At 44.3% G+C, this 144,179-nt stretch overlaps 1 protein-coding gene and 2 long non-coding RNA genes across 3 annotated transcripts in view; 1 reads left to right on the top strand and 2 right to left on the bottom strand.

The window, feature by feature from the left end:
- Positions 1-2,563, bottom strand: part of LOC309640613 — a 13,703-nt gene extending 11,140 nt beyond the window's left edge. The window contains exon 1 of the long non-coding RNA XR_014252303.1: positions 1-2,563. This exon is cut by the window's left edge and continues 1,209 nt beyond it. This is a non-coding gene — a long non-coding RNA (uncharacterized lncRNA).
- A 60,531-nt stretch (positions 2,564-63,094) lies between these two features.
- LOC309640618 lies at positions 63,095-74,140 on the bottom strand. Its single transcript, XR_014252309.1, has 2 exons — positions 70,276-74,140; positions 63,095-65,625 (listed from the first exon to the last, which is right to left on the bottom strand). It is a non-coding gene; the product is annotated as an uncharacterized lncRNA (long non-coding RNA).
- A 182-nt stretch (positions 74,141-74,322) lies between these two features.
- ELK3 (ETS transcription factor ELK3) lies at positions 74,323-143,700 on the top strand. The gene is made up of 5 exons (XM_082419486.1): positions 74,323-74,717; positions 105,162-105,370; positions 124,785-125,567; positions 134,916-135,038; positions 141,036-143,700. The coding sequence occupies exons 2-5, from the start codon at positions 105,164-105,166 to the stop codon at positions 141,132-141,134; spliced, it is 1,212 nt and encodes a 403-aa protein (XP_082275612.1). The 5' UTR covers positions 74,323-74,717; positions 105,162-105,163; the 3' UTR covers positions 141,135-143,700.
- The last annotated feature ends 479 nt before the right edge of the window (positions 143,701-144,179 follow it).

The raw sequence follows: 144,179 nt of genomic DNA, 5'->3' as shown, positions 1-144,179 counted from the left end.
ACAGTCTCTGTCATAACTACTCAGCTCTGCCTCTCTTGTGCAAAAGCAGCCACAGACAATAGGAAAAAGAGTGTGGCTGGGTGCCAATCAAACCTTATTTATGGACACTGAAATTTGAATTTCAAATAATTTTCATGTGTCATGAAATATCCCTTTTTAAAAATTTCCCCCCATTTAAAAATGTAAAAACTTTTCTTAGCTTAGGGATAGTACAAAAACAGGTGCTGGGCTAGATGTGGTCTGCAGGCTATAGTTTGCTAACTCCTAGTTTGGAACATTGCCTGGTACAGAGAAAGAGCTTAATAAATCCTAGAGAAACAGTATGAAGTAGGGGGACAAAGTAGAAGTTTGTAAGGTGTTGAGTGCTTTGACTTGGTGGGTATGTTTGGATGGAAGAGACGGGCCAAATGTCAGAGACTGAATCAAGGAACCAGCATCTGCTAAGCACCCAGTGTGGCCAGGCACCACTTTCTACATTTCTTCCCATTCCATCCTCACAGTGACCCTGACCTTCCATCCTATTTACAGAGGAGGTGAGTGAGGCTCAGAGAGGTTAGGTAACATGCCCAGAGTTGCACAGCTTTTAAGTATTAGAGTCAGGATCTGAACCTAGTTTTTGAAGGATACCAAAGACTCTGCTTTTTCTACTATACCGTCATGTACTGCACACACATTGAGAACGTACAATGTGTAAGGTGCTATGCCAAGTCTGGGAACACAGTGGTGTAAAAGATTTAGCTTTAACCAGATGGAGTGTATAGTGTTGTAGGAGACCAGACATCCAAATAAGCAATTATAACTCAGGGTGAAAACTCCGATGATGAGAACACACAGAAGGGGCTCAGAGTTCAAGACTGTAACCCACATTTGGGAAATCAGAGTGGGCTTCCTGAAGGAAGTGATGTCTAAACTGACACTGCAGGTCAGCAAGGGAAGACCCAGGGAATAATAACACTAAGCTACAATTTCTTGCCTGCTCAACCAGATTGTCAGTGGGCACCCCCTACCCCTGAGAAGTCTGGTTCTGAGATTCATGGCCCTTGATGGTCCCTTCCCAAGAGGGTCCCTGAGTCTTCTGTCCTCAGGTGTTCTCTGCCTTCACCTCTCTCATCCTGAAATGCTATCATAGTTTTGCCCCACAGCTCCCTGGAGACAAGACTCAGCCCCTTCTCTGTTTTCCTCATTACTTCAAGAATTCCATGGATTGGTAAACCTGACTTAAGATTTTGGTGGATGGAGGCGGGTGTCATGGGGAGGGGTCACTTCTGGAGCGCAGCGTTTCCGCCCCTCCTCCCCCACCCCACCCCCCACTTCCTCTCTGGAGCTGCAAACAAAATCCTCCCTTTGTCTTGCTGGGAGCGTCCCGCCCACCTCCAGCCCTAAGGATCTCAGTTTTTACTTCTAGCGAAGTATTTTCTCAACAAGCACAGCTCTACCTTCCTAAGAGGAATTCTGATGAATAAAATGCTCTTCTCTCTACATATACATTGTCTCATTTCATTCTTCTAGCAAACCTCCAGGATAGCTATCATTGTCCCCATTTTACAGATGGGGAAACTGAGTAGCCCAAGTGATGACACTGAGAGTTAAGAGCAGGACTGTCTGAATCCAAAATCTCCATTCCCAGCCACTCTATCCTGCTTCTCAATACCACTCTAATTGGATCTGGGGAAGAGAGGGGTTGGGAGGGCGGGCAGGGAAAGTGAGCAGAGTCAGAAACTGGGTCCATAAAAGAATACTGATTTCACCAGAGATGCTAGTTTCCAGTGACTTACACCTCCACAATCTTAGGGTTAATATTTCTTACTCTCGTTTCTTCAGAGTGGGAGAATTGGACCAGATTGGCAAAGTCACAAACAACCCAAACAGACAAGGCTCCTTTATAAGAGGATTAGAATTGCCCTAATAGGTCAAGGTTATCATGCTCGGTTTGGGGAGAGAGGTGCGACCTGGCTGTGGACACCCCAAAACGCTCAGGCCTGGGGCTCATTCCACTGGCTGGGCCTGAGGACACTCCTGAAAGTAGTGCTGTAGTTTTCTGATAAGTGAGCAGATGCGAGGGAGACAAGGAGAAGAGGAAACAGGAAATGAGGAGAGAGGAAAGGAAGCTGAGGAGAGACAATTCTGTATTCAACAAAGCCGTTTTATATTTCAAGTGAATCCCGATATTGAAGCCAGAAACTCTAGAGGCATTCACGCAGGCTGGGGTTTGGGGCCAGCTCTTCCGACAGCTTGGTTCCAAGTCTGGGAAATGAAGTTATTATGAAGCCAGAGTCTCAACATAGGAATCAAGGCCTCATTTTCGGCATCCAGAAGAATCTGGGGACAGAGTTACTAGCGGCGTCTTGGGTGCTGCAAGCTTTGAACCTCGCCCACGTGTGGGTATGTGAGAACCGTGTGCCCAGAGGAAAGCTCGACGTGCCGCAAAGAACAGGGAGCCCCGCCTTCAGGAAGCCTTGAGCAAGGAGCAGCAAAAATGTGCTTCCTCTTCCCTCCTCTCTCCAGCCCTGAAGGTCACTGTGGGCTGACAAGCACTTCCCCCACACCCTGTGACTTGAGTCCGGCTCCCCTCGCCCCACCCCTGCCCCCACTGTCCCTCCTCAGCTGAATCGGGCCAGTCTTTAGACCCATCTCTGTCCTGGCTGGGCAGTCTGGTCTTTGCACTTTTGCTCTCAAAGGGAACCAAAGGCCACTATCACAATGGCAGATGCGCACTGGCCCCAGTAGGTCTGCGTCTGTTTCATGGGGGTAGCAGTGGGTAGTACACTGGGTGGCCTTGGAAAGTAGGAAATCCTCTTCAGCATCCAGAGCAAAGATGGCTTAGAATAGTGTCTTGTCCGTGGTGACTGCAGTAGAACTATTAAATAGCTATCATTCTTGCCCCCAGCCCAGCTCTGAGGTGTGTGAAAGTGAGCGGGCAAATGAATGAGATAGGGATTGTTGGGGCCTCGCAGGTGAAATATTGGAGAGGATGGGGCAAGTGCGTGTGCAAAGGCCCAGCAGTAGGAATTAGCAAGGTGTCTTTGTAGAAATGTGAGTAGACAAGAAGGAATAGAGTAAAGCATTCACAGTAGCAGGAGCAGGTTACAGACTTTCAGATTATTTAGGGCCCTTGCTTGCCAGCCTAGGGTATTTGAATTTTATCTTGTTGGCAATGGGGAGTTGGCTGATTTGACATCATTTTGCTGTTGTAGATTAAGATTTGGTATTTAACTGAACTCCCACAGTTAAATGTAGGAATACAAAAGTACAAAGTTCAATTTGGTACAAACTTGAACTACTTTGCTTTTGGGCTATGCGTTTTTTCCTTCCTTCCTTCCTCCCTCCCTCCCTCCTTCCCTCCCTCCTTCCTTCCTTCCCTCCCTCCCTCCCCATCTCCCTTCTCTCTTACTTTCTCTCCCTGCATTTTCTCAATTCAAAAATTCTATGCATTGTATCCTTCATGTAGCTGGTAACTAATTACCATCTCCTGGGAATCTTCACATCAGTTGGTGAGAAGTTTGGAAATGTGACAAGTTCTTTTTTTTCTTTTTTAAGCAGGATTAACCAGCTAATTGTACATTCTGTACAGAAGGGAGAGCATCTAATTTCTCACCTCTGAGGTTGTCAGATCCTGTCCTGTTCTACCAGAGACTTAATTTATGCCGTTAGGGTTATCATATGAAACTCTAATTTGAGTTACCAGTGGGTCCCACTCTCCCCAGTCCTAATAGACAAATCGTGTTCAACCAGGGACCGTTTTGGCCCTCAGGGGACATTTGGCAATGTCTGGAGACATTTTTGGTTGTCACAGCCTGGGTGTGTGTGTGTGTGGAGGGGTGGTGGTGATGCGCTACTGGTCTTTAGCGGGAGGGGACCAGAGATGTTGCTAAACATTCTACAACGCACAGGACAGTGCCCACAATTCTTTGGATAACAAAGAATTATCCAGCCCCAAATGTCAGTAGTGCTGAGGCTGAGAAATCCTGGTTTAGATGGGAGCCTCTGACTGAGAAAGGAAAGTGAAGTGAATGGAGTGAGAATCTGTGTGGACAGGATCCTGACGGGGAGGATGACTGATCTGGGGAAAAGATCCACCAGAAGCAACTGTGCTGAGAAGGATTTGGCATCAGAATGAAAACCAGAATTTTAAAAACAATGCTTTTTATGAGCAAATGCAATTTTGCCTATTTTTAATTAGCTCTATGGAGATATTAAAATTTATTTATTGGTTCTGAAAGGCTCCCAGCAAGAGTAGCTACAGCTGTGTTGGACTTTGCAGTGTTGCCGGTAACAGCATTTGAAGCCCCTTGTGGCTTTGACTTTCAGGAAATATAGATAATAGTCTTGGAAGGGAGCAGGCACCAGGCATCCCTTTTGGTGGGGAAATGAAGCACCTAAAGCATTTCTCTATCCAAGTGGTTAGACACTGACTCTGATCCTCTTAGTAAGAAAGTGGTTATTAACTCAGTTTGGAGGAGTGGGGACTCTGACCCTGGTGGTTCCCTGGATCAATAATGTCGCTCACAGATCCGATGGTCTCGGCTCTCTCCACAGTAAGCTCTGCCCACCCCGTCCTCTCCCCTGTCCACACTCATTGCCTGGTGCTCTCATCCAGTCCCGAGGCATTCATCCTCTCCACAGGCCAGCAGCCCTTCATGATAACGGGCAATCCCAGTGCATTTCCCCAGTCCTTTGACTCTCCTGCTTCCCTGGAGGATCATTTCACATCTTCCTTCTTCTCAAATCTCCAACATCCCCTTCCCCATCACTCGAGACTGTTGACCTTACTTCCTATTTCCCCGAGGAAACAAACAATCAGAAGACACTTCCACCGATTCCATCACATATACCAGCATCTGTATCCTTTTGCCCTTCTTTCCTTCCAGTTATTAGGGTCCAACTTTAGATTCCACCCCCTCTGCCAGCACACGGACATCGTTGCTTCTTTCTCCTGGATTCATGCTCCCCTTACTCCCTCAACTGGATCATTTCTATCAAACTTACTTACGACACAATCGGTATTTTAAAAAAAATCTTCCTTGACCTTACATCTCCCTTCAGCTGTTGCCCCAGTTTTCAGTTACCATAACAGCAAAAGAGTTGCCCCCTCATCCTCTCCTCCTCCTCCTCTGTCCTGAACCCTTTTATTTACACTCTCACCCATCAAACCACCAAAACTTATTCTTGTCAAGGTCATGGTGATCTTCACTTGACCAAATCCAATGGTTAATTTTCAGTCCTTATTGAGGCGTTTGGCAGCATCGATCCCAAGGCTCTTTCCCTCTTGACACACTCCCGACAGCCGGGGAGAGCATAGTTGTTTCCTTGGTGGCGTAATGTCTTCAACCCAGGGGAGGTTTGGAATTAAATACAGAGATGATGAAGTAAATCACATCCATAGCATTAAGTTTTTTATGTTAAGTTTGGAAATAATCTGTGTGTTTGATATTTTAAGTATGTGTAACATTTAAATGAATTTGGTATATTGGAGGACAATTTGCTATATTAAGAGGCTTTTGTAAGAGTAATCAATTATGTAAGTTTGTAATCAACTATGGAACATTTAAAAGAATTTTGAACCTGTTACACTACATTTATAAGTTTAATTTTATTGTTTTACAAGAATGACTGAAGCAGCCAGGATTCCTTTTGTTTTTCTTTTTTAAAGTTGGTTAATTCAGAGTTAGCTAATTAACATAGAGGATAAGAGTCAAAACCTGGATTCTGAAGCCAGACTGTATGTTTCACAAAGTAGTTCAGGTATTATTAGCTACATGACCTTTTGAAAATTACTCTCTGTACCTAAGTTTCCCTGTGTTTGAAACAAAGATGATAATACCATGAGATATCTGCTTGAACTGCTGTGAGAATTAAACGAGTTAACAATGTAAATTGTTGAGAACAGTTTCTGAGCATAGTAAGGGCTGTGTTAGCTGTCACTGAAAAGCAAATCAAATATATCAAATTTATAAATGCAGTTAAACACCTTTAAAGTTTAATTAACTAAGTCTAAATGGAACCAACCCCTAATTAAAGCCTCCCATAAAATAAGTTGTGATTTTCCTGATAAATAACACAATAAGATTTATAAAAGTGGCTTAAAAGCTTAAAGGAAGGAATAGGATTCAAATTTGTTACTCCAGTAAATCAAATATGGCTTACAGGAAAAAAAAAAAAAAAAAGTAGCCCCAAAGCAATCTTTTTTGTACAACAAAGTTGTCCTCTGGGGTATTAGAAAACTCACAAAGACAAAACTAATTTCCAAGGAGCCCTGGCATTTTCTACTTGCCCCTGGGCTTCTGAGGGGGCTGTGGTGTGAGAGAGGGAAGAAGCCCACTCAGCGGGCTGGTCCGGAGCCCAGCCTCCTCCCACCCACGCTGAGCCTCAGCAGCTCCACTTAGATCAGTGCGCTTGTGGGGGGCTTCTGCTTACGATTTCAGGGTCTGAGGGTTTGGGGTCCAATGAAGTTCTAAAATATCTTGTTTTATTTGGATGATGGCATCATTTTCTTTAAGCTTAAATTTTTGGAGCATCCTGAGGATCATTACCCCAAATGTAATATGTCTTCTAACCAAAGTCACAATACTGAACTCCTGACAGGACAGGTATAGGAAAGTGAGTGTATAAATTCCAGCTATGAGGCTCTGTTACAGACCCAAGGGCCAGAGCTGGACGGGGCTGTCTCTTACCACACCACGGTTGTTGCAAACCGGGAAGGTACTCGCTTCTTGCAGTGGTTACGAATCCAGCATCAAGTCAAACCGCATAGCCATTGGGCAGCACTTGCCAGTGTCTTGGCGCGTAGAAAGAGTGCATTGACTATGTAATTTGATTTGATGCTGAATTCTCCTCAATTCCTAAACTTTTCATTTTTTAAAAAAATAAATTTATTTATTTATTTATTTTTGCTGTGTTGGGTCTTCGTTTCTGTGCGAGGACTTTCTTTAATTGCGGCGAGCGGGGGCCACTCTTCATCGCGGTGTGCGGGCCTCTCACTATCGCGGCCTCTCTTGTTGTGGAGCAAGGCTCCAGACGCGCAGGCTCAGTATTTGTGGCTCACGGGCTTAGTTGCTCTGCGGCATGTGGGATCTTCCCAGATCAGGGCTCGAACCCGTGTCCCCTGCATTGGCAGGCAGATTCTCAACCACTGCGCCACCAGGGAAGCCCCTAAACTTTTCATTTTTAAGAAGAGGGATCTGCCAACTTTTGGGGTAAAGGGCCAGAGAGTAAATAATTTAGCCTTTGCAAGTCATATGGCCTCTCACAACTGCTCAGCTCTGCCGTTGTATCACAAAAGCTGCCACATGCAAATAAATGGGCATGACTGTGTTCCAATAAAACTTTATTTAAAAAACAGGTGGTGGGTCAGATGTGGCCTGCTTTAGAGCAGGGCTTCTCAAACTTTTTCCACTATGACTATTGGGTTTTTGTTCAACAGTTTAGTTCAATAGATTATTGTTCCCTGCCTAACTGTTGTTGGGCTCTGTCGTGTGACTGGCTTTGGTCAATAGGATTGTGCATTCCACTGCACCTTGCCTTTCAGTGGAATGTTAGGAGACATGAGGCAAGCAGAGGATTCCGATGTGTTTATGGGATGAGGCTTGCTCTTTTGTGCCTTTAACATTATGATGAGAAGGACTACTCCCAGGCAGCTGCTGCCCCTTTAGCCTGGACCCCAAACTGAACAACAGGTGGAACAGACCTGGGTCTAGCAGTGACGGGTCAAACTTGGCAGGACCTGCAGCTTGAAGCTAAGCTGCCCAGCTGAGCCCAACCTGAATTAGCCAATCCTCAACTGACCCACAGGTGAGCGAGCAAGTACTTTATGTATATGAATTCATTTAATCCTTACGCTAACTCTATGAAGTACGTAGGTATTAGTCTTCAGGTGAGGACACTGAGGCTTGGGGAAGTTAAGTAACTTGCTCAAGGCCACAGAGCTAGTAAGTGGCCACACAGTGCAGGTTCACATTCAACAGGCCTGGCTCCAGAGTCCATGGTCAATTGCACTTTGATATTGTCTATTCTAATGCAATCTATTACATTTTTTTTTTAAGTTTTTTTTTTTTTGATGTGGACCATTTGCAAAGTCTTTATTGAATTTGTTACAATATTGCTTCTGTTTTATGTTTTTTTGGTTTTTTGGCCACGAGGCATGTGGGATCTTATCTCCCTGACCAGGGATCGAACCCGAACCACCCCCCCCGCATTGGAAGGTGAAGTCTTAACCACTGGACCGCCAGGGAAGTCCCTCTATTACATTTTTTAAAAAATTGATGACTATAGCCCACTACATTGATTTCATAACCCTATGATTTTTTTAAAATAAATTTATTTAATTTATTTTTTTATTTTTGGCTGTGTTGGGTCTTCGTTGCTGCACGTGGGCTTTCTCTGGTAGCGGCGAGCGGGGGCTACTCTTTGTTGCGGTGCGTGGGCTTCTCATTGTGGTGGCTTCTCTTGTTGTGGAGCATGGGCTCTAGGCGTGCAGGCTTCAGTAGTTGTGGCACATGGGCTCAGTAGTTGTGGCTCACGGGCTCTAGAGCACAGGCTCAGTAGTTGTGGCGCATGGGCTCAGTAGTTGTGGCACACGGGCTCAGTAGTTGTGGCTCGCGGGCTCTAGAGCACAGGCTCAGTAGTTGTGGTGCATGGGCTTAGTTGCTCCGTGGCATGTGGAATCTTCCCGGACCAGGGCTCAAACCCGTGTCCCCTGCATTGGCAGGCGGATTCTTAACCACTGAGCCACCAGGGAAGCCCCATGACCTTATGATTTTTAAAACTTCCTCCAAGGAGTTATTCTGTGAAAACAAGAACTAAAAGCCAAACTCTCACTCAAGAACCTTAAAAACAAAATTTCCATAGTTGGATTGTTTTCCTAGAGCTTGTCATCACTGTCTTCCCCCACAGCCCCCAAGAAAAGCGCTCTGACATGCTCCTTTGTGTCTTGGTGGTGAGAAGCTCAGCAGATAGAATAACGTGGGCCGTACATCCTCTCCCCCTCACTCACCCACTTCCCTCCAACTCCCAGGTGCTGCAGGATCAACAGGAATTCACAACTTCCTGGTGAGAAAGAATGACTGTCACCAGCATTTCAGGGAAAGAGAATGGCTGCCTCCTAGTGCTCTCAGGGGCTCCTTGAGCTTTGGCCTCGTGAAGAAAGCTTAGGTCTAAACAGAGAGATAAAGTTTGATCCAAGGGATAGGAGTTTCTGAGGGGTGCAGATCCCCGCCACTGGGTCAGGACAGGGAGAACCTCTGGCAATTTTAGAATTTGTTGGAAGTAGAGGCTAGAATTGTAGCATTATAAATATGAGATGGAAATGGAAGTAATTATATCGCTCAATCCATTGTGGAGAGAATGTACAAAACCAGCCTTGGGCAACAGAACAGCTCCTTGATTTTTTTTTGTTTTTTTTTGGACACAGTAGAAAAAAAAAGTTTTTACAGTTTTATTGAGAAATAATTGACATACACCACTGAATAAGTTTAAGGTATACAGCATGATTGTTTGATTTACATATATTATAAAATGATTGCCACAATAAGTTTAGTTCTCATCCGTCATCTCATATAGATACAATAAAAAAGAAAAAAAATTTTTTTTCCTTAGGATGAGAACTTTTAGGACCTGCTCTCTTAACAATTTCCCTATATATTACACAGCAGTGTAAACTATCATCATCATGTTGTACATTACATCCCTAGTACTTATTTATCTTATAACTGGAAGTTCATAACTTTCTGCTGCTTTCATTCAATTCTCACTTCCGGTACCCCATGCCTCTGGTAACCACAAGTCTGATCTCTTTTTTCTCTGAGTTTGGTCAGTTTTTTGTTTGTTTGTTTGCTTGTTTTAGATTCTACATATAAGTGAGATCATACAGTATTCGTGTTTCTCTGTTTGACTTATTCACTTAGCAGCATGCCTTCAGGGTCCATCCATGAGAAAAATATTTGTACAATATATAATTAACAAGTTTCATGTGAAAAGGAAATAGAAATACAATGTTCAGGTTTAGATATATCTGAGCGAAACTCAAAACTAATATCAGAGAGTATTGATTTAGAAAAAAAAAGTTAAACGAAGGCAGCTGGAAGTATGTAAAAAACGTGGTTTATGTAATAATCTTTAAAATTTTCTCATATAATTTGAATATTTTAAGTAAAATTAGCAAATCAATTTCTGCCTCACTGCATCTTACCTCACAGGGGTGGTTTTCAGGAATTCTTTTAACACACTGGATTAAAATCTTGCTATGGTCAAGAAATTGACAAAAAGCTGCTGTATGTGATTCTCTTTCTCTTTCTTTTTTACTTGTCAAAAGAAAAACCCAGAAAGATGCATCAGATTTGTGTAAATGAGGGTATGATGAGAGAGTAGCTAGTTTTGTTTTATGATCTTAGGAAGGAAAACTTGTGACCCTTACAAATATACACATATATACATATATATCCTGAACCAGCAATGGGACTTTGTTTATATTGCAAATAAATATCTTTTTTTTTTCTTTAAAAAAAGTTTTTTAATGCAAAATAGCACCTATTCATTTTTGGTGTTAACCATACCCAGAGTCTCTAACTAACAGTATTGAATTTCAGGGTCTCATGATGTTCTGTATTCTCAGCTGTCTTTTCATTCTCCCTCACACCAACCTCTGGGCTGTGATTCATTTTACACGAGTTGTAATAAACTCCACTAGAGGAAGGGCTGGTCTGCTGGTGGAGATCTTTCAGTTCCAGCTGACCAATTTTTGCTTCCTTATTGTTCCTTGGACAATCTTTGTTTGTCCCAGGATCTAACTTTATAAGTTAAAAATTGTAGCTGCTTTTTAAAAAATCCCTTAAGACTTGAAAGAGAATGAGTAAAGCACTCTGATTGCCAATCAACAATCATCAACCCATTTTTACCAAGTAAGCATAAATCTTCCATGAACTGTGGACGACACCAAAGTGGAGATCCCTATATGGGATTTACGAGACGTGAGATACCCATCTTCATTTCTAGTTTTGAAATTTTTTATTTTGAAATGATTTCGGACTTATAACAGTGTTGCAAAAATACAAAGAACTCCTATATGCTCTTCATTCAGAAACCCCAATTGTTAATAATTACCTAATTGTTTTTATCATTGTATCACTGTGTGTGTGTGTATTATTTTTTCTGAGAGTAAGTTCAGATATGATGCCCCTTTACTCCTAAATACTTCAGTGTGTATTTCCCAAGAATGTGGACATTCTCTCACAGTGTGATAACAGTATAGTTTTCACATTAGGAAGTTGAGATTGATACAATATTAGCTTTTAATTTACAGTCCTTATTCAAATTTCACCAACTGTCTCAATAATTTCCTTTGTAGCAAAAACAATTTATTTTTCTGTCCAGGATCCAGTCTAGGATCACAATTTGCATTTGGTTATAATGTCTCTTTAGTCTCCTTTCATCTGTAAGGGTTCTTCAGATTCTGTTTCATGACCTTGACATTTTTTAGGAGTACTGACTAGTTACTTTGTAAAATGTTCCTCAGTTTGGGTGTGTCTGAGCTTTTCTGCTGGTTCCCATTCAGGCAATGTATTTTTGGCAGGAATACCACAGAAGTGATACTGTTTCTTTCCAGTATCATGAGATATATCATGTCAGTTTGTTCCATTCCTGGTGATATTAACTTTGGTCATGAAGATGGTGTCTGCCAGGTTTCTCTACTGTAAAATAACTATTTTTCTCTTTGTAATTAATAAGTGCAGGTACTTATTAATAAGTGACAGGTACTTTCTCTTCAAACTTTTACTAATTTTAGAATCCAATTGATGATGCTTTCTGAATCAAGTATGACAGTGACCAAATGATGACCTTTCTTCCCCAGCTCTATTGAGGTTTGACTGACAACCAGAAGTTATATATATTTAGAGTGTACAACTTGATATTTTGACATACATATACATTGTGAAATGATTACCACAGTCAAGCTAATTAACATATCTGTCACCTCACATATTTACCTTTTTTTTTTTTTTTGCGTGTGTGGTGAGAGCATTTGAGATCTACTCTCTCAGCAAATTTCAAGTAAATATATAATACATTATTATGAACTATAGTCACCATGCTGTACATTAGGTCTCCAGAACTTATTCACTCATCTTATAACTGAAAATTGTACCTTTAGATCAGCATCTTTCCTTCTCTCTTCCACCCTGCTGCCCAAACCCTGGTAACCATTACTCTACACTCTGTTCTGTGAATGCAACTTTTTTTTTTTTAAGATTCTTTATACAAATAAGATCATGCAGTATTTGTCTTTCTGTGACTGAGTTATTTCACTTAGAATAATGTCCTCCAGTGTCATTCATGTTGTCAAAAATGACAGGCTTTCCTTCTTTTTCAAGGCTGGATAATATTCCATTGTATGTATGATACATATATATCACATTTTCTTTATCCACTCATTTGTCATTAAACACTTGTTTCCATATCTTGGCTATTGTGAATAAAGCTGCAGTGAACATGGTAATGCAAGTATACCTTGGAGATGATGATTTTATTTCCTTTAAATATATATGTAGAAATGAATTGCTGGGTCATATGGTATTTCTATTTTTAATTTTTAAAGAAACCCCCATACTGTTTTCCATAATGGCTATACCAACTTATATCCCCACAGTGTACAAAGGATCACTTTTCTCTATATCCTCACCAATACTTGTTATCTTTCGACTTCTTGATAATAGCCATCCTAACAGGTATGAGGTGATATCTCATTGTGGCTTTGATTTGCATTTCCCTGATGGTTAGTGATGTTGAGCATCTTTTTATATACCTGTTGGCCATTTGTTTGCTATCTTTGGGAAAATGTCTGTTCAGGTCCTTTGCCCATTTTTTTTTTTTTAACTTTTTTTTTTTTTAAATAAATTTATTTATTTATTTTTGGCTGCATTGGGTCTTCGTTGTTGCATGCGGGCTTTCTCTAGTTGTGGTGAAGGGGGGCTACTATTTGTTGCGTTGCGCAGGCTTATTGCGGTGGCTTCTCTTGTTACGGAGCATGGCCTCTAGGCTCGCGGGCTTCAGTAGTTGTGGCACACAGACTCAGTAGTTGTGGCACACAGGCTTAGTTGCTCCGCAGTGTGTGGGATCTTCCCGGACCAGCGCACGAACCCGTGTCCCCTGCATTGGCAGGCAGGTTTTTAACCACTGCGCCATCAGGGAAGCCCCCTTTGCCCATTTTTAAGTGGGTTTTTGTTTCGTTTTGTTTTGCTATTGAGTTGTATGAGTTCCTTATATATTTTGTATATTAACCCTTTATTGGGTATATGGTGTGCAAATAGGTTCTCCCATTCCATAGATTGCCTTTTCATTTTGTTGATTGTTTCCTTTGCTGTATAGAAACTTTATAGTTTGATGTAGTTCCACTTGTTTATTTGTGCTTATGTTGCCTGTGCTTTTGGTGTCAAATCTGAAAAATCATTGCCAAGACTAATGTATAGGAATAGCTCCTTGATTCTGATGTTCACCCAGACTGCCCTGGAACTCACCCACTCCTTTCTCACCCTCATCCACAGGTCTTCCTCTCAGTCATACCCCCCCCCACCCCCCAAACACATACACACAACAGTTACATGAATCCTTTGTTTCTAAATTCAGTGTCTGAATCCTTTGCTTCTAAATTCGGTGTCTACTATCTACTCCAGGACTACCTGGATTTGAAAATCCATCCACTTAAAGAGTTTAAAGAACTCTACTTTATTAAAAAATTAGATATGTCCAGGCAGTGTTAAGTACTAAGAATAAAATAAAATAAGGATGGTGAGGGGCTGGGTGAGTGGGGGATGGGCTGCTTTGGGCACTGTGTTCAGGGTTAGCCTTTCTGAGCTGAGACCTGCAGCATGAGAAGGAGCCAGCCAGTGAAAATCAGGGAAAGAGGGTTCCATACCAAGGAAACTAATGGTGCAAAGGCCCTGAGGCAGGAATCTGCTTGTCTGTTTGAGGAAGTAGAAAGACATGTGGCTAAGGATGCTAAGACAATTCAGTGGGGGAGAGAAGAGTCTTTTCAACAAATGGAGCTGGACAACTGGATATCCACATGCAAAAGAATGAAACTGGACCCCCTTCATACTACATTTAAAAATTAAATCATAGCCCTAAATGTAAGAGCCAAAACTATAAAACTCTTTGAAGAATGTATAGGAGTTTATTTCCATGATGTTAAGTTAAGCAAAGCCTTTTTAGATATGACACCAAAAACATAAGCAACAAAAGAAAAAATAGATAAATTAGACTTCATAAAAATTTAAAACTTCTGCACTTCAATGGACAAAAAGTGGAAACAACTGAAATGCCCATCACTTGATGAATGGATAAAGAAAATGTGGTATATCCATATAATAGAATACTATTCAGCTGTAAAAAGGAATAAAGTATTGATATATGCTACAACATGAATGAACCTTGAAAACATCGTGCTTAGTGAGAGAAACCAGACATAAAAGACCAGATACTGTATGATTCCATTCATATGAAATGTCCAGAATATGCAAATCTTTAAAGATAGAAAGTAGATTAGCGGTTGCCTGGGGCTGCAGGTCAAATGGGGGATGACTGCTAACGGTATGGTTTCTTCACAGAGTGATGAAAATGTTCTAAAATATATTGTGGTGCTGGTTGTACAACTCTGTGAATACACTAAAAGCCATTGAGTTGCATAGTTTACTTACATAGGTGAGTTATATGTATGTGAATTATATCTTAATAAAGCTGCTTTATAGAAAGAAAGAGAAAGAGAGAGGAGGGAGGGAGGGAGAGAGGATCCAATGAGGAAGACAGAGGGCTGCAGCTCTATCTAAAATGTCATTGCTACTGTTCAAGCTTCTTTTAGAAATCAATTTACAAAAATACAATGATACAGTAGTTCAGATAGTACCTGAAGTGTGTGCATAAACAAAGATTGGGACTCACGAGTAAGGGACTCGAGGTAAGAAGCAAACATTTTGGATCAGATGTCTTGAATAAGACCAAGAGAGAAACACAGAAGTAGATCAAGAGCAGTGTAGAACCATTCCCTTAGACACATTTCTTTAACATTATCTCTGGCTGTTAGTGAAGAGGAACCAATAATTATAATAGTAGGGAGTATTTATTCAGAGCTTAGTGTGTGCCAGGCAGCGTTCTAACCACTTTTCCTGTACGATCTTGTATAATCCTCACGGCAATTATTAGCCTTTTTGTACAGATGGGGAAACCTGGACACTCAGTGAGGTTAAGCCTGGTCGTTCAGCTGGGCTGCCAGTCTCCTGAGCATGTGCTCTTTACCGCCTCCCTAGAAAGCTGGCTATCATTTATTCTCTCTCTGTTAGTTCTTTATACAGAAAAACATAAAGCAAGTTGTACATAGCTCACATTACAGAGTGTGGGGTGAGTTCTTTACAACCAATTCTCTGGTGATGTTCACGAAGTCCCTAGTTAATAAATCTCAAATACTGTTGTGTGTGTGTGCGTGCATGTGCCTGTGTGTGTATTGTCTATCTGTCTATCTATCTCCCTATCTCAAGCAATATATGTATTTTCAACTGAATGAAAAAATACTTGAATTATGAAAGTTAAGGTTCTGGTGCCCAGAGAGTTAGGATATTAGTTAGGATACCAGTTCGACTACTGTTATAAAAGTCAAAATAATAGTAGCTTAAACAAGTAGAAGTTTATTTTTCTGTCCTGTAATAGTCAAAGCATAAATAGTCCAAGGCTAATGTAGTGGCTCCATGATAATGGAAACCCAAGTTTCTTCCATCTTGATTCTCTGTTACCCTCAACAGAGGATTTCTATCTCATGGTTGAAGGTGGCTGCTCCAGATCCTGCCATCATGTCTGCCTCCCAGCCTACAGGTAGGGGAGAAGGAAGACATGGAGGGTGGTGTTATCCTTCCCCTGTAAGGTCATGGACCAGAAATGGCACACATCACTTCTGCCCACATCTCATCAGTCAAAACTTATTCCTTACCTCACCTAAGTGCCAGGAATGCTGAAAAAATGTAGTCTTTAGTGAAACAGTCATGGGTTTGGCTAAAACTCAGAGGCTGTATTATTAAAGGAAGAAGGAAGGATTGGCTGTTAGGGAACAGCCAGCAATCCTGCCACAGGGATAAAACCAGGTCAGTAGACCCTTGTGTAGAATTCTGCCTTGACAAGGCTTATTTCTTATTGAATACACAGCATTTTGTATTCACATCAACGATTTTACTGCTTTTCTATACCTTTTAAGAACACCAGGGAACTACTGATTACTGGTGCCTCTAATGTGAACATTTGCAGAGGAACATTTTTTAGCAGAGAAGCTAAAAACTCAATGGATGACAAAGTCAGTCTATGTTCTTGCTCCCGCTTAAGGTGTAAGCCTAAAAAGTTAAAGTATATGCACAAGAGAGTCCAAGAAAACACACTAGCTTGACGCTCACGGTACGTGATGTGAGGCTTCAATAGATTGGGTACTTTTCTATCAGCAATTTAGTAAATTCACTTGGAAATGGAAAGGATTCATTTCTGTACAATGCTAGAAACAGCAGGATCGCATCTTTTTTCCCAACCCCCCACCTGCCACATTCAAACTCAGATATTGACTTCAACACAGATACAATAGGGAATTCCCTGGCGTCCAGTGGTTAGGATTCTGCACTTTCATTGTGGAGGGACCGGGTTCAATCCCTGGTCGGGGAACTAAGATCCCGCCAGCCACACGGTGGGGCCAGACAGAAACAAGAAAACAAACAAAAAAACCCCATAAATACAATAATACACTCTGGACGCAAAGAGCACACCCTTGAAACAAACCGAAAGCCTGGGACCATTTCCTCACCTTGTTTACTCTGTTCTGAATGACTGGTTCAGTTTACATCAAAGTGTGTAACAGTATCAGTGTAAACCAGTGTCTCATAAATCTGAGCTACTAAACATTATGATCAATTCAAGGCTGACTTGATGACCCACAAGCATCATATAATTTATAGGTTCATGTCCAAGTTCAAGGAGTAAAACAAATGTTATAAAATTACAAATGCTCTGTAGTTATAAAATTACAAAGGTTTTGTCAAATGACTAAAACTACCAGTCAATTTAATAATACAATCAATGAAAATCCATCAGATGGGTTGTTTAGGAAACTCGCTTCTATAGGCCATCTAGCGAAACAACTGAATTTTCCACTCATCAGCAAATTAGCAGTGCCTTGCAAAGACAGAGGCAAAATGATTAAACCAAGGGACTCAAGAAGTCATCACGTCCAGTCCCCTGTCTGTGGTCAGGTCAATACTTAACCTATTTTTAGCAAACTTGAGTAATGGGAATTGAACTGTTTTCCTCTGAAGTCTGTTCCAGTGTCCAATTAGGAAATGCTTTCGTATTCATAACCACCATTGTGCTGTAATCTCAGCCCATTTCCTATAATTTGCTCTTCCATGGAGATGGAAAACAGCTGGCCATTTTTCTCCTTGTGATAATCTTTCTTGTTCAAATCCTCGCACATTCGGTCCTCTCCTTTCCGTGTTAAAAAACCCAAACTCCTTTTGCCTGTATTTAGAACTCTTTATTTTCCAGCTCTTATTGTTCCTTTTCTGTGGGTTTCTCCATATCTCTTTTAAAAATACAAAGCTCTGCACTGAGCAGTTTAAAATGGCCTTGCTCAGTCTCAGAAACGCTGAAGGAGTCTGTCTCAACCATAGGCCATGTTTAAATTTTCGTCCTCTGTGACCTTCAGGTCATTTCCATGACCCGTGAGCCTCACTAATTTTTCCCCAATAAGGATTCCATTCTGCTTTTGGAAAACTACTTCTCTTGTCTGTCAAGGTGACTTTGGACATAATTTCCCTCCTCCAAAATATTAACACATCCCCAAACCTGGTGTCCTCTGTGACCAATAAACACAATCTAAATGAATTACTCCAGCCTCAAACAAAGATTGTTAACAGCCCTAAACTAGCACATTTGTGTCACATGAATATTTCCCCTCACTGGCTGCTTCAGAGCACGAACCTCCACAGATGCAGTTGGGTTGACTTGGCCTATTGACTAAACAGTGTGGAAGGAACAGTGAAGACCCAGGTTTAGGCCAGGCCAGCATTCCTCGATCTTGGCACTACTGATGTTTGGAGCCAGAGAATTCTTTATTCTAAGAGTCTGTCCTGTGTGTTGTAGGATGTTTAGCAGCGTCCTTGGCCTCTACCCACTGGATTCCAGTAGCAATCCTCCACCCAGTTATGACAACCAAAAATGTCCACAGACATTGCCACATGTCCCCTGGCGGGGGTGGGGGGCGCAAAGTCAACCCCAAGTTGAGAACCACTGTTCCATTTGTATGACTTCCCTTTCCAGACAGAAAGTAAATTGGTTCAAGATAATTTTCTCATGACAGAACCTCATTCTTTTTTTTTTTTTGGCTGTGTTGGGTCTTTGTTGCTACGTGCAGGCTTTCTCTAGTTGCAGTGAGCGGGGGCTACTCTTCGTTGCAGTGCACAGACTTCTCATTGTGGTGGCTTCTCTTGTTGCAGAGCACGGGCTCTAGGCGCATGGACTTCAGTAGTTGCAGCACACAGGCCCTAGATTGCACGGGCTTCAGTAGTTGCGGCGCATGGGCTCAGTAGTTGTGACGCATGGGCTCTAGGGTGCACGGGCTTCAGTAGTTGTGGCTTGCATGCTCTAGAGCACAGGCTCAGTAGTTGTGGCGCATGGGCTTAGTTGTTCTGCGACATGTGGGATCTTCCTGGACCAGGGATCGAACCCGAGTCCCCTGTACTGGCAGGTGGATTCTTAACCACTGCGCCACCAGGGAAGTCCCAGAACCTCATTCTTTACTAACCCGGCATCCCAGGAATTGTTGGACTGAGCACTCATCATGTGCTGAGGTGCTTTTCCCATATTATCTAATCCCATGCTTTTAGATCAACATTATCACTTCCATTTTATAAACATTGAGTGGTTAAACTAAGAATGAAGTACCACTCAGCTACCAAGGGGCATATTTGAACCCAGATCAGCCAGGATCCAAAGCCTCTGCTCCTTGCATCATCCATCATCTGATAAGCCTCTTCCTTACATGGTGGATGATTTGTAATTTCTGGGGTCATGCTTTCCCTTTGTATAAGGTGCAGATTTCATCTTGTAAGAACTCTGCAGTCTTCTTTAAATAAAACCCACTGTTCCACTGAGGTGGCTGAGAAGGAAACCCCAGTGGAGAATCCCCTGCCGGGGTTGACCTTGAAAGATCTGGGTTTACTTCATTAGTTGAGGTGGCAGTTTCCTTGTGTGTCTTTAAAAAGCTGTTCCTTCCCCCCTGCCACGCCACCCCCCCATCCCCCTGCCCCCAGTCTTCAGAGTTTCACTTCCCCTTGGTATTGTCTCTGCTCACACCATCCTCACATCCAGACCCGTTCAGCCCCGTTCAGTTGTGCAGTGGCTGTTTTAGTCTCCTTAACCAGCTTTCCCCACTGTCAGTGGGGTTGGGTTACATTTGCTTAAGACTTTGTAATTCCCAAAGCGCTTTCCCATGTGCTGTCACATTTGATTCCTGCCACATCTGTGAGGGAGCCTGGGCGGTGGGATTATCAAGTTGAAGAAAATGGAGGTGCAGGGAGGCTCTAGATGGCTGGGGAAGTCCTGTAAGGAGGGTTAAACCTCCTGGCTTTCACCTCCAGAGCACATTCAAGGGGACATCTGTTTGGTTAGATGGCGGTGGAGCTCTTTTTGCAAAGGCTGTGCTTTGGTAGCTGTTCACGCTGCCCTTTGTTTCAATGTTTCTCTGAGAGCGCTGGCTCCCTGGGTCCTCTCTTTTTATCTAATAGACCGAAGGACTGGTTTTTAACTTAGTGATCACATCAACCTTTAATAATGGCATCATTTTCTGCCTTCAATTGTCCCCCCGTGGTCTACCTTAAAGATGAATTTCTTTCTTCGCGCAGGCACTCCCAGGTCTAAGAAATCTGTTTCAGCTGCGTCCTTTCCATGCAAATGATCTCTCCTGCCAGGCAGCACCAGCACTTCCCTGCTTTACCCTGTTGGCTGCAGCCACTAGGGATTTCCTTCTCCTTCTTTCTTGAGCTGCATATCTGGTCCCACCCCAGCTCAGTGCCAGTACCTTCTGGACGCCCAAAGCCATTCCTCACCCACTTGGTCTCACCCACGCCTATCGCACTGGACTGAAGTGAAAATTGGATGAAACGCTGCATGTGAGCTACATAATATACACAAGAAGGGCATTATGACGAATTTAGTATATGATGTGAAAAGGGCATCCTGTTCCCTCAAACCCTTTGTCCCTCGGATTTCGTTCCCATTAGCTTTTCTTGCCAAAACCCTGAGCTTGAAGAAATGCACCTTCCTGCAGCCTGTTTTCTTTATCTCGCTGATTTCTCTCCTTCCTTCCTTAGAACCCTGAATGTTATCATTCTGTAGTCATTTCCACCGAAGTTCCCGGGCACTTTTCTTCAAAGATGGGGCTGAGCAGGACTCAGGAGGGAGGGAAAAGTTAAAGACAGAAGACAGAAAGGATTATTGAAAGCACAAAGTCCTAGAGGAGATAAGAGAAGATGGGTCCCAAGGATAGGAGCAAGGACTCTCTGAGGAAGAGGGACAGAAATCAGATGGGTGCAGATGTGGACAAGTTGGAGGCGGGATAGAGGGAGCTTTTCAGGTCCTAGACTTAGCGCAGCAGCGGCTGCACGGAGTTGGGCGTGGGGTGAGGCACTGTTTGGCTCAGCAGCACCCAGTGACCCAGCGTAGGGTGGAGAGGGGGTTATTGGTTGAGTGAAGGTTGGTGGTTTGCAGGGCAGGCGTTGGAAGAGAAAGTTGTGAAGGAGCAGAGCACACACGTTCAAACTGATAACCGGTGGAATCCAGGCCCGGCAGGAAGAAAGGGAAGCAAAGAGGGTTAGTAGTCTTGGATGGAGCCCTCAACAAGAGAGCTGGAAGGTGAGACGTCGGAGGTCTGAAGCCTCGAGATTAGAGTTTAAGATTTCTGGCAGAGAACACCTCTGGGTGATGACAAGGCCCAGGATGTGGTAACATAAGCAGCTGCCCAAGGACAGTAGAGGTGAGGCCACCCCGCACAACTGCGTGGACATTCTGCTCCCATGACCTTGCTGGCGTCCCATGAAATGGGGAAAACCTCACGAGCCCTGTCCCAGGATTGAGTCCTGACCGACCCGAGCCACGCCTTGTCCCATCCTGTCTGCACTAACCCTCTCCGCCATCAGTTTCACCAGCTTCGCCATTGCCTTTGCCTCTCTCCTCAGATTTCTTGCATGTTTTTCACTCCACTTTTAAGTGATGACTATGACTGCTCCCAACGATGACCCCACCTTTCCCTCCTGGTGTTCGGAGCCCCTCCGTGTACCCTCTCCCCAGGGACCCTCCTTCTTAGACACCACCCCAGAGCAGATGGCTTTCACCCAGCTGGCCTGGGCCTCAGGTGGGGTGTGGACAGGACTTTTAGACACTGAAATTACCCAGATGACAGCTACCCTCTGAGTGGAGGGGAAGATTCTAAGGCAGGTTCTCAGTGGATGCGGGGAGCTGATAGCATACAGTAGTTTTTCTCCACTTTGACTCAAATTCCTAGAGGAGCCAGGCAGGTAAGTAAACAAGTGATGCGCCCCAGTGTCTAATGATAGGAACCGGTGGGACCCACGGCCACCTGGCGGACACATGTTCTATCTATTTGGAGCAAGAGTACTCAGCTCCCAAATTGTTGCCATACAGGAATGCGGGCTCCATGCTGCCAAAGCTTTTCATCATTCAAGAGAAACCAGAAATGTAGGTTTATACATAAAATCTCCTGGTTTTCAAATGATGACAACTCATTCGAAAGAAAATTTTAAGCAACTCGTTGGCCAGACCATCTCTGATGATTGAATGTCACCCGAGGATTGCCAGTTTGCCTTGGTAATAGTGTGGCCACAGCAGAGAGGAGCCAGGAGAAAGCTTGTTTCCCAGCCTGGAAATTGGGGGCCAGGAGTGGGGCTGGGGTGTGCCAGTGAAGGGATTTCCTATGAAGGGTATAATTTTTTCCCCCCGCTAAGACTCAAGAAACAGAGCTGACACTAAATTTTAAGTATTTTTCTCTTGACATTTTATTTCTTACTTTTAATCCTTTGGAAAATTCGATTAAATACACACAACCTTGACTGGTGCTGTTCTGGAAAATTGAGAGGTAAGCAATAAAAAGAAGTAAAACTTCCCTGCCCTCCTTTGGGGTAGCTTAGCCACATTACATTGTGGAGGGTGGGCAGTGGGCCTGGAGAACCAGGAAGGCAGCAGGTGAGCGCGCAGAGGTACCAGGCACAGCTGGGAGAGTGAGAAGAAGCAGGAAATGAGAAGAAACAGCTGAAACCGGGACTGACCCTGCTGAGACCCAGGGTAAATTGCCAAACAGGATGACAGTGAGCCCTAAGGTTGGTGGAGGCTGACAAATGAAAAGATCTTCGCCATATGTGGCTAGGTGGAAAAGCAGAGCCTAAGAGAACATTACAGAATGATCCCTTTTGCGAGAAACAAATGCATATTTAGATCACTATGTGCATGAGAAAAGGTTGGAAGAATATATACAAAATATTAAATGTGGCTATTAGGTAGTAGGGTGGTAGGTGGGTGGTAATGTTTGCACAATCCACAGGGGTTGCTTTTGTGGTATAGTATAAATGGGTCTACCACCGCTTTTTAGAAGCTTTACATGTATTAATGGATTTGATTCTCACTACCACTTTCTGAAGTCAGTACTATTATCATCCCCCATTTTATTATTGAGGAGGAAAAGAAGGTGTGAGGAAATTTAACAACTTGCCATTGGTCATACAGTTAGGAAGTGGTATTAAAAATGTTACAACTGGGCTTCCCTGGTGGCGCAGTGGTTGAGAATCTGCCTGCCAATGCAGGGGGACACGGGTTCGAGCCCTGGTCTGGGAAGATCCCACATGCCGCGGAGCAACTAGGCCCGTGAGCCACGATTACTGAGCCTGCGCGTCTGGAGCCTGTGCTCCGCAACAAGAGAGGCCGGGATAGTGAGAGGCCCGCGCACCGCGATGAAGAGTGGCCCCCGCTTGCCACAACTAGAGAAAGCCCTTGTGCAGAAACGAAGACCCAACACAGCCATAAAAATTAATTAATTAATAAATTAAAAAAAAAAAGTTACAACTGTTGTTTTTATAAAGAAAGAAATTATCTCCACATGTGAGCACGTATTTGAAAATCTGGGTCACGCTGTATTTTTTTTCCAGGTGATAATTTTGGGGGTTCAAAATTTCTCACCTGATCCTAACCTAATACAAACCAAAAGTTCCCTTGGTGAACGTATCCGAGACGTCTCCATCTGCTTTCTTCTCGGTTACTGATGGTCTAGACGCTAATCTTAGTCTTCACTTCTTTCCCATTCATTCATCCTGTGCATTTTTATTATGTGTGTAGAATCTGTGTTTATCACTCTCCTGCTTTTATCCCTTCACTGTTTACCTCAATATATACTTTATTATGAAAAAGAATAGGTTAAGATCGAGTTCTTACTACGTATCAGCCACTAGACTAAGCACCTTTTTAGAACATGTTGTATTTAATTCTCACACCACCTTATCAATAAGGCGCTCTGATTAGCCCACAGATGAAGACTGTGAGGCACAGAGAGGTTAAGTCACTTTGCCAAAGCCACACAGCAAGTAAATGGTGGAGTCAGGATTTGAACTCCAGTCTGTCTGATTTCATATTTTATACCTTTAAGGGCTACACTCTACTACTAACTCTACTCACTGGCCAATATAGTAAGGAAATGAACAAGACTCCTTTGTCCTGGACCTCAGAGTATGCACGGACATCCTTGAGGCACAAGGCCTCCTGCTTTCCTTGCCTGGCTCTATTACTTTTGGCTAAAACTCATGGCAACCTGGAATAACCCAGGCCCCTTCAGCCCACATTCTTGGCACATTTGCCAGGCCACTGTGTCTCACTTATGCTGATTACATCATTACCCTGGTCCTGAGCTGAGAAGTCAGAAGCTCCTTCTCTTCACGTTTATGTATGACCCTTTTCAGTCAGTCCGTCTGTCAACATGAGTTTTCCTTTTGCTTTCTTTTCCCTTTGCTCCATTCTGGCTCTGTTCTAACTTTCCATGTCTCTACAGGAGCTCGATTGCCCTTTGGGCTTGGAAAACCCAGGCTGTCTTTGATTTAAACCCTCTTCTCCCTTGGTCCACCAGCCTGCTCCTGAAGACACTCTTCCTTTCTTAAGAACACAGACCCCTGCTCTCAGATCACATTCCTATAGAGGAATCGGAAACGTTCCTCCAAACCACTTATACATGGAGTTGTGTAAGGCATGCCCAGTCCTTCTCTTTTCTGCTTCATAGATCTAAAGTTCCTCCCGGTGTGCTTGTCCTAGTTGAGACCGGTCAGTATCATTTTGGCAAATATGGGACAGAAGGCAGTTAATAATCTGGAGAAATGCGTGGCAACAATGTGGAGCCGGGTGTTTAGTGGGTAACCACCTTCCAGATCCATTGAGTGATTGGATGACCCATTTCTTTCCCCAGACCCTCTTGTTTTCTGTTTCTCTTCTCTGGTAGTAAAAGGTATGCTCTTCAAAAGGCTCCTCTTGGGGCTTCCCTGGTGGCGCAGTGGTTGAGAATCTGCCTGCCAATGCAGGGGACACGGGTTCGAGCCCTGGTCCGGGAAGATCCCACATGCCACGGAGCAACTAGGCCCGTGAGCCACAACTACTGAGCCTGCGCGTCTGGAGCCTGTGCTCCGCAACAAGAGAGGCCACGATAGTGAGAGGCCCGCGCACTGCGATGAAGAGTGGCCCCCACTTGCCGCAACTAGAGAAAGCCCTAGCACAGAAACGAAGACCCAACATAACAATCAATCAATCAATCAATAAATAAATAAATCTTTAAAAAAAAAAAAGGCTCCTCTTAATGGACCAGGAGCATTCCTTTTTAGCCACACTATTCTAGATCCTAAAGACCCCTTCGCTAAAATGAGAACAACTTGGTGCAGTGGGAAGAGTAATCATCGGAAGATCAAGGTTGTAGAACTGGTTCTGCTGGTTAACTGTGTGTTTCTCTGAGCCTGAATCCCTTCTTATGTGAAATGCTAGTGATCATCCACCCAGCGTTGCAAGGTAAAGTGATTAAGACAGCCTCGATGACAGTGCAGATGTAAAGTCATGTTATTCCATCAAGTTTTCCACCTTGGAGGCCCATGATGTAAAACCGTCAAAACTGATACCTTGACTTCCAGGAGGAAAGTTGGAATCCTTAGGCAGTTGGTTTTAAGGGTAGAAGCCATAGCAGTGACACAGTACAGATGGGGGTGCTTGGGGCTGCCTTAGCCTCTTGCATTCCATGATATGAGCAGTTGCATGCTTTTCAATCTTAAAAGTGCAGTGCAGATGCAGTTGCAAGACCTCACCCCTGCTTCCCATTTAATTGTCAGTTTTAAGGCCCTTCTGTATAGAAATTCTAAAATCATACCAGATTGGAGACTATTAATTTGTAATGTGAAATTGAACAAACAAGAGATTATATATACACACACACACACACACATCTATATATGAGATATCTATATGAATAGCCACAGTATTTGTTTAAGCAAATATTTACAATGCTCATTTTATAAGAAGTAGATATAGACAGTGAAGAGTGTTTATAACAGAACACAGTGAATTTTTAGGCTTTTCCTCAGATGTACTCTCTCATTAATGCTCAGTAGAACCCCTATTACTAGGAAATAGAAGCATCTCTAATGTGGCAGATCCAAGGAGTAAGAGTTAAGATCAAGAAGGAGTTGTTTGTCACAGGTCTATCAGGTAGGAATGCTTTTGACTGCAATTTACAGAAAAGCCCAACAAACAATAGTTTAAGCCATATGGATACCTATTATTTACTTAAGAAATCCAGAGTTGGTTTCTGTGTTTCAAGAATGAAATCAATCAAGGAACCAGGCCTATACATTCTCCTACCCAACCATCTTCTGCATGATGCCCTTACATTTATCACCTCACATTTGCAAGATGGCTGCCATTGCTCCAAGTATCATATCCCTATATGACAGCATTCCCACCAAGAAGGGAGGAAGAAGGAAGAAAAAGTACAAAAAACCCTTCTCTTCATGTGACTCCTCAGGGAGGAACATCTTTCCAGAAGTTCCCAGAAGACTTTGCATTATTTTTCACATCCCAGATTTGGGTTTATATGTCATCTTTAGTCCAATCACAGGCAAAGAAGTGAGAGGCTTCCATTGTGATTCATCCCTGGGGTTGAGTGAATTGCAGCCCCAAATGGCTGTTGGGTAGACAACAGTATTAGCCACAACAAAGTAATCCAAATGTGGGTTTACAGAAAATAAGGAATTTGAGTTAAGCGAAAGCACACACATTTTTCAAATGTAAAGTAGCTGTATGTTTTATTCATGAGCTAGAAAATAAGAAGCAAATGTACAAAAAGATGTACTGGGATATGCCAGGCAGAGAGTAAATAGATCTTGTCTGCAGAGTGAGTATATTTACCTCTTTTGAGCAGGTGAGAATTTTGAGTGGATGAGACCGACTTAGGTGGAAACCATGGAGACAAGAAAAGTGACAGTAGGCAAACAAGCTTTTCTAAAGATGTCTCTAGGGAGCAGAATTGCTATATCCAACTGACAAGTCTCTAAGAAAAGTAATCACTAAGCAGTGGACGTCTGCCTGGTAGCCATTTCTCTGAGGATCTGCCCTCCTACCTTCCACGTGAGACTCTGCAACCAACCCCAAGACTCTACAGTGGGCATGTGATTCTCATTTGAGCTGATTGAATTCTCCATTCTAGGCATGAATTCTCCATTCTGGAGCAGAAACACAGAGGGACAAATACAGCTGGAGTTGAGTCATCCCATGGTAATGCCTACAAAGAAGGTTCAGAAGTTCCTGCTACTGGTTATCCCTGTTTCCTGTCATTCCCAGGGCTTAATTTTTCATCTTCTCCTTCCTACTCATTGATTCATCCCACAAATACTGGTGGGCATACTGTGTGTGCTGGGCACTGTCCTAGGTTCTGGAGTACAAACAAGAATGACAATGTCCCTGCCCTCATGGAGTGAGCAGTCTAATAAGGAAGACTGATGACAAACAAGTAAAGAAGGTCATTGCACACTAGACAAGTCCTCTGAAAGAGACAGGTGGGGTGGTGTGTTGGAGACCAGCTGGATAGGCCACTTCAGATAGGATGGTCAGGGAAAGCCTCCATGAGCTACCCATGATCCTCCCAATAATCCTCCTTTCTTGCTTTGTGCCCCCAGGGTCAGTTTCTACTGCTTGCAGTCAAACTCTTCTAACAGACACATGGAACAAAGGGAATTCATCAGACCCTATTACAGCCAGGAGACACTAGCCTCTGGATCTTGAGCCCTTTTTGCTCTGAATCCATAAGCCCAAATAATCTTTGTTAACTAATTTAACTTACTAAGAAAAAAAATCTAGATAGTTTATTAATACACATACACAATTCATGTAGGGAAAAGGTGTTCTGGGTAGCAGATGGAGGTCTTCTTGCTACTGCCTATTCGTAAAGGAGCTTTCTGGGACAAACCCAACTTGCCTGAGTCTGGGCAGTATGAGTCAGTCCTCTCAGGGTCTGATCTCATCCCTGAATGAGATGGTGGCTTCAGATGGGCAGCACTGAGAGGTCAGAGTTAGCACCTGGATACCTCAGCGAAGTACCATAGCCCATGAAGTCTGGCTTGGAGAGTCTGCACATCTTATCCATCATCTTTAACACGGAGGGTAGTTTTGAAGTCATCTTGGCCTTGCGGTGTTAATGAGGTTACCTAGGCCTGAAGAAGCGAGGGCCGGCCAGACGTCACACAGCTAGTTAGTTTCAGGGTCCTGGCTAGGACCCAGATGGACCCCCTCAGGGCAGTCATGCCTCAGCATTTACCTGGGTCAGGAGACAGTATATTTTCAGCTTGGAGCCCTGAATATGAACCACAGTTGCTATAATCATGGAACAAAACATCTTAAGACAAAGCATTTTTTATTCAATGCATGGTGACATAGGACCCCGCATGTGGTTGGTGGGAGACGGGGCTGGAAAAGTAAGTCGGAGCCAGATGGTGAAGAGCCTTGATGCCTTGCTGTAGGATGTGGATTAGCCCTTAGGTGCAGGGAGCCACTGAAAAGTTTTAAGTCAGGGAAGTGATGCAATCAGGTCTGGGTTTTAGAGAGTCAAGTCTGATGGGAAATGGAATGAAGGTACCGGTGCAGGATTGGGAGGGATGAAAACAGTTCAGGTGAGAGGTGATGAAGTCTTGAACTAGGGCAATGGGAACAGAGAGGAAGAAAAACATTTAAAAGACCTTGCAGAGATATCAGCAGGCCTTGGGGGAAGCAGGAGAGGGAGGGATCTAGTCTGAGGGGATCCAGGCAGATGAGGAAAAGGAGGACCAGAGAAGTCATAGTGGGAGTGAGAGGAATTGGGGGTGGAGGTGATGAATTTAGTTTTAGCCTACTTCAGTCTCAGATGTCAGTGGAACATTTACCTAGAAGTGTAACCCCCAGGCCAGCTAAACCACAGTTTGTAAAGTAGCCTCTGATACTACCCACAGGGAAGAGGTGCTTTTTTTAGAAAATCCTACTGAGAACAAATGGTAGAAATGAAAAACGTGGGACAAATGTGGTTTAAACAGAGAGAAATTGATTTGGGAGGGATGGCCAGGGTAGAGCAGAGGAAGGAGGAAGGAAGCCACAAGAATTGCAGGAGGGAGCAGGTTGAAGTGAGCCAGAAATAGACAAGGGGCAGGAGTAACCACACAGGAAGGAAGGGGAAAGATGTGAACATATGGGTGGGGGGAGAAAAAAGGTGGGAAATGGAGGACGTGAGTGTGGAAAGAACATCTCTGTTGGAAGGGTTCAGGACACAACTCTTTTCAGGGTTGCTTCACCCCACCTCTCTCTTCCAGCTACTTGCCTTAGTTGTATCTGTGCAAAAAAGGATTTTATGACAAGGAGCCTGCCTGGATCAGGGCTGGGGGGTGTCTTCTGACTCACTTGGTGTTCATCAGTAGCTTTTAAAAAGACCACTTCTACCTTAAAAATTTTTGTTGGCAAAACATGGAAGGTATATAAGAGGCACAGATATCAGACCCCCCCCCCACCTCCCCAGTATTTTTCTTTATCGTCTTCCTCCTCACCTTCCTCTTGGTTTCCCAGGTCAAAAGGGCAGAACTTCCTGTCTGAATTTTAAAACCTCTGTCGCCTTATTTTGTTCCTGGCTCAATGGAGATGAATTCCAAGTTGAAGACAAACAATTGTGCCTTGTGAACAGTCATGGTGTGTTGAAAAGATTCCGAGTGCTTTTTTGCAAACCTGTCTCAGGGAAAATTCCCAGTGGGGGAGGGCAGGAGGGTCAAATCCATCCTAGAAAGAGGAACTCCCGATTACTCTGAGAACGTAATTTTCTAAGTAAATTCATAAAAGTCAAAAATGTCTAATAAGAAAAGAGACGTGGGGTCGATTGCAAGGAGAGAAATAGCATTCCACAGAACAAAAACCCCCTGAGCAGCAATAAGTCTTGATATTAGAAAAGTTGCTCGCATTTTCTCAGCCTGCTGGTGGGCAATTTACACCTGTAATCGCTGGCTGCCCGAAGTTATCGTGTCTTCTGAATCACGAAAGCTGCAGCTTAAGAGCTTTCTGGGTAAACCGACATGCAGTGCTGTGCAGACTTCCTGCATGCCCAGCCTTGTACCTCTCGCCGGGGTGGAACCCACCTCGACTTTCACTCTCCTGATTTTCAAATTACTGCAGAAAAGCAGAAGTCCTGCCTCTAGGAAAGGAGGGGAAAAAAAGTCTCTTGAATTTCCATTCTCAGGATAGAGTTTACCTCTACTAATACAAGGACTGACGCTCAACAAGAAACATTCAAACAGTATCAGTCATGTCGAGACCAGCCGTCTGAGTTCTTTTTGCCAAGTCTCTGCAGAAATTATTTTCCAGAAACTGTGATCCTGTCCTCTCCTTTGTTCCTGCCCAAAACAGATACAAAATAATGTATTTCTCATCAAAAACAAATATGTAGTGACTGCCTATTGTATGCCATCCAATTGTGCTAGCCGCTGATGTGAAATTATTTCTAAAAGCCAAAGTGATTCGAAATTAATTTTTTTCTGGGTATTTGAAATCATCTAGAAATGTTGTAAATTCAAGGTGAGATGTCACTGTCACAGGGAGATATTTCGTTTTTACTTTTTAAAGTAAAAATGTTTTAAGGGTTCCCTCTTCACGATATTATCTTTGGAATCCTCTGTTAAAATACTTATTTACTTAATTCATCCAACAAGTAATTGAAGGGTGCACTAGGTGTCAGGCATTAATCTAGATGCTGAATAATTCAGTGGTAAACAATAATAATTATAGTTTGTATATACTGAGTACTTTCTATGTACTCATTGTATTAAGCATTATGTTAAAGGTGTTATGTGTATTCATTAATTTATTCCTAAAACACAATAATGTAGATGCTATTAATGTTACTATAAATTACTACATATTAATATAAAAATTTTAAGATGAGGGCACAGAGAGGTTAAGGTACTTGCCTCAAGTCACACAGCTAGCTAATGGAGGAGCTGGGATTTGAATCCGGCAGTCCAGGTCCAGATCCCCAGCTCTTAACTGCTTTGAGAACCCCTGCCATCCTGGAGTTTACATTCCTAGTAATTTGAACATGTGCTGGTATTAGATTCTTTTACAAGCATGCAATGGCCTCTGAGAGGTCCATGCTCCTCAGACTAGGGGAACCAATAGAATAGTAAAAGTGAGCACTAGATTTAGAGTCAGTCCAAAAATCTGGGTTCAACACCTCAACAAATCATTTAACCTTTTTGAGACTCAATTTTCTCATCTTTAAGTTGAGACTAATACCCCTGATTTGAAGTTATGTGACATATTTTCTGACATATTTTCCTTGTGGACTCTGCAGCACCATACAGCTACAAGGGATGGTATCATTAATTGCTTCTGTCTTTGAGGTTGACCCGTAGTGCTGTCTATCAGCTTGGGTGTTGCTGGTGATTTGAAGACTCATTACAAGGGGTTAGAGTAGCGAGAACAGCCCCAGCTTTATGCAATGCCAAGCTGAGCTCTTTCATCTAAGCTTTAGCCATGTGAGTACAGAAGACATATAGCAGATATAGTTTCTTGCTCACGTAGGAATGTTTTCAGTGGGAAGAGAAGTTAGGTTCAAAGATGCTCAAAGTTTAAAGTCATTAGAGCTGAACAGTCAGTTTTACCCTAGTTAACATCCATGTTAGTAATAAATGGTCCACAGATCTGTATAAAGTTGAAAAAAATTTTAGAAAGTATCACGTGGGACTAGGAAGTGTTTCTATCAGTATTAACAGTATGATATTCACCATAAATGGTAGGAATAATCCTTGTCACCTATTAATCGAGACTTAGAAGGTAGAGAATCTTTTAAAAATCTATAAATCTTTATTCACAAACTTTTATCAATTAATCCTTATTTTCCTTTTTCTAGTTGTGTGCTTGGACAAATTACACACCCCCCCCGACCCTCAGCTTCCTCGTCTGTGAAATGGGGAAATAATAATTACATTGCAAAGTTGTTAGGAGGGTTTGAGATGACACATGTTGTATTAGTCAGTTCTGGCTGCTATAACAAAATACCGTAGACTGAGTGGCTTAAACAACAGACATCTTTTTCTCACAGTTCTGGAGGCTGGGAAGTCCAAGATCAAGGTACTGGCAGATTCAATTCTTAACCAGGTTCTTCTTCCTGGCTTGTGGACAGCCACCTTCTTGCTGTGTCCTCACATGGCTAAGAGAGAAAGAGTGGGAGCAAGTTCTGTGGTGTCTCTTCTTACAAGGTTACTAATCCCATCATAAGGGCCCCACCCTCATGATCTCACCTAAACCTAATTACCTCCCAAAGGCCCCATCTCCAAATACCATCGAATTGTGGGTTAGGGGTTTAACATAGGATTTTTGGAGGGACACAATTCAGTCCATAGCACATGTAAAGAACCCAGTACAGGGACTAATAGGTGCTTGATAAATAATAACTATTTCCAGCTTTGAGAAGGGAAAATCAAGCTTTTTCTTTTTTCCCAGACATCTCTAGTTAGGTCTGGGCTGCTTCCGTTGGGTTCCCGCTGCAAGCAGTTCATACCACAGTTTACAGCATATAGCACAAGCATTTCCTATACTTGACTAATACCCAGGCATATTTTAAAGGAAAAAACCTTTAAAGGTTGACTTAAATTGTATTTTGTCCCAAACTATATAAGCGTAAAATTATGCTTAAACTCCTATGCAACTATAAAACCAAACTGAATTTAAAAAGCCCAAACCGTTACACAATCAGTATAATTCAGAATAACAACATTAGCATGAAAGATGGCGTTTGCAGTAACGTAAATTACTGACCATGAGGAGACTATGGCTCTGACCTCCTGGTGCCAGTTCTTTTGCACGTGCCACCCCCCACCCTGTCCCCCAGCTTTTCTTGTTTGTACAGTGTTCCATGATGTCACTTAGTTTTCATAGGCATCACTTAGGAATTAAGTCTATCCACGTTCCTTTCTCATTAGCCCAAGATGATTACAGTGCTACTGGTTTGTGCCCACATGACAGTGAACGCAGACACAGACTTGGGAAAACCGTCCCTGTTTATGGGATAGGTGATCCAGGATATGCTAATATTAACGTTTTAAGACTATGTTTGAAATGACTACACAAAATCACAAACGTTTTCAATTATCATGGCAAACTCTTAGACCTATAGGATCTACAGACCTTGGTTTAGGAACCTTGATGTGATCCTTTTTTTTTTGGTGCATTGGGTCTTCGTTGCTGCACATGGGCTTCCTCTACTTATGGAGAGCGGAGGCTACTCTTCATTGTGGTGCGCGGGCTTCTCATTGCGGAGGCTTCTCTTGTTGTGGAGCACAGGCTCTAGGCACAAGGGCTTCAGTAGTTGCAATACGTGGGCTGAGTAGTGGTGGCTTGCGGGCTGTAGAGCGCAGGCTCAGTAGTTGTGGCACACGGGCTTAGTTGCTCCGTGGCATGTGGGATCTTCCCAGACCAGGGCTCGAACCTATGTCCCCTGCATTGGCAGGCGGATTCTTTTTTTTTTTTTTTTTTTTATTTTATTTTATTTATGGCTGTGTTGGGTCTTCGTTTCTGTGCGAGGGCCTTCTCCAGTTGCGGCGATCGGGGGCCACTCTTCATCGCGGTGCGTGGGCCCCCCACTATCGCAGCCTCTCCTGCTGCGGAGCACAGGCTCCAGACGCTCAGGCTCAGTAATTGTGGCTCACGGGCCCAGTTGCTCCGCAGCATGTGGGATCTTCCCAGACCAGGGCTCGAACCCGTGTCCCCTGCATCGGCAGGCGGATTCTTAACCACTGCACCACCACCAGGGAAGTCCCTGATGTGATCCTTAGACCTGTGAGCTTTGCCATCAGACAGTCTGCATTCAAATCCTGCACTACCACGTGGTACTTGTGGAATCTTGGAGGAGTTTACTCTTTTAGTCATACAACAAACACATAATGAGCACCTCCTGTACTCCAGGCACATTTTTAGGCCCTGGGGATATAATGGGATACAAGACAAACAAGGTCACTGCCTTTACGGAGCTTATAGTCTAGAATCTAATGAGACAAATCATTTAAACTCCTCCCCAAGCCTAAGCTCTGTATTTATAAAATGGGGATAATAATTGGGCCTAACTGGAGAATCTCTGGAGATCTAGATAAATTGATTCATGTTTAAAAGGTGTGCTGGATTTCCCTGTCTGGCCTAGTGTCACTCTTTATCCTTCTCACCCTGCTCTGCGCTTCTGGTTGGGCTTGACTCCAAGGATTCTCACAGCAGAGGTCAGAGGGTGGAAAAATTGCGTTGGGGTACTTATTCCCCAGGATCCTTGCCTGCTGGGCTTCTGGTAGACAATGGCCACAGCTCCTGCTTCTGAATCACACATAAAGCATGAATCTTATTTCACAAACTTATATGTGCAAGGAGGGTCACATAATCTATTTTCACTGAATAAAATTAAATTTGCCTCCGATCTCCCATTCCACTGGGTTGGCAGGAAACACGGTGGCAATTCACTTCTCCAGGGTCTCGCTAGAGTAAGAACTGTGCTCTCTGGCCTCCAGCATCTCACTGCTGCTGATTGCCTCATCGTCCAAGCCCATCTGCTGGCCAGCGTCTCCTCCAAAGGGGTGCCCTTCACAGCAGAGACCTATACTAAGGTTTGTGGGGCTGTGAGAGTGGGCATGGGGAGCCCAGGCCTCTGGCTCCTGAGTCCTGGAGCAGCAAAGTCCGCTCAGCTCTGCACGTGTTCAGTAGATCCCAGACACGCACACTCACTGGCACATGGGGTCATGCCCTGCCACACCTCATTCCAGCAGTTGCTCCTTCTCCCCGTCCACAGCCCTCAGAGGCCCCATTCCTATGTGTCCCTCCCTCTAAACCTGACAGGCTCCCTTCACCCCAGCACCTGTCCAGGTGTACAGCGTGTATGTGAACAGGAGTGAGCAAGCAGTCGGGACAGGCTCTGCAGAGACTAACCAGGGAGAGCTGGTCAGACTGCACGATAATTGTATTAGTCTCCTGGGGCCATGACAAAGTATCCCAGGCTGGGTGGCTTAAACAACAGGAATTTATTTTCTCCCAATTCTGGAGGCTGGAAGTCCAAGATCAAAGTGCTGGCAGGGCTGGTTTCCTCTGTGGTCTCTCTCTTTGGCTTGCTGCTTCTTCCCATGGTCTTTCTGTGCATTTGGGCTCCTGTGGTCTCTCTGTGTGTCCAAATTTCCTCTTCCTATAAGGACATCAGTCAGATTGGATTAAGTCCCACCCTATGGCCTCATTTTAATTTAATCACCTCTTTAAAGACTCTGTCTCCAAATACAGTCACATTCTGAGGTACTGGGGGTTACGGCTTCAACATATGAATGGGGGTGTCACAATTCAGCCCATATCAGTAAAATACTGACTTTAAATATTTTATATGCGGAAGAAGTTTGCCTTTTTCTAATTAGCACAAAGGCACCACATGGACTAGTGGTGGCCCAGCTCGTGATCCCTTAAAGCTCAGTAATTCCAGGACTTCTGTGTCATGCTTGGGGCGTAGAAGCTTTTGCAAGGGCTGGGAGCCAAGGGCCTGAGTGCAGCCTTCCCAGGGACAGACAGTTATTCCTCTCTGGGAGTCTTACCAGCAGCCATTCCTCTCCAGGGAGTGGGGTTTTGTTTCCACTGCCAAAAGGACTTTCTGACCTTTGCCCTCTTTTCAGTCTGGGTGACTTGCTCCATCCTCCTTCTCTCCTGCTTGTTTCTCCCCTCATTCCCCTCCCCGTCCATGAGATCCAGCACACTCTCCTCCACGAGCTTAGCTTTTTTGCCAAAGAGAAGGAGATATGTTATGTTCAGTGGACTTTGACTTTTGGCTCTGCAGCACCAACCTCTCCTTACACAGGAGCCGATGGTCCCTTCTCTCTTGGATTTTGGGGTGGGGAGAGGGAAAAGGCAATGATGAAAAAAATTAACTTCTCAATGAGTTAACCTGCCAGACACAGAAAGACTTTAGCACAGTGCCTGGCAGAGCCCGCCCATCATCATCATTATTATTAATGCAATTATTACTCTTATCACAACATTATATGAAGCAGCACTCAGAGTCCATGGTCTGAGGAAAAAGCACCAAGAAGCCAGTGTCTGAAACAGCACTGTCCAGTAGAACTTTCTGCCACGATGGAAATGGTCTCCATCTGCACTGTCCAATGGAGTAGCTGTTGGCCGCTGTGGCTACAGAGCACTTGAAATGTGGCTAACGCAAGTTTAAGTTCAATTAACAATGCAGCTGGCTGCTACCCTGTTGGACGTTGCAGATTTATAAGATTTTTGTAGCAGCTGACAATAGAGAATGTTTGAGCATTTTCAGTCCAAATAATAGAACAATTTCCATTTCCTTTCCTGGCCATGCCCTGAACCCGGTTTTGCCTCTCTGCCCACTACAAAGATGAGGGCTGCCCCCCTACAGTTTCTACAAGCAATCCAGAATGCCAACAACAACATTTGGAAGCCTCGGGGGGATGTTTCCATGTTGAAACCTTGACCTTCCCAGTTCATTCTTCACAGCAGGAACATCACAGAGTGATGCCATCCTCTTGTGACTCTGGTTTACGACATCCCCTTTCCCAAGTTTTATGTGGCATCTGAAAAAACAAAATCAAAGTGGAATTCAAATGAATTTTGTTTTCATGCATCGGGGCCGACTTTCACGCCACCTCTCGAGACCCTCCAAGATGCTAGGAGGCTCCACTCAGCCAGGCCTGGGAGCTGCACATTCCACAGCTGGTCCAAGCTGCCAAGCTCTATGAAAATCCCCTGAGCACAATTAGGAGTTTTTACTTAATGGCCTTAATGGTGTGCCCACTGGAAATGTGTACCTTGACACAGCCGGGCCTCCAGGCTCCTGTCACCTTCTTACTGCAACTGGAATTGGCAGTGCAGCCCCTGGAAAATGGGCACCTCTCGTCTCGACATTCTGCATGAATCGCTCTGTTCTGTGGAGGAGCAGGGCTCGCCTCAGACGCCTGCAGACAAAACAGACGGGCTGCTTTTCCTGCGTCGGACTTTTCCTGGGGGCTGGAAGGGGGCCGAGAATCTCTCCTTGAGCTGCTGTAGTTTTTCCTCTCTTCCTTCCCTGCCCTTTGCAAATTATATACTTTCCTTGGAGCCACATGTTTTTAAAGTCTCTCATTCACACAGCTTTGCAAATATTCTCGAATAATGTGCATGTGTCTGTGCGCATTTTAAAGGTATGCACTTGGCGAATGCGTAGAATTGAATGAAATCTGAAGGGGTCATCCCGTGTGAAACACTCCTCTGACTCCCCATCACTTACAGAATATAGTACAAGCTTGTTAGTTATAGTAAATGAGGCCCTCTATAATCCGGGTCCTGCTTACGTTGATAGCCTCATCTCCCTCTGTTGTTATACTGGCTCTACCAATTCTGAGCAGCCTAAGCTTCCTCAGATAAACCCTGCTGTTTTGCTCCTCCGTGTATTTGCCTGTACCGTTCCCCCTGCCCTGCACCCACACCTTGTCCACCAGGAAACTGTCCTTCCCTGATACTTGGGCCAGCAGGCACCTGCTCTGGGAAGCTTTCTCCTCTTCCCCTCTCTCTGAGTGTTCCTTTCTCTCCCTGCATTGGTTCTGTCCTATATCTTACATATATCTGTGTTTCACTTGTCTCCCTATATAGTACCTTGTTTCCTTGCCCATCTGTCTCCATTCTTGGGCTGTGAGATCGTTGAAGGCTAGGTCTGTGTCTTTTTCATCTGAACTGCCAGAACCCATCCTAGTGCCTGGCTCATAACCGCCAATCACAACCCATTGTTGAAACGAACTGAAATGAGTGGAAAGAACATCTGATGTGAGAAGGTTGTGTGTTTCCCACACTACATATTCTCTTCTCAGCAAAGTTTTGTTGAATCCATTTGAGTTGGCTTTGGATGTAATTATCATCTGTGCATTTAAAGAAAAAGTTGTAAATTACTGTGGAAATACCCTTTGCCAAAGCTCAACAAATGAAATGAAGGAGATAGCAAGGGAGGAAAGGAAGAAAGGTGAACACGTGTGGAAACATACATTCAGGGTCTGTCCTGTGGGCTTCAACGCCAAAGGACAACTGGCATCTGTCTGCATCTCTCCACCCAGTTACATCCACCCTGGTCCAGGCCCCACCATCTCTCACCTGGACCTCTGCAGCTGCCTCTTCTCACTGTTTCCACCTGCCCTGTTATGAACTGAATGTTTGTGTCTCCCCAAAAGCCACATGTTGAAGCTCTAACCCACAATGTGATAGTATTAGGTGGGGCCTTGGGGAGGTAATTAGATTTAGGTGAGGTCATGAGAGTAGAGTCCCCATGATGGGACTAATGCCCTTATAAGAAGAGGAAGAGAGACCAGAGCTTATTTTCTTTGTCATGTGAGGACACAGCAATAAGATGGCCACCTATAAGCCAGGAAGTCGGTCCTCACAAAGAACCGAATCTGCTGTCGCCTTGATCTTGGACTTCCCGGTGTCCAGAACTCTGGGAAACAAATATCTGTTGTTTAAGCCACCCAATCTATGGCATTTTGTTGTAGCAGCCTAGGTTTTCTAAGACATGTTTCCCGGCACTCTACTCTCCACCCAACAGCTAGAGTCAGCTTTTCCCAACATAGGTCAGGTCAAGTCATTCTGACTTAACCTCCCCATTCACTTCCAAACTCACACGCCTCTCTCCAGCCTACGAAGACCTTCCATGATCTGGCTGCCACCTCCTTTCTAGAATGCTGTCTTAGCCTCTTTCCCTTGTTCACATTCCAGCCACGTCACCTTCTTTCATCCCTCACAGGCTAAGCTCATGAGTGCTGCTGCCCAAATGACATTCCTGCAGCCATTTGGATGACTGGCCCTTAAATGAAAGGCTTCTTGTCACAAGACGTCCCCTGGCTACTATATCTAAAGTCATTTCACAGTCACTTTCCACCATGTCACCTGTTTCATTTTCTTCATAGCTCCTTCTGGAACCTGATACACCTTCTTGTTTATTTCCTCCTTCATTCTCTGTCTTCCCCAGCTGGGCTCCTTGAGGACAGGAGCCTCACCTGTTTTGTTTGCTCCTCTATTCCCAGCTCCTAGAACAGAGCCTGGCCCAAGCGGTGCTCAGAAATGATCGGCTATCCAAAGACTAGGACATGCCTGGCGCTGTGCTAGACACTTCCACAAACCGTATTTCATGTAATCATGTCCAGGAGGGTGTCTTGCAAAAATTAGCAGGGAATGGCCCATGACTTCCAGTGTTTTGACATACCTGGGGTGGGCTCATTTATAATTCGTTTCTTTGAAGTAGAAGTGAGTCAAAGAGGGTGACTTCATATCCAGGTCTATCCACATCAAAGTGTATATGGATGAATGCCAGGGCAGCAAAATTAATGTGACCTTAAAATTGAGGGTGTGGGAAGCTGTAACCTAAGTAATGTGGTGGGTGGTGACAGCACCCCACTGGGGTCTGCAGTCCAGCTCCTGGTCACTCCAGCTCTGATAGGCCCAGAAGTTGTGCTGAGGTTTGTCCACTTTGAAAGCAGGTTTAGTTCTACCTGCCCACCCCTTTAGATGCTGAAAAGATGAAAGCAATTTCTGAAACACTGAGTTTCTCAGAAGCAAGCTTTAATATGAAGATTAGGTTGTGTTTTTAGGAGAGCTCTGTCATAGGGAATCATGGTATTTTCTTCAGCTTTCGAAAGAGCACTGGACTTGGAATCAAATACCTGGGTTTGAGTCCAGATTCTATTGCTTGGAAGCTCTGCAACTTTGGGCAGTTCACTTAACCTCACCTAATCGATTTTCTCTTCTGTGAAAAGAAATGCTTGCTCTTCCGCCTCAGAAGTTCATTCTAAAGATCAGAATTAGAATGGTGCTCTGGAGGAAAGTGTAAAACTGCAAAGTGCCATGCATTGGAGTTTGTTACTCTGTTATCAAGATCCGCTCCCTATGGAATCAGAGAATGACAGAATATTAGAAATTATAAATTCAAGCCCTTTTACGTGACATATGTGTGCATGTATGTTTAAACGTTTCATGGGTTATAGAAACGATATGCTTTTGATCGTTCCTTTTTTTTGGGGGGGGGTATAATTGCTTTACAATGTTGTGTTAGTTTCTGCTGTACAACGAAGTGAATCAGCTATACGTATACCTATATCCCCTCCCTCTTGGACCTCCCTCCCACCCCCCCATCCCGATCTCCCCCATCTAGGTCACCTCAGAGCACTGAGCTGAGCTCCCTGCGCTATACAGCAGGTTCCCACTAGCTATCTGTTTTACACATGGTAGTGTATATATGTCAATCCTAACCTCCAAATTCATTCCACCCCCCTTCCTACCCCCATGTCCACACATCCATTCCCTGCGTCTGTGTCTCTATTCCTGCCCTTCAAATAGGTTCATCTGCACCATTTTTCTAGATTCCACATATATGCGTTAATATATGATATTTGTTTTTCTCTTTCTGACTTACTTCACTCTGTATGACACTCTCTAGGTCCATCCACATCTCTACAAATGACCCAATTTCGTTCCTTTTTATGGCTGAGTAATATTCCATTGTATATATGTACCTATCTTCTTTACCCATTCATCTGTCGACAGACATGTGGGTTGCTTCCATGTCCTGGCTATTGTAAATAGTGCTGCAATGGATTGTTTCTTATCCACTTGAGAACACTAATACACATAAGAAAAGCCGACAATAGAATAAAGGACTAAATAAATACTTTGGACAAAATGTTATGCGAGTTTGGGGTGGTGGCCTGGAGGATTGTAATAGCCTCCTAACCAGCTTTCCTGTGCCTTAAGGCTCTCTCCTCCCCCAAGCTACCCCAAGTAGTGGTACCAGAGAGATTTCTCCAGCAAAAGGTAGTAAAATAAAGTGGTTAAAGGTGCAAACGTTGGACCCGAACTCCTTGGGTTCAAATCCCAGCTGTGCTACCCAACTAGCCAGTCATTTCAGCTCCCTGTAAAAATGGGAAAGTATTAGTAATTTCCTCTTAGGGTTGTTCTGAGGATTTAATGAGTTACTCTCTGTGAAAGTATTTAGCATCCTGTCTGACACTTTTTAAATATTTGCTATTATCATTCAGTTGCTCTCTGATTCTATCACTGAACTACTCCAAATTTTCTCATGGGGTCTTATTTCCTCCCAAACCAAGGCCATGACCCTTAGCAGGCTGTCAAGTCCTTCCCCTCCCCATCTCTGCAGCATTGTCTATTACCCCCCCTCACTCCAGCCAAAGAGAATGATTTGCTTTTCTTGATGCCCTTCTTGCCTTCAAGGCTTGCCTCTGCTTCCAGAGTTGGAAGTGTCTTCTCTTTTTCTCTGAGCTCTTAGAGAATCTTGTCTCTGTCTCTTAGCATTTCCTGTTCTAGTTTCTGAGGTCACTTTATCTTCCCCTGCTAGACAGTAAGCTCTTAAATAGCAGGAATTGTGGTTTATTTGACTTATATACTTTTCAATATTCTAAACGGACCCTTTGACCATAATAAGTATTTAGTAAATGTTTGTTGAATGAATGAATGGCTGATGTGGTCAGAGGTTGCATCACTGAAGTGAGAGTTGAACTGTGTCTTGAAGGGAGAACAGGCTTTTTAAAATTATTTGTTTGTATTGTAGTTCAGTGATTAAGAGCACACAACATGGAGCTAAACTACCTGGGTTCAAATCCTGACTCTGACATTTACTAACTCTGAGTGAATTGCTTCACTTCTCTGTCCTTCAGTTTTCTCATCCATTGAATAAGGAGAATAAAAATACTTTCTTCATGGCATCACATTGTGATGATTATCATATGAACTTAGTGGCATCCTGGCACATAGTAAGTGCTCAGTGAACAACAGCCGTTATTACTATTGTCATAAAAGTAAGAGGTCCAGGAATACAGTAAAAAGTGGAAGAGTTCCCCACTCCACTCCAGTAATCTTACTCCATAGGTGTAGCCACTGCTATTGGTTTAGTAAGTACCCTTCCAAAGCTTTTATGAACGTAAAATATATTCAGCAATATAAACGAAATCATACCACATATACTGTTCTTCAAGTTTTTTTACACAACCATATGTCATGCTTATCTGTTTATGTCAATACATATTACTCCACTTTATCCCTTTTAACACTTGCTCAGCATATCAGTTTATGGATCTATGGTAATTAACTCAGTCAGTGCCATATTGATGGCCACTGAGGCTTTCCCAGTTTCTCACCATGATGAACACCGTGTAGTGAATGTCTCAGAGATGCAGTTTTTCACACTTGTGATAGTGCAGCTGCAGGATAAGGTCCTGGATGTGACACTGTGGCCAATAAAGACTATCCACACTGATGTGCAAGGACCTCAGTTGTACATCATAATCCTTGGTCCATCTTGGGTTGTCATCTTTGGTCCTTGCATGGCCCTCTTGTATTTTATTTGTGGATCTATGTTTAATAATATCACAATAATCATGTTCTAAAGTTTTGTAGTCATTTTCCAGTTGCCCTCTGGAAAGATAGTAACAATTACACTCTAAGGATAGGATTTAAATAGGCAGAGAACAGTAGTGAGAGCTGCTCTTGTTAGGGAAACAGTTTGAATACTCTGGGAGGTGAGAATAAATAAGGCTTGTTGAGGTTCCATGACAAAGAGTGCAGTCTAGGACTTCCCTGGTGGCGCAGTGGTTAATAATCCGCCTGCCAATGCAGGGGACATGGGTTCAAGCCCTGGTCCGGGAAGATCCCACATGCCACGGAACAGCTAAGCCCATGTGCCACAACTACTGAGCCTGCGCTCTAGAGCCTGCAAGCCACAACTACTGAGCCCACGTGCCACAACTACTGAAGCCCATGTGCCTAGAGCCCATGCTCCGCAACAACAGAAGCCACCGTGCTGAGAAGCCCGTGCACCGCAACGAAGAGTAGCCCCCGCTTGCCACAACTAGAGAAGGCCCGCACACAGCAAGAAAGACCCAACACAGCCAAAAATAAATGAATGAATTAATTAATTTTTTAAAAAAAGAGTGCAGTCTAAATTGAGAATGTTTCTTTACTGAAGTACAGAAAGTCAAATTTGAGACTGAGGAGCAAAGCCAAGGACCTGGAATCTCATACCAGGCTGTAAGATGAATCTCATAAAACAAGATTTATTTTACAAAGATTTACCTGGGGGCAGTAGTCCGGATGGACTTTCACTATTGTAGTTCACTGTTTCAGTGTACAAGTAGCTTTTTACACTAAAGACATCTGTATCAGTCACGAGAGACGGGGTTATGCTGCAGTAACAAATACTCCCCTAAATAGCTGCTTTAAACAATAACAGTCTATTTCTCTCTCATGTTCACTGGGGATCGGTTGGAAGGGGGTGGGAATGAGGTGGTTCCGCTCATCACTGATGAGTCATTGAGGAGTGCAGGCTGATGAACAGTCACCACCTCCAAAAGTTGCTGGCTTCCAAGCAAGAGGGAAGGAGAGGATTGGTAGGTCTTGCATTGGCTATTAAATGCTTCAGCCTGGAAGAGACACACCTCACTGCTTTTCACGACTCGTGGGCCAGAACTAGCCACTTGACCCCGTCCAGTGCCCCAAAGGGGACCAGAAGTGTAATCCCATCATGTGCCCAGCAGGAGGAGGGCTAGAAATAATTGACAAATGTTATTACTATCCATCTCCTTTCCATTATCTAAAATACCCTTTTCAGAAAATCCCATGACAACTGAGAGAGAAGGGCCAAATAATGCTGTTGTGTCCCATGTTGCTTCCAAATATTGGGCTACAAACAGGGCTTGAATATGGCTGCAAACAGTTTGGTTCTATAGGCCAAATACTATTTTGATAATGGCTTCAAATGAGGTGGAATAGTGTGAAAAATCTTTTGGAATAGGTGAAAACCTGTCCAAGAAAATCTTCACAGCAGATCCACTCTCCTTCCACCTGGCATCTTTCCTTCTCCATTGTCTCTTCCCTGAGTCCTAGACCTCCTTTGGGCCCTATTTAGAGCCTGTTCAGTCTCCAACAGATTCCCTGTCCAAGGGCAGAATACAATTATAACAAGGATAATCATAATAATTATAGTCAACTCCTTAGTACTATTTTCCATGTACCAGTGCTTTCCATGTATTACCTCATTTTTCCTCATACCAACCTTATAAGGTAGGCATTTTCACTATTCCCTTCCTACAGATGAGGAAACTGAGGCACAAAAAGGTTAAATAACTTGCCCCAAGGTCACTAAAGGTTAGAAGACAAGCAGTGAGCCTCCAAAGATGGGTATGATTGCTAGGGCAATTGCTAGAAGAAATGTTCTAGAACATTCCCCTCCCCCCCCACAAACTCCTAGCTACCATAATTTACCACAAAAAGTTCTGCATTTTAATAAGAGCTTTTCACCCACAACCCACACCCCCATTAATTTCAGCCAGCAGTCAATGCAGAGAAGGGCACCACAGTGAAAGTTCACAGAGCCGACAGATCTTTTAGTAGACTTGATCTGAAAAATCTTACATAAAAATCAGTCATACTGTCACCTTGGTGGAGGAACTGCTTTGTTTTTGCTAACTAGTCTGCTTTCATGGTCGCTCATAATCCCTTGATGTTTGCTCCTTTTTTTTTTTTTTTTAACTCTGAATACTTTTATAATTTCACCATGAAAAATCTCCTTTCATGGTTAATGTCTTCCCCTCAGGTAGTTGTAGCCTTTGAAACACACACCAACATTCCTATACCTTTAAAACTAGTTAATACTCACTTGACTTCAGGCTAATTAGGGTCAGTAATGGTGCTCATTCTTGAAGTTTTATAAGAGTGTTCATCTGAGACCTGTAGAACACTTTATCAACATAAATTAAGCCTTCATCTCTATGGAGCAGGGATGGGCAGGGGAACGTGCAAAGATGAACAATGTGCTAAGTATGTGACATAAGCCGGAAGTGTTCCTTCTACTTTATGTTTTCCATGTTCATCTTTTCAGTGTAGACATGATCAGAGAACTTTCACATTGAAGAATTATCTGGTTTGGCTGTACCCTTTCTTCTCTAGTTTAAAACCTCAGCTATTGACACTTTCCCGCAGGCCCATCCTGTGGCCCTCTGGACCTTACCTCTAGATTACAGGAGAAGCCTTTCCTTAGGGTCTGAAGCCACCCTACTACCCTCCCCCTAGTGAAGAGGAGAGTATGCTTGGTCTTAGGATGGTCTGACCACACCAGTCACATGAGAGAAACTCCATGTTGATAAGAACGGATCCAGGCCAGCCACTGGCCCAACCTGGTTCTGTTAGTATAACCTTGACTCATTCCAGGTACAACCTCCACTTTCTGGTACTTATGGTGTGGCCCTGAGGACTCCGTTTTGTCTGTAACTCACTCCATCTTAGGGAAGATGAGGTGTGGTGGAGCTGAGGGTCACAGAAGTTAGGGAACCTCTAGGTGTGCAATCGATGTGCCCATGAGAAGGAGGGTGGCTGGGGCATTGGGACTGACACCCCAGTGAAGTGGAAGAGATGAAAGTGGCACAAACCCTGGCCTGGGAACCAGGGAGGGCAGGGTTCTAGGGTGAGGGGCATGAGAACCTGGAAAACCCGGCAGTTATCCAAGATCGAGGTCAAGTTCGAGGTTAGTTCAGAGGCTTGGAATGCAAGACAGGGTAGAATCACCCAAATAGATCACTGGACCAGCTCTGTGGGAAACAGTCCAAAGTTCTTCAACATAGAAGAGCAGTGTGGTTCCCTTTCAAAGAACTAGAATGTCATATAACCGAGAGGACTTGGGGAGCTTAACCACCATTTTTGTTCAGGGAAAATCTTGAGCTGGTTTCATTCAGCCTTCAACTGTAGACACAAGGGACTTTTCCTTCCATAGCACTACCTTGCCAGGTGCCCCAGGACCCCCTCCTCCTTGGGCGCTTAAAAGTGCCCTGAGATATTGTATGTTGGGTTGATCACATGGCCTAAGTCCAACTACAACAACACAGCCAAGCTTGGGGGCACAGTCAGTTATTATTCCTGCTAAAGAGTCAGCGAGAAGTCTTCACTGAACGCCAAAGGACAAAGTAACTAGTGTAGCCCCTGGGCATGGGTGATGCACGGGTCATGTGAGTGGATAATGGGTGGTCTGTGGAAGCTGTTTCTGCTCATGCCCCTGGAGTCCCTTCAGATTGGGCGCTCTTTTTCCCAGACCCCAGCAGTTTTTCTCTCCCCTCTGGTTCTCCCCAATTCTTGGAGCTCATTTTGTAGGGCTGGTGAGGAATTTTGTTCTCACTCATGATATTTCTGCCAAATGTTTTGTCCTCTCTGTGGGTCTTTTTCATTTCCCTAATGGCCTACCTAGGCTTTTGAAACTCCAAAGTCAGGAAGAATCTTTTCCCGGCTCTGTTTTCCACTGTAACATCCTTTCTCTGAGGCGGTCAGCACAGAAGAGCCCAACTGCTTCAAAGGGAGTAGGGACATGAGGGAAGCACCAAGGAGAGAAAGGAAATGTGGGAATTGGGGGGAAGCATCGGTTAATACAATACAAGGATGTTAAGTATTTTTCTCCCACAAATCTAATCCCTTGGAGGCTGATCTAAAGTTGCTTGCCTCACTTGGATGGAAAAACTCTCTGGGGTAGCTCTTGGCAGATCAATTGGACTTCTGTATCTGAAACGTCAGTTGGGTACCCCGGGCTGAGCACTGCCCTATGGGCCACCTGGGACCCACAGGAAGAGAGTCAGGAAAGTTTCTCCCTACCTGCAAATATCCTCACATAGCAAAAGGAGCTGGAAGTTCCAGAACAAGACTGGGTGGGGGAGAGTCTCTTTGATCAGAAGCAGGGCCCTGGACTGAGGACGATGAGGCCTGGGAAAACCAAGACCCCACTAGAGGGGGTTCAAATTGCTTTCTCCGGTTCCTATGCTCCTGAGGGTAGTTAAAAGTGGATTGTTTCATGACTCCATCTAGGAGCGGTCCAGGTTCTGTGTCGAAGCTCCAAGGTGAAAGGTTGACATTGAAAGATTCTTCTGTTTATGGAATACTGTGGTTTATATAATTCCTATGTTTAAAGTTTATCTATAGGCAGTAAAACAACCAATTCCCTTAAAATATAATCATCTGAGGTTGATTTTATATGAAATGCAGCATCTAGATGAACCTTGAATCTTATCCAGATTGACTGAATTGGCTGAACTGGGTTAAATGGAAAATACTGGGTCAACTACAAACACACCATGATTCTTGAGAAACTGACTTCTCTTCTGTCTGGATTCTACGTTGCCCCGTCTGTCATGTATGCACTCAGGCAGCTATTAACGTGAACCGTCTTAACCGATGCAAAACCCGGTATGAAGGATTTCAATTCTCTGAGTGTCTATGCCATCCACAGTACACATGCGCGCGCACACACACACACACACACACTTGCACACTTGTTAGAGTCAGTCAAGGTCTACAGCCCCAAAAGGCACTTTATCAAGGGGTCAATGAGAAAATAAAACAAATCTGAGATGTTGGGAGGCAATCTATGGCAATCACCAAGCCCAAAGCTCTCCACTGAGGTTTGATTCATTTCCAATTTTGAAAGATGTCATTTGTGTAAATGCAGGACACATTTGTTTTGGGGTAAGCGGAAATGTCCCCAACTTCTGGTGGTAGCGGATACATCTGAAACATGGAATCGAATCAGTTTTGCTCCCAAGAGGGACAGGTAGAGGACTCCCATTTCCTGCCAATTCAGTTGGAAACAATGAGGAGAGGGAAAAAAAAATGGAGCCCTCCCTTCTCTTTCTGGCCTTAGACATGAACTCTTGATAAGATCCTGGAAAACAAGCCGCGTTTTTAACAGCCGTTTGCCCTCTTCAGCTGAGAAAACAGCAGGAGCCAAAACTAGGAACTGGGGCCACTTCTATTGTGAATGTGGCCAGGCTGACTTATTGTCACCGAACAGCAAATCACGAAATGACTGAGATAAGGAATATAATCACATTTTCACATGAACCTTACATTCTTACCTCTTCTATAGGAAAGGATATCCCTGCAGGAAGGAGGAAGGTGGGACCCCGCCCATGTCCTACAGCAGTGCTGGGACTGCATTGTCCAGGCCTTTTGCAGGGACACAGGAAGAGGGTACGGAAGTTTCTACAGGAAAACAGAGAAAAATTCAAACATAAACAGCATCCAAAAAAATTTACCAATCGTGAACTAGATTTCCTCTCTGGGCCTTCCATGCTTCCACGCGCCACTGGGCTGGCAGATTTTAATCTCGGATTCTGTTCACCTTGGTAACCTCCAGCGTGTGTGATTGTGCTGTTTCCCTACTTAATAAGTTAAGAGGATGTGTTTTCTGTGGCACTGGAGACAAAAACAACCTCTTTCCAGAGACTGTATCCTGGCCTGGCTGGAGTCTGTTCTGTCTTTTCCATTTGTCATTTCTGGGGAGGGCACGGCTTCCCTGAAGTCCCGTGTGGGATGGGGTGGCTCCCTTTTAGGAAGCTTTGAACGAAAGGTGAAAGTGGCCAAATCGCTGCTTCCCACAACAAGGCAAGGGCTTGGGCTTGGCTCCCCAGTTTTGGCCAGAGACGTGCCACAAGAGACACACTGCTAACTGATGTGAGAAGAGCTCTATCGCCATGGTAGTGAGGGCTGGAATTTTCTCTCCCCACCCCCCTGCTGTCCTCTACCTACCAGGGCTCAGAAGAAGCTACCACAAGAATCTCTGGACCCCTCCTGAGGCCACATGGCTCCTGGCTTTAGGCTTGAGTTATGAAAACCACAGCTCGAACAGGGAGCAGTGATACCATGGTTAAGTGTGAAAGAAAAGGGCCAAGATAAAAAGAGAGAGCAGCTTTGGGGGGGGGTCCACTCCCCCTATTCCTAGTACCTGTGTGTGAAACCAAAATGACTCCCCTTTGCCTCAAGCTACAGAGATGGGTGACAAAGAACGATGGAAAACTGTTACCCATTCCCTGCTTGGGGGCTTGAGGGAAAGGGTCTTCCCAAGGGCAACGTCTGATGTGTAAGGAGTTTCTCTCTACTTTTCCCACTGATTGAAATGTCTTCAACTTGGCTAGGAATTGTAGAAGTCACTTACAAACTGTCTCTAATGGGGGCTGCCAGACACTAAAAGGAGCATTTGTTACTTCTCAGATGGGACCAATCACACATTGCAGAAGCAAATGGTTACAGTGAATAGAAAGACTTTCTAGAAGATGCCATTATGGGAAATTAAAGCACCTCTGATCTCCCCCACCCCCCAATAGCTCTTAAGCACAAGTATCTTTCACAGCCCATCAGAGGAGAGAGTTCTGAGTGGGTTGCTCTAGCTTTTTAGGTGATATCTTTTTCTGAATTGCTTTTTCCAGAACAAATGATTTGCATTATGTTCTGCCAGGGACCAATTCTTCACTTAAGTATGTAAAGCAAAATATGGCTTGCGCTCGGAATGTGTTACTCAAAACAGAAAGCTTTTCTGACAGTTGCCCCAGACAGGTGATTGACGTGTGTTATGTAAAAGCCCAGGTACAAGTATGAGGGTGACCTTGACTTCTGAAAGCAGTTTAAAATGCTGGTTAAGATGTGCTCAGAATGCTCTGCGGCGTGGAAGGAGTACCTGCATTTTCAGAAAACAGTTGATGGAGAACTCCTTCATGCAACACAAATTTCTGGAACAACCATTACCTACATCCCTCCATGCATTCATTCACTCATTCATGTACGTATTTTTTCATTTATAGAATAAGGTGCCAGGCACTGGGTTACATTTTAAGGACAATCAGGGGTGGTTTTCAATACATTTCACAGCAAGACATTGGCTCTTGGAGACCTTGCTGGACATTCTGCTGGAGATCCCCCACCCCTGTGCCAGGTGTTAACCCTTTAGTTGCTTAGTGCATTTCAATATTTTAGTAACCACTACAGCTGTGCCGGTGCATGAACGCTAAATAACAGCCCTGAATGTGATGATGTACAAAGCAGTCTCTTATCTCTAGAAACCAACAGTCTAGGGCCTGCTGCTCTAAATTAGCAGCTACTCAGAGAGAGACATGGTGTAAGGGTCTTTGAGTCTCAACTGACCTGAGCCTAAAGTCCCATATAGGTCCCAGGAGGGCATTAATTCCCACTGAAGGGAAGCAGTGGGAGGGAGGAAGGGCCCTTCTAATCAGAGACAGGATATGAAATGGGGCTGGAAGCAGCAAGAGTTATGCTAAGGACAATGAGCCAGGAGAGAGACAGCCCCGTGCTCTGTTCCCCACCGGGCCCAGCAGGGGTGCAGCTACCTGTGGAGTCAGGTCTACCATACTCCAAGATGAGCAGGTGCCCAGCCTGGGTCTCCCCTGGGCTCTCTTGTTCTGCTTTTTCCCCAGTCTTCATTCATTCATTCACTTAGCGTTCAAGCATCATTCAATAAATATTTATTAAGTGCTGATCATGGCCAGGCACTCTACAGGTGCTGAGGACACAGCAGTGACCAAGATGGACATGACCCTGCCCTCAGGGGGCTAACAGTCCAGCCAAATGTCAGAAAGGTGTCAAGTTGTACTTGAATCACTTGAAAAGTTCTTCTTAATCATGTTTAAATATGCTGTTTAGAAGCTGATATTCTAGATTGGTGAGATATTAGATTTTTTTCCATCCTCTTTATTGGCCAAATGATTTATAATGTGTTTATATGCTTCTGTAATCTATAATAATAAATAAAATAGAATTTTATTGATATTATTTATATTTAATTGTGTTAAGATTTTTTTAACGTACAGAGTTTTTTTTTTAACATCTTTATCGGAGTATAATTGCTTTACAATGTTGTGTTCATTTCTGCTGTACAACAAAGTGAATCAGCTATACGTATACATATATCCCCATATCCCTTCCCTCTTGCATGTCCCTCCAACTCTCCCTATCCTACCCTCCCTATCCCACCCCTCTAGGTGGTCACAAAGCACAGAGCTGATCTCCCTGTGCTATGCGGCTGCTTCCCACTAGCTATCTATTTCATGTTTGGTAGTGTATATATGTCCATGCCACTCTCTCACTTCGTCCCAGCTTACCCTTCCCCCTCCCCGTGTCCTCAAGTCCATTCTCTACGTCTGCGTCTTTATTCCTGTCCTGCATCTAGGTTCTTCAGAACCTGTTCTTTTGTTTTGTTTTTTGTTTTTTAGATTCCATATGTGTTAGCATACAGTATTTGTTTTTCTCTTTCTGACTTACTTCACTCGGTATGACAGTTTATAGGTCCATCCACCTCACTACAAATAACTCAATTTCGTTTCTTTTTATGGCTGAGGAATATTCCATTGTATATATGTGCCACATCTTCTTTATCCATTCATCTGTCGATGGACACTTAGGTTGCTTCCATGTCCTGGCTATTGTAAATAGAGCTGCAATGAACATTGTGGTACATGACTCTTTTTGAATTATGGTTTTCTCAGGGTATATGCCCAGTAGTGGGATTGCTGGGTCGTATGGTAGTTCTATTTTTAGTTTTTTAAGGAACCTCCGTACTATTCTCCATAGTGGCTGTATCAATTTACATTCCCACCAACAGTGCAAGAGGGTTCCCTTTTCTCCACACCCTCTCCAGCATTTGTTGTTTGTAGACTTTTTGATGATGGCCATTCTGACCAGTGTGAGGTGATACCTCATGGCAGTTTTGATTTGCATTTCTCTAATGGTTAGTGATTTAACATATAGAGTTATAAATCCATAGGCCTTGAATAGTAAGCCAGATGAAGTCTTCCCAAGGGTCAAAGGGATTCAAGGCATGGCCTTCTGTTAGAGTACCTAAATTAATAGCCTAGTAGCATTTATGGTGTGTGGGGGGGTTGCCATGTTTCAGGCCCCGTGCTAAGCATTTTACATGGATTCTCTCATGTATCACAACTCAAGAAGCAGTTACTAATATTATCCCCATTTTACAGACAAGGAAACTAAGGCTCAGAGAGGTTAAATAACAAGTTTTAGCAGAACAAAACTTTTCATTAAATGAAAGTTGAATGAATGAAAGTTGAATCTGCAACTTATTTGGCTTTGCTGCACCTAAGCACAGAGGTGGTAAACAAAATATTTCACAACTGGTATGGTGTGGACGCTAACCAATCAGGACAGACGCCGGTCCACGGAGCGGAAGCAGGGACCGAGGGACAGAGGCCACTGGGGGAGAGGCTGAGGTCACCAGGGTAGCCAAGTCATAGATGCAGTTGGCTAGGACAGCATTTATGGACCAGTATGGAAGTGTTTTAATATGTTAACAACTTAAACAGCCGTACCTATAGAGCCTGCCCAGGTAAAATGGAAAGGTCTCCCACTCCTGTGGGCCAGCTGAGTGACTACTGAGACAGCTGTGTTCACCAGCAAATTGGAGAGTTACTAAGGGTCAGTTGACCTTCACAGTCTATTTCAAAGACTTAGTGTGCTTTGGAGTATGCTGAGATGGTGAGTATAATTTTATGCAAACTGTCTTAGGTTACAGAAGCTTTCTTTCCTGATTCTAGACCAGAGCACCCAAACTGGAAGTCTGTGGGTGCCTGCAGATGTGTTTTATTAAGCCCATACAGTGATTTCTCATTTTAAATAGCAAAAGGTAACATTTCTGTAGCACTAACTACACACCAGGCAAGTATACACTTTCCATGTATTAACTCACTTAATCGTCACATCAAAACTATTACGACCAGCCCCATTTTACAGATGAGAAAACCAAGGCACAGAGAGGCTGAGTAACTTGCCTAAAGTGGCACAGTTAATTAATAAATGGCAGAGGCGGAATCTGAACCCAAGCTGTCTGGCTCCAGAGTAAGAGTTCTTGATTGGTATGCTTGAATTATTTACTGACATTTAAAAATCAAGAGAGATAAGATAAAAAGCCAGATTCCCAGCTTGTCAGAATTAAAAATCAGAAGTTCTAATAACCCTGAGCTTATATTCCCCTGTGGCAAAAATCAGCTCCCTTTCCATGGGAATGTGTTCTTTGACTTTCCCCAGTCCCCACCACTCCCTATTGCCTTCCAACACAGAGGCTGACCATCGTTTGCCATTTGTCATCAGGCTGACACTGTTGTTTTCTTACAGACAGCCCTCTTCAGCCCTCTTCACTAATTTATGTGACCTGCCTGGCCCGTCAACTAGACTCTTCCTAAAAATAGGATGTACTTTTGCTCTGATAACACATATATTAGGATGCAGAAGTATGTGCGGAGCTTATTGTCTCTTGTGAATTGTTACTAAGTACCAAAAAATTAAAAGATAACAGTGAGGAGAGAAATGAAGCAATCATGGGCAAATTTAAAGCAACTACTGGAGAAAGCTTTTAACAACTGGGAAGAAAATCCTTGATCCCCTCAAGTCCAAATCATATAAGACCTCAAATTTCTACTTAAAAACAAAACAACCTGATTATTAAGCTAAATTCCCTGCAACTACAAATAATTTTCTATAAAAGCCCAATATTATACAAAATATTACTATAAACCAATATGGTTGTCTTTTAAAACTCATCTACCGGAATTTTTACATTCAGATGCAAACCTGCTGAGTGACCCCCTTGGAAGATACGCCCCTTTTCCCATGATGCCCCCGCTAGAAATATCTTGGGATTCCCTATGGGGGCTAATCTTCAAAGCAATTTGTGAGTCACACAGTAAAAGCCAATCTCATTATTTCATATTCACGTCTTGTTTTTGATCCAAAACAGTAACACCCACTTTTTTCACTGTTATTCAAATAATATCTCTGTTCCAAAGTAAAATCCATTAAAGGATGAATATTTGTTCATACTGGGAATAAAATAATTAGCAGCAATCTTGGAAGGCAATTCCATAAGTGTATTAGCAACAATAACGTCTTTAAAATAAGAGCATAGTCTCCCAAGGTGACCTTCTTGAATGGGCCATTACTTTTTAAAATATGTTTTGGTGTGTTTAAAGAATCTGATAAGAGAAAAATAAATATCTAATTCTATTTTTTATGATGTGTATATGTGTACAAATAGAAAGCATGTACAATGAAGCATATACACTGAATAAATAATCATTATTTCTGGGTAGCACAATTATACGTGGTTTTTATTTGCTTCATTAATATTCATTCAACAAGAATTCAGTGTTTACTGGCACTACGCTAAATGCTAGGAACACAGTGTAAATATTTCCTTACAGTTTTGTATTATAATGAGAATGTTTGATTTTTGTAATCATAAAACTTTAAACTATTTCCATTCTGAAAATGACATATCTATGTATCTGTCTGCCCGATGAAGAAAACGAGAAGGGGGAAGAGGGTTTATCTCCATAAACTAGTCGATTGAGACAACTAGTTCTCTATGAAATTATATAAATTTGGCTTAGGAGACAGAGGCAAGTGAAATCTGATGCAAAGCCAGTTGGGTGAATTGGGGAAGGAATAAATTGAGGATAGAAGAATTAGAGATTCAAGATCCACACCTGGCATTATTTGTGTGACTTTGAACAATAAATTTAATCACCCTGGCCTTAAGTTCCTTGTCCTAAAATAAAGGCATTGGACTAAATGATCTGTATGGTCCCTGGCAATTTTGACATTTTATGATTATTATAAAGTAAAACCATTCACTTAAATCACGTGACAAAATATGTTAGTCACATGGACATGCATTAGTCACAAAGAAAACAGGGCTGAGCAAAGAGTTGTAGAGGTAGACCTGCAGCAAAGAATCACACAAACTACTATAATAGGAAGTTATTTTTCAAAACATTATGCTGAGGTGCTTTTTGTTTCCTGAAAACTATGTAGCCCCTGTCCGTGAATGGATGAATTCAGAGAGGGTGGATGCCAGCTAGGAGAAAGAAGTCACTGCCCAGCCTTGAGGCTCATGCTCAATTTTTAGATCCACAAGACAATAATCCCAAAAGGCAGGCTTTGTGGGAGAAAGAAAAGGTGTAAGTTGGGGGGCAGGTGTGTGTATGTGAGGGGGTAGGAGGTGAAGGTTAATTTCCAAAGCTTGCCTTTACACATGGAGAGGCAAACCTGGATCATGGGCTTCAGGGGCTCACACTGTGAGTCTACGGAGACCATATCACAGGGTCGCAGGATCCGGCAAGACTGGAAGAGAAGGGAAAAGCTCTGTTCCACCAGGAGGAGGAGGATGGAGGGAGAAAAAGACTTGGGTCCCTTCATCCTGAACAAACATCCAGGCAGGGATGAGAAAAGTCCAGGTGGCACAGAGAGGGAGTCAGATCAGAGGAGACTGGGCTCTGCTTTCTGCTCGGAACTTAGAGGAAGCCCTCTCCAGGCTCCTCATCACAGCAGAGTCAAAATGGTGGTGGTGGGGTTTCTGCAGCAAGGGGCCCTAGATTGCCCCCCATTTCCTCTTGGCCTGTGTGTGGCATGCAGGGGAAATAGAAGTTCCCCAAGAGGAGGCCAAGACTGTGAGCTCTCAAGCAAACTAAGACGTGGCCTGGCAGTCGAGGGCTGGAGGGTGGAGCTGACCCCCCAAATCACAGGCGTGGAGGCACTGGGGGTGTACATGGTGTCCAAGGTGTCCTGGTGGGACCGGGGGCCAGCAAGAGCTGAGCTGGGTGTGTGGTGGGCAGGAGGGGATCCCTGGGGTCTCCCGGAGCTGGGTGTGTGCAAGGCGGGGTGTGTCCTGGGGTGTGGCTGCCGGGGGGCTGACAGCCAGGTGGGGAGGGACCCTCCTCAGCCTAGGGCAGCCCACCTGGGCCCTGCCCAGTGCCCTGAGGCCCCCTGACCCACCCCTCCCTGCAGCCAGGCCCCACCTTGGGAAGGAGGACCAGCGGGCAAAGCATTTGGGAGGGAAGGGAGAATCCCTGATAGCGTCAACCTTGAAGTAACTGATTATTGGAGGGAAACAGATGGTTTTAAACCAGAAGAGGCTATTACCTTCCATTGGCAAGTTGAAGGGTTTTTTTTCCTCCCCACCATCAGCAGGAATGGGAGACTAGTTGTAAAAATTAAAAATTTAAGCGACCTTTAAGAAAAAAAAAGAAGGAAAAGAAAACCTGAACTGTAGTGTGTATATTTCCACCCTGCTGAGTAAGTATGTAATTATAATTACCGTTGAGTCCCATGAAAAGTCCCTAGTGCTTAAAGTGCATTTAATCAGGGCACAGAGACTGGCGGGCAGCCCTCAGGGACGGCTTGAGAAGGAAGTGATATTAGAGCTGAGATTTAAAGGAGGAGTTAGGTAAGCAGGGGAGAGCACCAGGTCCCCAGGAGGAAGGAGGCTGGTCCCTGGAGGAGCAGGGAGGGTGAGGCCAGTGGCACTGGGCACCTTTTAGCAGCTCTTAACAGTTGGCAGGTGCACTTCAACTCTGTTTAATTGATTTTAAAACACTCCTTGGTTTTGTGGGGAAAAAACAACATTAACGAACTGTATTTTAGCAGTCAGGGCAACAGTGAACATTTAGAGAGAGTCTGAGAGTAAGTCAAGATAGGACAGCAGCCTAGGAAAATGGAGGAGGGATCTACAGCTAAGGCGGCTGGTAGGTGCCCAGACGACCACCACTGCTGCCCACACCTGCCAAATCCCGCAGCAGTGTCGGCTTTCAGGCATTCCTGTGCCCTTCCAATCTCTCCAAACCTCTGAAGGGCTGGCACAGAAGCAGGGCTCTCCTTCTTATGGGGCTGAGCCAGAAAAAAACGGGGCCAAGGAGACAGAGACCAGAGGACGTGGGCTCCCGGCCAGCTCTGGGTACCTCTCGCCCACCCCATGTGGATTTTTTCTGGGCCCCCGGCATGCAGTGGCATCGCTAAGAACTCTCCTGGCTGGGTAGATGGTTCCCAGAAGTAGCAAGAGCAGACAGACTCAAGCCTGGTGTCTATAGGAGTCACCTTCTCTCCCTCTGTGAGGCCAGCGCCTGCTCTAACCAGCAGTAAACTTAATCTGCACCATTGTAACAATCTTGTAACTGGGCTTTCTGCTCTCACTCTGTCCTGCCTACATTTTTTTTAGAGAACTGTTTTTACAAAATAAATCATACTGTGTCTCTCCTCTGCATAAAATCCCTTAATGGTTCCCCATTTTGCTTTTAATAAAATCAGAAGTCCTTCCGTGCCTGCAGGACTCCTGGTGCCCTGGCCCCTGCTTACCTGCATCAGGCTCCACGTGTTCATTCCACCCAAGGCACGTGTGCTCCTTTCAATTTCTCAGTATGCCCCTTTTTTTTCTGCCTGTGTCAGGACTGTTACCCTCCCTGTTCCCCTCCTCAAGTCTCTTCTGGACTTCTTTGTGCCTTCTACCCAAAATGCCACCCCTTCTGCTATCTTATCTCCCTGTTTATTCCTTTCGTAGCACTTATCAATCTGATATTTCCTTGTTTACTTATTTATTTGCTTGTTTACTGTCCATGTCCTCCACTAAAATTTAAATTTCTTGAGGGCAGGGTTTGCCTTGAGTAATGCCTGGCTCAGATAAGGCCCTCAGTTAGTGCTTGTTCAATAAGTACATGAACACATGGGTGAATTAATGAATGAACTTTGACCAAGGATGGACCAAGGCAATGGAATGATTCTGGACCACAAACATTTTCATTATATGACTGGTACTGGAGGCTGTTGGTGGACAAAAGACAAATAAAATGTGCAAAGAGATTGCCAGCAATCTCGTGATTGAGCCAGGTACGCTCAGCTAACCGTAACAGAATCGCTAACGGAAGTGTTGTGGTCACATTAAAAAGCACTGCCTTCGACTGGGAAATTGGAAGAGTTTCCTAGATCCAAATTGAGTTCAACGGTTCAATAAATGGTATTTGGGCTTTTACTGCTCTGCAAAACATAGGGCATGTAGATGAACGAGTCCTGGACCCTGCCTTCAGGGAACACACAGTCTAGCAGAGGAGACAGGCACAGACAAAGCTAATTATTCTCTCAGGTGATAAGTATGGGAGTAGCCAGGGGGAAATACGTGAGTTCAGAGAAAGAAGTGACTGGCTCCACCTGGAGAGGGTGGGGTAGACTGTCTGGAGGAGCTGGCTGTGGGCTGTGCCCTGAAGGTGAATGGGATTGCAGCTGGCTGAAAAGGCTGGGGTGGGTGAAGGCATAACTAAAAATATCAGCAAGGGGTTAGGAATGGCCCGAGGCACGATTCTGGATATGTCGATTACGACATCCATAGGGAGCTGGAATGCTGATGTGACTGGAGAGCTAGTTTGGGAATCCTCAGCAGGTGTTGAAGCCACGAGCTTTTAGGAGAGCTCCCAGGGAAAGCATAGAAAGCCAGAAGGGGAGAAGACAAGCTCCAAACGCTGGGAATCAGCAAAGGGGTGGTCAGAGGAATAGGAACTAGAATCTGGAGAGGTGCAACTCCCAGAAACCAAGGGGAGAGAGACTCACCTTTCAGAGTCCTTCCCCAGATCTCTCTTCGTAACACCCATCCTGCGGGCTGCTGCTTACTCAGTGCCTGTCCATCCCACTAGACAGGAAGGTCTGTCGGGGCAAGAAATGTTTCTGACCTGTTTATTGCTCTATCGCCTACATCTGGACCAGGTCTTATCGCCTAATAGAATGAATGTAGGGATGAATGAATAAACGAGTATTTTCAAATTATGCAGAGTTGAAAAGGTTAAAGGTTGCAAATAAGACCTTGGATTTGGCAATTGGACACTAAGGTGACATTTAAGAGACCAGTTTTAGGAATGGGGATAGCAATAAGACCTGTGTCACGTGGTGGTTATGAGAATTAAATGAGCTAGTACGTGCAGATGCTGAGCCCAGTGCCTGGATGTAGTTAAAGCTCAATAAATATTAGATGATTATTGTTGTTCCTTCTAGTCTTCACTTTCAGAAGCTATTCTGATGAACTAATTCTTGATAATTGTATTGTGTCTAACAGATTGGTTTAGTACCCTTGCAAGACATACTAGAGACATATTGCTTTAAAAACTACCACAGCTACAAAGCACTGTCTTATTAAATGGCTGTAACAGAACCCAGTGAAATGAGATTTTGCTGTCAAATCTAGCTATGGCCTGGGAGCCTGGCAAGCTCTCAGGAGGCCAGAAGATGGAGTGGAGTCTCCCTTCCTATTAAGGAGACGCACAGAACAAAGGCAGCTGCAGCCAGCCTTTGGTGCTCTGTTCCTATATCTGTGATTGTACCGGTCAGCTAATCCAGAGGAGGAAGCCTGAGAAGTGGGGTAGCTCCAAAGACTGGCTCTGTCACTAGGTTTGGATAAAGAAGATAGACACTATAGGTGGAAGAGGTCTTTGAAGTATGAAAACATTGAACTGAGCCGCAGGAGACCTGGGTTCCCATTCTGGATGTGCCACTGACTCTCTGAACTTGACCAAGTCACTTAGCCTGTGTGTGTTGGAGTCTTCTCATTTGTATAATGAGAGGCCTACATGAGCCTCTGGGTCTTTGCAGTAGATTGTTTGCAAGGATGGCCACAATTTCTCCCATCCCTGCCTGTTCACGTCCTTCACAACATGACTTTGCTTTTTCTCCTATCAAGAGGTAGAATCTAGGGCTTCCCTGGTGGCACAGTGGTTAAGAATCTGCCTGCCAATGCAGGGGACACGTGTTCGAGCCCTGGTCCGGGAAGATCCCACATGCCGCGGAATAACTAAGCCCGTGCGCCACAACTACTGAAGCCCGCGCACCACATCTGCTGAAGCCCGCGTGCCTGGAGCCCGTGCTCCGCAACAAGAGAGGCCACCGCAATGAGAAGCCTGCACACCGCAACGAAGAGCAGCCCCCGCTCGCCGCAACTAGAGAAAGCCCACGCACAGCAACGAAGACCCAACACGGCCAAAAAATAAAATAAATAAATTTATTAAAAAAAAAAAAAAAAAGAGGTAGAATCTATTTCCTCTCCCCTTGAAAGTGGGCTAGCCCTTTGACTTGCATTAATAGAAAGCAGTACAAGTGACATTCTGTTTGAGTCTAAGCATTAAGAGGCCTTGCAGCTTCCGCTGTCACTCTCTTGGAATGATGCTGTGGCCGTGTGAGCAAGCCTAGGCCAGCCTTTTTGGGGAGGAAAGCTCACGTGAACAGAGAGGATCAGCCAGCAGCCGGCACCAACCAGCAGGCAATGTGAAAGAGGCCATCTTGGACCATCCAACCCCAGCTGAGCTGCCAGAGGAATAGTCACATGACCCACCCCAGACAAGAGCAGCAGAGGAACCACTGCGCTGAGCCCAGCCAAAACTGCTGACCAACAGAACTGTGAGCAAATACAATGGTTGTTGCTTTAACCAACCAAGTGGTGGTTTGTTACACAGGACCAGATAGCTGATAGAGCCCCTTTTATAGCTGACATTCTAGAGACTGATTTTATTACTCTGAAAAAGGAATCAGGCTGTATGATCATTTAGTTGTATGTTAGGGTTGGCTGCAGAGAACTCAAAAGTTAAGTGACTGTTTCATTTCCTCCCCTCCTCCCCCAACCCCTGACCCTGAAGGCCTTCCCTTTGTAATATCATTGCATCTGGACCCACTAGAGCTTAAGCTCTTTGCCACCTTCCCACCATGGAAGGACACTGAGCAAGACAGGAAGTGGCTTGGTGACTCAGCGGTCCTTTCTTCTGAGTCACTGAGTTGTCACTTCCTCCTCCCTGTGGTTCCAGAGGACATTCCTTCATTCAGCCAATACCTTGTGAGCAGCGGCCGTCCACCAGGCCCTGCCTGGGAAGCAGTGTGGTGAGGGACAGTCTGGCCATGGAGTGGATCAGTCATAGGATCTGAGTGGTTCTGCACGGAGAGGGGCTCACCCATCACTCCCTTCTCAGCTGCTTTCCTTTAGCATCTCACGCATATGCTTCTGGGCTTCCCAAAGTGGCCCTGTCCTAAAGGCATGGAAAGGCCTAGTTAGTTCAACCTTTTCTTTCTTACACATATGAAGAAATGAAGGCCTGAGAAGTTAAGGAATAGAGGTAGCTCCTGGTAAAATTAGGCCTAGAATTCAGACTTCTTACTCCAAATCCAGAACTCTTTATATTGTATTAAAATGCCTCTCAGAGCTCATACCCTCCTACCTCCCGATTCCTGAGTTTTCCACACATTCTTCTCAGCTTTGTGTTTCAGACATGAAACTAGTTCCCTCTTTTGGCTCAAGATTCAGACATTATCTGTGGAAGATAAATTCCAACCACGAGATGATAATGGTAATTTTTACAACATAAATTCAGAGCATGTTTATCAAGCACCTGTTATATGCCAGGCACTGCCTCAGTTTTGGGGATGTAGTGAATAAGAGACACAAGGAATCTACCTCTGGGGAATTTACATTCTTGAGGGAGGTAGGGCAGACAATACACAAGGAAATAAAAAAGAAAATTAGAGGCTGGTGGTATAAAAGTAAACAAGAAAATGTGATAGAGGGACTGAACTGGGAGATGTATGGCCAGGAAACGCCTCTTTGACAATGTGGCATTTGAGCTGATACCTGATTGCTGAGAAACTAATAACTCTTCAGAAAATGCAGAGAGCAAAGGCCCCGAGGTGGGGACAAACTTACCTTATTTGAGAAAACAGAGAGGAGGTATGTGGTCTCTTGGAGGGAGCAGTGAGGGGATAGGGAGGAGACAGAGCAGGGAGAAGGCAGAGGCCAGATCATGCAGATGCAGGGCCCGTAGGCCACAATACAGAGTCGGGAATCTATGTATTTGAGGGGGCACATGGAAGGATACTAGGTGATATGACATGATTTACATTTATAAGAGAACAATCTAGCTTCTTGGAGAATGGATGTTGAGGGTTAAGAGTGAAAGTGGGAGGATGGTTTATTAAATGCTAACTATGTGTGGGATACTTTGTATATTTTATCTCTAATCCTCCCAACACTTCAAAGCAGATCTTATTATGCCCATTCTAGGGACAAGGAAATGGAGACTGGAAGGGATAAGGGAACTTGCCCAAGGTCATGGAACTGAACTTGAACCTAGGACCATCTGACTGCACTGTGGAAGACCTTCTCAGTAGCATGTGGCCTTATTAACATGGCTGACCACCCTGTGCTAATAAGTTTTCTGATTATCATTGTATTTTGAAGAGCGAGATTTTAGAGCTGTAAGTTATAGATTGAAAGTTCCCTGAAGGCAGGAATCATGTATTACTTATCTTGCCATTTGGTTGTGACTCATTCTCTGATACACAGGAGGTGCTAATTCCTATATGATGAATGAATGAATGAATCAGTGAATGAGTGGGTTTCGGTCATGAGAGGTTTTCTGAACCACCTCCCACCTCAGGCCTACCATTTTCAATACAGGAGTGTAAGTGTCTCTCCCAAAATCACACGACAGGGTTGGAATGAGAGTCTATGCTGTTAAATCATGGTTCTCTCCACCAAACCATGCTGCTTCCAATTTATCTGTTTAGGGCAGGTTTCTTGGCTTAACCTACCATTTTAGTTTGGTAAATCCTCAAGGTCAGGCACAGTGTCTACTTTGTACCATGCATATTGGGAGTGTGTGGAGCCTGCAGAGAGGTTCACCCTGGGGCTTGGAAGTGAGTTTTCTCTCAGAAAATTAAACCAAAAAGGTTAAATCCACATGTGATGGGAAAAACACCGGACGTCTTCAGGTCCCCTGGAACAGTTACTTTGCTGGACTTTAACGTCCAAAGAAAGGATGCGTGGACAGAATAGGGTGTAGATGGGAATGGAGCCCAAGGAGAAAGGCCATCTTTGGCGTGACTGTCCAGCAGAATGTAGCGTGGGGAAATGAATGTGAGGAGTGGGCGCTTTGTGATTTCCAGAGATGACCCCCCATGATAAGAAATTCACCTCATGTGCTTTCATTGTTGACCACCAAGCAACAAATTCTCAAATGTTGATTTGGCTTCCTGGTTATGTACGGGGGCGGGGGGGGGGGGGGTGGCGGGGGGGGGGGGAGTCCTCTGGGCAGTAGAGGCAAGCATTTCAGTCACTTTGAGAAAGGAATGTTCTCCATTTTATGCAAATTCACTTGTAGATGTTTCAAGAAGACTGTGTTACCAAGAATCTGGTCTTCCCTGTGGGTGGGGCCTCTCAAAGTTGAGAAAGGCATAGACCACTGCTGTTTGTTGAGGTTCTGGGTATATTAAAAACTGAACAAATGCTAAAAGAAGGGTATAAAACTTGTGGTATATTGTAACATTTTACATTTTAATTGTTAACATACAAAACAATGTGATATTATTGTGCCAGTGACAATATAATTAAGGACCTACAAAAATATTAGTTCTTAGTGCACTTTAAGCAGTGGGTGTTGGATGGGATGTACGGTTAAGGGTATGTGATGAACGCCTTCTACTTTCAACTTTATCAGGCTGGCTCTGTACCTGCAAGAATAAGATCATTTGGCGACAATGTCAGAGCTAAATATGAGGCCTCGTGTGGTGAGGCCGTGCTCAGAGGTGTAGGTCCACTTTCTGAACTTGTCAGCTCAGGCTAAGACCATCACCAAGGTGATGCTATCCACGGACCACCAGCCAAGCCAGCCTTCCCGTGGTGACATCTGGATCTTGTCCTGTGCCCCCCCCTTAACATATCACACGTCCCACCATGGTAAGCACAGTTGTCCATTGGTATTTGTGTAGTACTTACATATAACCTATGCACATCCTCCCATATATATATATATTTTTAAAGAATTTCACTTATTTATTTATTTGTTTATTTATTTATTTTTGGCTGTGTTGGGTCTTCGTTTCTGTGCGATGGCTTTCTCTTGTTGCGGCAAGCGGGGGCCACTCTTCATCGCGGTGCGCGGGCCTCTCACTATCGCGGCCTCTCTTGTTGCGGAGCACAGGCTCCAGACGCACAGGCTCAGTAGTTGTGGCGCACGGGCTTAGTTGCTCCGCGGCACGTGGGATCTTCCCAGACCAGGGCTCGAACTCGTGTCCCCTGCATTGGCAGGCAGATTCTCAACCACTGCGCCACCAGGGAAGCCCCCCATATGTTTTTTTTAAATCAGTTTCTGAAATTGACTTATTGATCGATTGATTGATTTACTTATTTATTAATTGAAGTATAGTTGATTTACAATGTGGTATTAGTTTCAGGTGTACAGTAAAATGATTCAGATATATATATATATATGTATATTCTTTTTCAGATTCTTTTCCATTATAGATTATTACAAGATATTGAATATAGTTCCCTGTGCTATACAGTAGGCCCTTGTTGTTTATCTATTTTATATATAGTAGTGTCTATCTGTTAATCCTAAATTCCTAATTTATCCCTCACTCCCTTTCCCGTTTGGTAACCATAAGTTTGTTTTCTATGTCTGAGAGTCTGTTTCTGTTTTGTAAGTTCATTTGTATTATTTTTTAGATTCCACATATAAGTGGTATCATATGATATTTGTCTTTCTGTCTGACTTACTTCACTTAGTATGATAATCTCTAGATCCATACATGTCACTGCAAATGGCATTATTTCATTCTTTTTTATGGCTGACTGATGATATTCCATTGTATCTCCCATATATTTTAAATCATCTCTAGATTACTTATAATACTACTACAATGTAAATGCTATGTAAGTAGTGGTAAATACTATGTAAATAGCTGCTGGGTGCACAGCAAATTCAAGTTTTGCTTTTTTGAACTTTCTGGAATTTTTTCCCCCAAATATTTTCAATCTGTGTTTGGTTGAATCTGCAGATGCAGAACCCACAGATACTGAGGGCCAACTGTACAGCAGCCGGCTACAGACACAGTGAAGGTTCCTCAAGAAATACGTTGGCTGATGGGCTGATAAATCAAGACAGTGATAAACAAAGCTAAGACATTCAAAAGTATCTTGTAAATATTGCATTTGGGGAAGATAGCTTCGTGACAGAGGTGGGAATGTGCTTGGTGGGATGGCAGACAATGCGAAAGTGTAGGGGGATGTTTAGAAGGACACTGACTCATACATACACAGACAAATACTCTCCCTTTTATATGCAGCCACTTCTCCTACTCGACCTCATCTGGCTTCTGTGATCCCGCTGTCATATGGTCTGCCCCACCACTACCCATCAGTTTTCAGCAATCTGTGCCTCTCAAACCATTCATGGATCATGAAGTCAAATTGGTGGGCTGCAACCAACATTTTCTAAGCAAATAAAACAGGATAGAAAATATCAAAATACATCACACATAGTAAACATTAAAAAAAAAAAAAAAACTATTGTTTTGTGAAGGCTGTTTCAATTCTTTACATGTGTGTATAGGGCTTAGATGTGAACTGCATTTCCTCCTGTGGGTAGGAGTTAAAGTTTTCAATCCGCTGCTCTAGGGGGCAAATTAAAACACCCCAGCCTTCCACTGAGCAGATTCTGTGACTGGGGGCTTCTTAGGCAGAACTGCTGTGAATAAGTACCGCGGAAGGTGAGTTAATGCTGAGAACCATCCAGGACCTTCACAGCATGTCAGGGTCTCAGACATGCTCTGGTCCAATGCCCTCAGCTTACAGTTTGACGAGGGAAGACGCTGAGTCTAAGAAAGGCCGTAGGACAAATCAGCGGTAGCACTTGCACTCCCAGCAGTTTCCCTGCCTCTCCATCCTGGGTTTCTTCTCTTTACTTTGTGTGGTCCTCTATTATAACTCAGCAAAGAATACCAGAAAGGATTTGGGTTGTGGTCAGAAAACCTGGGCTTTAGTCCCAACCCCATCATTTACTGTGTGATCTTGAACACAAATTAACATTTCTACTACTCAGTAGTATCAAATGTAAAACAGGATTCATACTATTAGAGACCAATTGAGTTCATCTATTTAATGACACTTTTTACACTGTGAGGCATTATACACATAATTTTCTAATAATTATTTTTTCTCCTTGAGTATCTATGATATTTATCCAAGAAATGTGTATTGCTGTGGAGATGAAGGGGGGAATGAATGTAATATTACCAAGTCTCACCCCCTCTTAAGAGTATCCACTGACACTTTCTGGGAAGAAGACGCTTCTCCCATTCATTTCACCCCAGCATCTGCTTCTGTCCTCAGAGCCCTCACAGGAGTCTACAGAAATCCTAGTTAATTTAAAGCTAGTTCAATAACACACCCTTGCCCCAGCTTCCTTTACCTCCAAACCACGGGGCCTGGTTCCTGACAGCAGCCTGTAGATGGCGTTTCTCTTCTCCTCCATCCTGGGTTACATCTGTAGTCTCATCAGCCTGTGGGTACACATGAGGCACTATGACCATGGACACCCCACTAATGACATTGTTGAACCTCTACATGCTGATGGGGGTACTCAGTACTGCACCTCCGCTCCCCCGAAACCCAGTCTTCTCTGGTTATTTCTCAGAATTCCAACTGCGGTGTCTTACACGAGCTGGCTGGGTAAACCCCCAGCCCACTAAATTACTCCTCTCTTTCCTGTCCAGTTTCAGAAACAACTGAGAGAGAAAGCAGGTGCCAGGCTGGTGGAGATCAAAATAATCGTCTTATTACTGATAACAGCTAGATCGGAGGATGATCCTCCCATCTACAGACACAGTGAGCTGGCTGTCATTTCGCCCCCGGATTAAACTTACCTACCCGGGCCAAGCTGGAAACCTGCAGGCACCCTCAGCATGGAGAACAGAGACCGTGTGTTCTTGGGACAAGCGGGTTCCAAAAGAGGGGGCAGGTGGGAGCTGAGCCAAGTGTTGCAGTTTCTATTCCTAAACTTGCCAGTCAGAGAACTTCCCTCTCCCTTTCCTACTGGAGATCCTTCCAGACAGAAACATGAAGGCTTATTCCCTCTTGTTCTTTGTTCTCTGGCTTCCTTGTTCAGGGGCTTCCTCATGACTACAAGGAATGTCAGGTTGCATGCCCTCTAATCTCGGTGCTGGACCCCAGGCAGAAGGTGTGCCTGGGTTCAGAATACCCCTAAATTTCGCAGGAAACAACTTCATTTGTTTTGATTTTGCGTCAAAATCCCCCCCTTGGGGCTTCCCTGGTGGCGCAGTGGTTGAGAATCTGCCTGCCAATGCAGGGGACACGGGTTCGAGCCCTGGTCTGGGAAGATCCCACATGCCACGGAGCAACTGGGCCCGTGAGCCACAACTACTGAGCCTGCGCGTCTGGAGCCTGTGCTCCGCAACAAGAGAGGCCGCGATGGTGAGAGGCCCGCGCACCGCGATGAAGAGTGGTCCCCACTTGCCACAATTAGAGAAAGCCCTCGCAGAGAAACGAAGACCCAACACAGTCATAAATAAATAAATAAATAAAAGAACGTGAATTTCTTTAAAAAAAAAAAAAAATCCCCCCCTTGGCTCCAGCCTCCCCAAACAAAGCCTGTCCCCCTATGCAAATAGACCCTTGAGAAGGAATTGAATTATTATGCTTGTGCCTGGGAGCTTCTACTCCCTCTGAAGACCCCTGTGCTACCATCATCTCTGGTAAGCCTGGTCATGGCCCCAGGCCTTCCTTTGCTGCTCTCAAAGCACTATTCTCATTTGAGTTTCAGGATTTTTCAAAGGTGATAATCAGCCTCCAATTTATAAGATTTTTCCACCATTAAGGAGTTGGTCTTGAAATCCCCCGAACCACCCCTTGCCCATCTTTGCCATTAAAGCACAGCATGACCTCCTGCCCATGGGGCATTGCCTGGGTTTCTGTGACTCTGATGCTGTGGGAAAAGAAAGACTGCAGTTTCCTTCAAAGTCTTGCCCAACACCTTCTAGGATCAAAACAAGAGATGAAGTGCCCTGTTTTCTTGATCTACACATTTAAAATCCAAAGCAGCTGTTTACACAGGAACTCTGGGCATCACTGAAAGAAAAAAGGCCCAAGACCATTTGTACCTTTCTGGACAAGTCAGATTTCTATTATGTAGGAAATGATTTTGACCAGTAGCTGGTCAGGACAGTTTCTCAGTTGTATTCATCCTGGAAATAACAACAGTGACTCACAGTTTTTGGAGTTGTGACACCCTATCACTGTGTTTTAATCTCCTTTCCTTTGTAATGCTACAATGTGGATTTGGGGATACAAAGTGTGAGAATACAAAGTATTAATAAATTTCAATCAATTGTGAATTTAAAAAATCTAAAGCTTGGAATCAGTGTTAATTCCTTCCAAATGTCATCAGTTATTCTCCCTCCTAGTGATTGTTCACATGCCTCAGTACTGTACAATATCATTTACAAAACTTCATGGCGTATCACTCCTTTTAGGTTGGCCAAAAAGTTCCTTTGGTTTTTAAGTAAAAATAAAAGACACATTTTTCATTTTCACCAAGAACTTTATTGAACAACATATTCACCCTTTTGTTCCACTACCTTCTGCCATTTGTCAGGAACTTCATAATTCCATCTTCCCAAAACTTTTTATCTTTTTGAGCAAAGAAATGTTCCAGGTGCCTTTTATAGTCTTCCAGGGAATTGAAATTTTTTCCATTAAGAGAATTTTGTAAAGACCAAAATAAATGGAAATCCGAAGGTGCAATGCCTGGTGAATACGGTGGATGAATCAGAACTTCCCAGCCAAGCTGTAACAGTTTTTGCCTGGTCATCAAAGAAACATGCGGTCTTGCGTTACCCTGATGGAAGATTATGCGTTTTCTATTGACTAATTCTGGACGCTTTTCGTCAAGTGCTTCTTTCAGTTGGTCTAATTAGGAGCAGTACTTGTTGGAATTAATCGTTTGGTTTTCTGGAAGGAGCTCATAATAGAGGACTCCCTTCCAATCCCACCACATACACAACATCACCTTCTTTGGATGAAGACCGGCGTTTGGTGTGGTTGGTGGCAGTTCATTTCGCTTGCCCCGTGATCTCTTCCATTCCACATTATTGTACAGTATCCACTTTTCATTGCCTGTCACAATTTGTTTTAAAAATGGAACGTTTTCATTACTTTTAAGCAGAGAATTGCATGGGGAAATATGTTCAAGAAGTTTTTTTTTCCTTAACTTATGTGGAACCCAAACATCAAAGCGATTCACGTAACCAAGCTGGTGCAAATGATTTTCAACACTTGATTTGGATATTTTGAGTATGTTGGCTATCTCCCAAGTGGTATAACGTTGACTGTTCTCAATTAATGTCTTGATTTGATCGCTATCAACTTCAACTGCTCTACCCGACTGTGGAGCATCGTCCAGCGAGAAATCTCCAGCACAAAACTTCGCAGACCACTTTTGACGCGTTCGATCAGTCATAACACCTTCTCCATATGCTGCACGTATCTTTCTTTGCGTTTCAGTTGTGTTTTTACCTTTCTTGAAATAATAAAGCATAATATGCCGAAAATGTTGCTTTATTTTCTGCCATCTTAAAATGGCTACACAAAAATTCACCAATTTTGATAAGTTTTTTTTAAAATGCACACTGATATGACAGCTGTCACAATACAATCTAACAAAATTTTTCCAATTAAGTTAAAGGCAACTAAGTGCTACTAGAGCCATCTTAAAGAAAAAACCAAACGAACTTTTTGGCCAACCCAATATTACTGATGAATTGATTGATTAAAAAAAATTTGTTAGCACTTTTTTTGCAGGCATTTGGGATAATGCTAAGTGGTAAGGTTCAAACCCTGTGTGGTGGGGATGCAGGAGAAATGGGCCATGGACTTCATCTGGTGGATCTTGGAAGACTTCTTGGATGAGGTGGGGTTTGAGCTTAGTCTAAAGGGTGAGTAAGACATTTACAAGGGTTTCATAAGGAGAGAGGTCATCTGGGTGGAGCATTGGAGATACAGAGATTCTTGGACTCAACCTCAGAATCTCAGGGGTGAGGCCCTGGTACGTATGGTTCTGAGATGTAACCAGGGCTGGGACCTCAGGTTTATTCAGAGACCAGAGAAAAGTCTGAAAGGCTGTCTCCGGGGCTAGGAGAGTCCAAGCCAGCTATTCTCCACCTCAGAAGAAGCTCGAATAAGAGGAATTAAATGAAGCACAACAACTTGGTTTCCTCTGAAGATGAAGTTCCTGGATGTGAAGTTTGTTAAAGACACTAAGATTTTTACCCCATATGGCAAGGAAAGGCCTTCTTCGGAATCAGAAAGAAAATGCAGTTAAAACCAAACCAAAAAATGGGGCAAAATCTCATTTGTCTCAAATGGCCTATGCCAGGGGTTGACAAACTTTTTCTGTAAAGAATCAGAAAGTAAATATTTTCAGCTTTATAGACCATAACAGTCTTTGTCACAACTATTCAACTCTGCCACTGTAGCACAAAAGCCGTGTTGGGTAACGCGTAAGTGAGTGAGTGTGGCTCCGTTCCAGCAAAGCTTTATTTATGGACACTGAAATTTGAATTTCATATAATTTTTACATGTTATGAAATATTATTCTTCCTTTGATTTGTTTTCGACTGCTTAAACATGTAAATTCTTATTGTTTACTAGAGCCAGGAGATAGAAACAACCCAAATGTCCATCAACCGATGAATGGTTAAAAAAAAAAAATGTGGTGTATTTACACAATGGAATATTATTCAGCCTTGAAAAGGAAGGAACTCCTGTCACATGATGCACCATGGATGAACTTTTGACATTATGCTAAGTGAAATAAACCAGTCACAAAAAAGATAAATACTGTATATAATCCCACTTATATGAGGTACCTAAAGTAGTCAAATTCATAGAAACAGAAAGTAGAATCGTGGTTGCCAGGGGCTGGGGTAAGAGAGAATGGAGCATTGTGTTTAATGGGTAGAGAGTTTCAGTTTTGAAACTTTTGAAAAGATTCTACAGATCAGTAGCACCACAATGTGAATATACTTAACACCCTACTGTACTGAACACTTAAAAACAATTAAGATGGTAAATTTTATGTTATGATTTTTACCACAATTAAACATTTTTTTAAAAAGAAAAAAGTTAATTCTTACCTTGAAAGTCATAGAAACGTGCAGTGGGCCTGTAGTTTGCCAACCTCTGGCCTATCAATGGCCAGTCTGAGGGCAAAAAAGATGGTCCAAATCAATGCTTCTCAAATGTCCCCACTGAAAGATCTCTAACAATGCAAAAGGGAGAATGCAGACTCCCAGTGGGGTCTTCCTGCAAGTCTATAAAATTATTTTAAATACTCTTTCAAATGAGGTTCATGAAATTTTTTGAATCCTAGTCCATAACACATGTTGTTTTAATGTAAAATTGGCATTCACTGTAAAAATCAGTAAAAACTGATGTTCATGCAGGCTCAGAGAGGGTGAGTGACTTAGTCAAGGTCACAGAGCTAGAACAAGTCAGTATGGGACTGGATCCCAAAATTCCTGATTCCAAATGTATACTTGCCACCTGAGTGGGCTGCCCTCCCATCAGGCTTTGGCTGTCTATTCCCAACTCCTACCCGCATCCCCCTCAACGCTGAGGCAGTCTCCAAAGTACTGAGGCAAACCGCTTTTGAGTTTCTACCAAAATTCATCAATTCATAAGTTTAATACCATCAATTCATACGTTTCATATATTATTTGTTCTGCTATGTTCTAGAATATTTTAGTTTGATACATTCTAAAACTCATTTTTTTTCTGTCCTATCTAATTATACTTCCTTATCCATCTGTATTTTTTTAAACCATCCACAGCATCCCATTCTGTTATACATTATGGAATGTTAAATTATGAGGGAACAAAGAGATTTGTTGTCTTTGTATACCCAACATCCATTTTCTCTTATGGTAGATTATATTATTTGTTCAGAATTCTCCCTTTTCCCCTCCTTTTCCTTCTCCCTGTCCCATTGACTTTAGACTTGGCCCATATGACTTGATTTCTTCACTGGGTTGTGAGTTGACATGAGGGTGTGCTAGTCCTAAGTAGAGGTTTTAAGAGGCCTCCATGTGTCTCCACTCACTTCTCTTGAGCTCCTGCCCTTCCAGAAAGCCACGTGTCCAATATTGGGCCCATTCCTTCAGTGTGGGTCCAAGAATGAGAAAAACATGTGAAGCAAACATGAACCCAGCCAACCAAGACCCATTTGTTGTTTAAGCAAGTCAGTGAGTGTTGGGGTTGTTTGTTACACAGTATTATACTAGCAAAAGCTGACTAATACACTCCTTCTTTTGGAACCAGGGTTTTGATTTTCTTCAGGAGACTCAGCCCCCACCTCCACTCTTCATCTGTAGGGTTTATCTGAGCTGATCCTCCTCCATCCTGCCCAAGCACCCTCCAACACATCACACTGACTAACTCCAATCTCTGGTAAGATGTCTGCTGTTCTTATCAAAGCTGAGAGAGCCTCATTCTCTCTTGGCTGGCAGAAATGAATGACCCTGTCACCTGCTATAAAGGATTCCTGAAGAAATTTCACTCATAACCCATATAATCCTAACTCCTATCTGTTTTATAACAGAAGCATAAAAATAGTGTGGATCATACAATACCAAATGCCACATCTCTTGGCTACTTTTTGATAGTGAGAAGGAAAGCACAAAAAACAAATAGCAGACGTTATGAACTGAATGTTAATGTCTCCACTAAATTCATGTTAAAACCCTAACCCCCAATGGGATGGTATTAAGAAGCTGGGCCTTTGGGAGATAATTAGGTTTAGTTGAGGTCCTGAGGGTGGAGCTCCCATGATGGGATTAGTGCCCTTTATGAAAAGAGACACCAAAGAGTTTGCTTCCTCTCTCTCTTTCTCTTTCCACATGTGTGTATGGAGGAAAGGCCATGTGGGGACACAGCAAGAGGCGGCCCTTTACAAGCCAGGAAGAGGGACCTCACCAAGAACCAAATCTGCTGGCACCTTTATCTTAGACTTCCCAGCCTCCAGAACTGTGAGAAATAAATGTCTGTTGTTTAAGCCACCCAATCTAAGGCATTTATTATAGCAGCCTGAGCAAAGACAGCAGAAGCTGTCTTATGCAAGGTACAGAAGCTGCAGACACCTACAAGTAAAATTTATTCCCCATGCCTTGGGGAAGAGCAGTGTCAGCTCTGAGTTATTCGTTCTAACAAAGAGCTTGGCGTAGTGGTATGGACAACCTAAAACACCAGGAAAACTTAAGGAGGTCTTCATTTGGTCTGGGAAACGCCAAGGCTGCCCATGAGTGTTTCAGGGGTGCCTTAGACAAAGAGGCATTTCTTCAAAACAATTAAAGCCTGATGAAAACATGTACACCTTTTCTCTCTTACATATTAGGAGTCAACAAAGATTTGTTGTGAAGATGTACAATAAAAATCATGAAAGTCACTGGTTTAAGATATGCTTGGCTTTGGTATACACTTTTTAGATAAAGCAACACAGTGTTCTGAAATGTATGTGTGAGATATTTTCTCCCTGAGAAGGAAAATAAAATAAGTTTACATTCTCCCAGTCCACAGCTGGATCATACAGGGACACAGTGAGCTCTGCTGAGTGACAGCAGAAGCCCACTAGGGATTAAAACAATAATCCCTAAAGTGTAAAATTAGCTGTGGAAAATCAAGGGTTGATAAACAGCCCTCTTCCCCATATCTTCTCCTTCTTCTCTACTCCCCTACCTTTCCCCCAGCCCCCCACACCTCATGTTTTCCCACCCTTCTTAGAGGTCTGGTGGGCCTTGTCCCACTTCTCAGTGAACTATCCATGCCAGCCCCAAAGCAAATGCTGCCAGCTGACTGTCCTATGAGTCAGGTGCCCTGACCTGGTACTAACTAGAGTAAAATACAACCCTGCCCTTAGAAGCCCACAGTTAGTAATAGTGAGAGATTCGTAAACAAATAATCAGAAAGGTTGCAGAAATAAGAAACAAATAAGCAAGTGGAGGAGCTCTCAGAATGCCATCCTTTGGAAAGCACTCACGCCCCTGGCTCCCAGGGAAGCTGACTTAATTGGTTTGGGTTGTGTATAGAGATCAATTGATTTCAAAACACTCCCCAGGTGATTCTAACTTTAGCCAGGGCTGAGAACCACCCCAGACGTATTGAATCAGGAACGCTGGCGGTGAGGTTAAAACCTGTGTTTTAACAAGCCCCCCACGTGATGCTGGTGCACGCTCAAGTTTGGGAGCCGCTGGTCTGCGCTGCTAAGGGGTGGAGGCATGGGAATGGAGGGGTCCAAAAGGGGAGCAGTTGGGGCTGGCGCACAGGGCTGGGATGAGGGACTCTTCCACCGGCACCCTCCTCCCTCCTCTAAGCCTCAGGGCAGTGGACAAGCTCTCCCGTCCGAGCCTGGCCTGAGCCCTTCGGGGTGGGCGGTCCTTGAGGGATAGTGTGGTGTGGAGTCCGGTTTTGAGACCACGGAGCCTCCCTCGGAAGCCTCAGTCACTCGGCTCCGTGGCCGCTGCTCATTTCGCTTCAGAGTCCCTTAGCAGGCAGGAAAGGTTGGGCCTGTGACGGGCCATAGAGAACGGCCAGAAAGGGCTCTTCCTGGAGAATCCTGGCTTCCAGTTTACGGCTTCTCATCCTTTTCCCCAAAGTGGGCCCCCTACTCTGAGCGCTGGCTTTTTTTTTTTTTTTTTTTTAAATCCCAGACAGGAACTGTGTCCATCCCCTGACAAAACCCGTGCCTCCTTTTCTGCACATGCAACATCTTCTCATCCTAAGCAATCACGCCCCCACCCACGAGCAAAGCAGCCCTTAGCCCAGAGCACCCGGACCCCACTCCCGATGCCCCCTGGCCCTACAACTCTTCCATCCCAGCTGACAGAAAACAGCGAGTCCAGCGGCCTCCCCACTTCGGGCCTCCCCGCCCAGACCGACCGACCGGGCAGGGCAAGACCCCACTGCTGGGCCCAGCGCGGTCCCCAGCACAGGGACCCCTGGGGGGAAGAAGAGGGATCCCCTGTCTCGCCACAACCCAAGCTCAGCCCCTCGGCGCGCCGGGGGCGGCTTCTCTGCGTTTCTGGCCGAGCTGCCCGCCCCCCCGTGGGGAGGGGCTGCGGCCACGCGGAGTCGCCCGGGGTCCGGAGGCTCCTCCCCGGGGGTGGCCGAGCAGGAAGCGGGGAGCGCGGCGGGCGGGGGCGCGGTGCGGGGCCCCAGGCGGCGGAGTATGCGCGGGCCTCGGCGGCCAGCCCCGGCGCACAGCCGCGGCCGGGGCGCGCGGCGCGGGGCGGAAAAGCCTGTTTACACAGACTGCACACCGCCTGGGGAATAATGCAGTAAAGGAAGTGAGCCGGCTCGGCCTGACTGCTCCAACTTCCTGCTCTCACACACACCAGAGGAAAAAAAAAAAAAAAAAAAAAAGAGGAGCGAGAGAAAGAAAAAAAAAGGGGGAAAAATCAGGATCTCATTACAAGAGCAACAGACCGTCTGCAGACGCCTGTCAGCATGGAAAGTCGGGGACTTTCGCCCGGTTCCTCCTAGAAATTCCCCCGAAGAAGGATCTTGAAAACTCCCCCGCATCTGGGTATGTAGTAGGGTCCGTGCCTGTTGCTCGGACAGTTGCAAAGTTTCGTGGGGGCTTGGTTTTTTCTTTCTTTCTTCTCTCTGGCTTGGTGGGGGTGGGGCGGGTGGGCACCGCGTCGGAGGCTGCAGGCCCGGAGCTGGGGGCGGCCGCGGGGAGTGGGCGCAGCTGGGATGCTCCTGCGCCGGGTCCGCGCGCCGGCCCGGGGGCTACGGCCACCCGGCGATGGCACACCCCGCCCTGGGCTGCGCTGCGAGCCCGGAGGAGGGGGCGCGCGGGGGAGCGGGGGGCGGTGAGACTTGGGGTCCCCCTGGGAGGAACGGTGACTGGAGCGGGCTGCGTGCCTGGAGGCTGGACCACCGCTGACCTAGCCGGGGCTGGGGCTCTCCTCGGGGTGGCAGTGGGCACCGACGCTCGGATTCAGGGAGAGGACAGGGGTGGAGAGGGAAGCGGAGGGCGTAGGGAGCCAAGCCGCGGGGCTGGGGGCCGCGTCCCCTCTCGCTCGGCAGGTGACCCCCGCCCGGGTCCCCGCCCCAGGCGCACGCCCAGCCGGACCTTTAAAAGCCGGTGGAGTCATTACTGGGCATGGTTTTGGAGGAGGACCGGTTAGGAGATGGTCTTGGAGCCCCCAGCACTTTGGGATGGGGCTCTTCAGCTTGCATCTGAATGTTGGCCTGTAATGCTTCCGTAACTTGTTGGGGGAGGAATTACAATTTTGGAGGGCTAAAAAAAAAAAAAAAAAAAAAAAAAAAAATTAGAGGTCTCGGTTTTGTTACGTTTTCTGAACCGAATCGTCCTGAGGACAAGCTGCAGTTAGGCGGCGGATGGAGGTGGGAGAAAGAAATGTTATTTCAGAAACTGCAAAAGGGGCTTTTTAGAAGGAAAAAAAAAAATGAGTGTCGGGAGAGTTTCTGGCTTGTCTGGAAACGGCAAGACTAATTGCCATGCGCTTCCGCTTTGAAACTGGCAGCAGACAGCATCTTGAAAATGACTCACTAGAGGAGCTCACAAAGAAACTGTGGTTTGCTCCTTCTCAGGTTTATGTATTTGTGCCTTTTACAGTTTCCTTTGTAGTGTTCGAGGGGTCACCCGCCCCTTCCCCGCCGGCCCCCTCCCACCCTCCCGCTTTTGGAAGTCCCTGGCGGGTCTTTAACTCCCCCCAGCACCCCAGCCGGGAGGCGGGGGGACGCTGGGGGAGGCAGAGTTGTTTTTGGAGTTGGCTGGGGAGAGGGTTAAAGGGATTCTGCTGCTGCAGGGGGAAAAAGTTCCCTGAATTTTCCACTGGCTGCTGCAGGAAGAGAGAGCCCCTGTAGTCATTGCTAAGTAATGTCTGCACACACACCAACTAATCTCATTAGGAGTTTCCGCTGCTCGGCACAGGAGGGGTTTTGTGCAGCCACTGTCAGCCGGGGGAGCCCTGCGCTGGAGAGGGAGACAAGTTACGGCTTTATTTACTTAGAGGGGCAGCCGCCCAACGAACCTTTTCAGGGCAGCATCTTGAAAACTTTGAAGTCATTTTGGCCATTTTGGATTTCGAACTTACAGGTTTTTCTCTCCCAGGTGTGTGTGTGTGTGGGTGTTTTCTATTGCCCAAGCACCTCAAACCCACCCATCCTCTCGCGTCTGTGCTTCACTCCTGGAGGGGGAGGGCGGAGGTGACGAGAAACCAAGCATGTTCCGGGCATCTATTAATGAGCTCAAATTGATTTCTGAGCCTTACTGCCAAACAAAATACCCTCCAATCTCTCTCCCTTTTCTTCTGTCTCTCTGTGACACACACTTATTTGGGAAAGGTCAATTATGAGTTTCAATTTATGGGGATTATAAAATTACAAATTGTGTTAGGAGGGCACGTGGGTCAGACAGTTAAGAAGACTGTCCCTAAGTGTTTTTGGAGTTTCCAGTAATGATCCTGCCTGCAAAAACCCTTGATGGTCATTCTATGCCAAATATAGCAAAGGCCTTCTGGCCTTTTTTTTAAAAAAACCTTTAAATGTTGGAAATGTGTAGAGTTACTAAAAAGGGTAAAGAATTTTAAGGAACCTGATTGGAACTGTGGGGCTCCTTTATTGACAAGGACACGCTGCTCTCTTGAGGGTTTTTTAAGGTGTCCGTGTTTCTTTTCTGGTGGCAAAGCATGTCCTAAAAACAACCCTAACAGCCCGAGCAGGGTGTGAGTCAGTGGACATGAGTACAGGATGTCCCTAACACCGCACCTGGCACAGAGTAGATGCTCAGTAAACTGTTGCATTGAAAGCTGTGAGTAGGATAACAGAACTTATATTAAGTAGATAAGGAAAAAAGCTTTCCAAAGCCAACATCACTTTGCATGACCATTCCTTAAGGATGAAGGTTGTTAAGTATTCTTTCAGGACTACATTTCCTTCAAAATAAAAAGGGGATAATTATAGTTCTTCATTCTGATAATTTATTATTTGGAATGAATAATGTTCGTTTATATCAATAGTTCTCAACTGGGAGTTATTTTGCTGCCCAAGGGACTTTTGGCAGTATCTGGAGACATTTTGGTTGTTATAATCAGAGGGGGTTCTACTGGCATCTAGTGAGTAGAGGTCAGGGATGCTGCTAAACATCCAATAATGCCCACAAAGAATTTTCTAGCCCAAAATGTCAGGAGTACCCGGATTGAGAAACTCTTGTTTACATTAATGATGATGATAACTTTTATATGCATTCATTCAAGGAATAGGACATTTAAACGTCATCACTGGCACTTTTCTGCCATGTGAATAAGACAGTATGCATGAATTTTCTCTCTTTTTGGTCAGTAATATGTGTGGAATGACATGTAAATAATGACAGTGTGATGGTGTACCTTTGTGAGCTGAATTAGACCATCTCTGAACCTCACTCACTTGGTACTAATGCTTTTTAGACCAGAATGGCAATAGCCCAGATGGGGGAGAGCAGCCCCATTTGAATTTTGAAGTTTGCTAAACATTTATTAAAGCCCTCCTCTTTTTCTTATTTAAAAAAATTTTATTAATTCAAACCTGGTAATGTACAATAACAGTAACTCTGAGATAATATAATGAAATTTATATTTGTAATAACTCTTTAGAACTTTTCCTGAAATCGGTTTTAAAGGGCTTCCAGGCAGTGCGTATAAATTAAAATATTCCTTTCTTAGCTGTCAGGTATCGGATTTTGTGCGTCCTGTGCTACCCAATTATGTATCTATAGGATTCAAAAAACCAATATGGTTGCAAAACATTACCTAAGACAAAACAAACCCAAAACACTTTAAAAAAATTATCTAAGGATGTGACTTCCTGGAGTAAAGTCTTTTTTCCCTGATGGTGAATTATTGCTTACTAATTAACGGCTTTACTCCCTTCCAGTCCCAGGGAATGATTCAGCCATCTTCATGTTTCCTAGACCTGGGGTTCCTCATTAAACTTTGGACAGAGAACCCATTTCTTTTATTCTGGCTGTGACCTGGCTGTAGGCAGCTGGCTTCTGCCCCTAAGGGCCGGTACCTGCACATATAGATGAGTGGTCCTGGTCATTTGTATGAAGGACTCCACTCATGGCAAATTTTTCTGTATGTTTAAGGCAAGAGTATTTTATGTTTTATTATTTATCCATAATTACCCTTTGCCTTCGTAGATTGATGACATATTTGAGATTATATTAGTATAGCAATATTTTCTAAAGGTTAGTTGTTTTTTTCTGTTATAAAAAATATTAATATGAATTATCTTAGGAAGATGCAGAAAACCACAAAGAAAAAAAAATAAACATCTCCCATAATCCCTCTGTTAACATTTTGGTGTATATTTTTCTGGTCTTTTAAAATACATATACACACAGCCGCACATGCACACACATAAAATTTTTAATTGGAGTCACACTATACTTTCTGTTTTGTAGCTTATTTTCAGTTAATGTATCATGTAACACAGTTTAATAACTGGTACTAAGACCAAAATTACCACACATAGAGCTCGTATTTATTGATCTAATAAATGTGTTGACTCAACAGTGGATTGACATAATTTCTACATGAACTTGTTCAGTGTTTTTGTCTCTGTGGCTCCAAGTAATGTTCTAAGAATGCTGCCCTCTTGAAAGACTGAATTCATATGTGCTGTGCAGTTTGGGATTTTGATGAGTTTCTCTATGATTTAAGGATGAGTCATGATCTGCAGTAGAATATCAAGATGTAGTAAAAGGAAGTCCAGGGTGCGACACATCAAAATAGAATGTTCAGTGATGAAAACAGAGAAACTAGGTTAGACCAAAAATACACCTTGAACTTCTCTAACTATAAAGGAGGGAGGAAGGTGCCTCTTGCACACTTGGTGACTCTTAATTATTACTGTTTCATTTTATATCAGTAAAGTTTCCAAACTTTGATATTGGTGTTTGAAGTAGATTTTCAGTTCAAGAGTACTATTGCCCATGGCCAGTTTGAACTGAGATCATGTAGCTTTTTGGTTGAAACCATGGCAGTGAGAACATGAAAACTCCAGTTTTGCCACTTATAGTAGAGCCCCAGTAAATTGAATTATCAGAGTGTGCATGTGCGAACACTGTTTTTGTTTTATTTTTTATTAAGGTATAGTTGATTTACAATATCGTGCTAATTTCAGGTATACAGCTCAGTGATTCAGTTACACGTATATATATATACCTATATATATTCTTTTTCAGATTCTTTTCCCTTATAGGTTATTACAAAATGTTGAATATAGTTCCCTGTGCTATACAGTGGGTCCTTGTTGGTTATCTATTTATATATAGTAGCATGTATATGTTAATCCCAACCTTCTAATTTGTCCCTTCCCACCCCCCTTTCCCCTTTGGTAACCATAAGTTTGTTTTCTGTGTCTGGGGTGCGCTGTTAACAAATCCTAAGGGCATTCAGTCTTTTAAGTAGAAATTTGACTCCCCATTATCCCTACCCACAACCGAAATGAAAATGGCCTTTCATCCATTACTGGAAACTTACATATATGTCAGCAGTTTAAAAGTAAACTTTGAATTGATCATTTCAATAAGTTGTAATTTGGTTGATTTGCCACTAGGAATTACTCATTGACCACTTTATGTGTTTTAATTTACAGTTGCTGGAAAGTAATTATTAAATTAGGAATTAAATGGGATTATTTTATAATTGGCTGTGAGAGTTATTTGCATATTTTTAAAGAAATTAAGATGATGGTTATACTAATATATTCTGATCTGAATTGGACTAAAATGAATTTACTCACATACATGCTTTAAAAAGAAGTTCTAAAGCACACAGTATCCTAAGTCTTTTTAAAGCTACCATATCTAAGAACAATTCCTAATGTTCCAGGTATAAATATGGGAGTGATGGGGTAGGTATAAAACACATGTATCTGATACCTTCTCTTACACTATTTGGTGAGGTTAGGGGTCATTTACTCCAAACAATAGAATGAATCTGAGACTCTTGGTGTCTTTTACTTTCTTTCGCTGTTGTATAACTTATGTACATGAAACTGCACAGATCTTAAACGTTGTTGTATACACCTATGTAATCCCCACCCCCTACCTCTAAGTAGAGAATATTTCCATCACCCCAAAACATTCCCTGGCTATTTTTAATTGTATTATGGCAATTTCATGACTCTACCATGTTATTATACCCCAGAGCACCTGGATAATATACTGCAGTATTTTTATTTAATCTACTTGGTTAAAAATAAATCAGCAGAATGTGTGGATTTCCTCATCATCCAATAAGAGGAAAAATCCCTTCTACAGTACTTAATATCACTTACGCCAACCAAAAGTAATATGTATGCTGCGGGGAAAACGTAGATTCCCTTAAAACCAATTGTGTTTAGAGGATATCACTTAATCTCCCTGGACCTCAGTTTCCCTGGCTGGAGGGCAGAGTGGCTGCAGTAGAGAGGTAGGGACGATCCCTTGCATCCCAAAGTCCTATTCGTCTGTGCTCTTTTTTAGAATAAAGAACTTGAATTCTTCTAGGAGTTGTGAAAGTGTAAAGTGAATGTTTGCTGCCATCCCCAGAAAGCTGACTTTGAGACATATACAGCAATTTTTAAAAACTGTTTTGTGTTGAAATAAGGGATTCCCCTTAAGTTTCCCCTTCAATCCCATGTTGGCCCCTTATTGAATAAGGAACACCTGAGGGAAGGTCAGTATTAGCTGCTGTGCTTCCTTTCCTCCTCTTTTTGTGGTTTGTGACAGGCACCACTCATTTCTAAAGACTCACGACCGCCTCATTCTTGGGGACACCAGTGACTTGTCTCCAGGTTGGGTGCTGAGTAGGCCCCAAGATTTTGATCACCAGGTCAGGTCCCTACTCTATCCTCCTGATAGTCTTTGAAAATGCTGTCCATCTTCCACCGCTGGATCTGAGGGGTCCACATTTCCCCTCACCCCCTCCCTCTGGTCCCGCAAGCTAAAGCAATCCTTCAAGCTAAAGCAATCCTTCAAACACAGATCCGACCTTTTCGCTCCTCTGCTTACAATCTCCCAGTGGCTTCAGCTGGGATAGAGACCAAATATCTTTAATGTAAGCAGCATGCTGTGATTTAGGCCAACTACACTGGCCTTTCCTCAATTCCTCAAATGTGTAATGTGCCCCCTGGCCACTGGGCCCTTCTAAATGCTGTTCTCTCTTATGGGAATCCCCTCCTGGTCCTCCGCTCCCATCGATTTCTCTCACTCCACTTTCGAGCCAGTGTGTAGTCATCTGTCAGGTCTCAGCTCAACCATCTCTTCCCTGGGGAAGCCTTTGCTGGTCCTCCAGACTAGATCTCCCCAGTCATCCATCCCTGGCCTTCGGAGTCCTTGCCACAGGCTTTATTTACAGGTTTCCTTGTTACCTGAATTCTCCCTCTGCAGATTCTTACTATCTAAGCACAGGTACTAAACAGTTTCAGATATATATTTCTGGAGATAGGGCTGGTGTTTCTCATTATTCATTAATATTCCTTATCCAGAACTCAGGAACCAAGTAGATTTGATAGCAGGCTACCCTTTGCTATCTAAAGTCACTGTCCAAACCCTGGAATTCATTAGATTCGGAAACTGAGGGATATCTGTGCGTGTATGTATCAAGATGTGTTTCACATCTGTCTTGCCCATCAGTCTGTAAGCTCCCTCTGGGCTTCATCTGCTATTCTCATCCTTGTGTTTATCCCAGCCCTTTGTACAATACCTGGCATTCGTTGAGTTAAAAGCAATCTGAAGGGGGAAAACTTTGTCACCATAGCTCCTCTCCCCGCATTTTGCCAGTGGACTTGATAAAGCACTTTATTGCTATGCCTAAATCCAACTCTTTCCTAGACAGTCAATTATTTGAATTAATAAGAGGCGTATCCCTTGGTTAAACCAAAGAGACAGCCAAGAAGATCCTGTGTAGAGGATATATCATTTTCCAGAATTTTTGTCCAGATTTGTAGGAAAAGTGAATGTACAGAGATCAGGTGTGTTAACATCTGAGAGGACAAACTTTAGCCCTATTGCTGATATCAGTGTTATACTCAGAATGGTTGGTTAACAGTTAGGTAATTTATAGGATAGTACAGCTTGAAAGAATCTCAATGTAAAGTTCTTTCCATGTTAAAATTAATCGTTCTACAGCAAGCGTCATAGTCCTTTATCAAGACTTCAGTTGACCAAATTTTCATAGCTCCCTTGGACTGAGTTCTGTAATATTCACTGTTGAAATTGCTTCCTCACTTATACTAAAACCTGTGTGTGTAGCTTTTGTCCATAACCTTTTATAATTAATAAATGACATTTCTGATCAAGTTTTAAAATAATGACACTGCCTGTGTGATGATGGAAGGATGAATGATTAAATACCTAAATTGTTTTTGGTTGAGGGCTAGATCTGCTGTTAATTTCACCTGGGTTTTGCCAAGGAGTGGTTTGTTGATAGTCAGACCTTGATTAACCATAATGTGTAATTAAGCAGATTTTTTTTCTCCCTGCGCTTAATTGTCAGAAGAGAGATTAAGACAACCACCACCACCACAACAGAATAAGCCCCAGAATTTATTCCAGAATGTGCTCCTGGGTAACTACAGGGTCTGTCTGTAGGAATTAACTGCAGGGATTCTTACGTTGTCTACACCTGTAAGTCCTCATCATATTCAGAATGGTGATACTGGGGCCCAGAATGATCAGAATGCTCTATTAGCTCTGTTAGGCAAGGGGAAGGGCTGTAGATGTGAGAACAATTTCCTAACACTAGTAGTTAAGAAGAATACATATCTGGTTAATACTCAGTGAACTGGAAATGTAAGTTCCCCACTATCCCCTTACTGGAGTTTGGAAGGTTTGCATTTAGAGGCTAAAATATAAGCCATTGGTTGTTGGAGATAAGCATTGGCAGATGAGAGAGAGAGAGAGAGAGAGAGAGAGAGAGAGAGAGAGAGAGAGTGTGTGTGTGTGTGTGTGTGTGTGTGTGTGTGTGTGTAGTTGGGTGTGCCCCCATAGATGTAGCTACAAGAGCAATGCATGAGTCTACGAGAATGGGACAGTATGTGATCTCAGTGTTTGCTCCTTCTCTGTGGAGTCAGCCTTCTCATGTAGGATTCAAGCCCCACTTCTGTACAGAGGATTAGAGCATAAGGCAATGTTCGCTAAAGCTCTCCATCCCAAAGACTCATTATTTCATTGTGAGAACTCAAGACAGAACTTGGATTTTTGTGATAGTTTTCAGGAGAGGAGAAAGCTCGGATGCCTCATAATTTCAGCAAGCCCCATACAGAACACATAGGAAGGGACCAAACCATTTGGTATTATTTGAAGACTGTATGTGGAGGCGGCTCCTTCATCTTCTTGTATGGTCTTGCGTTTTGAAAGCCTCTGGAATCTAGAATTCATGAGTGTTGTGGGGAAGTTATTTTCGCTAATGTTCAAGCTCCAGATACTGATCATTTAGACCAGAGGGGGTTGGGTAGTAGAGCATGGCTGGGTTGTGTTTTTTTTTTTCTTTTTAAAAACATTTTAGAACAAACATCTCCAAATTCTCCAAGTGACATTCTGAGACAGGGTTGGAACTGATTAAACCCCAGGCAGAGAGAGAGATGCTGTCACATCCGTGCTGAGCCTATAGAGGAGGGAAGAATGCCTGTTGATGGGCCCACTTCACCTCTGATAGTCGAGGCAAAACCAGAAGCATCGCCCAGCCAGCCACTCAGCATTCCTAACTTTGCTTCATTCACTTCTTTAGGCTCTTTAGCCCTAATTCTCAATTCTGCATTTATGACCTTGAGTACTTTTGAAGAGAGTTAACAATTTTTCAATGTACATTTTTTTTAAATGAACTCTTCTCCTGTTTTACTGTTTATTTTATTTATTTATTTTTTGGCCACACCGTGCAGCATGTGGGATCTTAGTTCCCCGACCAGGGATTGAACCCGTGCCCCGCTACATTGGGAGCGTGGAGTCTTAACCACTGGACCACCAGGGAAGTCCCCAACAATTTCTTAAAGTGAATTACTTTCATCACCAAAGTATATGCTGTTAAAAGATGTCTTGAATCAAACAAAATGACCCAAGAGTACTTGGGCTCTCAAAAGCTCCGTGTCTCACTCTCAAGAGCATTGCCCTGCTTTGATTTAAATCAGAGCTGAACCACAAGAACGGCATCTTCCTCTAGGCTTTGCCACATCCTTTGTTTTTGTTTTGTTTTTTTTTTAACCTAAATATTAAGACCTACCAACTTGTCTTTAGGAAAGTAGAAACTTTAAGACCTTGATGTAGAAGATCGTACATGTACCAGATGATTAAAATGTACAGAAAGGGTGATTTTCTTTAGCAAAGGGGAAAGATCATCTAAAGCGGAAGCTGGCATTTGTTTTGTACAGTTAATATTTTCACGTGGAACAATTACTGGAAGAGTAAGCAGAGGAACAAGTCGTATGTGACATTTAAAAAAAGGGCTAAAGCCGACTTAGTGGATGGCAGATTCCCGAATGGGAATTCAGGGCTGTGAGGAGGCTTTAGGTACATATCTGATGTTGGATGCTGATGCCACCAACAGCCATTCTTTTCCGTGGGATGCTTTTGTTGACTTCTTGAAGGAAATATGTGTGCACAACATCAACCTGACACGAAAGAATGAACTCTCGGTCTTCTGCTTGATGACAGTTTCAATGTTATTTTGTTCACGTATTCATTGCAGTTTGGGGGTTAATCAACAGGTTTTAAGTATAATGTATTGGAGGAGATTATTTAGTTTTGAAATCACTCACTGTCTATTTTTGCAACAGTTTTTTTTTTTTTTTACAAATAATTGTACTCAACAGAAAAACCAAGATATTTTAAATGTGTTCCACTTACTGTAGTTTGTCTACAAGTCAGGCTAGATTTTAAATAGACATTCTGTGAAAAACAAGATGCCTTTTGCTTGCTATTTTAACTTAACGCCATTGTAGTTTTGCTTCATGTTAAAAAGAACTTTATTAGCAGTTATTTAAATTTGGAAGAAACTGCATTTTGGCACCGTACTTGTTATATGTAGCTAAACTTGATGCCTGTACAAAAATGTGGGAGAGAAATATGTATATGGAGACAGTAAAGCTATAAAAGGGAGAGTCTACCTTCATGACTTTAGATGCAGCTAAAATCCCCCACAGATGTCCACCACATGAGCAGGTGATGATATTTTGAAGGCTGCAGAGTCACTGTTTTTTATAGATCCCTTCCAATGTGAATATATTATCATACCAGATTTATGTATAAGTGTTGAGGCCTAGAATTTGCATTTTCTAAACCATGCAAGAGTTTTGCCGAGAAGAGCACTGAAGAAAAGCGGTGGTGCTAAAGTGACCGCAGGATCTGGAAGAGTGCAGTTCTTTGCTTAGGTAACCGCCCCTGGAAAGCAGCTCTTAGTGCTTCTCCAAAATCCCTAAAGAAGATGTCACACAAATACCAGTAACTCGTAACATTTTTGCAACAGTACTATATATAGTGGGGCCCGAAGACTAGCTAATGTCAATATTTTCCAAATCTTGACATTTCCAGAAACCAGCACATGTTGTGAAATGTTACACTTCAGAAAAAGGGGGAAAAAGGGTTTATAATACTATTAGCCATTTGCAAACTATCAGTTCAAATATGCTATATTGTAACATTTTAACACAGATCATATATTTCTAAACAATATCAAGATCGGCTAACTAGTATCATTTTCTATTTTTAAAAGACATGTAAAAAAAAAAAAAAAAGACATGTAAAATGGTTTCGGTAGACTTATTCCAGGAAGAGGGAAAGATAACTTTCCCAGGAGTGCTGATGTTAGGGACCATCTTCTTTAGTGACTTAAGCATCCAGATGTGATTGAAGAAATGATACTTTATTATTTTAAACTCTGTAGAGAAGACAAGAGAGTTCTCAGTTTCTCCGGGAAGACCACAGCTCTCTCCCTCTCCTGGCCGCTGCCAGGGCTCTCTGGGAAGGAAAGCTGGAAGGAGAGGGTCTGGGATTCCTGTTGCTCCAATCCTGTTCCCAAGATCAGTAGCCTGATGTGTCATGCGTGTGTGAGAAGCAGCCGCTGGTGAAGAGACATGTTCTGATGAGGGCATAAGTGAAGTAGAGACAGACTGAAACGAGCTGTGGGAGGCTTTGGTCGGACAGGGGGGCAGAAGCAATGATCACCATGGAGAGAGCTTGGTGGGGGGGGGGCGGGACCAGAGATAAGGGCCACAGGGGGAGGAAAGGCTCTGAGCCTTTCCCTCGGGGGGACTGAGGGAGGTAGAAGTGCCTGCAGATGTTGGAGGTGGCTCAGACCAGGTGCATTCAGACCAGGGAAAGGGGAAGATGCACAGATCTTACCTTTCTGCCAGGAAATGCCCGACGCTGCAGCTGGACTGGATCGCCGAGTGCAGCTGTGCAGATTTCCCGGTCCCCACGGTCCCCTGGGGATCCTTCTGAGAGGAAGGGATGGTGTCTCGGGCCACACCTGACCCCACCCGGGACTCCTTCCTCCCTGGCCCAGTGTGTGTGCACACGTGTGAGAGAGACAAGGCAGATGTGATGTTGACGATCATTTGTGTGGTTGGCATTTAAGGAACGGCACCGAGGAAAAAGGGCACTATTGTTAAGCAAAACATATTGCTGGTTGCCATTGATGGAAAAAGCGCACTGTCCACATTTTTAATTAGCAGAGCCTAGGACATGAATTTTCTTTTATTCAACATGTTTTATCTTGCTTTTTTTTTTTTTTTTTCTAATGTTTCCACTGGGTGGTGCTGCAGGAATTCCTACCTTTTGCCTTGGATCTACCCTTCCCAGAAAGACGCCTCTAAAGCATAATAGGAGGAAGTCCTGATTTAGAAAGATTTTACAGTTTCAACACAATAGAAGAGTTTGGAGGATGCTCTGGCAGGAAATGCTTCAGTTTCTGGATGTGGAAAAACTACCATCATTTTGTGTCATGCAAAAGTGTTCTTACCACACTGGGTATATACTTGTGGCCTTCACCAGCTTATTATTTAGCACAGAAAAGGTTTCAAGTTTATCTGAAAGGTTATGGTTTCATTCTAGTAGAAGTGGCATGGAAGATTTCCTTTATTTTCGATTTTCGTAAAACTAAACAAAGTAAGCAAATAAACATTTTCTGACGTGAAGGCAACCACAGATTTAAAAAATCTCTCTGTGAAGGCTTTATTTGAAGCTGAAGGCATTATTCCATTTTTATTTTAAAGATCACTTACACGATGTATTGATCAAAAGGATATCTTAGATTTTTACTCTTGAAATACTCTTAATTGTAAAAAGTCTTTTAGTTTGCTGACCTTCATGTATGGAGGGGGATAGGGTTGGCCTTGCTTAAGAAGTTGAAACAGAGAAGTTAACATCCCTGCCTGAGGTCACGCAACTCTTTAAGGTCATGGCTACGATGAGGATTTATATGTTCTGACTTCCAACGTTTCCCCTTGCACACAGGATCGAATTTTATTAATATCAACAGTACAAAAATTTAGGTAAAAGATTTTCCATTCAAAGGCCTATGAAACATAAGAATCAGGGGTAGTGTGTGTGGGGAAATACCCACTGGAAATTAGGGAGCTCATTAAATTGAAGCTCAAATTCAAGAACAGTTAGCAAGATCTTAAGTAAGTTTTACTGAATGCAAAACACCTTTTAAAATGTTATGTGCGTGTCATGAGATGCCATGAAATCCCAAATATGGCTTTCTTAGAACCTGAAAGAGGGCTTCTCCAGAGGTGTTTGTTTTTGTTTTGTTTTTTTTTTTTAATTATTTATTTATTTTATTTATGGCTGTGTTGGGTCTTCGTTTCCGTGCGAGGGCTTTCTCCAGTTACGGCGAGCGGGGGCCGCTCTTCATCGCGGTGCGCGGGCCTCTCACTATCGCGGCCTCTCTTGTTGCGGAGCACAGGCTCCAGACGCGCAGGCTCAGTAGTTGTGGCTCACGGGCCCAGTTGCTCCGCGGCATGTGGGATCTTCCCAGACCAGGGCTCGAACCCGTGCCCCCTGCACTGGCAGGCGGACTCTCAACCACTGCGCCACCAGGGAAGCGCGAGGTGTTTGTTTTTAAAGGAAACATTTTTAGCCCCTGCTGGGTGCTCACCAAGTCCCGCCAGTCTTGTCGTTTCGTTGGGATCCCCGGCCTGTCCCTATTCGCAGTGCAGTGTTTCTCATGGTACATGTCACTGTTACATGAAATGCATGCAGGTTTGGGGCCCCGCTGCGGGGCCAGGCGAGATCACCTACCTTTCATTTTCCACTTTCCTCCTCTTGTTCCACCATGCAGTGTGCACACACCGAACAAGAGGATGAGTCTTTCCTGCTGAGAAGGAGCTAGGTTACAGAAGGCACAGCTTCTCACGTCCTGTCTTCATCAGGAGGCAACCTCGATTATTTAGCATTGGATGAAACAGCTGTGTATTTAAACCAATAGCAGATCTTTTTAAAGGGAAACTGGATTTTTAAAAAAAGTGATGGTGGGATGGGTTCAAATTTTCTTAAAAACAGAACCAGTTGGAACAACTGGAGTCACAGATGAGGCAAGCCAGAGATGAACAAGAAGACTTCCTGATTTGATTTCTCGTAGGAAGGTTGTATCACCCTCTGTGTTAAAATGGGACTTTTCTCTTAGTAGCAGTGAGACGGGCATATAAGAAATGAAGCTTCTGCTGGGGGAACTATGTGTGGTGATTAAGAAGGTGGACTTTGGAGCCACGTGCCCTGTATACAAGTCTCTGTTTTCCCAAAATGCTCCCGTGGCCGGAGCGTCTTACTCTACCTTGTTAAGTCATGCAGTATCAAATTCAGATAACGTGTATAAAGTGCTCAACACAATGCCTGGTACGTAGTAAATGCTCATCAAATGTTAGCGTTAAAAAAGAAAAGCTCCTATTTAAATAAGTAATGGATTTTTTTTTGGTAGGAGCCCTATTCTTGAGAATTCCATGGACACTCAGTATTGGCTGGTGGGGGACGATATAGCTAACATTTCCTTTAGAATGGGACTCTTTGAGATTTATAAATTACCTTTAGGATTTAAATATATCTTTTTTTCTCTACTAGAGAATGTTAGAGTCTCAGAAAGGGTCCATGGACCAAACACAGGAAGAAGATACTGCCCTGGGGATGTGTGTGTGTGTGTGTGTGTGTGTGTGTGTGTGTATCCTCTGGGTGTAATTATATGCTTTAGGTTGACCGTATGAGACTGCTGGTATTTGACTGTTTTTGACCCATAAAAACAATTTCATATGGTTGAACCTAATAGTTGCTGATATGGTTAAGAAACATAATTTGAAATAGCATCATAATGAGAGAGATTATAATGAAGAATGATTATATTTTATTTTCATATGTTATTTATCAAAGGCTCAAAAGTCAAAATTCGTCAGGCAGCCTTGGACCACTAATAATCATACTGATATAACTTCTGTTGTGTGCAGTATTATAAAGTAGTCTTGAATTTTCACTGGGGACTTATTAGTAGTTTTATCACATTGAATGTATCATTTTTCTAGCTCCATACTCTTTTGATCCAAATGACTACTGTTAGGAGAATTTGTTCAGTATTTTTTTCCACGTTGAATTCATATGGTTAATTACTCTGGGGAAGAAAAAAAAGTCTCAGTGAGTTTCCTTGGGCAATAAGAGTAGCAGTGTTCTTACAGAAAGCAGAGTTTGGCCGTCGTGTTGAGGGTTAAAACAGAGCTGACACACAAGGCAAAATGAAACCAGAGCTGCAATTACAAAGTGGGACAGATGTAGGAGGCCAGGTTTCCTGTGGCCCATTTTCCAGTTTCCTGCCTGCAACCTGCAGAAGAAGAGGAAGCCAAATGTTACCAAGTATGAGAGCTGAAAGGGGACGTGCTTCAAGCCAGAATTAAGATCCTCACAAACAACACAGACAACAAAAACAATTGCAAAGAAAGTGAAGGTTCGGGTTTAGTCCAAAAATGTCTGGGAAGGAGCAACCCATCTGTTTAAAGAAAAAGCATTGTCAGCAGAGCCTGTACTTCTCTGTGAGACTCCATGGGGGGACCTGGGGACTGTCTCAGGTTGTAGGAACCTCAGATTTTTTACAGTCCTAATCATCTTTCAAGACGTCTGCTTTTTTTTTTTTTTTTTTAAATTTATTTATTTATTTATGGCTGTGTTGGATCTTCGTTTCTGTGCGAGGGCTTTCTCTAGTTGCGGCGAGCGGGGGCCACTCTTCATCGTGGTGCGCGGGCCTCTCACTGTCGCAGCCTCTCTTGTTGCGGAGCACAGGCTCCAGATGTGCAGGCTCAGTAGTTGTGGCTCACGGGCCTAGTTGCTCCGTGGCATGTGGGGTCTTCCCAAACCAGGGCTCGAACCCGTGTCCCCTGCATTGGCAGGCGGATTCTCAACCACTGTGCCACCAGGGAAGCCCAAGACGTCTGCTTTTTTAATACCAGTGGTTACCTGGAAAGATTTTCCCTGCAGTGCCCAGGGCTTCTCAGTCTGTTTCCCGGGCATGTTGACATACAGGAGAGGTGGATGCGATGAACTGATTGGCTGTAATGAACTACAGCCCCACTTTGGGAAAGCTGGGTGACCAGTTGGCCGCTTTGATCTAGCAGGCTTGTGTTCCTTTAACTGCTTAATAAAATTATGTCTGATGTTTTCAAGGAAGAGATTAAATGGAGATGTGTACCTATGTGGAGGACTACAGATCGTACACTATTTGTGTGGCTACCTGATTGTGAGTCACGTGGGGAGATGCTGGAGAAGTGGACAAGTCCATCTTTCTCCCAAGGAAAAAAAGAGAAAAATAAAATTCTACTGTGTCTGGGCGCTTTAGCATGTGACAGAAGAGTCTCTGAAGTCAGATGTTACAGTCCCTACCTTAAAGGTAAAGAAATTGAGATCCCAAGAACTTGAGATTCACGGCACACTTTTTTATTGAATGCCTGTGGTTTGCCAGGTGCTGTGTTGGAATTGCTGGGTGACGCTGATGGAATGATGGCTAACAAGAAATAGCTCCATCTGTGGGAGCCTTGTTGAAAGCTTCATAGAAGGCGCAGATGCAGGCAGCATCTAAGCCTTGTTGAAGGCTCACAATGTACAGGGCACTGTGCCCAGCTTCTCCCATACACTATCTCATTCAAATCGACTTGTTTCTTTCAGGTGCAGAGAAATAGGTGGGTGCTTCTGGGACAACCATTTATTTTTTTTTTTAAACCCCGTGGACTGATCACCACCTCTTCTTCTGGCCCAGGAAGAACAAACTCAGTACCAGGAACATTAGGAAGTTTTGGGATGTTGCCAAATTAGGGACCCAAGGGGTAGCCATGTGAGGCAGCCTTGAGTGAGAAGAGGCCCTTTCCCATCTGCATGTGGGCCTAGCCTGAAAATGTGGGATAAGATAGGGCTGGATGTGCAATCATCATGGGGTGGGGGGGAATGGCCTGCATATACAGATGTGGGAGGAAGTAGAATGGCTGGAACGCACTTTCCCAGCTGGCGTTAATGTAGCCATCCAGTTACTTTTCCAAAGGAAATTCACCCATGTAAAAGTCTCCAACAAACCAGTTGAACTGCTTCTCATTTACCCACAGACAACAGAGTTTCAGAAGGAAGGAGGGGTGGATCATACGCACAGTAAAGGGCAGATGTTGTTATTACAGTGGCTATCAGTGATTTCCCCGGAAAAATCTTTCTCTGTCCTCAGAAGAGTTATTTGAAAAACCGCATTTGAAAAACATTGTGAACTCTAAAGGGTAAAAAAGTAGGCTGAGCGATGGCTGCTTTCCCTCTTTTCCTGTTCACTCTGCTCTTCAAAGCATGGACAATCTGTAGATATTCACAGAATGAATGAGAATATAAATATTTTTTAATAGATAAGAGAGCTTTGAGGGACATGAACTTGGCCTCACCGATTAGCATTTTTTTTACATGCAGTGTTTGACAATAATTAAAATGTCTTCTGAAAATAAATGTTAATAATCTTAGTTTCACCTTCTCAAAAATAACAAAAAAGACTTAAGTTTGTGCTGCTTAGTTACCAAATATTAATCCTTATTGACTTAGTGCCCTAAAATTATTCTGTGCTGAGTTATCGCAGACCGCAAATAGTACAAATTGTTGTTTTCCAATTCCTTGCCTTAAGTACAGGTGTTTTTTTTGGTTGTTTTTAAAAATATTTATTTATTTATTTATTTATTTATTTATTTATTTATTTGGCTGCTTCAGGTCTTAGTTGCGGCACGCAGCGTCTTTGTTGCGGCATGGGGGCATCTAGTTCCCTGACCAGGGATCGAACCTGGGAGTGCGATGGTTCCTGACGTTTCTCTTGGACACTGATAACATAACAATACAGAAACTCTTAATAGATGTTGCTCTGGACAGAGGAATTGGACTTCAGAGAATTTTCAGTACTAAGTGTTCAAATCCATACTCACTTCTATAACCGTGCAGTTTTTAACAAGTAAAAAGACATGAACTTGCAACACCTACTTTGTTTATTTCTTACACAGGAGTTTTTCTCCTTTCCTTGGGCTTTCTCGTTTCTGACTAATTGGTGTTTTTAAGTTGGCTAATTTCTCTAGTTCCCACAATATGTAGGATTTATAAAGATAATCTGACACCCCTCAGGCCCCACCTCAGTGTAACTTAAAAAATGAAACCAGAAACATGCAAAGAGAAGTGTTAGGTTGCCACGGATATAAAGAAGAGCAAATAAGTGGGTTTTTCAGCTTCTAAGAATGGAAGCAAAAACCTCACGCTTTGCCTACATGGTCTGGGCAGTCCCGTCTCACGTTAGGATGTCTGGCGCCACCTTGTGGCAGATAGAGAGAATGCCTGCCTCCAAGAAGAGGAAAGCAACTTCTATGAGGGAGGAGGAGGCCTGAGAAGGGGCCGGGGCAGGTCTAGGTGTCGGGGGGCTGAAGCTTAAACAATTTGGGGAAATCCTCTTTGTACAGGCCCCCACTAAGTTATAAATACAAAATCCCTGGGGCCCCTAGAGTTGTGCAAGGTGGTGGTCCCTGGGGCATTAGGATCTACCATCAGCTTCACTGGGAGCCCTCCTGGCTGCAGGGTGACAAGGTGGTGATGCTGGTGGTCATGGGGCAGGGCTAGCTCCCCTGGCAGCCTGGCCGCTGCTGGAGGCTTGGCGGATTTTGAAGGAGCACAGTAACCTCTGGACTTAGTTGTTGTTGTTGTTTTAATTGAGGTAGAGTTGATTTACAATATTAGTTTCCAGTGTACAACAGAGTGATTCCAAATTTTATAGATTAAACTCCATTTATAGTTATTATAAAACATTGGCTATATTCCTTGTGTTGTTCAATATATCCTTGTAGCTTATTTATTTTATCGATGGTTGTTCAGCAGTTAGTTGTGATTTTGGTGTTTTCGTCAGAGGGGGTGAGCTCACGTCCTTCTACTTTGCCATCTTGTCTCTGCCCTATGCTTATTTATTTTATGCACAGTAGTTTGTACCCTTATCTTGTCCTTCCCCGCTTCCCCCTCCCTCCTGGTAACTACTAGTTTGTTCTCTGTGCGTCTAGGGTGGCCTTTGTTTTTCAGGCACAAGTTGGAGGTTGTCTCTGGGTAGATCTCAGAGCCGTTTCATCCAGGCCCCTACACTGAGCCTTGCTTTGGCCTTTGCCATTGCTGCCCCCCAACCCTGCCCTGCCCACTGCGGGGAACATCTGCCTCTGTCCTCTCACCCTTTACTTTTTTAAGGTGGGAGAATATTCTTCTCTTGCCTTCTGGCCCCCAGAACCTCAAATGTTCTCCTACCCAAGACTCACTCCTGAGGACACAACTCAGTGAATTGTAAATCTGTACCAGAACCTGGTTTTTAGGACCCAACAGAAGCTAAATGTTAACAAGGAAAGGGGAGAAATTCTGGGCTTGCCCTCTGAACAGCAGCAGTTCTGTAACTCTAGCTTCTAGCTTTTGAAGGAGGGGGTTTGATCAAATCCTCTCACCCTTTTCAAATTTTCCTCACCCTTTTGTTTAAGGCTGTGCTCAAGCTTACTCTTCTAGAAAGCCTTCTCCAGCTAGTCTGATCCTAACCCTGATCCTTATGTGACTTCTATACCCTTGGTAGGAGGCAGTATAACAGAGTGGCTAAGGGCATGGGCTATGGCCTGTACTAACCTCAGTTTTATTCATTCATTTATTTGACAGATGTTTCTTGAGCACCTACTATGACCTGGCAGTGATCTAAGAGTTAGGGCTGCGTCAGCAAGCAAAACAAAGTTTGGGACTCGTGGAGTCAACGTTCAAGAGCAGTGCTTTTCAAACCATCTGTGGAGAAGGACCGGTGTTTTAAATTTCCAGTACATTGTGGACTGATAATTTTGGATAATACCATAAAAATAAATTACTAGGAAAATAAAATTAAAAACAAAGATACCAAAATACAAGCCCCTAGTTTTTATTATAGATTAGGCAGGCGTAAGATTACATTTCAATAAATAAGAATAAACATAATGGGGGAAATAATTACAAAAAGCTACATATTCAATGAAAATGCATATAAAGGCAATTGTATAGAAGATCACTATTCATACTGGTAACTTTTGTTGTTCTGTAATTTTAGCCAAAGGAAAAAGTCATAAGTGAAATAGAGATTCCCTGTATTAAATGCCTATAAGCACACTTTAAACAAACACCATATTTATCCATACTTCACTTTTAATGTAGGAAAGTGTTTAGGTTGACTGATTAATCTAGATTGGATACAACAGTGCTACTTGCAGGAGATGAGGTCTATAAACTGTTTCTGTGTTTTGTTTTAATTACACTCGAGAGAAGCCCGTCTCACAGAGGTATACTGACCAGACAGAAAGAGGAGATTTTTAAACCCATTTTTGGCAAACTCAGGATATTCATTTTTTAACTTTCATCTAAAATGCAGCAAGTTTGCTGAATTTTAAACTCCATCTTCATTCCTTCATTAGTTGCCAGTTCCAACAATTTATCCTGTAACATAATACGGTTTAAATTAAATCATCTTTTAATGAAACCAATGAATTCTAGATTTGTATACACTTTGGGGTTACAGTTGAAAAACTAACCTTGAACATCACACATTTTAGCATGGTCCTTCTTCATGTTTCTGACTAGTCCATAGTTTGTGCTGACCAGACAAGCCTACTGATCACATACTTGGATGTGGTGACAATGACAAATTGCAGTGAAGTCTCTAAATATTTACTCTCAGTTCCTATACTTAACTCATCATGGACTGGTGACCAACAGTTTGCCCTGATGTTGGCCGCAGAGAGAGTAGACTGTGCTCTTCCACAGTTGGGCCTCAATTTCCTCATCTGCAAAGAGGGAACAGTAATTTTATTTAACTCGGAGGGCTGTTGTGGGAATTCAGTGAGATAATGCAAAGTGCTTGGTATATGGTAAAGGCTTAATAGATAATACCCAACACGTACAGAGAAAACCAAGGGAAGGCTCTTATAATCGGCAAAGACAGATTAATGAATGAATGATAACACTGGAGGACAGACTATGATAAAGTGCTGTAAGGACCCCTGGCATGAGTGTGTGCGTGTAAATTATGTCCGCTGGGGAGGACCTTTTGATCTTCTCTGTCCTGCGCGTTGTGCTTACTGTTTGAGGCACCTGACTTAGCACGAGGTTGGTGACTGCATTTTACTGTCCTCTCCCTGTTTCCGCTCCCGAGGGGCGGAGGGAGCAGCTTTCACTCCTTTTGTGCAGGGTGTTCAGCTCCCCACCACCGCCCCCAGTGGAAGTCTGCCTGGCTTTAGCTAGTTAGTGTGCCCAGAGGATTGGTGGCTGGTACCCTTGACCCGAGGGCGATGCCAAGGCTGTGATAGGGCCACGTGGCCTGACGGCTCTCATATGGGCCAAGAGGTGCACCAGCGATGACGAGAGTAATCAGTATATGCAGTCTATAGCATCCTTCTCTTTGAACCTCCATCCAGAAATTAAAGAATGAATCAATGATACTGTTTGCATTTTTTAAAAACAAGGAGTTGAAAACAGAGAACGAGGGTGGAAAGTAACCGCTCAGAGTCTGCCTAAGTGTCCCTCCCACTCTGTGCCAGTGGCCAAGCTCTACACTTGGGCCACCTCCACCATGACCAGCCCAGGGAATGGACCCAGGTGGGCTCCATCTTCATAAGCAATGTTGTCATGGCTATCCCTTGGGTTGTCATTTTAGAACACTTCTCTTTCTTCTTTCTGACCCAACAGTTCTCATCTACTTGACTCCCTTCCCCGCTCCAGGGGCACAAGATAGATGGGGACAGAATTAGCTCCAAGGGAAGTGTGAGCACTCAAGGGCCATCTTTGCTGGAGTCACAACAACTTGGAGGCCTCAGGCTAAGCATTTTAAACCAGTGTTTCTTAAGCTGAAGGCAGCAAATATGTACTCAGGGATCTGAGTTTTCTGCCAGAATTTTTTAAAAAATCTGTTCTTTCATTTTTTTAAAAATTGAAGTATAGTTGATTAACAATGTTGTGTTAGTTTCAGGTGTACAGCAAAGTGATTCAGTTATATATATATATATTCTTTTTCAGATTCTTTCCCATTGTAGGTTATTACAAGATATATATTTTTAACATCTTTATTGGAGTATAATTGCTTTACAGTGGTGTGTTAGTTTCTGCTTTACAACAAAGTGAATCAGTTATACATATACATATATCCCCATATCCCCTCCATCTTGCGTCTCCCTCCCACCCTCCCTATCCCACCCCTCTAGGTGGTCACAAAGCACTGAGCTGATCTCCCTGTGCTATGCGGCTGCTTCCCACTAGCTATGTGTTTTACATTTGGTAGTGTATATATGTCCATGCCACTCTCTCACTTTGTCCCAGCTTACCCTTCCCCCTCCCTCTGTCCTCAAGTCCATTCTCTATGTCTGCGTCTTTATTCCTGTCCTGCCCCTAGGTTCTTCAGAACCTTTTTTTAAGATTCCATTTATATGTTAGCATACGGCATTTGTTTTTCTCTTTCTGACTTACTTCACTCTGTATGACAGACTCTAGGTCCATCCACCTCACTACAAATAACTCAATTTCGTTTCTTTTTAAGGCTGAGTAATATTCCATTGTATATATGTGCCACATCTTCTTTATCCATTCATCTGTTGATGGACACTTAGGTTGCTTCCATGTCCTGGCTATTGTAAATAGAGCTGCAATGAACATTGGGGTACATGACTCTTTTTGAATTATGGTTTTCTCAGGGTATATGCCCAGTAGTGGGATTGCTGGGTAGTATGGTAGCTCTATCTTTAGTTTTTTAAGGAACCTCCATACTGTTCTTTATAGTGGCGGTATCAATTTACATATTACAAGATATTGAACATAGTTCCCTGTGCTATACAGTAGGTCTTTGTTATTTATCTGTTTTATATATAGTAGTGTGTATCTGTTAATGTTCTTTCATTTTTTTATTTTTTGTTTTTTTTGAATTTTTGAATTTTATTTATTTTTTTTATACACCAGGTTCTTATTAGTCATCAGTTTTATACACATCAGTGTTTACATGTCAATCCCAATTGCCCAATTCATCACACCACCACCCCCCTGCCGCTTTCCCCCTTGGTGTCCATACGTTTGTTCTCTACATCTGTGTCTCAATTTCTGCCCTGCAAACCGGTTCATCTGTACCATTTTTCTAGGTTCCACATATATGCGTTAATATACGATATCTGTTTTTCTCTTTCTCACTAACTTCACTCTGTATGACAGTCTCTAGATTTATCCACAGCTCTACAAATGACCCAATTTTATTCCTCTTTATGGCTGAGTGATATTCCATTGTATATATGTACCACATCTTCTTTATCCATTCATCTGTCGATGGGCATTTAGGTTGCTTCCATGACCTGGCTATCGTAAATAGTGCTGCAATGAACATTGGGGTGCATGTGTCTTTTTGAATTATGGTTTTCTCAGGGTATATGCCCAGTAGTGGGACTGCTGGGTCGTATGGTAGTTCTATTTTTAGTTTTTTAAGGAACCTCCATACTGTTCTCCATAGTGGCTGTATCAATTTACATATTACAAGATATTGAATATAGTTCCCTGTGCTATACAGTAGGTCTTTGTTATTTATCTATTTTATATGTAGTAGTGTGTATCTGTTAATGTTCTTTCATTTTTTGATGATAGTCTTTAAAAAAAAACTCACATAAACATATTCCAGGTCACCTTATAAACAATAGTCACCAAACAGCTGAAGATTCTCCCTGGATTTCAGTGCCTGTATTGGAGTTGTTGCCTAATGAACAAAGAACCAACGTGGATACAGTAGCTAAATGATGCCTTTGAGCTAGGTGAAGGCCAAACGTCCTCACAACGTGTTCTACGCAGAGGTTTCCCTGTTGCTTAAAAAATAATAGTAAACATTTGAATAACACTTATTATGTACCAGGTGTAGTTCAAATGCATTCTTAGTAACTCATGTAATCCTTGCACCCACCCTGTAAAGGAAATACTTTTATTATCATCATCCCCATTTTCCTTATGGGGATATTGAGGCACAGAAGGGTTAAGTAACTTACCCAAAGTCCCACAGGCAGACAGGACTGGTATTTGCATTTGAACCCAGAGAGTCTGGCTCTGAATCTGCTTTACCCATTATGTAACCTTCCAAGTAGACCGAAGTGGTTCACCCTCTCGCCTGCTGCAAGCTGTAGAAAATAATTGTGCTTCCATGAAAAACTGCATTATCTAGTCTCTAGAGAAAAACCCCTTTGGATGATGTGATTCTGGTTTTGTGGAAGCTATTTTACAATCCTGTTAATTGTAGATAACTGATAGCAAAATAATTATTGTCTATAGATATGCAAATTCTATTCTGTCTTATAGTGTTCAGTTGATTCCTCTCTCACCCCTATTTGTATATTCATTTCAATATTCCTAATTTATAAATGCTTTTATTATTCAGATTCTCTTTTGAACTCGTTAGAACATCTGCCAAGTTCCTGCTTGACTGATGAGTGAAATAAAATCTTTAACATGTCTTCATTTTATATCTGTAGGAGAGCCATGATTTCACCCATTTTGAAAATTATTTTTTAACAAAGGTATTTCTCAACTCTTTTTTTTTTTTTTTTTTATAATCTTTTTTATATTTATTATGTAGTTACTTTTATTTATTTATTTATTTTGGCTGTGTTGGGTCTTCGTTTCTGCGCGAGGGCTTTCTCCAGTTGCGGCGAGTGGGGGCCACTCTTCATCGCGGTGCGCGGGCCTCTCACTATCGTGGCCTCTCTTGTTGTGGAGCACAGGCTCCAGACGCGCAGGCTCAGTAGTTGTGGCTCACGGGCCTAGTTGCTCCGCGGCATGTGGGATCTTCCCAGACCAGGGCTCGAACCCGTGTCCCCTGCATTGGCAGGCAGACTCTCAACCACTGCGCCACCAGGGAAGCCCTATTTCTCAACTCTTAGTTTCTCAGTGAGGCCTTCCATGACCTTCTGCTCATATACCCCAGGCTCCCACCCCCTTATCCTGCTCTGGTTGCATTTCCCCATAACACTATCCTTCCAACATACTATGTATTTTAATAGTCATATGTTTGTTGTTTATGGCCTGTCTTCTCCCTTTGGAATGTAAGCTCCATGAGGACAGAGGTCTTCATCTCCTTTGTTCTCTGATGTGTCCCGAATACCCAGAGGGTGTCTTGGCATAAAATGGACACTCAAAAAAAAATTGAAAAAAGTAGAGAGAGAATTGGGTCTCTCTCCTCTTTGTAGGGTATAATCATATAAACACATCTTACTCAAAATAACTTAGATTTGCCGTAACCTTTTTGTTGGTTGCCTTGCAACAAAACATCATGTGTCATATACAAAATTAATTGTTAATTTGAATAGGGTGGGAGCAACCTATTTTATTTGTGAATTTCATCTGGCTGTATAAGAACTATAAACCTTGAGGTGCTTATATCCATTTTTCTTCTTTATATTGAAGGGAGACTATAATAAAAAAATTTAGTGAAAATGATTTGTCAACATGGCAACATAATACACATACCTCTTGCTCCTTTAAAAGGAGGTGTGTGTATTATTCAGATTTGACAAACTGTTTAAAATGATCTGTGCTCCACAGCGGCAAGATCTAGGCTATAAATTACAAAGGAAAAGGAACAGTTGGGGCAAATAGCAGGTAGCTTTGTTCTCTGGAGAGGCCTGGATGAGGTCTTGCCAGCTGCTGTGACTGCGGTCTTGGGTTAGTTCCAACAGAAGTGGTGAGAGAGAGGCCATCCACGGCAGGCGGCGGGATTGAGGGTGCAGTCAGCGGGGTACAGAATGTATCTAATGCGGAAGGACACCTCTTCCTGTAAGAGCAGTGATGCTTTAGAAGTGGATCCTCCTAAATGTAAAAGTGCAGAGTTTGATTTTGCATTAAGAATGGCATTACAAGCACTATGGAATTTAAAGAATCAATCAATAAAAAGAAATGAAAAATGAAAAAAAAATAAGAATAGAATCATGTGCTTTCCATGAAATTAAAAATAATTTAAAAATCATCAGTTGATGGTTTTGCAGCTATCATATCATTTCGTGAGATTTTAAGATTTCAAAGGATCATGTGTCCATATTGAAAATTAAATTTTATCAACCCTAAAAAAAAAAAAAAAAAAGAATGGCGTTACAATACCTGATAAAATTTCATCCATTCAAAATAAGGTCTGGGGAAAAAAAAAAGCAGCATTTTCTAGGTAGCCAAAAATCTGATTTGGAAAATTTTTTTTGATTAATAGCATTTCTTTTATGTATTCTATGTATTTTAAGTGGAGATTTGAGGGAAATCGGCTCAGTGAGGCTAGGCTGATGAAACATTTTAACTTAAAGCAGACCCCCGTTTGTATAATAATATATCAAACATAAATCTCAAGTATCAACACTTTCTTGAACTTTTTTAATAAGAGCCCCAGGATGTTGTTTGAATTACACACATTCCTTATAATGACAGCCAGATAAATTGGACTTGATTACACCCACATGTTAAGATATAGGACTTTATTAAGGATTCTAGGCATCAAGGAATTAATTTTTTTAAAAATACTTAATTTTTCTTTCTGGTGAGAGAACTCTTCATTTGGATGGATTTGCTAATATGTGTTGGTGGTTACAGGGGAGACTGTATTCCTCAGTCACGATGTTAGACTCTTTTTCTTTGCCAGCGTCCGGAAGGGGGCAAAGTTTGTAGCTGGCAGAGGTGTGCCACAGAACGTGAAGCACGATTGTATGTGAAGATAACTGTGTAAATGATGAAACTTAATCATAGTTAAAATAAGTTAAGGTGGGAACTAAAATCAAAGAAACAGTGAGTACCCTTGATGGCAGGAACCACGGCGGTGACGTCAGCTGGTGACCCATCCCCCCTCTGCCCTCCTGTTTCCCTCCCTCCCCGTGTCCCCGGTCCCCCACGTACACTCGCCCATTTCCATCACACCATTGGCTCCGGCCAGAGAGGATGGGGGCATCCAGAGCCGCCCTGGGGGCCCACTGTCTCCCAGAATGACTTCTGGCCGAGTGTAGAAGGGGATGACAGATGTTTGTAGATGCAGTACGCTCACAGGGAAATATTTTTGAGACTCATCTCTGAGTAATGTGTGGCTGGATTTCTAACAGTAAAGATTTGTGTGACTGCACACCCATTGAAACTGGTGGACCCGCCGGGGTGGAGGAGTGGCTGAAGAGCTGGAAAAGGAGAATGAGGCCCTCAGCACCGGGCTTGACGTGCTTTAGGCAGAGGCGGCTTGATGCCTTAGTCACCTCCAGTGCAGCCCTGTTACTCACATCCACCCTCTGAGGGATCCTCCCATCTGCAGCCGTAGCCTGGCTCTGACACCTTGGTGTGGGAGAGTGAGGGGGCGAAGGGGCTGTTCCTCAGCCCACCCAGCCTCACCAAAGCTCTGAATTTGTCGGGGCAGCTCTGTGATTCCTAGTTCTCAGCTCGTGCCTCCCCTCAGCCCAGTTCCTTTATTCCAGAAATCTGGGAGGGCCCTGATGAGGGAGTCCACATCCCCACCATTTGCTCCTCTGCCTTTTCACTTTCTACTCTTTTATGTCTCCCTTTTCTTTCCCTCTTTCCTCCTTCTGCCTTTGCCGTAGGCCATGGCCATAGCACCCATGGTCATTTTTGTGGCCCACTCGTAACCCTCTGAGTAAAGACGTGATCGGGCAATCCCCCTACATAGCATGCTGTCTCGTGTCTAGACACACCTCATGATTGTGAATGTAAGTTTACAGTGTAGAGATATTGCACCCCAGCAAAGAGAGAATTATTTTAGACCAAGACGTCGGGCACTGTAATTGTCAACTCTTGCTACAATGGTGCCGCATAACAAACAGCCCCGGGAGTCACTGGCAAACAGCAGTATTTATTTTCCTCATTGGTTAGCCTCAGGGATGCTGCTTCAGACTGTGGGTTGTGGGACTTGGCTCCAGGCTTTGGGTTGAGCTCCGGTTGGCTCCACGTGCTTTTCATTTTTGGGCAGCAGCTTCATGGCAGTAACAGGAGCACAAGAGGAAAAGTGCAAACATGGGATGCCTCTTAGACCTCAGCTGAGAATTGGCACATTGTCATTTCTACTCATCATTCTATTGGCTAAATCAAATCACGTGGCCAAGCCCAAATTTCAGTGGGATGGGAAGAAAGTACTCCACCCGCTCTGGGGCACTGCTTCGTGGTCACTTGAAAGGGAGAAGGGGTGAAGGATGGAGAACATTTATCCAGTCTACCATACAGGTCCTCATCATTTACGCCCGAGGCACATGGCTGTGATACACGGGCTTGGAACGCCACGGAAAGGGATTGCAGGAAGCACAAGAAGCTCTGAGGAGTCCTGGTTGGTAGAAGCACTAAGTGTAAAACAGATGGAGATGTTTACGTTGTCCTCCTGTCCCATCTGGAACAGGATGGCTCGTGTCAATTAAAGGTGGGGGAGGTGCAGATGGCTGACCACTATCCTACCTGGCATCTCAGCCACAGACCCGGAAATCCTTTCTGTCCAGACCTCTAAACCCACTGGCAACCTTCTGCCCTTTAAAATTTTTAAGATATTTGAAAGCTTACTGTCTGAAGTGTTTGGCCGAGAACACACCAAAGAGTTTGAGACAACTGTTAACAATTCTTGGTGCCAATGATGAGAAGAAAGTTGTGGCTCGTCCTCAAATAATCGGAAGCTCATATTAGGAGTTGGAGCTGGCAGGCTGCTGCGGATGCACCACCGCGGTTGCGCTTACGAGACTCATGAGATGCAAAGGCGGTTTTGATCTAACAGTGAAACGACTTACTGTCTTACAGACTGAGTGGCCATTGTGGTGAAGATTGATTTCTGTAGAGAATACCTCCTTTAAAGAGCCATAAATAAAGTACCCTGTGGGTATTTGAAGAACATTCCTAATCTGCTTCCCTTTAACTGAGAAACCCACGTTGCTCAGGGAAACAATAAAATGTATTCTTTTGGCAAAACATGTGAACGGAAATAAGGAAATGAATACTTATTGGAGGGCTAGGTATTTTCACATCCATCCCCGTGTGGAAAGGAAGAAAAATGATTTGTTAGTCTGAAAGCTTCCCCTTTAAGAGAAATGCAGGAGAGGTGTGGAGTTGACAAAAATATTGGTACAAATAACACTCCCTAAGGCTGTTATTCTGGCTTCCGGGTCTCCCGGAGTCGTGCATCTTTCTCAATGCTCCCTTGTTCCCATCACCTGGCTACCTCCTGGGGATTCAGAGTTTCCTCCTTGCATAATAGGGGATGATCCCAAGTTCTCTCTGGCTTTGTCCCCACCTCACAACTGGCCTTTGAAGCTTCCATCTGTGCCAGAAGGCAATTTTCCACCCTATGGTCATCCCTGGCTCCCTCAGCCCAGCACTGGACTCTTACCCCATTTTTCCCAGATCAAAACCCAGGGCACTTCACGTGTCCAATCATGACAGTCGATCTGTGGTGAAGCTTTTGAGGCCAGCCCAACTGCCTGTTCTTTCCTTATGTATGAATGTTGATAAGACAAACAGTTGTTATTACTGTTGTTGTTATTATTTTTAGAATCAGTACCCATTGCCATGAAAGTCCTCAGATGTCTGAAGTTGGTAACTCCCTGGGAGAGTGGGGAAAAATTTCCTCAAGAAGGTCCCATATAAGCTGGGTCATGATGGATGAGTAGGAGTTCACCAGGCTCCAAAGCTAGGGAACAGCATTTTAGGCAGAAGGAACAGCACCTACAAAGTCCACACCAGAGTCAAGGGAAAAAGATAAGATTTTATAGGCTTTCCTCTCACAGTGGAGAAAAAAGTGCTTTTCCCATGTCTGTGCTTGTGACACATGGGGTTTTTATCTGCCACATGACAAGTGCCTGGGAAAGAGAATGACTCTTCAAGTGGCAGTGACCCATTCCTCAGGTCGATAAACATGTATCAGTCAGGCGCACGCTACACTCGGGCATTGGGCTGGGTTATCAGAGTGCTGGGAATGCAAAGAGTAATCCAACAAAGTCCCTTCCTCACGAAGCTCCCCATGTGGTCACACTGATGGAAATACCCCAGGCCCCACATAAATGCACTTATCACGGGGTCTGGCGTTTCACACGGATAATGGCCTAGAGGCTGAGCAGCAAAGGAGTTGATAGGATGGGCGGGAGCATGTTAATCATCGTGGGCATTGACAATGATTAACATGGGGGATAGTTTGTATGAGGACTGATTCTAGGAATGGGCAGTTCATGAACCATTTTTTCACATTATTCTCAATGCAACCCCGTCACCTGCCGGGATGTGTGTGGCGAATATGAAGGTCACAGGGCTTCCCTGTATTTCTGAATTGTGGCTCTTTACAAAAATGCAGCCAGAAGGCATCTGATTCAGAGTGGCCTGTTGGGATGGAAATGAAAGCAACTTTTGATTAGGTTCACTGGGGGCAGGGGGAGGTGCTGAGGTGCCCACCCTGAGCCCCCGATCCCCCCAGACCTGGCACCTGCACTGATGCGGCCCCTCCCTCCTCAGGTATGGAGAGTGCAATCACGCTGTGGCAGTTCCTGTTGCAGTTGCTGCTGGACCAGAAACACGAGCACCTGATCTGCTGGACCTCCAACGATGGTGAGTTCAAGCTCCTCAAAGCAGAAGAAGTGGCCAAGCTGTGGGGACTCCGGAAAAACAAAACAAACATGAACTACGACAAGCTGAGCAGAGCCCTGCGATACTATTATGACAAGGTAAGCCCTTGCCCTTACGGGAGGCTGTCACGGGGCGGGAGCCACCTTCACAGTCCATCCATGGAAGTGGAAAGTAGGGTACCATAACGCTAGTGGCAAATAGAGGCAATTTATGCGGGTTTTGTTGTTGTTGTTTTATAAGAAAACTATGCCATAGGGATTTTTTTTTTTTTTTTCTGGAAGCCCTTAAGATGTTACCGTGGGTCAAATTTTGTTCCCTCTGCACTTTCTTCTGTGTTGCTGCAGGATTTTGCTAATAACAACAGAAATTAGATGCGGGAAGGTTCTGGGGCCTCCCTCATGGGTAGTTGCTTGAGTGACAGAATGAATGTGACAATCTAGAAAGTCTGTCTGGTTTGTGATTCACTCAAACAGGCTTTGCGGGAGTTGGGGGGATGGCACCTGGGGCAGTTTATTTAACATTTGGGCACCTGCTATCCTCACGTATAAAATGGGGCTCATAATAGTGTGGGCTCAGGATTGCCGAGAAGAACGAAACAAGCCAACACACGTTAAGCAGTTAGAACAATGCTTGGTACCTGGGGATCGCGACTTCGTGGGAAACTTCCCTAATTAAAAGAAAAACCATTCTCATTTTTAAGTCATAGAGATAAGTCAGAGTGCTTTGTTAATGATAACACAGCATAGTTTCCAAAGCCAGGACTGTTGGGGTGAGTAGTAATGCATTTCTGGAAAAGCAGTTGATGTGCCTGGTCGGGCAAAATTATTGCTCTTTAGGGGTAATCATTTCAGGCCTGTAATTGTTGACCATTTCTGTGTGGATCTGTTGTTGCTGAATATTTAGCCTCATAGAGATAAAGATTTGGAGTCCTAATAAGTATAAGCTTTTGTTCTGGTTTTACTCTTCTTGTTGAAAGGTGAATTAAAAACGGATTTAAATATTAGTTCCTGATCTATGTTTGGTGCCTTCCTCCTGCGAACCTCTTTGGAATTCAGGACAGAGGATTGCACATTTGCAGGAAGTGGGAGCATCATTAATTATACAGTGTTCCTTTGTATGATCGTAATTGCATATGATTGTCATTGAAATGTTAAAGGTGCTTCTCTTTAATGTAGCAATTAATTAATGCCGGCTTAATGCAGAGTCTTACCAAGATGTAAAAGCACTTCTCACAAATTGCGCTGTCTGAAAGCCTTGCAGATGGTTTGTTGCTTTGCGTTTTTTCCCCCAGGTTCTAAGTTACACAATGGGAATTGGGGCCCTCTGAAGGAAAACAGTCATCTTGCTGGCTGGCAGGGTGCCTAAAGAGCATGGCTTTGAGACTGACCAAAAAAAAAAAAAAGGAATTGTAAATCAAAGTGTCACAGAAAAGGAATTTGGTGTCTGTGACTCGGTTTCACCTTTTCACGTGGCCCAGGCATTGGGGCTGAGGATTGTGTATCTTCAGCACAAAGAGGGATCATGGGCTGAAGATAACTCCCCAAAAGACAGGCAAAGCTGTGCTGTTCAGACTACACCTCATCTCCCTTGGGCAGATTCTGAAAATCTCGAGGGAAAGCAGTTTCAGAGCCTTCAATCACCCACCATGTTCTGGTACTTTCTGTGTCTAAGGGACTGTGTGCTAAGCACTTCCTACCCCTGGTCTCCTTTAAACTCCCACAGCCCCCTGAGACAATCCTGCTGGCATCTCCTCCTTTTACAAATAAGAACGTAGGGGCATTTGATGGAAACCTTGCCCAAGCTCCTGCAGCCAGGAAGTGGTAGAGCCAGGATGCCCACATTCTTGGCCAGAAGGCCTGTGCCCTGCCTTCTGGGCTGTTCATTTCCTTTGCCTCTGAATGCCTGAGTTCCAGGTAGGCAATCAGGCAGCACAAAGGGTATTGCAACCTTAGAAATTTGTATTCACTGTGAAGCCCCAGGTCCAAGTGGCCAGTGTGGCCTGCTCACCCCATGTGTCCCTTTCCTCTCCTGCTGGGGCTGAGCTAAGGTCTGGCCACGTGACCCTTGTGCAGCCAGCTGGCCGTGACAGTGAGGGCCGGAGTGGCTCTTGTCCAGGGTGTCGTGCAAGCTTGGCCACCGGGAGAAGACGCCCTTCGTCCTTCCTTGGAAACGTGTACACCGTACGCATGCACGTACACATGGCCATTTGAATCTTTCTCATGAAACCTTGTCAAGTGATGAGTAAGCATGGTCATTAGACACCGAATATAGTTGTATGTGAAAAGAAGAGGAGGGAGGAGAGGGGGAGGAGGATGAAGGAGAAGAGAGGAGTCGGACAAGAGCGAGGGGAGAGGACGAACAGAAAGCGGGGAGAAAGAGGGAGGGGGAGAAATGGTGAAGGAAGGTTAAACAATTGTATGTTACATTTTGTGATGAACACTCACTTTTTTCAGTTTTGCCAGCGTTGCTCTGGGACTGTATGTGTAAGTTGAATGGTGTGAAATTGCCAATATCTGACCCACAAAAACGGCAGTCTTAAATGGTTTGGTCTCTCACTGGAGAGACAGATTCGAGGAAGGTCTTTGTGAGTGTGGAGCCCCTGGCCACATGGGCACCCCTTGCTGTGCCCCGTCCTGCACTGCACGTGCTTCTCACGGTCACCCAGCCCTCCTGTGACCCTGTCTGCCTTTCAGTGTCATCTTCAGTCCCCTTCTCTCCCGTCCCCCACCCCTCCTTCCCCCCTCCGCCCCTCCCACCCCTTTGACACTTAGCCAGAACCTGCTCTGCACGTGGCATAAATTCAGTGACTCTCTACCTTGACAGCTGCGTCTTTGTTCCTGTTGTGTTTCCTCTTTTCGGCTTGCTATCATCTCTTCACTGTTGGCTGAAACTGCACATCCCTTGGTCTGTCCTAATAGGGACGTTTCCTGCCAGAGTAGGTAGGCATGAGGATATCATTATTTTTATATGTTACATGTCATATTTTTAGCTCATTCCAGAATATTTAGAAATGGGCAGAGAAAAAAAAAAGTGGAAAATGTGTGCAAAACTTTGCAGAAGGCATCAGAGAACAATGTATGGGCTAATGGTATCAGGTTGGGGCTGAGGTGCTTTAATCATTGTTCCTTAAAATATCCCTCCCTCTCCTCCAAGGGGCATATGATCACAGTGAGAAGTATGATAATAGCATGAACTCTGGGCTGCATAGTCTGGATTTGAATCCAGCTCCATGACTGTGAGTGCTTTGCCTAATCTCTCCTGGTCTCAGCTTCCTTTTCTATAAAACGGGTGTAAGAGTAGAGTCTACGTCAGAGGGTTATGGTGGGGATTAGCCGAGTTAACACGTGGTCAGGGCTGAGAGCAGTGCCCAAACACGTTAAGTGCTGCAAGTGTTAGCCAGAGTAATAACACAGAGGATAGTTTCCTTATCGCTAATTTGAAAAATTCAGGCAGGTACCAAGAAGAAAGTTAGGACCTTTGTGCCAGCATCCTACACACAGGGAGGGGGCGTCAGATCCTGGGTGTTACGGCTCTTCTCACTTGTGAGCACTCAGGAGTGCTTTGTGGTGCTTTTTAATGATATCTATTTTGGGTGTTTTGAAAATTCAACTTTCAAAGATGCTTTCATATTTAAATGACGCTTCTTGCCCCTCTGAATCAAACACCTCCCTGTTTGATTCCCCTGTGCTCCCTTTGCGGTCAGTGCTGTCCAGGGTAAGGTCCTGCTGTGCCTCCTTCCCTGAGTCTCAGATCCCCGATGGGGGAGTGGGCACCGAATAGCACCTTCCTCCGTGGGATTGTGTAAGGAGTACGTGTGACCATGTGCACGAGGCGCTCAGCACCTGGTAAGGACACGCAGCAAATGCCGGTCGATTCTGATATCTGCGTTTGCAAGACTTACTGCCTGGCGGTACAGTCGTGTCTATGGCCGTCATCCTTCCAAAGCCGTCTTCGCCATGGGCTCCGGGCTTAGCCACTTTCGTCACTCTGGTACTGTGCACAGGGTCTGGCACATGTTAGGGGCTCAGTAAATACTGGAAGCAGATGAATGAGCAAACGGATAACATAATGAAGTGGCCGCCACCCAAATTCAAATCACTTCTATCATGAAAGCTGTCGCTAAATAGGCGTTAAACAACAAAAACTTACTGCCTCTGGGTTATTGTACTGTATTAATTATCTAGGGCTGCTGTAACAAATTACCACAAAGTGGGAAGCTTAAAACAACAGAAGTTTATCCTCTCACAGTTCTTGAGGCTAGAAGTTGAAATCAAGGTGTCCGCAGGGCCACATTCCTTCTGAGACTCTGGGTAGAATCCTTCCTTGCCTCTTCCCAGCTGCCGGTGGTCGTCATCCATCCTTGGTGTTCGTTGGCTTGTAGCTCCGATCTCTGCCTCTGCCATCCAGTGGTGGTCCCTGTGTGTCTTTGTGTCCAAATTTCCCTCTTGAAAGGACGCTAGGTCTATTGAATTGCAGTCCAAGCTCATGACCTCATCTTAACTCACTTACATCTGCAAGGTCACATTCACAGGTACTGGGACTAGGGTTTCACCCTACCTTTTTGGGGAACACACTTCAACCCATAAAATGTATATATATTTCTGACACTCCTGGGCTTACATTTAGATTCTCAAAATTACACACCAAGGGAGAGCTTTGGATTCAACGAATCCTAAAGGAAAACTGCTCCCCGTGACATGGACAGCAGCTAGATTCAACTGCAGGTGTGAAGTTAGACTCTATGACAGGCACGTCCCAGTGTACCCACTGTGGGCCGGGTGCCACGCTGGGTCCCCTGGGGTGGAAGCAGAAGTCAAGAAGATGAGCCCTGCCTTAGAGGGTTTCAGAGTCTAGAAATTCAGCGGTTCCCTGCTCAGCAAATGAATTTAATACATGGCATAGACCGGGAGAAAAGCCGACCGACCCCGATGGCTCCATCCCTGGATTAGCAATGGCTAAGGTCTGATGTTGGTCGCTGAGGCTCCTTACCCGACCTGCGTTTCTGTGGATTGCCCATTTCTCATGCTTGAGGGAAGGCTGGGGAGGTAGGGTTTTGCAGCCAAGCACTGCCGAGGACCTGCTGCCCCTCTCAGAGCTTTGAAGAGGCGGCTGGGCAGACCCAACTTGAACTCCAAGAAAGGAGTGATGCCCAGACCAGGACGCAGCATATTTTATTCCTCAGACATGGACGGGAGGCCCCTTTTCAGCTTGGAAACATGCAGGTAATGGGAGGACGCCTGTGTCTGAGCCCATGAAGGGCAGAAACCAGCGCTGACAGAGACCTAACGGGAACATTCAGTTCGTGCCTGGGTATTTCACCGTCACCCTCTGCCAGCTTGTTTCCCTCCGTCTTGCTGTAAGCCTTCAGAGATGGATTGGTTCATGGTAGTTCTGGCGGCTCACATGGGGTAGGGCTTTTTTCCTCTTCTTAGTTTTAAACTGAGTCTTCCAGAAGTCTTACAGCCTGATATAATAATAAGGATCTCTTACAGAGATTTTATTTATTAAAAAGTTGAACAACTCTTAATAACCTCAGGCAGACTTGGTTTTTAAATCTCTTGTCCTGGGGTGGGGAAGAGAGGGCTCTGCACCCAGCACACAGCCCTCACTGGCCCTGACGCCTGCCCACACGCATTGGCCCAAGTGTGACGAGCACGGGGGACGGCTGGCATTCACAGCGTTTATTCTCTTCTTGAACAGCTTCTGGGTGGTTTCTAATTATGCAGGCATACCTTGTTTTATTGCGCTTTGCAGATAACTGCAGTTTTTACAAATTGAAAGTTTGTGGCAACCGTGTGTGGAGCAAGTTGTAATTCTCACAGTATTTCAGACTTTTTCATTAGTATTATGTTTGTTACAGTGATCTGTGATCAGTGATCTTCGATGTTACTATTTCAAAAAGATTGACTTGCTGAAGGCTCAGATGGCGGTTAGCATTTTTTAATCAATAAAGTATTTTTTAATTAAGGTACGTACTCTTTTTTTAGATATAATGCTCTTGCACACTTAATAGACTACAGTACAGTGTAAACATAACGTTTATATGTACTGTGGAACCAAAAACTTTGTGTCTCACTTTACTGCAATAGTTGCTTTATTGGATAGTCGCTTTATTGCAGTGATCTGGAACCGAACCTGCAGTTATCTCCGAGATACTCCTGTACATCCGTCTCCAGGTGACATGGCCTCTTTCTCTCACCTCTGCCTATTCTTCTGTGGTTCAGTCATTCCTTTGAAAACATACCACCGTGAGTGGCTTAGCAGCTGGCTGGGGAGACAAACGTGCAAACCAATTATAATAGTGACATCTTGTAAAGCGCTGGCTTGGCCATGTTTCCAGTGTCTATCTTCTAGGAGAGATGGGGAGAGAAGTAAAGGCAGAGACAAAGTTACCAGAGGTCAAGACATGTGACCCGGGTCTTCAGGAATAAGAACGCATTTACCAGGCTGACAAAAGTTGGGAACGGATTTACTGAGAAAGGGAACAGCATGTGCAAAGGCCAGGAGGTGTGAAAGAGTTTGAGTGTTTATTTAGGGAACGAGGGAGGGATGAGGTTGGAAGAGTGAGCGGGGGATGGAGGATGGAGAGTATTGTGCTAAAGAGTTGGAACTTGATGTCAAGGGCAATGGAGAAGCCACTACAGGGCTGTCAGCAAGAGTGCCGTGGTCAGGTTTGCATTTTAGAAATACAGATCTTTGTCTCCTCTTACTCTTAGTGACATTGATGGTGCCACAGTCCAACCCCACAGCCCTGATCTTTTTGGCTGGTTAGCACAAATCGATTGCTGTCTGCGGGCTGAGCTAGTGCTGTCACAGCTTCAGCATCAGGCCTGCACGCCCCGCTCTAGAACTGCCCGAGAGGGAGGGGGAGAGAAGGGAAATGGTGGCGTCTGCCTCTTGCAAACACCGGCCAACTGACTTCTGCTCAAGGGAGCCCAAGCCATGACTCTCTGTGTTGCTGCCGAAGGAGACCTGGAAGCTTACACAATCCTTCATCCTTTTCTGTCCAACAGAGCTTTTGTCCTTGTTGTTGTTGGCGGTGAACATTCATCCCAGGGGGAGGCTGAAAGCTTTGCCAGCTCCCTTCTCATCAGGAGATTGAAATGGTGATATGATGAAAAATCCTCCCGTCTCCACAGCAACCTCCCGGCTTATCCTCACGATGTGCCGAGCGGTCTTTACTTAATTGGAAGGGTTTTAGGGGAGAACAGTCAAGACAGAGTCATTGGCAACATATTCCTGGAAGCGGAACGCATCACCTTCTTAACTTAATTGGATAATTCATTTTAAATTGGGTGTGCAATCACGACAGGAAAATGTTCGTGTTAATAATACATATCTGAGCTCAACTGCCTGCACCAAGAAGCCTGGCCCTGGCAGAATTCTTTAATTCCCCCAAATAAATTCTGTGAAGATAATATGATGTATTGTCTGTCAGAGTGGAGAGAGAACAAAAGTCCAGCGAGCATTTATATCCTGGAACTTTCTAGAACACCTTGGTTGGTTGCAGAATGGCACAGGAGACCCATCTATCCTGGACTCCATTCGGGGGTCTTTTGTATGTCAAAGGCGCCCTCTGTGCTCAGCCCTGGGTCTGAGTGTTAAGGGCCTGGCGTGTTTTGTTGGGTGTCTTTTTTTCTTCTGTGTCCTGTCAGCCGCTTGGATGGTTTGGAGTACAACAGATGGCAACTGGGCTTTGCCTGGGGGCCGAGGGGTTAACCAGGGCCTCTCTGCAAGCTTTTGGTCCTGGATGCAGCCTGGAGACCTGTGGGGTAGCTGCTGGCCTCGTGGAGGGCTTCCAGCCCGGCCGCATTGCCCCGGGAGAGAGCAGCTGGCATGAGGGAGCCAGGCTGCAGGGGGGACCCTGCGTGTTGATTGGGGGTGTCGCCTGTCTTGCACAAGCTTCCAAGCCAGCTTCCTTGTGGCACTCAGTGTTCCCCCAAATAGGGCCGTTGCTAAGAAACACCCAGAGTCTTGGGAATAACTTCAGTGCTGTGTTGAGCCGGCTGCTGTGCTTGGCAGCCCGGCTGAATCCCCTTACGTCAGGCCGTTACCCAAGCCCACACCAGTTTGCCAGCATGAGCCGTCCCGCTTCTGGGCTTCTAGCTGCAGGAAAATTTAGTGGCTGTGTAGACAAACTGACAAAATCCCTAACGCTCACAGCATACTGCCCGCCACCCACCATCCACCCACCAGGCCCAGCTGCTCCTCTGAGCGGCCTCCTCCCCATCTCCTGCCTGGGCTCCAGCAACAGTTTATCTCAGTTCCTACCCCAAATCTGTGACAGAAGGAGGGGAAGCTCACATGTATGGAGCATCTGTCTTGAGCCAGGCCCTGTGGTAGATATTTTTACATTTAGAGACTCGTTCCCTAACACGTGAAATGCCTGTCGTCTCTGTTGGCAGTGGGCCCATTTTAGAGGTGGGGATACTGAGTCTCAGAGAGGTTAACTAACAGGTTCAAGATGAAGCGGCCGGTGAGCAGCAGAGCTTTCTGCCTCAGAGTCTTGACCCCAAGGCCCACGGTCAGGACTACGAAGCTGGAGGGTCACACAGTTGCAGAGCCAGGAACTCAAGCTTGAATCCCATATTCCTAATATTGCTGATAACTGCCCCAGGGCAGGCAGGCAGAGGGGCCCCGGCTTCCAATGTTTGTTGTTGGAAATGATAATGGGAAAAACTGCTGAAAACGTGAGGTGGTAGTTCTGGATGCCCCAGAACACCCTGCACTTCCTTTGCATCCAGATGACACTTCCTAAAGAAAGCCAGATTGGAGCACGGCACCCCTCCGCCTGTGCACCTGCCCGGCTCCCTGCAGCCTCCAGGAAAGGCTCCAAAGTCCCTTCACCATCTGGCCCCATCCCGACTGCTTCCCCTGCAACTGCCCCACCCGCAGGGGAAGTAGGGGAGCAGTTTTACATTTTATTTTATTAACACTCCAGGGGCCTTTAATAAAAATACCCTTGAGTGTTGAAAGGGAGCCAGGGGGAGACAAGACTCCCCATCCAGCGAGAAGCAGCCGCGGGCCCAGAGGGGGTGGGAAAATGCCCTTAACATCGTGCAGTCTGGGCTTCTCGGGTGGGGTGGGTGCCCCCGGGGCAGCAGGGAGAGGAGCCCTTCACTCCAGGCCAGGAGAGAATTTGGAAGGACGGTTGGCCCTGCAGCTTTACAGTGCCAGAGAATAGAGATCTCAACCCAAACCACAAGGAAACCTCCCCCGGGAGTCGGCCAATTCCGAGACAGAGTTGGAGCCCTTTATTGGCAGCATGTTATTCTTAGAAGTTGGAAGTGGGGCTGGGTGTGATCGCGCGTGTGTGCGAATGTGCGCGCTCCAAGCTTCAGCTTTAGACCCAGGACGGCCCAGGCTGCGCTGGACCCAGTGCCCTCAGCAATGTGACGGCGTGAAGGCAGGCCGAGCTCTCAGAAAGGAAAGGCCAGGCCTCCCTGCCTCGATGGACAGAGACGTTAAGAAAGAGGAGGGAGTTTCCTAGGGCTGCTGTGACAAATTAGCACACACGTTGGTGGCTCAAAACAATAGACATTTATTCTCTAAAAGATCTGAAGCCCAGAAGTCTGAAATCGAGGTTTCAGCAGGGCCGTGCTCCCTCTGAAGGCTCTAGGGGAACATCCTTCGTTGCCTTTTCCAGCTTCTGGTGGCTCCCGGAAATCCTTGGTTCCTTGACCTATAGCTGCACCTGCCAATCTCTGCCCCAGTCTTCCCATGGCCTTCGTCCTGTGTGTCTCTCTGGATTTTTCCTTTTCTTGTAGGGACATCAGTCATTTAATTTAGTGCCCACCCCGACTCCAGGATGATTCCATCCTGACATCCTTAGCTGATTACATGTGCAAAGACCCTATTTCCAGATAAGGTCTCACTTGAGGGTGGGTGTGGATTTTGGGTGGAGGGAGCGCCATTCAACTCAGGACCGAGGAGAAGGACTGCCCCGGGGGAGGGAGCTCAGGCTCATGCGTGGGTCACAGGATCCCTTTCATAGCTGCTCTAGGGCCGCCGTTGGGAGGCGAGCCTGCCCACAGCAGATTCCTAGCAGAGCCCAGTACAGCCAGCCAACCTCTGCGTCCCCTCGGGTTCAGGTGGCAGGGACGAGAAGAGGCAGGGTCTGCCACTGCCATGCAAGCAGCCATCAGACACTTAGAGGATGAGGACAGAGGCCAGATTCCCTTCCCTTGCTGTTCCTCAGAGCCCAGCCAGGAGCTTTCCATACACACGCATCTTCAGTGTTTGTTGAAAGAATGTTTGCGTGTTACGGAGGAGGAACTTTGAGCATGACTCCTACAGTGAGTCCTTGTTCTGACTTTGGAGAGAAGACAGTTAGGTTCTGTGTCAGGAAAGAATGAGTCAGATCATGGTCTGGATGGGAACCCAAAACAAGGAGCTGAAGACAGGGTGTTGGCTGCGAAGCCGGGGGCCTGGAGGCTCAGCTTTGCTACTTACTAGGCTGTGAACCCAGCTTGGAGCCCCGGATCCCTTATCTGTGAAATGGGTTTCAAAGTGTTGTGAGGCTTACATGAGATACTGCATAAGCCTTCTGTAACTGTAAAACAAAGTACCCATATAAGGAATTTTGATTCCTTGAAGGCAGAATAAAATGAGAAGACAGTGTGATACAATGAGGATGCTATTCAATTAGATCATTGCTTGCTGGGTGAAATTCCACTGGGTGAGAGCTCATGTTTTGCGGACTTCTCTGAGTGAGGCACTGACATACACTGGCCTTTTAGAAAAAACTGCCCTATGAGATATTTTTATTTCCCTTTTAGGAATAAACTGAATATCTAATTTTGGGAAAGCAACTATCTAATACATCTCCTGTCCCTTAACTTCGTCTGTATGTTTTTGAAAGATACCACCATCCTTTATCATGTTTTGAAGATTGTTTAAAATTCATTTTCCTAAATTCATGTAAAAATGTTGCTTTGAGAATATCAACATTTTATATTAAATGTGTTTCCAACTCATTGAATTGAGGTGAGCAAACCGAAGCCTGCAGAAGTTCAATACCTTTTCAAGGTCATAGTAAGTAAGGAAGCTGGGATTCAAACCTGGGTCCGTTCATCCCAGTGCTGGTCGCACTTCGCCTCTGGCCCATCAAGGCCCTGGGCCTGTCTCTTTGTGTGAGCAGCTCTGCTCAGGCCTGTGGATACTGGGAGGAGTTGCCCATCGCTCTCCATGCTCCCTCCGAGCCCTTCTGCTGCTCGGCGGGGGCCGTAACCAGGCCCTGTATGTGGACATCAGCTTCCTGTTATTTTCCTGTCACCCTTGGGTGTCACCCACTTAGAGGTGGGCTTCTGATGTCCATCCTGCTGTGGTGGGACTGCTGGGTCCCCAGTGCCTCAAGTAGGGTGTCCCATCAAAGCAGGCACCTCCTCTGCCCTGAAGGTGGGCAGAGGCAGCTCTAGTGGGGTTAAAGAACAGCCTCAGGAAGGCCGGGCTTCCTCAGGAGGAGCTAGAAGCGCCCTAGCTTCCTGAGCGTGGAGCTGGTTTTCCCAGGCTCGCCGCAGTTACCCCGAGATTCCTCTGGAATGCAGAGCCCGTGGTCCTGGCAGCCTGGCTTAAGCAGCAGCCTCTGAGCCAACTCAGCTGCTTTCTGGGAGAGGGTGTGGTGGTGGAACAGAGAAGGCTTTGGTCTTGGCTCTGGATAGAATTGGGTTCAAACTTGAGCTCCTCCAGCTACAAGCTACGTGATCTTGAGTGCCTAAGCTTTTCAGAGCCTGCTTCCTTCTCTTAATTTGACGAGCAAAACATATGAAACAATTTTTTTAATGTGAAAATGCAGATAAGCAAAAACAAATTTGCAAATCAACGGTAATCCTACCTCTGTCAAATTTTATTATACACCTTTCAAGATTAATTTTTCTCCTTTCATTTGATACATGTAAAATGATTTCATTAAAATAATGGAAGCATCCCAGGCATGCTGCTTTTTCCCCTAATTTTAATTTAAAGACATGGGGAAATGTTAACGATGTATTGTCCTCTAAAAGACCTCTGTGGAATTCTGTCGTCTCACCCAGTATTGAACCCACCCCTGTGGGGTGGGAAATTGGGTATAACCTCACTTCCAACCAAGAGCCTCGACTTTTTCATCTTAAAAATGGGATCACAGTGCCCATCTCGCGAGGCAGCTCTGCATGTACACCACGTGACAGGCCCTCGCAAATGCTTGCTTCTTTTGCCCTTTCTGGCCACGGGTTCCTTTCATGTAGGCTATCTACCCCGGCCAGACGAAAGTCCCCCAAGTAAATCCTTCCCACTTCCCCGCCCCAGGATCTCGGTGACAGGCGCTCAGGGCCAGCTGCCTGCGTCACCCTCCCCGAGGGCCGCAGCCACAGCAGACGCCGTGGATCTGGGCTGCTGCCTTCAGCCTGGGCGGTGCGTTTCCTGCTCTGAGAGGCATCAGAGAACAGCGAGATCGGCTGGGGTGTCCGGTTAGTGTTTGCGCCAGTTGTCAGGCTGGACGTGCGGCATCTCGGCCGAAGCTGCTGGGGCATTCCGAGCGGGACGCTTGGACTCCCCAGTTGCTCGCGTCTGCTGCTCTCTGCGGGAGGGCCTCTCTTCCCCCTAGTCCTGAATCAACTGGCGTGTGTGAGGTTTTCTTCATAGTGGATGTCAAGTGCTGGCCACACGAGGCATGACGGACTGAAGCCTCGTGTCTGCTTCTTGTCTTAACCCAACGAAATAGAACATCGTGTTGCCCCTCCTTGGTCGAGATATGTAAACCAGGTGTGTTTCTGTCTGCCGGACGACCCAGCTGGTCACCCAGACCCGTGGGAATAAGTACAGCCTTCTAAGGGGTTTAATTTTGACTCTTCAGTTGTCATCAGAGCTGATGGAGGGTGGTTTTTACATTTTGTTTTGGCTTTGCTTCAATGGGAGTGTAAAAATAATAATGCTAAGAGCTGATATATACTGTGGGCTTATCACGTGTGGCTGTCTCAGGCATTCTGCTAAGCGTTATGTGGATTACACAGTCAATCCCGCAAGGTGGGTGGGAGGTCGGTCCCCTCATTTTATAGAGGAGGAGATGACTGATAAGAGACAGGGGTGGCATTTGACCTCAGGCCGTGACTCTGGAACCGCTCCTTGTCATCCCGGTGGCAGCCCTGGTGGCCAGGTCAAGTCGGAATTTATGGAAAGATCCACCACTCTGTCCTCTGTACCCAGCCCTGCTGCCAGTGTTGGGTTCAGAAAAGGATGGGCTGTCTGTCGTGAGCCGCAGACATCTCTCAGTTTTGAGAACAAGATAGGAAAGTTGTGAAATCGGGGGGTGGGGGGTGGGGCAGGGGTCCTGCAGTTTCTGGGAGCCCTGAAATGGTGGAGGATGAAGGGAGCCGCAGCCCTACTGATGGGGACCCCACAGCTGGTCCGGCTCCTCCTGGGGTCAGGAGCAGCCCCCGAGGGAAGGGCAGCACTGGGGAGGAATGAGAGCTGGGGAAAGAAGTCCGAGCACAGGAAAGCCCCAAGCATGACCCTACATCAAAATTGGGGTGCCGGGCCAGAGCCGACAGAGGCAACACTTATTTGCCGGGATAAGTGGAATTATAGTTTATTAAGCTCTCACAGAAGGTGTGAGGTTGTGGAGGTTTGCATTAGCCCCCAGTGTCTGTCTGGGAGTTTTCCACTTAAAAATGCCAGCAAAAAAGCATATGCGAAAGTATACGTATCGGATGCATCACATGGAGCTTTAACCAGCCTGGGGATTAGCCGTGGAAAATCGTCTGTCATGGGGTGAAGCCTCTGGCTTCCTGCCTCAGTCGGTTCTCTCCACAATGAGAGTCATTCATTCAATAAACATGTAGCGAACTTAATAGTATCCTTCATAACATCAAAATTAAGATGGTAAATTCAATTCCACAAGCATCTCTTCATTACCCTGCACTGTATGTAATTTTTTTAAAACCATAATACTTAATAGACATATGTCTGAGTTCTCCACTGTATGGGATTATTTACACAAGCTCCTTCTTCTTTAGTGGGAGGAGAAGGCAGAGTTGGGTGTAATGTATACATATTTGAACACACCCATGGACACACCTATTTTTGTAGGTAAGCCTGGAACATTGAGGGAAGTGGCAACAGGACCCACTCTCTCGGCACTGTCTGTCTTGTTAGGGCGAAATAAGCTAGGGAGACTCCCATGGGACCAGAGGTAGCTGGTGCGTCAGGAAGGGTTGCTTTGCACAAGGTGGCCACAGTCCTGCCCCAGATGGACTGCTTGCCCTGTAGGCTCCAGCAGTCTTAAAACACCCACTGGGCAGTGGTAATGGAGGCAGTGGTTTGGGGACCCGAGCTTCCGCTTCTGCTGGAACTGCCGCGTGGGGTGCGTTGGGTGGGTGTTGCTTTCCCCCTCGCTGAAGTTGGTCCCGTCCTTGCTGCCTGTAACCTCACACGGAATGCCGGGTCAGAAGTCCACCCTGGTTGTGAATACACATTTGATGGGAAATTACGAACAGAGGCTGGTCCTCTACATGTGGAGGGAAGATGTGTGCAACTGTTGCCCTGAAACCGTGCTTGAGAGTCACTCGGCCCAACTGGACACAGACAGCGTTTGTCAGGTTACCAGGCAACCGTAAACACCAAATGCGTGTGAGTCTGGGAGGAAGGGGTGGAAAAACCAGGCTTCGTCTAAATATCCTTGTCACTTTTCATAATAAGAGCCCATCCCCAAGTGCTGTCGTGTCCTGGGCTGTGTCAGCCCGAGTCTTGTGTCACCCGTTGTGGCCAAGTGCTTGGAGTCAGACTGCCCAAGTACACACTCATGATTGGGGGTGATTTATACTCTCTGAGCCTCAGTTTGCCCATCTCTAAAATGGGGGTAATAACAGTTCCAATCTTTCAGAGGATTAAATGACTTGAAGGTGGTCAAGTTCTTAGTACACAGCCTGATAGATAATAGTCAGCAAATACTACCTGATGTTATTCCCCTGTACTGTGTGTTTTCTCAGCAAGCCCCTCATAGGCCAAACTCTTGCAAGGAAACCTCCCTTTGGAGGCTACAGAGAGATCTGCAAACACACATGCCCCCAGTACGCTCCTGGGGTCTGCCCTGGAAGTCGGGTACGAAGGGGCTGTCAGTTCAGCTGCCAGGCACACACTTCCTCTGAGTCCACCTACCCACCTAGGTCTCTGGCCTTGGGCATCCTGGTGGGGGGCTTTCCTCACTGGCTCCCCTCATGTGAGCAGATATCCCCGGTGTAGAGTTGGGCTCCCAAACAGCTGGCCTGCACACTCTGACCTCCTTCCTGCACCCCACCCTCCCCTCTCCTCCCAGCCCTTCCCAGCCTTCCATCTTTGCAGAGGTTTCAAATTGTCCAGGTAGCCACATCTAATCCATCTTTCCTGTTGGTTTCTAGAGAAACAAGACCCGCCCTGGTTCTTTCCAAAAGCTGTTTGTTTCTCCTTTCGGTCATCAGCTCCTTCAGTTGTCTCCATCCCTGTCACCGTGTAGCCTTTCCCTAAAAAAACTCTCTTGGTGTCCAAGCAGCTCTCCTCATGAAGGCAGCAGCTACTGAAGGGCCCTTACTGCTTCAGCTGAGTTCAGGGCCCTGTGCAGTGTCTTCTGTTCTCTGTTCAGAGTGGGGGTTAGCATGTTATGGCAGTTGCCATCCAGCCATCAAAAGTTCCCACCATCTTCCCTTTAAGCATGCCAAAATTCTTAAAATTCCTTATGTTCTGGATGGACCTTGAGGGCATTATGCTAAGTGAAATAAGTCAGTCAGAGAAAAACAAATACTGTATGATCTCACTCATGTGGAATCCACAAAAGCTGAACTCATAGAAACTCACAGAGTAGATTGATGGTTACCAGGGGCTGAGGTGGGGAACCAGGGAGATGTTGGTCATAGGGTACCAATCTCTAGCAGTGAGATGAGTAAATTTGGGGGATCTAATGTACAGCGTGGTGGCTAGAGTTAATAATACTGTAATATATACATGAAAGTTGCAGAGAGAGTAGACCTTAAATCTTCTCACAACAACAACAAAATCGTAATTACGTGGGTGAAGGATGTGGTAACTAACCTTATCGTGGTAAATATTTTGTAATCTATACGTGCATCAAATCATCACACTGTACACCTTAAACTTACAAAATGTTATATGTGAGTTATATCTCAGTAAAGCTGGGGGAAAAAGGATTCCTCACATTCTCCGTCTAAATAACAGCTTTACTGAAGCATAATTCACATACCAGCTAATTCACCCATTTAAGGCATACAAGTCAATGGCTTTGAGTGTCTTTATAGAGTTGTACATCCATCATCACAATCAATTTTAGAGCATTTTCACTACCACCCCCCCAAAATGTCTTACCTTTCAGCTGTCACCCCTCAATTCCCCCATCCCACCTAGTCATCCCCTAGGAGATGACTCATCTACTTTCTGTCTCTCTATAGATTTGTCTCTTCTGGATATTTTATATAAATAGAGTCCATCATACAATATGTGGCCTTTTGTGTCTGGCTTCTCTCACTTAGCCGAACACATTCAAGGTGTGTCCATGTTGTAGCTGTGCCAGTGCTTCGTTCCCTTCTATGGCTGGATGATATTCTATCGTATGACCGTCCCCTATTTTGTTTATTTCTCAGTTTATAGTCGTGTGGGTTGTTCCTTATGTTCTTTTTTTTTTTTTTTTAAGTTTAATTTTTATTTATTTATTTATTTTTGGCTGTGTTGGGTCTTCGTTTCTGTGCGAGGGCTTTCTCTAGTTGTGGCAAGTGGGGACCACTCTTCATCGCGGTGCGCGGGCCTCTCACTATCGCGGCCTCTCTTGTTGCGGAGCACGGGCTCCAGACGCGCAGGCTCAGTAGTTGTGGCTCACGGGCCTAGTTGCTCCGCGGCATGTGGGATCTTCCCAGACCAGGGCTCGAACCCGTGTCCCCTGCATTGGCAGGCAGATTCTCAACCACTGCGCCACCAGGGAAGCCCCCTTATGTTCTTTTTAACACATTGAGGCCCAGCTCTCTATTTAAGATTACCTTTCAATTTCCAACCACTTTTAGCATTTTTATCACAGCCCCAAATGACTTCTTGGTTTGCTTGTGAATGTAATCCCTGCTCAGACATTATGTTCTGAATACCCATAATAAAATTAAAGATTGGTTCTGTTAAAAAAAAAAAAAAAATTTCCAAGACCTGGCAGAAGAAAGGATTCAGCCCATACAGTTTCTCTTTTCTTCTGTGTAATTATTTAGGCTTTAATGATTCACTTAGTTTAGATGAGTATTCACACTGGCTGAGAATAAAATGAAGTTTTCCTCCAGGGAGAAGAATATTATGAGTGGGAAACAAAAATACCTTAGAATTTTAGCAGAGGAACACACCAGGCAAGCATGCTTTCTTTTTATGGGTCAGGTGGCACCAATAACACCCTTATTTAACCCTTTCCTTTTGGGAGCTGATTTCTCCCAGGCGCGTTGTCTACCCAGGCTTGGTGTGTCACGTGCAGAGATGATGCCAATTAGGCCCAGGTGGAATTCTTAAGTTTACTAGATCTCTCTGAAGTTTCTCTAAGTGGTTTTCAGTTTTGCTAGTGTCGAGTGTGAAAATGAGGTCAGATGGAGTAAATGGGATTTGGTGGGTTAAATTGCAGGCCAGGGTGCCATGCACTGGAACTGTTCAGCTTTCAATCTCACGTACTCAGGTTTGAACCTCCTGTGTGCTGGTGCTGAGCATAGTTTCGCCAGGATTTGCGTTATTGGGTTTTCTGGTGCTGCCTGGGGACCTTGTGTGTCCCTCTCTTAGATGCCTGCCCTGAAGAATTCTTCCTTGAAAATCTCAGTGGCTTGGTAATTATGCCCATCCCTCCTGACTGCTAGATAAATTCACTTCTGGGATTTGAGGGTGCATTTAAGGAGGACAAAGGCAAGTTAGCAGGCTGTAATGTAACAAGAGGGAAGGCAAAAGCATAATATATTTATACACCAAACTGATCACAAGATGAACATCAAAATTTAATTAAATTTCCTCTCATATATTTGAAAGTTGCTAAGAGGGTAGATCTTGAAATTTCTCATCACAAGGGAAAAAAAAATTTGTGTGTGTGTTGATGGATGTGAACCAGACTTATTGTGGTGGTCATTTTGCAGTATACACATGTCAATCATTATGCTGTACACCTGAAACTAATGTTATATGTCAATTGTATCTCAGTTTTTAAAAATTTGAGATGAACTAATTTTAAAATGTCATCTCTACTAAGGGGGCTCTTTGATTCTCTCCCTCCAACTTTGTGTGGAAATGGGAAAAACCTTAGGCTTTAGAATTAGTAGATCTTGTGGCTCTTGGGCACATCACTTCCCATCTCTGAGCTTATGTCATAAGGATGATACCCTCCAGCCTACAATTGGGTTCATGTGAGATCAAATGGGATCACTTGTGCATAACACCCAGGACAGAGTAGATGCTCAACAGGAGCTATTTTTCAAGCTCTTCTCCCCCAAAGGATTTTTTTTTTTTTTTTTTTACCCTCATTCATACCCAGGTTTTAAGTGGAACAGTTTGTAAGTTAGTCCTCTTCCCACAGGATGGTGCCGCTACCTCTCTGTGCTTGAGGGAGACCATCTTTGTCTGCCTTGAGTACCTAGGACCCGGCAAGCATTTGATAGACTTTGCTAATGTTCAGATTTAATAAATCTCAAGAACAGTACAGCCTTTAAAATGAAGTCCGTTTTCCCAAAGGGGGGGTGGAAACTTTTGCAATGATTATTGGTTTTCATTTACATCCTAATGTTTGAGGATGGGAGCCATAAACTGAAGAGCCAGAAGTAGATACCAGCAACTTAAAATACTGTATGAATGTCCTGAACATCCAAGTAGACGCTTTGTTTTTTCCTCCAGCAGCTTTCTTGGCAGAAAGTTAAAAAGGAAAAAAATGGCTACATGATTTAAGAAAACACTGTGGTGTTTTGGTGATAATAACTTACATTTCTATAATGCTTTCCAGCTTACAGAATGCTTTCCCATGATTATTTCATTGAATTCTCACAAGTCCCAGAGGTAGGTAAGACAATACTGTATTATGGTAAAGGAGAGGCTGCCTCCGCCACTTACCTACCATGTGGCTCTGTGGGTTATTTAAATGCTCTAAGCTTATTTTCCTAAGGTTTAAAACGGGAGTTGAATCATCCCTTTCTTTTAGGATCGCCGTACAGATTATATGAGCTAATGCATAAACAATACCAGCGACATAGTAAGTGCTTAATAATTGGCAACTGTTACTATATTCTTAGGTATAATAATCCTCACTTCACAGGTGAGGAAACTAAAAATGACCATCAGCTTGCCGAAGATCACACCATTTGTAATTAGCAGAACTGGAATGCAAATCAAATTCTTCTGCCCTCAGCTTTAGTCCTCTTTCCGTTACACCTTAGCTGAGATGTGCCGTCAGGACTGTTTCGGTGCTTCTGCCAGCAAGGTTCCCCCACAAGAATGAGCCTCTTACCAGTTTCTCTGATGCACTCATCTTTTCCACGTCTGCTTTTGTGTTCACAGAACATCATCAAGAAGGTGATCGGGCAGAAGTTTGTGTATAAATTCGTCTCTTTCCCGGAGATACTGAAAATGGACCCTCACGCGGTGGAGATCAGCCGGGAGAGCCTTTTGCTGCAGGACAGCGAGTGCAAGGCACCCCCCGAGAGCCGCGAGGCCCACAGACACGGCCTGTCCGCCCTCAAGAGCGCCAGCCGCAACGAGTACATCCACTCGGGCCTGTACTCGTCCTTCACCATCAACTCCCTGCAGAACCCACCCGAGTCCCTCAAGGCCATCAAGACGGAGAAGCTGGAGGAGCAGCCGGAAGACAGCCCTCCCGTGGAAGAAGTCAGGACTGTCATCAGGTTTGTGACCAACAAAACCGACAAGCACATCAGCAGGCCCGTGGTGTCCCTGCCCTCCACGTCGGAGGCCTTCCTGGCCTCGTCCGTCTCTGCCAAGATCTCCTCTTTAATGTTGCCAAACGCCGCCGCTAGCATCTCGTCCGCCTCGCCCTCCTCGTCTCGGTCCCCGTCCCTGTCCCCTAACTCGCCCCTCCCCTCCGAACACAGAAGCCTCTTCCTGGAGGCCGCCTGCCATGACTCGGATTCCCTAGAGCCCTTGAACCTATCATCGGGCTCCAAGACCAGGTCTCCATCTCTTCCCCCAAAGGCCAAAAAACCCAAAGGCTTGGAAATCTCCGCGCCCCCGCTGGTGCTCTCCGGCACCGATATCGGCTCCATCGCCCTCAACAGCCCGGCCCTTCCCTCGGGATCCCTCACCCCAGCCTTCTTCACCGCCCAGGTAAGAGCCGTCCCGGTCGTCCTGGCTGCACCCAGACTCAGTGGCTTAGCGGAAGGGAGGAAAGAGCAACCGAAGCCACTTCCTTCTGCCCTTCGAAGGATAATCCGAGGGTCCCTGTGGCAAAGTCACTGTGTCATTGTGCAGGGAAATTACTTTTCCATGCCCAGGTGGGAGCATACACAAGAGGAAAGGCTTAGGGTATTGGCCACAGTGGGATGCTTGATTGGTTTCTAGCTTTTAGGGGCCTAAAGCCATCGTAAGATGGAATACGCACACTGGCCGTCAAAGCAGATCCAAACAGTGATTTCCTAGGGAAAGCTGAGCAGGCCGGTGACGTTTCAGAAGGCGCTTGGGCTTTATGAAAATTTTATGGCAGAATCTTCTCTGGGGGGCCCTTGATAAGTAGCCATTTGTTTTCTGTTAATAAGAAAATAGATGCTAACCAGTACGGCCATTGCAATCGTCAGTGGGGAGCTGGGTTGTCCTGTAGTCTCTAATAAGAAATGCAGGGGCCACATCAAACGGTGAGAAAGAGATGCTTCAGTAAAAAACAGTGCTAGTCTGAGAAAGCCCAGGTCCACAGCATAGGGGAGAGGAAAGCAAACTCGTAGAGCAAGAAAAGTCTTCGGTGCTATTAACTCCAACATGAAGGCGGCCTTTTCCTCTAAATACAGTATTCAGATGCTCACTCGTGTCCAGCTGGCAGCTGCAGGGCAAAGGCAGAGCAGGTACTGGTAAACCTACTTCTGCTTCCTCTGGAAAACTGGATGCGTTTCAGTGGCAGAGGTTAAGTGCATTGGCTTTGGGGTCACAGACCTGGATTCAGTCCCTGGCTGCACTGCTGGGTAGAAACGTGACTGCGGGTACTTGCTCTCTGAGCCAGTTTCCACATCTGTGCAATGGATTGTTGTGAGGATTAAAGGGGATAATGGCCGTGGGAAGAGAGCTGGCTACAACCGGCAGGTTTTAGTATCATGTGACTTTGTGGCACCAGGGTGGGGTCATGCTTGAGGTGGGTAGGAGCTCTCTGTCCCCTGCCTCTGTACCCATCGCTGCAGGTGTCCTTGCTGTCACCATCACTAGTGGCAGCATAACTGAGCTGCTCATGTGTGCCAGGTACTGTTCGAAACACCGTCTATGCACCGTCTCAGTTATTTTTCATCACAGGCCCGTGAAGGAGATACTATTATTGTCCCATTTTTCCAACAGAGGTAAATGAGGCACGGAGGTAAGGTAACTCATCCAAGGTCACACAGCTAATAGGCCACAGAGGTGAACTTGAACCCAGTTAGTCCGCTCCAGAAGCCATGCTCTTTAAGTAATATGCTCTCGGCATGTGCACTGGGAAAATGCCCACTTGTCCCTGATCATGAGATGTCCGTGGAGTTTGCAGGCAGCTGAAAGCAGCTCTTGGGCATTTTCCTCTCCATGGCTTCTCCCAGATGATTGTGGCCCAGGGATTTCGTGTTGGCTCGGCTTGTGAGCTGGTGGTGACGGCAGGCTGCCGCGGAGGGGAAGGCTAAGGGCTCCGTTACAGGCAGAATGAGCGTGTGTGCTCTTAAGTGGGGCATTTCCTAACCAAGCAAAACTGTCCAGTGACTAAGGACCGCTGAGTAAATGGCTCAGGCACAGCGCTTCCGATGTCGCTCAGAGAAGTAACTAGAGAAGCGGGCCAGGGGGGGCAATCTGAGGCTCTCCTCCCCGGCCTCCTCTGTGTTTCCAGCTGTGAGGTGTAGAGAGGCCTAAAGCCAGGCCCAGGCCAACTCTGATTTCAGCCTCTGCTTTCTCTGTGTATCACCGTCTCTGAACACGTGCCAGCCCTGTAGTCGTGTTGGAGGAAAGCGGCTCGGGCTAGCCCTGTGGTTTTGGGCCTGGACATAGTGAATTTAGGGAGGCTCCGGGCAGCGGGACTGAGGATGTGTGGCTGGGCCAAGGGGAGGGGGGCCGGTGACACGAGTTAGGGACAGAGGGTGGGTGTGGAGGAATGGATGCAAAGCTCAGGACTGGGGGACCGCATCTACTAGAACGGCCTACCAGCAGGCAGGGGGAAGCACGGGAAAGCCTGTGCCTTAGGGAGATGCGCGGGCTGGTCCTCCCACCCCCAAGCTGTGAGGGCGGGGCCTCGACCTGCGAGCGAGCGCCACGAGGTCCAAGACATGCGAGGGCGCTTCCCGAGGGGAGAGAGGCACAGGGCAGGGTTTGGACTAGGACAGGAGAGGGGCGGGGTGGCCTGGGCCAAGGGAGGGGCTTTGGGCCAGGTGTGAGGGGGTGGCATTGGGGGCTAGGTAGTGTCTGAAGCCATTCAGAGCTAAAGGAGTCAACGGCTGCCCTTGGGAGATGGCGGAGTCTCAGGGCTTGAGATCCCCTCACCTTCTAGCGGGCTCAGCTCTGCACCTGCAGTGCCTGTGGCTGACAGGGAGGGAGAAACCAGAGAGAGCAGAGGAAGGGCAGGACTCGGGGGTGGGGTGTTCCCCCAGGTGGGTTCTCTGAGAGCAGACAGGAGAGTCAAGTGGCTTTATCTTGATTTGACCAGCCTTGAGTCTTTTAGGATTTCGGGGAGGCCTCGAGTCAGTGTAGGATTTGGATTCTCAGAGAACAGGAGCTGTTCCGGGCGCCCCAGAAACTAACCCACCAGCCCCTGGTTCTCCCTCGAGTGCACAGTCAGAAACAGCACCAGCTCCCTCAGCAGTTCTCCTGAAGTCCACTGGGCCTCACACGCAGCGGTGTGAAATCGCCCCAGGGACGGGAGCGAAAGACTCCTGTTCGCCCCCAGGTCAACTCTGGGGGGCTCCTCTCCACCCAAGGGAGCGTGGGGCGTTTCTCTCACAGGCAGCAGTGGCGCCTCACTCCCGCGGCTCACTGGCTTCTCTCCTCCCTTAGCACTTTCTGTCGCAGAAACTCCACTTTCTGTGGGGTGTGCAGTGTGTACGCAGAAACATTTGGTTACCTGTGGGGACCGCCTATCAACTTTCTTCGTGGCTAGCTTTAAAAGAGACAAAAGTGTGCTGTAATAATTTGATACCCTGCAAATGAAGTTCCCAAGAACTTGTATTTATTCCAAGAATGATTTATATTTTATATTTTATATTTTATTGATTCATTATTGATTCATTTATTCCAAGAATAATTCCCAGTTAGTTTCAGCTAGAAGCATGGCAGGAAGAAGGGTAGGATTAAGCATGTCTCGGCCTGCTTAGGGTCATGTGGTTACAATGCCCTCCAAGGACCTTATTAAACCACATACCTCGTGTAGGCCCAAATTCAGATTTGAAATTTCAAGCTACAACATGATGGGCATGAAAAAGCATCGGCATTCTGCCACTCCCCCAACATCGTAACCGCCACTCCCATCAAGAATGCATTACTCTTAGGAGTCTTTGAGAAACGATTACAAATGTAGACAGACATGATGATCACCACGAGGCACCCCCAGCGTGAACTGTGAGGAACTGAAAAAATGAGAATACAAAAGCCAGCTGGTGCCAAGGAGTGAGGCACTTGGAGCTCGGCCACCCAGGTCATATTGGACTGTTGCTAGAAAAACAAGAATGTTATCTCTGATGGCATGAGCTACAGAAATTGAGATGGGGGTGGGAGGAGGTGCCAGGATGTGAAACCCTCCTGGTTTCCAGCCAGGCACCATGGAAGCCCAAATGGTGCCAGCTGGAACTTCTGATTCTCTGTATCTTCTGCATCTGGGTGTCACCTGTCCCTCTTCCTTCCATTTGCCTCTTCTGTTTAGTCTCTCCCTCCTCCTGTCTTACCAGTGTAAAGTTAGTTCAGAATCGGAGGTTGGCTCATTGCACGTCCCCCCATTTATGCCAAGACCTCTGCTCATCTCACACGTGATGTCTAAGATGTTGAACTCAGATATGTGCGGGCACCAGGGCGTGAACTCACATCAGAGTCTGAGCATGTATGCCCCGGGCTGTTTTATTAGCAGCGGCTTTGGGTTAACACTAACTGAGTAGAGACAGCTTGCTGAGGACTGAAATGCTAAAACCTCCTTCCTGCATTTACTGATGGATGTGACAACCTTGAGCCCAGATCACGAGGTGGGAATGGGGAGTAAACTGGATGCGTGTGGTGCAGAGCCACTGGGTAGACTGCATCCTGGCTCAGCTCTGGAATGGTTTCCATCTTACTGTCTCTTTTGCCATGATCACAAAAGGAAGTAAGTTTGGTTTTTTTCCCCTTCATCCCACTCCATGACACTGCCCTAGCTCAGCCTGCAGCTTTCTCCGTACTGGCCCTAGAGAAGAAGGATGTCCTTTTAGGAGCTCTGTTCAGTGGAGGGTGTCATTGGTAGACTTTTGGGTGACTTGACACTCCAGCTGAAGGTTCTTGCTTCTCCCAGCTCTGGATTGCCTAAGATGAACAAAGTGTGATCGTCGCCCTCCCTCTTTGCACCCTGGGGCCCGTCTTTTCTGTAGATCCTTTGTGGATCTCCCGACTTCTCCCCAGTTCTACCCTTATTCTATTTTCCCCCCTAACTCTTACCATAGCTACCCTGGACCAATTAGGGAATTCTCCTCTTTGTCCTCTTTTCCTTCAGATCAGCACATTCAGTGCTATACAAACTCCTGTGTGACTCTACTTCTTTTTGGAAGTTCTTAAAACCATGTTTTTATTTGAATTCAGACAACTGTAGGAGTTTCCAGAGGTTCACTGTCACCTTTTGAGGATTTTTTTAACCACAAAATGGCACTGTCATGGATTCTTTTGGCATCCATGGGAGATTAAGATTAGAGATGTTTGTTGCTACAACCTGCCCAACCATCGGCTAGGCACCTGGAGATAGAGGTGAGCAAGACATACACAGTTCCTGTTCTCATGAGCTTACAAGCTTGCTGTCCAGTAGGTAAAGAATATGGGCAATATATAACGTGAAATTATAGAGGGCCCTGGGAACTCATTGAGGAATTTAGACTTGTTTTGATGGGAAATTAATAGCTGCTGAAGGTATAAGTCAAGGGAAACAAAAATTCCTGTTAGAATCTATCAACAAGTAATTATTTAGCATTATTTGCAAATCACAGGAAGGACACCAAAAGTACAAGTGCTTGTTTTTATGACCTTAGGACCTAGCCATGACAAGGCATACACACGCACAAGATGGCACACGGCAAGAGCCAAATACACAGTGCAGAGAAGTACCTTAGGAACAGAAGGGGGAAAGAACATGTAGTTCAATTCAACAAACCCAGATTGAGCACCTATCATGTGTCACGGGCTTTGCCTGGAGCTGGGGGTGCAAACGTGAATTAGATAGTCCCTGTTAGTTGGGAGGGAACTCGTAACTTACCTTAAGTTGGTTAGTATAGTATCCCGGACACAGTACAAATGGAATTCTTAGGTATAAAAGGAATACTAAGGGAGAAGGTATTAACTTTCTTGGGGATGGGGAAGGGTGTTGAAAAGGTGTTCGTGGAAGGGGAGATCACACTTGGGCAGGGTGTTAAAGGATCAGCAGCAGTTTATCTGGCACATGGGGTGAAGAGGGCATTGTAGGCAGAGGAACACCTTGAGCCAAAGCATAAAGATGTGCAATAGCCTTGTGCATTAGGGCAGAACAGTAGTTCAGTAAGAGGGGAGGATACATTCCAAAGGTAAAGGAAGTGGTGGAAGATGGAGCCTGAGTGACATAGTGAGAATTGTGTCTTAGAAACCATCCTGATGACGTGGATTAGGGAGGGGAGAGGCTGGAAGCAGTTAGGATATGACTGTAAAATTCCAGGTGAAAGACAATGAGGACCTAAGGCTGTGACAGTGGCATGAGGCGAAAGGCGATGGATCTGAGAGACATAGGGCCTGCCACCAACAGGACTTGGTGATGGGTGTGGAGGTGCTAGGGGAGAGCCAGAAGTTGAGTATGAGTTTGACGGAAGGAAAGAAACTCATGGGGAAAGGTTACAGGTCCAGTTTGGGCTGTGTTGAGTTTGAGGAGCCTGAAGGACATTCAGGAGGAAACACCCAGCTGCAACTGGAGTTAAGGAGAGAGTTTGGGGTGGTTAAGGGATGGTTAATAACTGTAGAAGCAGATGAGATCACTTGTGGAATGGCTCTAGCCCAGGGGACCATGGGCTGAGTGGTCAGGATAGTTCTGGAATGAGTGCTGAAGAACTAGTAGGTTGGAATTGTGTGGTGCTCAGGACACTTCAACCAAAGCTCAGGGGGGGGATGTGGGGGGGCGGCTTTCACATGAAACTAGGCTATAGGGGAACCTAGAATTGTGGCCAGGGAGGTTGTACTCTTTTTTCCCCTGAAACTAAACACAGTGTCTTAAGGGGATTGATTCAGTGGCGGTGCTCACAACAGATTGGAAGGGAGAGACCAGAGGCAGCTGGGCTGCTTTAGGTGGCAGTTGCTGAATGCCACCTAAGTTGATAGGGGCTTGGATGCAGCAAGACTGGAAATGAGGGGGTAAATAGGAGAGTCAGTTCCAGAAAGGGTCCACAGGCCATGCCCAGAGGGTGTGGCAGGGGGTGAGGGGAAGGCATTTTGCATCTCAGTGACTGGATGCAGGGTCGTAGACTGGGCTCTGAGTACAGGGATAGTGTCTTGTTTTACCATTGTTTCTCTGGCGCCTGATACATACTATGTACTTGGTCAGTATTTGTCGAGTGGGTAGATAAACGGTGCTCCTGTTGATAGAAATGGATGCGTCATAAACACTGGATTTGGCAAGAAGGTGGTGAGTTTGTGCCGTCTGGTTGAGGGGAAATCAGGAATCTCCTTTGAGGAGGTGGAGGGCATTTTGATGGTCAGAGGGCATGATCCAGGAGGAGGGCACTCAGGAGGGGTGTGTCTGGACACTGTTCGCTCACCAGGTTTAGCTCAAATATGAGGGCTTTCTAGAAGACTCAGTATTAAGTGTAAGAAGAACTGAGTGGGGAGGATGAAATGAAGTCCTGAGAGGAGGGTCTTTCCCCTTGAAAATGAACACCCACTGCCTTTGGGCCCTAGGGCATCCCCTTCCCTGGCAGGTGCCAGGATCAGTTAAGTCCCTGTCTGCCATTCAGAAGAGCTCATTTGCTAAGACATTCTTCAGTGAAGGAAGAGGAAGCATGCGTTTTGCTGGTGGCTTCTTTCTTTAGCCTCTACCTCGGGCTCAGCTTACCCTCCATGACTCAAGGTGCTTGTGGAGAGAGGCTGTGAAAGCTCACATGATACCAGAGATAAGCCAGGCCAGGCTTTATAGGAATTTTCCCTAAAAGAGCAACCAACCAGTTTTTTTCTCTACGGCCACAGGATCTTCAGGCAGAACAGGGATGGGAGGGAGAGGGAGGAGTGAATGAAGTCATTTTACAGTATTTATTTGCATGTATTATAGAAGACATTTCAAATGTATTTAACATGAGAAACAGAAGGCTACTGTATTCTGAGTATATCCTGTATCCCTTAGAAACAAATATGCAAAACATCTCAAATTCAGACATGGGATGAATTTTAGACTATGAAAATATATTCTACACCTCATATGTTGCTCAGAGGATTAAAAAGAAATGGATATATATTTATGGCCATGGATGAGAGAAAGGTAGCTAGCTATGTTTTGTAGTTTAGCAGATTCACTGTCTCTTTAGAGCTGTGAGACTTTCATTGGTAGGTAAACTAGGAGGCCCTGAACACATTGGTTAGTAAATGTTAATGTGGCATACTGTGGTTGGGACCTGGCTTCAGAGTAACATGCAAATACTAGTTCTCAGATCACCTGAGCTGTGGACTTGACCCTAACATGACTGAGAAGAACCTTAAAGCACCAGCTGACTAGGTTGGTTTGTCTGTTTCAGAACATTAAGTACTTTTCCATATACAGTTGAGGATTTCTCCCATGAAGAGGTGAAATACAGTTCATCAAGTACACTTTTAATTAATTACTAATGATAACAGTCCTGAACACTTATTGAGCATTTGCTCCAGGCACATATTAAGAGCTTTACACAGATCATTTATTCTTCCTAACAATCCTGTAATGTAAAAAACGTAGGCATTTTTCTCCCTGTCTTGCAGATTAGGAAACTGAGGCATAGAAAGGTTACCTAGCTAGTAAGTAAGTAGTGGTTCTGAGATGGGAACCCTGGCAGAGCCCATGTGGAACTGCTAAGCCTGAACCGTTAGGCCAGATGGCCTGGCAAGTTTGTGAAATTGCCTTGAATTAGAACAAATGGGAAACTTATCCAAAACAAGTATTTATCCTAGTAACCTCATAGGTCATTCAATATGTAGGAAATGCTGTAGAACCAAAGACTCAAATAATTTGAGCCTTTTCAGCAGCTTGTTTGAGAACCTTTGGATGTTTGTCTCCTTTCCACTGAACAGAGCAGACCTTTCAACTTAGGTTTAAGCTAAATGTTCTGGATAATTAACGAAGCTGCTAAGGCCAATTCTAGGAAAAAATAACACTTTAGCATCTAGCACGATGCAATCTGAAATGCTGGCGCCCTTGCTGTCGTTCTTCTTACACAGAGCACCTTATTGACATCACAAAACCGCTGAGGGGTTCCTTCTAGTCAGCAAAGGTACAAAACCACCCTGGCCAGGGAGTTTGGCTCCACTGAGAATAAAAGCCATGCAGACTTACCAGCTGGGGCCGTAAGTGTTGTTTCTTCTGCACTCTGGCTGGCTTGCAGGCCAGGACTCCTGCTGCGTGTATGCAAGCAAATGCAATCCTTGGCACTCTCCCAGGAAACCCAGAGTTCTGGCTTTATACCCAATCTGACAAGAAAGGATTTTTTTTCCCCCTCCAAACCATTTGCCAGGGAGATGAAGTCTCATGAACCCCATATCCGGAGTGAAATCTGGAAAACCCAGTTCAGAGCTTTTGATGAAGCTGCTACAGGGTATTTTAGCAGCAGATCCTGAAGTATTAAAGGGCTGTTGATTGATAGGGAAAGTGAAGCTTGGGAGGCCCTTTAAAAAATGTGTGTGTATGTGTGTAGCCAAAGGAATGGATGTACACTGTAGAAAAATAAGAAAATACAGATAGGAAAAAATAAAGCCCTTTCATGGGATCCCACTTACTTGTACAATAAATCTTGTTTAATGCATGAGGAGGAGCAAATTGAAGAGCACCTGGACAAAAGTTGCTAGGAACTTGAGTTTTCTACTAGAATGCTTAAGGAAGGTAATGTTTCCATACTTTCTTCCTTTATAAAATTGCTCATACAATTAGCATTGAAGGAAATTAAGCTGCACAGCCCTGCAGAAGTAACAAAGTTGTCAGATTTTCCTAAAATGGTGAAGCTTGTTTCTTGGTTTGTGGCTAATGCCCCTGGCCACACTACTGACCACAGATGGAGTCAGGTGATACCTGTATCAAAAACTGTGTATGTGCTTCTTTCCCAGACACCAAATGGATTGCTTCTGACCCCGAGTCCACTGCTATCCAGCATACACTTCTGGAGCAGCCTTAGTCCAGTTGCTCCACTGAGCCCCGCCCGGCTGCAAGGGCCAAACACGCTGTTCCAGGTGAGCATTTGGAAACGAACTTTTAAATGTGGAATTTCTAAGGGATGTGTTTCCCCAGTAAATCCTGCAAGGTAATATTTTCACTAAATGTAGGGCAGAACTGACTGTTTAAGTTTCCAAAAGGAATTCATGTTCACGTGGCTGCAAAAGGCTGTCTTCAGAGGCACATATTTTCACTGAGGTGGATGGAGTTCTCATGTCAGATACCCATAAATAGAACAGTTAGTTCTTGAAGTGTTTTGGGTATTTTCACTGACTATGAAAACTGGAAACTTACTAAGGAAAAAAATTTTAATTGTATTTTATAAAATCTCATAAAAGACTTAAAAATACTAATCTATTAGTCAACGTAGTGACATCACACAATAAATTGAAAAATAGTGAACAGCTTCTCCAAACTGTGATAGAAAATTTACCTGCATAATTCTATGAATCAGAATCAAGCTCTTGTTCCATAAAAAAAGAAAAAAAAGCTTCCAGGGCATTTGGTTAAAAATGAATTAAGTCTCCACTATTTTACCTTGTAAAACTCCCTGTACTAGGTAAGCACATTCATTAGTCGTTCCCACACTAGAATCCTGCAGTAGCATCACTTGCTGTCGTGTGGAAATCAGTATTTCCTCTTGGAGACTCAAAGATTACTCACTGACCAAGATGTTACTGTTTGAATATGCGAATGTAGTGTAGAAGGGATCCTAGGGACAGGAATGAAGCAAAACTGGATAAAGTACAAACCCCTTCTCGACCTGATTCTAGCCTGGTCTGTCTCATTCACCCTGCATCCCCGTGTCTGCCCCCACCCCCCAACATGGCTTACCCCAAGTTAGTTGTAGTTCTTTTGCTCTCGTTGCATCTAGCGCTTGCCACTTTGTATTCATCTGGCAATCTCCCCACTAAACTGTGGGCCCTCAAGAGGCCATCTTGTTTGTTTGCTGTGGTGTGCGCCTGGCATCTAGCACATTTCTTGGTACACAGAATGATGTTCAGTAAGTATCACTGGCTGACTAAGGAATGGATGCCTCAGAATTCATCAAGAGATGTCTAAGAAAGTTAAGTGTTAAAAAGATCAGGCCTCCAGTGCTTTTCTGAGTTGTTCATTTTGCTTGTCAAGTTTAATATCTACCTCTGTGCCATGGGCTGTACATGCTGGTATTTAGGGTCTCATTGGGAGAAGGGTGGAGCTAAAGAGGTTTCGATTACTATCTTGCTTCTCTGGTTTCCTAATAGGGTTGAGGTAGGGTGTCGTGATGTGACTATATCCCTGGAGTAATCAGGTTTCTCTTCCTGGTCCTTCTTCTCATCACAAGAAATTGAGGATATGGTCATGCACAGCCAATGTGGTGATTCTTAGCCATTTTAACTCAGGCAAGGAAATAAAAACTAGAAATAGTGAGCAAAAACCAGTGAGCAAGTGCAGTATTAGGCAAGTTTTAGATTAGTAATCTTTTGGTGGGGGAACTAACAGACCTTATTTCCTGGAAGTCTCCAGATGGGAGCAGCAGAGAGTTCCCGAGTAGAGCAGAAAGGAGTTAGCTGTATGGTGCATACATACAGTCAGCTCCATGGCGGTAGGGACTGTAATACTACTCTAATCCTAGAACCTGACACAGGGCCTCTCTAGGCTTCCCTAGATACTTGTGAATAATGAACGGACTCTTACTTCCCTCCTTACTGGGAATTCTGCCACCTGATTGGTGCAGGGCTTGGTGACCTCCGAAGGAAGCCATGGAGAACTACTGGTTGGGAGTTCTTTGAGATCTGTTGCCTTAGACACTAAACCTTTTCCAGCCTGTTACTCCCAACAGGAACAGTGGTTCGTGTCCACAGTGATTCTACACATTAGTAGGGTATCAGGAGCTCTGGGAATTGGGAGATAGATAGGCATATCCCTCCTCTTCAGTCACTACTGTAGACCAGTGGTTCTCAAAGTTAACGTGCAACAGAATCAGCTGGAGGGTGTGTTAAAATGCAGTTTGCTGAGCGCCCCCACCTCCCCGAGTTTCTGACTCAGAAGGTCTAGGATGGGGCCTGATAAAAATATTCGTTCAAGCTCCTAGTGCTGCTGCTGCCCCAGGAACCACACTTTGAGAACCACTGCGGACCAGTGGCTCCTGATTGCCATTTAGAATTCTGCAGAAGAAATGCTGCATTTAAAGGCTACCTGCTCAGAATGTTGATTTCACAAACTGGACCTGTCCTCTCTCCTGGAACCATGCAAAACACAGTTCCTGAAAAGGAAAGTGCAACCAGGTTTGGATGGCTGACAGGTCGCATGGCCTTGGGCCCTCTTTTTGGGATTGGGATCCATGAGACTAAGGAAAAACAATTTTCTACCTTTTAAAGTATTATTACTCTTCCTATGATAAGAGCATTGAGCTGGTGAAAGCTGAAATTAGCAGTTTTGAAGATGGTAAATAACATGGTAAGAAGAAGAATTTGATTTTTAAAAATTAGACATTTCAAATGATGGGTTTCAAAATTCAGATTACTATCAACAGTACCCCTTTTTAAACTAATGAAAATAAGTTTCTTTAAAAATAGCAAGCCTCTATCACATATGCTATGTGAATGTGTTAGAGGAGGAAACAAATTAGACTTGGCCTATAGTAAGTTTTAAATGATGCTGGCAGATTTCCTGCTATGATGATTAGAAAAGATCAGAATCCTTAGGGTCACCGTTGACAGAGCTGAGGGGTTTTGGCACAGAAGGTCCCCTGATATTACTATAGTAAGTGAGAGCAGATACTGAAAATTTTAAGGGAAGGAGAGTGAACATATTTTATTAGCCTTTCTAGAAGAGGTATGCTTTGGAATCTAGACACGTTTTAGTGAAGAGAGAGATGCCAAAGACATTGTGCTAAATCTAAATATACAACCTTGACTTATAAATAGAGATGGGTTACAATTGGACCGTTTAGCATTTTAAGCTTGTCTTTAGGATGTCTGTTCCACTTTTGAAACAGATTTTGATCAGATTTGGAATACACCTAGTCGGTACAGCTATATCTTGAAACAAGGTAATTTTCAATTGAGAATGTTTTCTGTAATTTTTAATTCAACAAATCTAACCCAGCAAATATTTGCAATGCTCTGAGGCAGGGACTGTGGGGATATACAATATGTGAATAACAGATGTGTAAACACAGTGCTACAGGAACCCAATAGGAGTAGCTCTTTCCAGCTGGGGACTGGACAGAGGCTCCAAGGCAGAAGTGTCACCTAAGCTAGGAAGAAGGGACAGGATTTTGGCAAAGTATATTCTAATTGAATAGATCTGTATCATTTGGATGTGAAAGTACATAGTCTGTTCTGGAAGGAACTGGGTGATAGGAGACTGGCTAGAAAAGCAGCTGTGGGATTTGAATAGTATACCAAGGAGTTGTTAAGTGATAACCACGGAAGGCTTTTTAAGCTGGAAATAGCATAACATCTCTATTTTAGAAAGATAGCGCTGATATCACAGTGTGGAGAGAGGACAGAAGAGAAAGCAGAAAGTGTAAGGGGCAGGAAAACATGAGGAAATTTATACTATTCCAAATTCTGAGGGAAGAATCATCTTTTAGATAAGAACAGTGAAAACAGGAATATATTTCGAAGACATTCCAGAGGTAAAATTGAGAGGATGACTTAGTTGAGTGTAAGGAGTAAGTAGGTAGTGAAAATTAGGAAGAGGCAAGGATTACTAAGTGATTAAAAGACTGGGAATGCTACTGATAACAACAGTTACCATTTTTTTGAGGGCTGCTGTATACCAGACATTGTTCTAAGCACACTTTTTCATGGCTTATTTAATAGTCCCAATAGTTCTATTTGAAAAGATAACCAATTTCACGAGAAGAAGAAAAGATAACTAACTAAGGCCCAGAGATGTCGCTCAGCTTACCCAAGATCACATGTTAATAAGTGGCAGAGCCCTGATTTGTGTTTGTTTAGGGTCGAGCTCCTTACCACCACTCTTATTGACGTAAGAGTGAGTGGGGAAGAGGCATTGGTGGGGATAGCTAACTGACATCAGGAAATGTTTGTTGAGTCCAGTATAGGAGAAAGGAAGGCTGAGGACAAAAGTTGGGGAATGCTGTAATTTAAGAAAAGGGACTGTGTGTGGATGATTGGGGGGGGGGCAATAAAGAGGACTATGAAATATGTCAGAAAAGCCAGGCTAACCAAGAGAAACTATGACAACTGAGTATACAGAAATAAAGAGCACAGGACAGAAATCAGTAACAAAACCAAAACTGATTCTTTTGAAAACACCAATAAGATGGACAAAAACTGAGAGAAGATGTAAATAAACTCACTCAAAGAATGAAAATTCAAAATCTGCTCTTCTTCCAGTGTTCACTCTTAATCAATGGGAATAGTGGTTAGGAGCATGCCTTAAATAAAAAGAGTATAAGCTAAATGCAAATAGATTTGATAACCCAGCTGAAATGGATAAAATTCTATGTAACATTAAAATTCCAAGTGTCAGGAAAGAAACAAAAACCTTGAATATAACCATTAAAGAAACTGAAATAGTAATTAAAGAGCACCATCCCCCAACCCCTGACAAAAATAAGTTGGGCAGTTTGGTACAGAAAGCACAGTATCTTTCAATCAGAGTTTAAACTTGGCTTTACTGCTTATAAGCTGTGACCTTTAGCCAATCAGAACTTAACTGAAATCTGTTTTCTCATCCATAAAATGGGGATAACCGAACTTTTATAGGCTCTAGATATCAAATGAAATGACAACCACTGATAAACTGTAAGGGACTAGACACATAACAGTCACTGAAATAGCCTGAAAATTGCAAAAATATATTTACTTGTTCTACAAATATTGTACTTCTAACACATGCCTGGCTCTGTAGTTTGATACTTACTGATGAAGTGAAGTTTAACATTTAGCTTATCTAGACTAAATAGGAATTAAACTAGAAGACAGCCCAGGAGAGGAGCATTGTGACACATATCATCCTGCACAATGAAAACCTAGTTTCCAACAGTTTTAAAAGGAGGTCTTAAATTATTTCATTAAAATTAAATGGCGGGCTTCCCTGGTGGCGCAGTGGTTGAGAGTCTGCCTGCCAATGCAGGGGACACGGGTTCGAGCCCTGGTCTGGGAAGATCCCACATGCCGCGGGGCAACTGGGCCCGTGAGCCACAACTACTGAGCCTGCGCGTCTGGAGCCTGTGCTCCGCAACGAGAGAGGCCGCGATAGTGAGAGGCCCGCGCAACGCGATGAAGAGCGGCCCCCGCTTGCCGCAACTAGAGAAAGCCCTCGCACAGAAACGAAGACCCAACACAGCCATTAAAAAAAATAAATAAATAAATAAATTTAAATGGCAGTATAGCTGCTGTATTTTAGACCTGAAAGGTATCAAAGCATATACCTTTGTCCTATTTATCATCCTAGTTACCAACAAGACAGAAATTAACTTTAGTCTTTAAGTTTTGGCACTTTTTGGTGATCTCTCTACTCAGTTTGATATTATTTATCATTTTAATTAGAAAGAATACTTAAAAGATTTAGAAAATAAGAATATCTTTAAAGAACCTTCCTCATTTTTAACAGTTACCAAGAAGCATCATTGTAGTACTCTGGAAAACTGATAGCCAATTTCAAAATACAGTATGAGAAGTTACTGATTTACATGCAAGGAGTCAGTTTCCTGGTTTTCGAAATTAATTTTTCTTAATATTTAAAGCATGGAATCTTTTAGAAATAGTATTAGAACATACTTTAGCAACATATAAAGTACATATTTTTTTCTAGTAGCCTAGGCACATAAAATAATTAGGGACATTTTCTAAGCCTTAGCCTTTTTGCTGTAACCTTGATTTCATTGTCATTTTCCAATCACACATTCTGTAAAATAATTGGAAACTGACCTCTATCAATCACAGGGGTGATGAGAGAACTGATTCACTATGGTCTGTCTAGGAATGTAAAGAACTCAGGTCTTCCCGATGGATTTGCAATAACTATTTTTAAAAATCTTTTGTCCACTACAGTTCCCTACACTGCTTAATGGCCACATGCCAGTGCCAATCCCCAGTCTGGACAGAGCTGCTTCTCCAGTACTGCTTTCTTCGAACTCTCAGAAATCCTGATGACATCTGGCCACAATTAAAGACTCATTAACTGATGAAACAAATTTGTCCCCATGGGCTAGTTTACCTGTGTCGTGAGAAGGACGTTGTGAAACCCGTCTGTTAATTTGGTTTGCACTTTTCATAACATGGATGGTCTAGATTTATGTTAGCATTTTAAAAACTTTTTTATATTCAAGTATATATGAAAATCTGTTTTGCATTAAGTGAATTTTAATGTTTTTGTTTTTATATCTTCTTAGCTCTTAAGTGTTGAACACTGTTGACAGTGAAGAACTTTTCTTAATGGTTTTCAATGTAACTAATAAGGATGTGAAGCTTTTTTCCTCTTTAATTCTGCATATGCTGAACTGTGCTTATATACACTATAACCAGCTGTGCCTTCCTTTGCATTTAGTTTAATGTAAATGATTTATATATTTTTTAGTATTAAGAGAAATTGTTTGAAAGACAAAAATTAGTATCAAACAGCTCTCTAGTAGAATTTCATTATTTTTCACAAGTAGGCAATATGAAAGCAGATTCATATTACTTTTTCTTTTTTGCTTTCAACTGTATGAGAATTGCCTTAGAACCTCTTTTGAACTGAAATTCAGTGAATATAATGTCCAAGTAATGTTTTTATAAGAAAAAACTAAGCCATATTTAGACAATAAACTTTCATAAAAGAAAATACTCTAAAGTGCATTTTTTGAGAAATGAACGTTGAAAGGCTAGCTTCCTGTTTACAATCTTTTAGACTCCTTCCAAACAAAAACCTGAGATGGAAAAGCTATATAAAGTTCACTCTATCCATGCCCCTGGAATATTTCCTAGGTGAGCACATTCTTGTTTAAAAAAATTAACCTGGTTCTCCCAGTTTTCCATAGAGAATCATACCTCTCTGATGCATTTACTGTATCATTATGTTAGGGTTTCTCTAAAACCCAGGAACTATAATTAACATTTAAAAATCCTATGCTTTGGAAGAGGTTCACAGACTGGTGATGAATACAAATAACAAAGAAACAATTTTGTAACACCAGGTGTCTTCATGTGTATAGGTATAGCCTTGCTTGTGGAAATTGAGAGGTGTAGGATACACTGCTTTATGTATTACTGTTTATGGTGAGAATGAAGGAAAACTGATGAAAGAAATATAAAATTCTTCAGGAACCTCATCATTGTGGAACTGAACTGATTATGTAACAATTTGGAATACTCAGCAGTAAATTCTTTTGTGCAGTGTAGTTTAGAGCAGTGATAATAGAAACATATTTTCTGTTCCTTCAAAAAATCAGCAGGCACCAGTCTACAGTGCCATTCTGTATATGAAGTAGTAAAGTTCTAATGTAAGATAAAAGAACTGGAAAGTGCCCAGTGCTTTCAATGCAAGATTAAGTTAATTATCATCCTTAACTGTAACAGAAACCAATTTGAAATGTGGCTAAATAATTCACTGATCCAAATGAGGCATTAAATGGCAGGGATTATGAGAAAGGGTAAAAAATAAAGGTTGCCAAAACAAATATTTCTTGCATTTTCAGGAAATCTAAAATTTTGTTTTGACACTTACAAAGCTTGAGATTTTCAATTGGAATTGAGCATCTCTGTGTTTGGGGATGTATGCCCTTATCTGGGGAAAAAAATCCAAACACTCCAATATGCATCTTTGCATATAAAATAATGGGTCTGGTTCCAAAATCTCCAAATAGACACTACTGTCACTCCCTTACAGGCTAAGGATAATTCTTAAAATAAAAATACACTTAAAATAAAAGAGCTGGTCCAGGGGACTGGTATTCACCAAACATAAAATGTTAGAAGAGGCCTTTGAGAATGCATCCAACCACCATTTCCAGGTAAGGACAACTGCACAGGAGAAGTGGGAGTTGCCTAAGGCTACATAGTTCATTAAAGGTAGAACAATGATTGGTGCTCAGTCCAGTTCTAGTTCCCCACGCCTAGCTATAGGTAACTACTGGTCCAAAACTGTAAGGTAGAAAAAAACAAAAAAAAAGCATTAAAAAAACCCCGTTTTGTCAGATAAGAGCACACCTCAAATTCAAGATTCTTACAGAGAAACTAAGTCAATGTGCAAAAACCTAAACCAAAAATATTATTTTAAATGTAAATGTTGAATGTAAATCTGATTCTCGTACTCCCTTCCTCCAAATACTATGATTAACATACACTCTAGCTCAACTTACTAGAAACAGAAAAATACAATAATTTTTGATGGATCAAAAAACTCACTATAACACAAATAGAGAACTGGAGGCATTGAAGTATAACACTTATAGCTCTGACTCATTCTGTGTGTTGGGTTTGTTTGTTTGTTTTTTTAAACAATTATTTTAGTCAGAAAATAGGTTTCAAAGAACATAAGAAATAACTTTGTTTTCCCCTTTTTATATGTTTGCTTGATCAGTGTTAAAATGCTATGGTAAAGTTTTATAGAACTATAACCTAAATGTTGGTCTCTTTGTACACATCTTTTCTATGACTGCAAATCTTCATTCAACTTTCATATATGTATCATTTTTACTGTTATTTTTGTTCAATAAATACTTTGTGATAAAAGGTGTGAAGAGGCAAGTGGATTGGTTTACTTCCATTTACTTGGGATGATCCAAATTCCACCATTCTATAGGGTATAAGTTGGAAAATGAATTGTTGTTTAGCTTAAATAGTGCACATTGAAACACACTATGTATATATAAATCTTATTTAAACACAGATATTTAAGGAAACAAATATACTTATTGAGGTTGAGTTGGGTGGAAGGGAATGAATTTGAAAAGTGGTCCTGTGATCTCTTAAATCTGAAGTTCTATCTGTCATTCTGTACTGAGATAGGGAGGTAAGGAGAATGGGAAAAACTAAATTACCATTTATTCTTTTAGCTACAAATAATATCAAGAAATTAAAGCCATCCCGCGTTCATGGATTAGAGCACTTAATATTGTTAAGATCACAATACTACCGAGAGTGATCTACCAGTTCAATGCAATTTCTATCACAATTCCAAAGAAACTTATTTTCCCCAGAAATAGAAAATCCCAT

This window comes from Balaenoptera physalus (assembly GCF_965194825.1).
Source record: "Balaenoptera physalus genome assembly, chromosome: 13".
Lineage (NCBI taxonomy): Eukaryota > Metazoa > Chordata > Mammalia > Artiodactyla > Balaenopteridae > Balaenoptera > Balaenoptera physalus.
The sequence above is the reverse complement of the archived record's forward strand: the minus strand, read 5'-3'. Positions and strand labels throughout refer to the sequence as shown.

What these genes read in the sequence shown, in the direction of transcription:
- ELK3 (XM_082419486.1), top strand. Translation starts at nt 105,164, where the DNA reads ATGGAGAGTGCAATCACGCTGTGGCAGTTCCTGTTGCAGTTGCTGCTG. An exon ending in TGCGATACTATTATGACAAG is followed by an intron (nt 105,371 to 124,784) that starts GTAAGCCCTTGC and finishes TTGTGTTCACAG; the next exon opens with AACATCATCAAGAAGGTGAT. An exon ending in CAGCCTTCTTCACCGCCCAG is followed by an intron (nt 125,568 to 134,915) that starts GTAAGAGCCGTC and finishes CTTCTTTCCCAG; the next exon opens with ACACCAAATGGATTGCTTCT.